General features: G+C 39.3%; 6 protein-coding genes across 6 annotated transcripts; 4 read left to right on the top strand and 2 right to left on the bottom strand.

The window, feature by feature from the left end:
- Window positions 1-15706: 15706 nt before the first annotated feature.
- On the top strand, window positions 15707-44330 carry LOC139714456 (DNA excision repair protein ERCC-6-like). The gene is made up of 21 exons (XM_071626166.1): window positions 15707-15799; window positions 17065-17187; window positions 18379-18689; window positions 19354-19483; window positions 19794-19893; window positions 25314-25997; window positions 26718-26890; window positions 27740-27936; window positions 30470-30622; window positions 31706-31844; window positions 32211-32381; window positions 32992-33168; window positions 34313-34525; window positions 34896-35120; window positions 35960-36067; window positions 36954-37168; window positions 37827-38473; window positions 39669-39803; window positions 41215-41407; window positions 42188-42275; window positions 43673-44330. The coding sequence occupies exons 2-21, from the start codon at window positions 17101-17103 to the stop codon at window positions 44105-44107; spliced, it is 4581 nt and encodes a 1526-aa protein (XP_071482267.1). The 5' UTR covers window positions 15707-15799; window positions 17065-17100; the 3' UTR covers window positions 44108-44330.
- Window positions 20232-23821, top strand: LOC139714454 (uncharacterized). Its single transcript, XM_071626163.1, has 2 exons — window positions 20232-21766; window positions 23686-23821. Exon 1 carries the CDS (start codon window positions 20430-20432, stop codon window positions 21759-21761), a length of 1332 nt encoding a protein of 443 aa, XP_071482264.1. The 5' UTR covers window positions 20232-20429; the 3' UTR covers window positions 21762-21766; window positions 23686-23821.
- LOC139714455 (uncharacterized) lies at window positions 23534-24711 on the top strand. The gene has a single exon (XM_071626164.1). The coding sequence runs from the start codon at window positions 23677-23679 to the stop codon at window positions 24685-24687; it is 1011 nt and encodes a 336-aa protein (XP_071482265.1). The 5' UTR covers window positions 23534-23676; the 3' UTR covers window positions 24688-24711.
- A 7320-nt stretch (window positions 44331-51650) lies between the features above and the next one.
- LOC139714459 (uncharacterized) lies at window positions 51651-60874 on the bottom strand. Its single transcript, XM_071626169.1, has 7 exons — window positions 60870-60874; window positions 58216-58491; window positions 55639-56896; window positions 54977-55075; window positions 53556-53603; window positions 52855-53016; window positions 51651-51790 (listed from the first exon to the last, which is right to left on the bottom strand). The coding sequence occupies exons 1-7, from the start codon at window positions 60872-60874 to the stop codon at window positions 51743-51745; spliced, it is 1896 nt and encodes a 631-aa protein (XP_071482270.1). The 3' UTR covers window positions 51651-51742.
- A 928-nt stretch (window positions 60875-61802) lies between these two features.
- Window positions 61803-75404, top strand: LOC139714458 (IQ domain-containing protein K-like). Its single transcript, XM_071626168.1, has 8 exons — window positions 61803-61878; window positions 63515-63775; window positions 64816-64913; window positions 65480-65532; window positions 69345-69422; window positions 70243-70327; window positions 72243-72444; window positions 75335-75404. The coding sequence occupies exons 1-8, from the start codon at window positions 61824-61826 to the stop codon at window positions 75373-75375; spliced, it is 873 nt and encodes a 290-aa protein (XP_071482269.1). The 5' UTR covers window positions 61803-61823; the 3' UTR covers window positions 75376-75404.
- A 7241-nt stretch (window positions 75405-82645) lies between these two features.
- On the bottom strand, window positions 82646-119798 carry LOC139714453 (transmembrane protein 104-like). Its single transcript, XM_071626162.1, has 8 exons — window positions 119581-119798; window positions 117569-117653; window positions 101681-101792; window positions 96538-96624; window positions 94952-95051; window positions 93486-93573; window positions 85025-85118; window positions 82646-84002 (listed from the first exon to the last, which is right to left on the bottom strand). Exons 1-8 carry the CDS (start codon window positions 119796-119798, stop codon window positions 83233-83235), a joined length of 1554 nt encoding a protein of 517 aa, XP_071482263.1. The 3' UTR covers window positions 82646-83232.
- Between the last annotated feature and the right edge of the window lie 2129 nt (window positions 119799-121927).

The following is a 121927-nucleotide window of genomic DNA, read 5'->3' as shown; positions in this document are numbered from 1 at the left end:
GTATTTAAATTCTATCCATGCTTTGTTCACAACACTAAGTTACTCTTAAATTAACCACAACACTTGCTGGAGGCTTGCCCTACCTAGCAACAACGTAGTGAATTCCTGCCTAGAAACATCCATCATAAATTGTATTACATAACAATTACAGAAACAGTCTATTTAGGATTTAAAACAATTATAGACAGTTTCTAATAAAGGAACAGAGTCCCAATTACAAGTCAGTGTTGTCTGTATCTGTATCATGTGTAGACACGGCTCTGATAGATACGTCCCTTGCTGCTACAGTGCACACCCACCTGTATTTAAAATTGTGATGTCACAACTCACAACTGTGCAAAAACAATCCTTCCAATAAGGTAATTAGTGGAACAGATACACTGTAACTAAAAAGTTAGACCACCTAGCCCCAGCTACAGTATATACCAAAAGAAACTTTGCGTTAATCAACATTAACGTTTCATTAACGCAAGCGCTTTCACCTGAATCGTTAGTAACGCAAATTAACGATGTTTCGTTAAAATTAATGATAGGTAACGCAAGAACTCACGCGAGATTTTGGTTTTGTAACGAGACCTGGTGAAAGGACGACGTAGCCCCTGCCGAGTGTAGCGATTTAGCGGAGTCTTTTCGCGAATCGAATCACGATTTCGCGAATTGTTAATTTGCGACCGGCGTCACCAAAAACGCACGCCGGGCCACCAAAAAAGCCGGATGTTTGCCTTTAGTTTTGAAAATGAACAGCGGTAACTATCGGCTCCGTAAGCTGCTAGAATAAATGTCAGATGTTTGCTCTTAATTTTGGAAATGAATAACGGTAATATTCGACTCCGTATTATACAAAAATAAATGTCGGATGTTTGCTTATACTTTTGGAAATGAATAATGGTACGATTCAGCTCCGTACGATGCTGAAATTAATGTTAAATATTTGATTTTGCGTTCGGAAATGAATAAGGATAAAATACGGCTCCGGAAGATGCTGAAATAAATGTCGAATGTTTGCTTTGACGGTCGAATATAAATGATAATGATATTCAACTCCGCACGATGATGAAATAAATGCCGGAAATTTACTTTTACGTTCGAAAGTAAATAACAATAATATTCAGCTCTGGAAGATGCTAAAGTAAATGTCGAATTATCCCTTTGGCGTTCGGAAATGAATAACAATAATAATCAACTTCGTACAACGATGAGATAAATGTTGGATATTTGCTTTTACTTTCGAAAGTGAATAGCAACAACATTCGGCTCCAGAAGATGCTGAAATAAATGTCAGATGATTGTTTTTACGTTCGGAAGTGAATAACAGCAATATTTTGCTCCATACGATGCTAAATAACTGTCGGATGTTTGCTATTAAATTTCGAAATGAATAACAGTAACATTTAACTGCGTTTCATGGTGAAGTTAATGTTTGCTTTGACGTTTGGAAATGAATAACAATAGTATTCAACTCCGTCCAATGATAAATAAATGTCTGATGTTTACTTTTATGTTCGAAAGTAAATAGTAATAACAATCAGCTCCGGAAGATGCTAAAATAAATATTGAATGTTTGCTTTGGCATTTGGAAATGAATAACAATAGTATTCAACTCAGCACGATGATGAAATAATTGCTGGATGTTCGCTTTTACGTTCGAAAGTAAATGGCAATAACATTCAGCTCCGGAAGATACTAAATTATATGTCGAATGATCCCTTTGACGTTCGGAAATGAATAACAATGATATTCAGCTCCGTACGACGATGAAATGCCGAATGTTCGCTTTTACGTTCGAAAGTAAATAGTGCTCAATAACATTCGGCTTCGGAAGATGCCAAAATATATATGTCAGATGATTGCTTGAACGTTCGGAAGTGAAAAGCAGTAACATTCTGCTCCATAATTAAGATGCTAAAATAAATATCAGACATTCGCTATTTTTTAACATATCGAAATGAATAACAATAACATTCAGTTGCGTTTGATGTTGAAGTAAATGTCGGATGTCTGCCTTGACGTTTGAATGTGAAAAACAGTATAACATTCGGCTCCGTTACGATGCTGATCATGTCAGATGATTCATTTCACTTTCGAAAGTGGACAGCATTGACATTCGGCTCCTTCGATCATAAAATAACTGTCGGGTGTTTGCTTTTGAATTTGGAGATGAATAACGGTAATATTCTGCTCCGTACGATGCTAAAATAAGTAACAGATTGTTGCTTGTACGTTTGGAAATGATTAACGGTATCAATCGGCTCATAGATGATAAAATAAAGAGCGGATGTTTGCTTTCACGTTCGAAATGAATAAGGATGATATTCAGGTCCGTAAGATGCTAGAATGAATGTAGGTTGCTTGGTTTTACATTTGAAAATGATTAACGGTAACATTCGGCTCCGGATGGTGTTAAAATACTTGTAAATGTTGGATGATTGCTTGAATTTCCATCAGAAATAAATAACGGTAATTTTTGGCTCTTTACGATGCTAAAACAAATGTCGGATGTTTACAATGTCTGCAAATGCTCCCACTTTCTCATTTCAAACGTAAATTTTGACCACTTTAATAGGCATCAACTTTTATGATAATCTATAAGCATATTTGCAAAATCGTAGCACTCAGAATAACGGTTTAAGATGACTAAATTTTCTATTCATTTATTTTAGACGTGGGTACCTGTATCACTTCAGTAATACTTGATATTTATTTTTCTGTTTAGTAGGACCGGTAGTTTTGCTTGTTTGTTTTTCTTTTCAGGCCACCACAAAATAAAAATCAATCATTTTGGCGGCCCGATCGGGCCACCAAAATAAAAGTTAGTGTGGAGCCCTGGCCTTTTGTGGATAAAGTGTCTTGCTGAAAGGCAAATATCGGGCTTCGAGGGGATTGAAACCGCGAACCCGTACCATTAAATTGATTCAGATTTTACTTGTATTTGAAGGTCAACTTTAGATAGTGTTTTTTTTTTTTTTTTTTGCAATACAGCTGGGACTCCATGCGCATTTATTTACAACAACAGTATAATCGGAAGACGAGCAGAAAGAATGTCAGCACCAGGAGTAATCGCACCGGGCCGAAAGGGGAAAAGGAAAAGTATATCCTGAATCTACCCCCCACATCGACAAGAAGACAAATGAAAAAAAAAAAGAAAAGAAAAGAAAATGAATGGACCCACATGACGCATAATTTTGGAAAATCTGCGGGATATTCGTTATTTCATTTTGCTGTGTTCAAACTATACACCAGTATAGCTTTTCGAGTGTGATCTTAATGCGTATGAATGTTCTATGGACTTTAGGTTTATAATGCGAAAGAGGGTAACTTTACAACAATTAACGACATTGATAACGCCAAACAATAGGAAATTTCAGAGTGCAAGAAAAATAAGACGTCCCGGAAGTACGCCAGACATCATAATTGCTTTTTTTGTTCCTTTCTAGCTGCACAGCATCACCTAGGAAAATCGATTTGACCAAGAACAAAAGCGCGTCCCTCTTTTCTTCCTGGGCAATTACCCCGGACCCTTCCCCTGGCCCTAATCCTAACCATAACCCAAACTCCTCACCCTAAACCTAACCCTAATCTTTACTCTAACCTTACCATTAACCAGTATTTAGCGGGGGAGGGGGGGGGGCGGGGGTAATTGCCCTCTGGGGTTAATTGCCCGGATTAGGTTGCAACACACAACAAAAACCTCTTCCCTAGCCCTACATCTTCCCGATCTCCATGTGTTGTCAGGTGAAATGACATGTTCAAATACAAGAATAAAACAGTAGGTATTGATTGAAACTCGACACCCATTCATGCCAGCCAGGCCAAGCTGAAATGTCACTTCAAAGCACATTCCGACAGCTGGCTGGCAAAACCACATGGCAAAGGAATTTGCGCGCGCGTGTGGATTGCTCAATAAAATTGGAGGGCCTGGGAGCGGGAAAACAAGGGTGATTACTGAGTATAGTCTGTGAGTTTAATATCAAAAGTAGACCTTTCGAACAATTGCGAAGGTCATGATACTATTTTGTCTTCCTTTTGGACTAAAGAAAAAAATCACAAAGACGAGTTGAGTACACGTTGTATCACAATTTTTTTACATAGCCATGCAAAACGATTACTACACTCATGTCATGACAAGAAGAATCAATATTCCAAGACAAATACAAAGCAGCCTCGGGTACTGACGGTGACAAGAAACGCCACGCATTCACAATGCACGTTGGGGAGCAACAGGGAGGTGGGAAGAGACTCTTCCCGCCTCCCTGGGAGCAACATGGAGTTGGCAGGGAGGGGTGATCCTGGAGTTTGTGAGAACTTCCCGATACTCCGTGACAACAGGGAGGTGGAAGAGAGACACTCCACCTCTATGGTGACAACACGATTGTGACGATCTCAAAGCATGGACCCTACCACGCCCAGCAAATCTGCGTGCTACTTCTCAAAAATTTGAAGGAACTTTGTCTCTGATCTGTTGAGTTGTTTCTGCTGAATATCAGGAGCTTTTCATGCCTGACGTTCAAATGGATGGTTGCCAAAAATTTCATAATCTATAAATCTCTCAGTAATTTATTTTACCTTTATTTTAGGCTGTTGATGCTGCCGTAAAACATTAGAAATTTCATAGGAACTAGTCAGGATAAAGACAAAAACATCTCCGCACAAAACAAATACAAGTATCTTTTATTGTCATTGGTAGTCAAATTTGTGTTATACAGATACATTGTATGATTAAAGCAATAGGTATAGTATTAACTATTGTATTACACGTAGTAACACTTTCATGGTAAGTTTGACGTTTTAAAAATCGGAGGAGAGTTTTTTTTTTTTTTTTTAAAGGAGTGCAACCATTTCTAAACGTGAAGGCATGTTAAATGAAAGGGGAAAAAAAGAATCAACGTTTGTAATCCTGGGTCTTCGACTTGAGCTATCTTTAAGTAAACATTCCTTCTCTGTTCATCTCCAAGACCCCAGACTGTTCATGACCTCCGAGAATGCGCCAGTACGCGCGGTTTCTTCTGTTGATTGGTCTCTCTCTCTCTCTCCACCCCTCCCCATTCCCCACTCTGGCATCGTGGGATTTTTCATGTTTCTGGGTAAACTTTCATGTGAAGCGTGCCTATCAAGTCACCACTTGACTCACCTGCTGGCAGTGTAATAATGCGAGCAGAAAGTGGTAGACATTTTCTTCTGCTGCTGCTACTTTTACTGCCGAAATACTCGGCTTTGTCACCACACACTACCACCAGCTATTCGGCGAGACACACGTTGTGTATTGGAATATTATGGACTTTTGCACCTTCCTGAATTGAGTAAGTGTCTGACCGTTGTTGAAATCGTGACATCGCTAATGTTAGACAGTCGGCGTTAGTTTTAGGCTTGCGTATGCGTGATTTCGTGGGTTCAATGTTCGATGGAATATGTTGGCTGTGGGGAAAAATGTGGCTTCGAAATTTTTGCTTGCCCGATTCCACTGACTGCGCCCATGAGTACAAATTTGACGACCATGACAATACGACATTGCCAGGGGAGTTCTGCTCAACTACAAAATCTTTTCGGTATTTGATATCACTATTTAAATGCCTTCCGCCGGCAGGAAATTGTCCGTAGTAAATATTACGAACGACAGTTACTTAACCGAGGCATCTCCGAGTCTCGCAATTTCCGAGATTTCTTGCCAGTCCACATGACAAGTCCGCTAACGCAAGATCTAAAAATTAACGCACAGTAACGATTTGTAACGCACAGTAACGATCTCTAACGATCTGTAACGATCATTCACGCACGGTGATCGTTAATTTTGTAACGCAGAAAGATTAACGCAGTACCGATCGGCGCTTGCGTTACACGTAAATTTAACGCAAAGTTTCTTTTGGTATATACTGTAGGCCTCCACTATTACTAGGCCTGGTACTAGTAGTAGGAGAGTGGATCATATCACCAGACGCTTATTTTTGTGGCTTTGAATTCTGTACTCAGAGGATGAAATTTTAGGTACAAAGAACTCTAGAAAAATAACAAATTTTGCACAATTATGTGAAATTATTCACTCCAATTTTCGGAAAACAGACTTCCAGTTAACCCCTCAACGAACATTTTTTCTTTTACTATGGTGTGTATCGCATTATAATTCCAGACACAATTTTTTATTTTTTTATAATGAAATAATCAACGTCTTTTCACATCCTGTCCATGCACCAGAATCACAATTCATGCCCATGATTCATCATACACATTCCTACCAAGCGGAAGACAAAGAGAAAGTCGGCAAATTAGGCACAAATTTTTTACTAGTGCACGGTAAAGGTCTAACATGAACATTTTGAACAATTATGCCATAAAATCTTGTGATAAATCGACATCGACTTCGACAGACAGTGACAGCTACAGCTACAGGGCCATGGCCGTGTGTGTGGATAGATCTATTTAATCTAGACAGAGGTGTGTGCGTCTGGAATTACCAAATACTATGCTTTCCTGGGGCCTGTTTCACAAAGGTCGCACTTAGTAAGTCAGACTTAGCGCTAGTCAATCTTAGTCTAAGTGCGACTTTTTAAGTCTGTTTCACAAAGTCAATCTTAGGCTAAGACTGACTTATTCGATTTGAATAATAATGTACGAGCCAAAAATATGCAAATTAGCCATTTGTTGTCTGCTGATGATTTTTGAGTAATTTCTGGAAGGGAAATTGCTTTGATTTTCTGCAACTACGATTCATATGACATTACTGTATCATTCGTTATTCACAGTGCTCATTTACTGACTCATATTATTTCTCTTTTGTACATGAATAGCCGCTCGTTTGATGATTATTTTGATAGAATGAGATGTTTTGTGCATGAGGCCTCTTTAATCCAGTCCCATATGTTTATATTGGACTGTGTGAAAGTTCGGATGAATGGGGTTGCTCGCGCAGCTCGCAGCAGCTAGCTGGCACTGATATGATCTCTGCATTCTGTACAACCATTCACATTGCACAATTGGTAACTGTGGACCTTGGTAGAAGAGGATTCTGGCTAGCCTCTTGTTGCACACGAAGAGAAGTTTTCTTTTCCAACTAGCTAGGGTTGGTCGTAACTACAGAAGTGAGTGTAGCTTAATCTGTTAGTCATTAGGTAGGTCCTTGAAATTATGTAATTTGAGCAAGAGATGATTCATCGAAGGTTAGGAAGGGACTGAATATTATGAACTCTATGTGTGTTGTACTACTGGTACTTGTATTGTAATTTGTAGAGTCTGCTCATTACTAATATCATGTCATTAGACAATGTCTACATTTTCCCGACCAGACGCTGTTAATGCGCAGTGCAAATAACTGGGCTGTGTATAGTTATGTCTATAAACTCTTATCAGTTCTAGTATTAGTATGACTATCAATTAAACATACATGGCTATGCCTAACAGTTAGTGTAGAGTCTGTGCACTGTGTTATTAATCAAGCTAGGGGCACAGTGCCACATCTTCATGATTTTGAAGAAACAAAGTGCATGATTGCCCTAGACTGCATGTATAAGGTTAGTTAGAACCATAATAAATCATGGCTAATGGCTATCAACTGGTCGCATTTTAAAGTCCAATTGCTGGGCCCTGAGTTGAATTGGGAAGTAATTGATGAATTTATGCGTTTTCGGATTTTGGAATGTGTTTGAGAACTGCATCAATCGAAATTAGGCATAGAAACTACTAGGTCGACCTCTAACGTTTTCCGTGTATACGTTACTGTAGCCTTTGATGCAAGGCAGAGGTGACTGTCTATTGGCTAACCGTTTCCTCTAACTGACCCAAAATGCTGGGGGGGGGGGGGGGGTTGTTAATATGTCTTATTTTGTTTTGTTTTTTGCTTCCAGGAAAAAAAAAAAGAAGCATTCATTAAGATGTAACTGGTACCATAGAAATGGAAACTTGGCTAATTTCATTGGCAGTCATGTGTAGAGGTAGACCAATAAATCTGCCTCTTGTCGGGTAGCCTCTTGTTAACTGTATTTATACGGTCGCTAATGCAGTCGACCGTATTACAGACTGTACAGATACAATTAGGCTACCGAAGAAGAGACAAATTTATCGGTCTAACCAGTTAGTGTAGATAGACACAGCCCCGTCCTGTACACAAGAGGTATAATATTTCTAACAAGTATAGGTCTAACTAATTTGTTAGGTTTTTCTAATTTGTTGTGAATGCATGATATTTATAATGGATAGGCCTGCATTAATATTCATGGGTAAGCAGCTATTAAGAAGATAACACAGGCAAGAAAGGATTGGTAGAAATATAATTAATTTCCAAAGTCCAGATACATGTAGATTATATAGCTCTTTATGAGCTAAAATTTTGGTTTAACTTAAAACAGTTCAAACTATCAGTACATTTGTGGGTAGGGATCTATTTTTATGACTATTTTTAATTTGGACCATTGTTCAGTGAATAGTGTAGGAGTAGACCCTCTACGAAACTAGTGATTCTCTAGTTTGTTAAAAATACTGCCATCTCACTCAGGATAAGATAAAGTGGAAGAAATTAATGAATATTAGGAGTTGATTATGCTTTTGAACTTCCCATTTTGGAATTTAAGTCTGACTTTACGCATGGCTTCAGGCCATGCGTAGAGTTACGCAGGACTTGGTGGGACTTACGCATGACTTAAGTTTTGTGAAACAGGATTCAAAGTCCTGCGTAAATTTACGCAGGACTTAGGGATTTACGCAGGGTTTGGGGATTTACGCATGAGTTAAGTCAAACTTAAATCTTTGTGAAACACCCCCCTGTAATGCCAAATTACCATATTTGTACACCAGGCTCTAGGCCTAGGCTAACCACAAAGTGTAGCGTTACAAAAAAATTGTCTGTCAGGAGCGGAAGAGTCTTTAATCATTTTTTTCACATTTTTTTTTTATGGCTCTCCTCCAAGGGGAATCCGTGAAGCCAGACGTAGTCTCCGCGGAACATATCCCCAACAACTTGAACAAGATACAGACCGATCTCTCCGTCAAACCAGACTCATGCTACAGTGCTGCGAGTGCTAGTAGTAGTGGCAGTGCTTATTACTAAATTAATACTCAGAATCTAATATTAAATATTCAAAGTCTCTGTAGAGCAGATCCAAATGTTTAGTTTTGTTTGGTATTAAAGCATGCCCGGCTCGGATGTCCTGGGATCATGCAAAATCACACCGTGCAGTGTTACGCTGGCCCCTGGCCTGGGTGTTGACCCGTTGTCACTCGAGGATGAGACTCGACTCTACCGTGCAATGTATTTATAAATTAAATAAAGTTTTATATTACTTTTAACTCGGGCAGGTGTCTATGGGAAATGCGTGTTGTAGCAAAATCAGTCTGTCCTCAATCTCAATGGGTTTATGATGTGTCCTACCTGTCTGTAGTCTGCAGTTAGCACAAGCAGGTTTGGTACCCGATCTAGCAAATACAAAACGTGTGAGATGCGGATGTAAACATCCCGGCCCGCAACTGACTGTTGTAATGTTGTCGTACGCCGGGCCAGCCATGCCAGGCCAGAGGGGCGGTGTGCACAAGATCAATCCTGTCTATATTAAGTTTACACGTTACAAGTCACGAATAAGTGTTGTCTGCGTCTATTCATTTGAATCAGTCCGACACAGACTCTAAAATTCACTTGCAATGAGATGGAACGAGTTTCAAATTTCGAGGCTTAGTGCCTCCTAAGCCCAACTATTTTATGCAAAATCAACGGAAATAGCTCCACACTTACCAGATTCACTTAATTCGCAAAATTTTGTTACTCCTTTCTCCGCTATGCACTCTGGTGATAAACGTGTGCAGCTCTCCGGATCCATCCATCCAACACACGTACACACACGAAATGCAATGGCTATGCATGGCTCAACGATCACGTATACACAACAGAGTTGATACACCCCCATTCAACAATTTGTCCGGAACGAGCACCACCTACGGCGACTAGATAGACAGCTGTTCAGACATTGCGGTCGATTTTCCACACATCATGTTCATTGCAGTTCAGTTCAATTAGAACAATTTCATTCAATTCAATTCGGTTCAGTTCAGTTCAGTTCAATTCAATTCAATTCAATTCAATTCAATTCAATTCAATTCAATTCAATTCAATTCAATTCAATTCAATTCAATTCAATTCAATTCAATTCAATTCAATTCAATTCAATTCAATTCAATTCAATTCAATTCAGTTCAATTTAATAACATTCACATAATCAGCATTATTTCACACACTCACGTGTTATTTGCAATATTGTAGATTACTCGTAATGTGTATCAATCACAAAATTGAAACAGATTTACAAAAAATGTATATACCTTGGTACATATATATAATATATATAATGTTATGTGGGCCTTACCAACACGAAAGCTTGTTCAACAATGTCCCAGAAAAATACAGGATGTTATACGTATAGGTATAGTGTTCATATTTTTTTAGAAGGAAGGAAGGAAGGAAGGAAGGGCTTTGATGAGATGAGAAACCAGAGGAAAGTGGGGAGGGAAGAAAAACAGAGAGAGAGAGAGAGAGAGAGAGATGTGAATTAGGATATTAGATATTCAGAGGACAGTATACAAATTTGGCGTTATTGAAATGATACACAATTGGCTGGAGAAGAAATAACTACATTTGTGAGTTAAAATACACACGTTAAGGTCACTCGCCTTCTCTTTCTTCGCCATCACAGTTTGTCTCCAAGGTCCATCTATCTTTTTTGTCACTCTCTCTAGATCTTTCCCTTGATTATCTCTCGTTGTTTTCAATAGCTCCATTCCCCTATACTTTTTGTGTATACGTTCATTTTTCTTTTACATTGATAATACATTTTTCTTTCCATGACCGTGACACAGTAATAATATTACACACACACACACACACACACACACACACACAAACACACACACACACACACAAAGTAGAAGTGGTGAGCGCCCCATATTTTGTTTTTGTTTTTGTGTTTGCTTTTGTTTGTTTGTTTTTTTTTTGGCGGAAGAGGGATATATCTATCACAACTCGATATAGAAAAGGCAATGATTTAATCGCTTCATCCATTGTTGTCAGTGTGCATGTCTTTTTTTAAAGGAATGTTTGAGATCTAATCAAATTGTGCGTGGGTCAATGCAGTAACTATACAAAATACAATAAATTCGCAAAGTCACTAATTGCTTGTATATTAATTTGACACTAACTAATCAATTCATTCCCGCACATGGCTCCGTGTGATAGACAACATTTTTATTGAACATTGTATCTAGGTCCTATTTCAAGTTCAAGTTCGAGTCTTATTTTTAGTCATTGGGAGACTCAGAGTTGATGACTTCATAATAATTATGATTATTGAATATGTGATGGGACTAACGTAACTGTTTCATGAAAAGGGATACTAAGATTCCCTTAACTTCTTAATAAATGGGAGCTATTCCATTCTGCTGTCCATGATAAAAGTTGAATCTCTCTTTATAATCCACAATAAATCCATTATGAGCAAGGGTCCTATGGTGTAGAGTTTCAGTCTAATGTTCATTAAATTTTGCTGGTATAGAGGTACTTATTTTTCCCCATTTCTTTCAATTTTGTGCAGCCGCGTTTAATTTTTTTTTGCTGTTTTAGAAGGTATAAGTAAAAAAGAGAAATTATTCAAGAGCAAACGATTCAAGTAATATAATCATGAAAAGTTTTATCGCAATTGTATAGGCCCTATATTAAGCCATTTTCAGGTAAAGCGAAACGAAGAAAGAAAAAAAAAAACCTTTCCAGACTCAGTTATAACAATCATACAACACAGACTATTCTTTTGGTTGTTATAGAAATATCCTGTATTTTCTTTAATATCTAATTCTCTTTGTTTTTTTCAGCAGCTTTACAATCGCAAGTATCTCAGCTTCATGAATGGAGTCGAGCCTAGCTCTTTTTGTATTAAAAGTCTGAACATTCATATCAAGTTTTGTTTTCACACAGAGCTCTATAGGATAGCCTATAATCGGCAAGACTAATGTGTGTGGTATGCATTTGCATGCATGCGTGTGCATGTGTGAACTTGTGTGTATCAATATTGATGATTGCTTGTGCTTTCGGACTTTACGATGCGAAACAGAGTGGGGGTTCTCATGAGAATCAATTGATACAGAAACTAAATGATTTTCATCATAACACTTTAAAGCAACGATTCCCCCCCGTAGATAATCATACAAAGTTTTCCTCACTTTAACTAGCAGTATATGAAGTCCTAAGTCGTGGTGTGCACTATTGCTATAATGTTCTTCCATATAAATGAGTTGATGTGTAATTTGATTGTATGATTTCATGCAGCACAGAGACTCCAACCCCAAGCACCTTCTGATCTGGAGATTCTCCCGCCCGAAACCCCTAGCAAACGGGAGACTCCAAGTTGATGTGTGCGAAGCGCGAAGTTCCTAGGGTTCTAGATGTTCTCGGGTGCTATCTAAGGCTTATTTTTTCGACATACGATAGCAATAAGTAAGAAATCCTTTCCACCGGGACAGGCGCGCCGGAAGCAGTTTTGGATTGGGGGGGGGGGGGGCAAACATTGGAGGGGGCTCAAGATTAGACCATGCATATGTTACACAATATGCACATACACACACACACACACACACACACACACGCACACACATCTATTATTTATTTATATATATATGTATATATATATATATTATATATATATATATATATATATATATATATATATATATATATATGTAAAGTGGCGTACGGTGGGTCGAAACATGGGGGGAACCATAAAGTAATTTTGACGGTCTGTATGCTTGTGCGTGTGTGCGTGAGCAATAATGGGACTACAATACATTACGGAATGTGATACATTCAACAACGCAGTCATTGAGGAACATTGTAAGTTTTCCTTACATGGATTATGGAATGACGGTGTGAAACGATCGACAAATTATATACTGTCACCAACATAAGGTGAATGGCATAACAATAAAATGCGAGCGAGCGAAGCGAGCGAGCTTGAAAATTTTGATATTCTACAGTTCCAAAACTGGAGTTTTAATTGTAGCTACATATTTCGCTTTGAAATAAATGGGGGCGCATCGGGCGCAACTGTTGGCAATTATTGGCGGCCACATTAGGAGAATGGCATAACGATTCAATGCGAGCGAGCGAAGCGAGCAAGCTTGAAAATTTTGACATTTTACAGTCCAAAAACTCCCGTTTGTAGCTATATCTTTCGCTTTGGAAATTAAGGGGGGGGGGGGCATCGGACGCAACTGCTGGCAATTGCTGGCAGCAACATTAGGAGAGTGGCATAACGATTCAATGCGAGCGAGCGAAGCGAGCAAGCTTGAAAATTTTGACATTCTAGAGTCCCAAAACTGGGGTTTGTAGCTTTATCTTTCACTTTGGAAATTAATGGGGCGGCGCATCGTTCGCAACTGCTGGCAATTACTGGCAGCAACATTAGGAGAATGGCATAACGATTCAATGCGAGCGAGCAAAGCGAGCTAGCTTGAGAATTTTGACATTTTGCAGTCAAAAAACTCCCGTTTGTAGCTATATCTTTCGCTTTGGAAATTAAGGGAGGGGGGCATCGGACGCAACTGCTGGCAATTACTGGCAGCAACATTAGGAGAGTGGCATAACGATTCAATGCGAGCGAGCGAAGCGAACGAGCTTGAAAATTTTGACATTTTACAGTCCCAAAACTCCCGTTTGTAGCTATATTTATCTTTCGCTTTGGAAATTGAGGGGTGGGGGCATCGGGCGCAACTACTGGCAATTACTGTCAGCAACATTAGGAGAATGGCATAACGATTCAATGCGAGCGAGCGAAGCGAGCGAGCTTGAAAATTTTGACATTCTAGAGTCCAAGAACTGCCGTCGTAGCTATGTTTTTCGCTTTAGAAATTAAGGGGGAGGCGCACCGGGCTCAACTGCTGGATGCGAGCGAGCAAAGCGAGCGAGCTTGAAAATTTTGACATTTTACAGTCCAAAAGCTGCCGTTTGTAGCCATATTTTTTCCCTTTTATTCATATATATACATATTTATTTTATTTTATTTGTTTATTCATTTATTTTTATTATTATTATTATTATTTTTTTTTTTTTGGGGGGGGCTTTTTTTTTTGGGGGGGGGGCAAAAATGCGTTTTGCCCCCCCACTTTTTGGATTGGGGGGGGGGGGGGCGGCCGCCCCCCCTGCCCCCCCACTTCCGGCGCCTATGCACCGGGAGACACAGAGCCAGGGCGGGAGAAATCAAATCTCCAGCGGGAGAACGGGAGATTTCGCAAAAATGGGTTTTCGGCGAGAGATCTCCCGTCGAAAACGGGAGAGTTGGAGTCTCTGGCAGCACTGGAATTTTGTTTTTATTGTACCACGTCGAAAACAGTAAATGCATGGCGTCACGGGGGTGGGGGTGGGATGGGGTGGGGGTGGGATGGGGTGCGTTAGTGCGAATGCACCCCCTTCAGACCCTTAAAAAAGAGTTTTAGATCAAGTATGCACGCACAATTTAAATCTCCATGGTCTCGGAGGGAGGTGGGGCACCCCTTCCCAGACCCTCCTCCGCTTGCTCATGCGCGCTAGGTCTTAGCATTTTTTCCTTTTTTTTTTTCGTTTTGCTTGTTATAGCTGATGAAACCCGGAAGTGGAACCAGAAAAATACACGCACCCCCTTTGAAAAAAGCTGGTGACACCCCTGACATGGCATATACAATAGAGTCGAAAAAAGAAGAAGATGAAAGCAGTTGATTAGTCGTTGTTCTTGTCGGCACAAAATAAACGACTTCCACCACCCCCCCCCCCCAAAAAAAAAGCAAAAGAGAGAGAGAGAGAGGGAGAGAGAGAGAGAGAGAGGGGGAGAGAGAGAACAAAATGAGATGAGGAAGCAGCAGTGGCGAATCCAGAGGGGGCACCGGGTGCGCGCCTCCTTTATTTTTTGTTAAAACAAAAGAAAAAGAAAAAAAAAATGGAGGGGGTGGGGCGTGCGCCTCTTTCTTTTGTAAAGGCCCCTATCCCTTTACGGAATTACTAGTACTGGATCCGCCCCTGAATGCAAGATAATAATGATGAAAGAACACAAATTATTTGCCGTGGGTAAGCTGAGGCCGAGACAGCGGCGGACGAGATGGAGGGAGAGGAGAAAGAGTACTATTGAGGGTGAAAACATCGTGGATGAGGAGGAAAAATGAGAGAATTATTCTGAATCAAAAATCAGAAGAGGAGGAGGAGGACGAAGGAAAAATGTGGATTTTTCATAGGAATTTGAGGAGAAAGAGCGAAAGGAGAAGAAGGATGAAGAGGCTGAAAATGGAGAAAGCAGTTGAAGTACAGTGTGCTGAGGTTTGTTCTTCGATCTGATAGAGTGCCCACTTGAACATTGTGCATGGAGTTTACTGTACTTGGTCGACCTTTAGCGTAGGCTTCGGGGGCGGCCAATTTTTCCTGCTGCTGGATTAAGTTTTTCGTCATTTAGCACTTAGACATGCATTATCTATACAAATTAACAGAAAACAAACTACATTTGGTACAATGTATGTTGTGTATATGGGCTACTCCAATCCAGACAGCAGAACAAAATGAATGACCTTTTTTACAAGCTAAAATGAAATCTGCATTGCCTGAAAAGAGCCTATTGATATAATAATACTAGTACAAATGTAGTACACTCCGCATTACGAAGGCGTTTCGTAATACAGTAATACGTACACCGTATGAGTGATGTACCGGCGGCGCAGGCCGGCCCGTGACCACACAGACAGCATACATAGAAGCTTGGAAAAGCGTATCAGTGTATTCGCACGATAACACGAAACACGGGAGGAGAAAGCTTGTCGTAATCAGGTAAGAAATCACTGCTGTATGTCTCCAAAATCACTTAAACTTGTCAGTGTTTGGGGTAAGAGTCGGCATAAAATTACCCAGTTTAACAGAACGGTATGGCGGTATCGGTAGTGGAGTGAAAAAAGGTAAACAGCAGCGTACGGTTAGCTCGACTTACACTTAACTTAAGTTATGTATCCCGAGGCTAGCCCCGTGCCACACGGCGGACGTACTGCACTGTGTGGTCAGGTGGTGGTAGTGGTTGGTGGGTTCTTTGCCTTTTTAGTAAATTTACATAACATTTGATTACCCCGAATATCCGGTCACAATGAATGAAAATGTTATCATGTGTAGATTCAGCAGATCGGCTTATAATGCGGAAATGATAGACCTGTACAGAATACAATCTCTTTATTTTACCACTGAAATTTATTGATGAGTGAGCAGTAAATGAGCATTTGCGTAGGATTTTACGTGTAACGACTAACGTTACCAATACTTTGGTAACGTTAAAAGCAGGACCCTTGAAAATTAATGTTGATATGCTTTGATAGGTTAAAAGCAGGACCCTTGAAAATTAAAATAAAATTTGGGTAAGTAGGCCAAAAGTTAGTATCTTTTGTAATGCACAGCACTTTGTTACTGTACTCGGCTCAGCAACGAGGCAAGATTTCAAACTGCCAAAGCTTTTGACTCATCCAATCTTGTGCTGAAGTGCTGTTTATACTGTGGAGAATATTTTGTACAATTTTCTCCCAGTTTCAGACTGGTAAATGTACTGCCCACTGGATACATCCGGTTGTATGTAAAAAAAGTGAATTAGCATGTTCCACATGATACAGTATATCAACCAATACGGTAATGTTCATATTGGAAATGGTAAAAGGTAATGTAATGATTTATTTGTTGAGCCGTGCAACAAAGCTGCATTGAATAATTTACAGGTTGTCAATTTGCTGGTCATTGCTGGCCATCAGATGGTCATTTTGTCCAAAATGAACTGATTGGGCTGTTTGCTGAACTGTGGATTTTGTTTTTCGTCACCTGTCCATTTCATTATAACTTTCATAATAAGTTTGTATCTCCAGTGAAATTTTCCTCTGAGAATAAAACTGATACCGCAGAGGAATTCCCACACTAGCAGTCCCACTTCTTGGCATATTAGTGCCTAAATGATTCTAGTGGGTACAGTCCAACTGTCACATCCTACAATGTATCTCAGATTTTTTTAGTATTGGAGTTAACCAAATGCACTTACAGGAATCTTGTTGAATCTCCCTCTGCAGACTGGCATTGTAGGAGATCTACAAGTTTGTATCACCATGGATACAGATCACGACGGGGATGACTCTCAAGGAGTGTCTATCAAGCAGTCTGAACTAGTGCCAAGTACCTCCGGCATACTAAAGGTGAGAGTGATCGATAAGAAATTTGATCAAAAGAGAGAGAGAAAAAAAAAACCAATTTTATTTTGTTCTAACTAATTAAACACCTTGTACTAGGTCTTTGGTTTATATAATATTCTGAGTATTTATGTACAAAGAAACCAAGCAGAAGTTCAGCAGTTTCTCCAGGTTATCACCGACCAAACAATCAGTCATGATGCTTCTCTGTTTTTATTCTGTGGATATGTTTTGCTGCACCTCTCTCCATTTATTTTGTTAAATTTTATTAATGAAGGAGCAATGTGAAATATTTCTGTTCTGGCTTTGATCTACATATCCATTGAGATGTATTGGCTTTGAAATGGAAAAAAATGCTCTGTATATGAAGTTGTGTCAAGAAACTGATGAAAAATTTTCCTCAGCCAAACAGGCTACAGCCCATTATTTGGAATTCTGACAAACCTGCATGGATTTGATGAGTGCCTAGCGTGCAAGTAGCCATACATCAGGAGCTTTCAGTTTGATTTAAAAAAGAAATAATTGATAGCAGAACCAGGGCTGCACAATAACCCATTTTTTCTACTGGTCCATTCCTGAAAAAGTTACTGGTCCGAAAAGTGATATTTATTGGGCAGGTACCATCGGACCAGTGCCAGTGTGCAGCGTTGGCAGAACTGAAAATGGCCTATTTCTACTTCTAGGCATCATTCCATTCTGTAAGCACACCTGTAGAAAGTACACAAGCTGTACCATTAGTTGGGAATCTTGTTCAGTCCATGTCCATTTAACTAGCAAGAAAATAACTGGCAAAATTTTCTGGTAATCTGAAGGGTTGAATAGAAATATGTCCATCCATAAAATACAGACGAGGGGAATTAACTGAAATTGGTGTACAACATGAAATAATTTATTTCTTGTTTCATAGGAAGCTAACTTCACGTGTGATATGTGTAGAAGTGCTACACTCATTGTTATTTCTGGTTTGGTCTATAAATGACATGCTGCAATATCATCCTGGTGCAAATGACACTGTGATATCTGAGCCAAGAAACTTATGAACCCTTAATTTGCTTCGAGTGTTGATAGGCACTGAAAACCCCATAGCCTTGTACACAGTGTTCAAAGTCCCTGGTGCAGAAAGAGTTGAGTAAGGGCCAATATTAGTGGCATGCATAGTTGTCTTGTTACATTCTACATTGTGATCTTGAATTTCAGAATGAGTCTATGGCTACCGACTCTTCCACAAATGGCGGTGCGAATGACACCGAGACACAAGGTGCCACAGAGACCGTCAACAAAAAGGCAAAAGGTGCCAGTATCTTCCACGTTGACACCAGTAGGATCCACGCGGTGCCGGTCTCGGAGCAGGCCAGCGAGCTGCAGGACTTGGGAGTGAGCGTCTTCAACCAGGATGAGTTTGAGCAGGGCGTCCTGGCCCAAGTGGACCAGGCCATTTGCGCAGAGGAGGCACAGCTCGCCAGGCGGAGGGATGAGAAGGAGCTCCAAACAGTACAGGATAGCATCAGGTAAAGGAAAAGTCAGCCCTGTACCATGGTCTTTGATGATGAATCTATAAAACAACTACTGCAAATAGCATTCTGCTGTGTTCTTGTTGTGGAATGAGATACTGTAAAAGTGGATATTTTCGCACTACTAATTTTTCGCGCTTGGCCAAAAAAAAAAGCAAAAATATTCGTGTGCTTTTATTTTCGCGCTAGTTTCTGGTTTCGCGAAATGCGCGAAAACTTCAACACCATGAAAAACACTTTTACAGTAAGTGATTCTTAATTTTTCAAGAAGCAAAGCAGATCGATGCATGTGAATTAGAGTTATATTCTGTTATATCACTGTTTGAAATGTGAGTGTGTAACAAGTTTATAAGGATTAGTGCCAAGCCTGTAGTTTTATACTAAAGTTACATGTACCACAGCTGCACAGGTCACCTTCCATGTTGAGAGGCGCAGCCCTTTTTTGATAAATATTCTACCTGCAATAGAATCTGTTAATCAATGGAAATATAGGTAGCTAAATCAGTAAATCATTCCTTGTTCATGTTTTCTTCCTTTTAGTGTGGGGGAAGTTGGAAGGGTCTGGAGGCTGCTTATGGATTGATCATAGTGATTTTCCATGTTTCAGTGTCGTGTTGTCATGCATATCATGTTCAAAAGTGAGTACGATTTCATTTGACAGAACTTGCCAGCAAGAATTGAAACACCTGCAGAAGGCTCAAGCCAACATCCGCATCCCGGCAGGTTCATCTGCCAGCAGTCGGGAGGTGCAACGCAAGCTGCAGACCATCAAGAAACAGACAGAAAACAAGGTAACTGTTGCGTAGATTTTCCATGATGTGCATTTGAGCCATGCTGCATAATGGCTTTCCAATGTGATGAGATTAAGATAAGTGAATGCAAGATAGTATATTTGAAGAGTATCCATGTCAGAAATACTCGTCTATCAATATTTATGTGTTGTAGTGTCTTTCATAGTGTTCCTTCATGTTGTTTGCTACTTAATAAGACGGTACTTTGATATTGATGAATGGTTTGAATTTGGTGCTTTTTATTATTCACTGAAGTGCAATTGTTTTCGCTCTTTAATGTGTGTAATCTTTGTTTCTCTCCAATTTGCAGACCAAACAGTTAAAACGTTTGAAGGCCAAACGTAAATATCTGGCAAAACCTCTGCTTGGTGACATTGAAGATGCTGACTTTGGAGACCTATCTGATGAAGGTAATAGATTACATCTGTCTGTGGAAGGGGAATTTTCTCTGATGAGTTGCATAGTTATTTCCTACTTGTCTTGCAAGATGTAAATCTGTCCGAGTAGAACCTCTAAGACACACAATACAAGTTTACAACTGCAGGCTTATTGTGTTAATGGCAACGATTCAGTGTGTTGTATTGACATACAAATGTAGTTACGGACAAAATATGTTGATTCCCAATGACTGCAATGTGTCACTGTTTGAAAATTTGTGGTCAGTGTTTTTTCAGTTATCTTCTGAAATGTGTTTTTATGACGATGTGTGTGCATTTTATCTCGTAATGTACGGTAGAGAATTCAGCCATTGGCTGCGCATTAGCCATTGGCTGAATTTGCGTAATATGAGAGGCCGTTCCGCGCGCAATCGCCATCTTCGTTCCAGCGCAATGTTCGATCGCGAAGCGATTTTTATCTGACCGAAAAATCGGAAAATATCATCGAAATCTGCGGAAATACGGAACTGAATTCGTGCTCTCTTACAAGCGTGATTATCGTTCTCAGCATGGATGAACCAGCTGACAAATCGGAGAAGGCAAAAGCCAAAAAAGATACCGAGCTGTGTGAGCCTAAGGCCAGCCCAGCTCCGGCAGCAAAGAAGAAGGCTGCAGGCAAAACTCTGTCTAGCGGCGGGAGGCCTAAGGCATCCCGCCCCGCGGCTTCGGGGAAGGCACAGCCGAACCCGCCCGCACCAGCTGCTACCGCTCCCAACCCGACTGTGACTACAGCGGAAAATAGCACGGAGGTTATGTCCCGCATTGGGAAACTCGAGTCAATGTTCGAAAAAATGATCGAGACTTTGAGTACTCCTCATCATGGAGAACAACATGCCAACACGCCGCGGGATTGTTTTAGTGAATATGGCGACTGCGACACACAAAGGGGAAGCAGCTCACCACCCGTCATAGAATTGGCGGATAATCGCAGCGTGGCTGATTTCCTATCGGCAAACCGCGATGACGCGGTCAGCTTGTTTTCGGACGTAGGCCTACAGGAGGCAGATAAAGACAAACGGCCAGAATTCAAGATACCACGAATGGCTCAGAAATTCGTGGCTCCGTCCGGGATAGGGGAACCACTAGATGAGGATGTCGCGGACACCATTGTGTATATGATGGGACAAAAACTTGACCAGAAATCTCTCGACGAAGCAGCAACTCGCTACCCCTGCCCATCTAACTGCACATGTCTAGAAACCCCTAAAGTGAACAGCACTATCTGGGAGAACATCTCGACGGGGACGAGACACAGGGATCTGAAACTACAAATGATCCAATCATCCCTCTTGAAAGGGATAAACGCGTTTGCTCGTACCCTTCCAGCAACTTTGTCTGAAGCTCAGCAGGATGCTATGGCTTTTCTCTGCGATGCAAACTTCTCCCTCAACTGCATGAGAAAGGACAGCATAAAGCCTGACATGAACTCAAATTTCCACCACCTGTGCAAGCCCTCTCACAAAGTGACAAAGTACTTGTTTGGAGATGACCTGGGGCGCCAAGTGAAAGAGATCCAAGAACAAAGGAAAACAATGTCAGGCATGATGAAATCACGCTTCACACGAGAGCAATCACGGTTCCAGCCGTACAAGAAACCGGATGTGACATCTCGCCGTCAATACACGTCGACTGGGTTCACCCGCCCGTTGGGGAGGGGTTATGACCGCCGAACATCACATTCCAACCCCATGGCCGGTTCATCTGCACAGCCTTTTTTAGGGAAGGCTTGGAGGGGGAGACCTCGAGATCCTCCTCACACTTACACACCGACAGCAGCAAGGGAGGGTGGCAACAAGCAGCCAACCTACCACAGGCAGAGCCAAAGCCAGGGGAGGAAATAGAACAGGTAGGTGACTATGAACACAACATAGACAACGATCTAGTTACAACACCAGCTGTCGTCGGAGGTCGTCTGAAGCCATTTTTCCCTGCTTGGGAAAATATCACGAGAGACTCACACATTATTCAAGCAGTTCAAGGCTATACAATAGAATTTGACCCAGAAAAATTTCCCCCTTCTCGAGAAAAACCTCTGCGTTCTTACAAGCGGAATGCTGAAGAAACAGCCAAGATTGACCATGAGATTCTTGTTCTGGAAGAAAAACAGGTCATTGAAAAATGTGCCCATGAAGAAGGGGAATTTATTTCAGAGGTTTTCACGAGACCAAAAAAGAACGGAGGAGTTCGATTAATTCTTGACCTGTCCGAACTCAACAAAAGTGTTCAGTACCAACACTTTAAAATGGATAATATTCAATCTGGTATTCTACTCCTCTCAAAAGGGTGTTATATGGCTTCAGTAGACCTCCGTGATGCATACTACACAATTCCCATTCACTTAGACTCTCGTAAATATCTCCGCTTCGTATGGAGAAACCAATTGTGGCAGTTCAAAGCTTTGCCAAATGGCTTATCTTCCGCCCCAAGACTGTTCACCAAAATACTGAAACCAGTGCTTGCCTTACTAAGACAACAGGGGCACACAGTTTTGTCGTACTTGGACGACACACTGATAATTGGGAACAATAAAGCAGACACTCGCTCAGCAGTGCAAGCCACCACTGACCTTTTGACTAGTCTAGGGTTCATTATTCACTCAGAGAAATCGGTACTTGAACCATCCCGTGAGATTGAATTTCTGGGTTTCCATTTAAATACATCTGAAATGAGAATCACCCTCCCAGCCAGTAAAAGCAATGACATTCAAGATGCATGTCGATCCTTGCTTGCTAATAACAAACCTAGTATCCGGGAGGTAGCTAAAGTCATTGGGAAGATTGTGGCTGCCTTACCAGCATCTCAGTACGGCCCCTTGCATTACAGGCAGCTGGAAAGGGAAAAAATCAGAGCCCTGAGAAAACAGAAAGGACATTTCGATAGACATATGAGCCTATCAAATAGAGCCAAGGCGGAACTAGTTTGGTGGTCATCCCATGCACATCTCGTGTCTAAACCCCTGTACCCAGGGAAAGTATCAAAAGAAATAAGAACAGATGCTAGTGGACAAGGTTGGGGTGCCACAGACCTGCAATCCAAGACAGGGGGTAGATGGAATGCTCAAGAATTAGCAAGAGCAGCAGGTAATGAAATAAACTATCTGGAAATGCTAGCAGCCGGTTTGGGACTCAAAAGCTTCTGTTCAAATGTCAGAGATGCACATATACTGTTGAGATTAGACAACACCACAGCGGTGACATACTTGAATAACATGGGCGGCGTCAAGTCTGAAGCATGTAACGAAATGGCGTTGCAAATTTGGGATTGGTGCAGTAGACGACAAATTTGGATAACAGCATCTCACTTGGCAGGCTCTAAGAACACAGAAGCTGATACGATGTCAAGGAAATTCAATGACAATATAGAATGGATGCTAGACAAGACAATATTCAATGAGATAGTGCAGAGGTATGGGTTACCAAATGTAGACCTTTTTGCCACCAGACTGAATGCCCAGCTCCCAACATACGTCTCCTGGAGACCAGATCCAGAGGCATGGGCAGTAGACGCATTCACTATTGACTGGGGACCCCTAGTATTTTATGCGTTTCCCCCATTTAGCTTGGTTGCAAAGTGTCTCCAAAAAATCAGACAAGATGGCGCTAGGGGAATTTTGATAGTGCCAAATTGGCCAACACAGCCCTGGTATACCGTACTACGTAACATGCTATTGGAGGAGCCCTGGGTATTGCGAAAACACCAGTTGTTAACCCAACCCATTACAGGTAGACCCCATCCACTTACACATCTCTCCCTCTTATGTTGCAGGGTTGGAGCAAACATTTCATAGCTCAAGGACTGACGGAGGAGACTGCTGATATAATGGCAGCGTCTTGGAGGAAATCCACCAAGGAGCAGTATATGGTGTATATTAGGAAGTGGCAAAGGTTTTGTCATGAGCGTCACTTATGTTGGACCCATACGAAGGTGGGAAATTTGTTTGCGTTTTTTAATTCTATGTACAAAAATGGAGCAAGCTATAGCACCTTGAATACATCAAGGAGCGCACTAGCATCAGTTGTTCTTCTACGGGACGAGAAATACACCATTTCTACACATCCTTGGATTTGCCGGTACTTCAGGGGCATTTTTAATCTCCGACCACCCACTCCGAGATACAGCTTCATATGGGATGTGGGCAAGGTGCTGAGCTACCTCAGACAAGTAACTCCAGCTCATAAGATTTCGCTGTGTCAACTGACACACAAAGTATGTTTTTTACTAGCGTTGACTTCTGCCCAAAGAGTGCAAACACTTTCATACCTAACCCTTGACAATGTGAAGGCGTCCAAAGATTGTGTGGAAATAGCAGTGGCTGATTTGATAAAGCAGAGTCAACCTGGGAATGTGGGAGTGAAAGTAACACTAAAAGCCTTTCCCGAGGATAAGAAACTCTGTGTTGTACACTATGTTAAAGAATACATTAACAGAACAAGCACATTGAGGAAGGAGGTGAATGCACTATTTGTCACCTACAAGCAACCCCATGGGAAGGCATCAAAGCAAACCATCGCTCGATGGATAAAAACTGTGTTGAGAGCATCAGGTATCGACACCGATCTCTTCAAAGCACATTCAACGAGATCGGCGGCAACCTCATCTGCCAAAAGGAATCATTTTCCAATAGCAGACATTCTCAAGCATGCTGGGTGGAAAAATGAATCCACGTTCAGGAATTTTTACCTGAAACCGGCATCCCAGGCAACATCTTTTGGACAAGCAGTTCTGGGACAACAGACCTCTAGGAAGGGACAAGATTCAGTCCTGTGAACATAGGTAAAGTTGCCCAAAAACTTTCTCTGACAATATATTCTGTGAAAAATGACTACTGTGAAAATCTTTGAAGTCTCATATTACGCAAATTCAGCCAATGGCTAATGCGCAGCCAATGGCTGAATTCTCTACCGTACATTACGAGATAAAATAGAAAATTAAATGAAAAACATTGAAATTTAATTTGTATTTTATGAGTAATGGGAGGATAGAGAATTCAGCACCCTCCGCTCCCTCCCTTACTCTGAACAGCCTTAAATGTGGCTTATACAAGATCTATTTTATCTCGAAATATTTTTTCACAGTAGTCATCAGCTTTTAAAGATGGCGATTGCGCGCGGAACGGCCTCTCATATTACGCAAATTCAGCCAATGGCTAATGCGCAGCCAATGGCTGAATTCTCTATCCTCCCATTACTCATAAAATACAAATTAAATTTCAATGTTTTTCATTTAATTTTCTATTATGTATTATTTGCAATTAATTTGTGTATTGTACATGTCCAATTGTGTTTGTGTGTTTGTCTTTTTGTTATGAGAGACAGCTGTGAAAATGTTTGTATAGATATAGCCATTATGAGTAATCATCATGACCATAATCATATATAATCTGCTCTTTCTAGGAGGAGCCGAAGGAGGCTCAGCTTCAGTGTATGAGAAACTTCTCAGTGGAGGCGCGTCAAGTGATGCCACTCCTGGCCCTAGCCGCGCCAAGGAGACAGAGCATGAACGCCTTGTCCGACTCGGAGAAATGACCCCATTTGGGACCTCCCTCACCCTCAGCGAATCGTCCGAGAAACCAAAGTCCAAGACGATAAAGCCGACAATAATCACCGACTTCGAGAAGTTTCTCGGCGAAAAGAACGTGGAGCTTTACAAGAAGCACAAGATGGCGTCCAAGTGGAAAGGGTCGTCCAAGGCCAAGTTGAAGGGTTCATCCTCGGGTAGTAACGACGGGAGCCTGCTTCACAGTCTACTGACGCCCAAGGTGGAACCGCCAAGTGGAGAAGTGGCGCAAGGCTCGAGTGAGAGCCAAAAGAGGGATGCGGATCGCCCCGGGGCCCGAGCGACCAAGGATGGGAAGAAGACTGAGAGGAAGCGGTTGGAGTTTGAACCCAAGCATTACAAGAAGGTGAAGAAGAAGTGGGACAGAGGGGCGTCGGCCTCACAGAGGAAAGCAGCAATGGCCAGGGACCTGACGGAGAACTGGGACAGCGATGGGGAAATGTTTGACGACGGAGATGAGGAGTATATCCCTGACAGAGACTCTGAGGATGAGGCTTACTTTGATGACGATGCCAACTCAGGTAAGACATTTCAGTGTTGCTTTCTTTTTTCTCCCACATTTTTCTTCTGTGAAAGTAAATCAAGTTGTTGTTTCATTAAGTGTTGAAAAAAAAAGCAGGAATTAAAAGTCTGCAATGCTCTGGTTTGCAAAGTTTCACCTTGGAGGTAATTGAAAGTAATCATCCATAGATATTGCAGTCTGGCATCAGATATTTGTGCTAAGATGAAGTCGTTAAGTTTTGAGAGATGGGAATCAAAGGATGGTACAGTGTTTGCTGGAAAGTTGCACAGTAACTACACTGTAAGTGTATGATGTGTGCAAAGTTTTGTGAGAATGAAGGTGCAAGAAAAGGATGCGTTTATATGACCTCAATAATGATATCAAATCATGAGCCATGCTTTGACATTGTCAATGGCATACTATATATTGCCACCCCAAGGCAAAAGGAAGTAATTCTGAATTTTTATCAAAACCATTTCCCCCCCCCCCTTGATATAGGGTATTTTTGTATGCTCTACATGATGGTGAAGAAATTGAGGTCACATGACACATAATTTCCGAAATAGAGACGTCAAAAGGTAGCAATGCTACACATTTCATCATAAAACAATTATGTTTTTCTTCATTTACTAAGAAACTCATTCCACAGAGTTGCTTCCTTTTATCATGGGATGGCTGTATAAACTTATCTTGACTCTGGAAAATCGTTGTCTGAGTTTCTTTATTCTCTGTGATGCAGAGGAGGAGCAAGTACCGGGCAGACGATTTGCCCGACCCAAGAAGAGGAAGCTGGTAGAAGCAGTCCAGGATGGAACCATCACCAGTCTCAGCGATCTGAAGCGGCGGGCTCGGATACGGTCCAAAAAAGCCTGGGAGTCTAGACAGGGCAAGGTCCAAGATGATTCCTCTCAAGTAAGAATCACAGTAAAGGTGTGATGGCGAGTGAAAAGTGAAGTTGTGGACTTCTCCGGGAAAGATTAAAGGGATTGTATAGTGTTTGTTGAGACCTAACTTAAGTTTTCTGGCATTTTCTGGTGAGATAATCAGAAAGCTCGTATGAAACATGAAAGAGCATGTGATTCCAAAAAGAATTTGCCGTTTATGAGAGAAAAATTGGTTTTGAAATGGCTGAGATATCCAAAACAAGGCGATCCGAATAAAAGGTGGGACCCACCTTTTATTGCGATTGCTTTGTTTTACTTTGTTTCCGGCTGTCTCAGCCATTCCAAAACCAATTTTCATCATATAAACTTTGAGTTCCTCCTAGGATGCCATGCTCTGTACTAGTTCATAAGTGGTGTCTTGGTATTGCGCAAAAAGTTAAAAGCCAAATCCTTGTCTCTACCAATACTATGCTATCCCTTAAAAGTCATGCTTATAAATATGTCTCAGTTACAAACAGGATGGCATCTTGCAGTTGCTGAATGTATGATTTTGACACCAATTGCTATGATATGAAACGTCTTATCATTTATGCGGGTGTAAGTGTTCGTTTCTCTGAGTGTGCTTGACGTGTACTATTATGTCTGTGTGTGTGTGAGTATTAATTCGTGGATGTATATCTATATATATGTATCAATATGCCATGGACATCTGGATACCTGTTTTTTGAAATTATGCCAAAACCATTGCCCCTTGCAGTTTAACTTCAGGGGAAAGTAATGACACATACTTCACATTGCATCACACGGAGCAGCACACAATGGTTGCTTGGACCTGAATTTTGATTCCGATGAACCTTTGGTTTGCCTCTGTACACAGGAGCAGTATGCCAGACGGCTGAAGGAACACAAGAGGAGAGAGCTGAGAGAGAAGGAAGCCAAGATGGCGAAGAGAGAGAGACTGGGAGATGGTGAAGGGGATGGAGACTCTAGCAGCATATCAGATTCTGAGGAGGAGGATGTTGACCTTGACGGAGGCTTCAAGATCCCTGCCAGAATCTGGAAGCGGTTGTACAGGTTTGACATTTGTCACTCATATTTCTTCCCATTCCCCAAGTCAAAATTCAGCTAGTTTGTAATACAGTCAACTTCGGATACCTCGAATTCGTCGGGACTGAAGAAAATGGTTCGAGGTACGTGAAATTCGAGGTACGCGAAATTCGAGGTACGCTTACGTGCGTCAAATTTTCTTCGACTTATCCGACGTTTATCGATGTTCAACATGGTATCTGTTATAGTGCCTACCGATTGTTTGCATGCTTGTCAATTGGAATTCAATCGACTCTTATATGAATGAATTGAATGAAAATCGGAATTGAAATCAAAATTTCAGAAATGAAGATTTTTGTGGCCCTATCGCGCCACCAAGAAAAGTCGGATGTTTGCCTTTACTTTTGAAGATGAACAGCGGTAACAATCGGCTCCGTAAGATACTAAGATAAATGTCGGATGTTTGCTCATACTTTTGGAAATGAAAAACGATAAGACTCGACAGGTCCGTATGGTGCTAAAACTAATGTCAGATATTTGATTTTGCGTTCGGAAATGAATAAGGATAACATTCGGCTCCGGAAGACGCTGAATTAAATGTCGAATATTTGCTTTGACGTTCGGAAATGAAAAACAATATTCAACTCCGTACGATGGGTAGATAAGTGTCGGATGTTTCCTTATACTTTCGAAAGGAAATAGCAATAACATTCGGCTCCGGAAGATGCTAAAATAAATGTCAGATGATCGCTTTTGTGTTCGGAAGTTGCAGTAATATTCTGCTCCATACGATGCTGAAATAACTGTATGATGTTTGCTTTTAAATTTCGAAATGAATAACAGTAACATTCAGCTGCGTTCAATGGTAAAATTAATGTTTGATGTTTGCTTTGACGTTCGGAAATGAGTAACAATAACATTCAACTCCCACTTTTTTCATTTCAAACGTAAGTTTTGACCTCCTAAATATATAGGCATCAACTTTTATAATAATTTATGCACCTATTTGCTAAATCTTAAAACTCAGAATAGGATGATGGATTTTCTATTCATTTGTTTTAGACATGGGCATCTGTATCACTTTAATAATGCTTAATATTCATTTTTCTTTGTTTAGTAGGACCGATTTAGTTTTTCTAATGTTTTCTCCATTTTTTTTTTTTTTTTTGGTGTGTCACCAGATTCTAATTTCGAGAAAATTCGACCACCAAAAAATAAAAATCAGTGATACTGGTGGCCCGATAAAAGTTAGTGTGGAGCCCTGTCTATTCTATTCTTTATTATGCTCGGCCTATACTTCCACATCATATTCCACAATATTTTCATAATCGCATTGCTGAAAAAAAAAAAAAAAAACAGTGCTTGCGTTCTCTGGGAAGAATACATGAAACATACCTCGTGAAAGGCAAAAAAAAAAAGTTGAAAAAGGCACTACGCAGGAGATTGATGTTTGGACAGTGGACCGTGATTAATGCCAAAGATATAACTGTCAATACCTACGCAGGCGCACCACGACGGTAAAGTAATCTACGCGCACGGTATGACAATCATGATCAAGAATTAAAACACAGTGGTTAAAGAAAAGAAGATGATGGGGCAGAGCGTAGTGCTATCGTAAGCACTCCATTGGCAAGGGTGCTATGTGCATACCGTGTACGTATGTAGACCTGTAGGTGTTGGGGATTTTTCTTGTCAGCTGTGTACCGGGTATTTCTTTGGGCGTGCGATTGTTCTGGTCGGGAATATTTACAGTCGAGTGTGAAAAGATTTTTGACATGTCTTCTTCGCTGTCCATGCGCGCTTAATCGGAGATGCTGCTGAGTGATGTTTGCAATTTCGATTCGAGCTACATGCTGGGAAAAACAATAAGTTAAATAAGATCGGGACAGTAGATTTCACTTCGAGGTACCTGAACTTCGAGTTATTTTCTTCGAGCTACGCGAATTTTAATACACGTAAACTCCATAGGAACAATCGGGACTTTCATTCTGCCCCCGAGGTAAGTGATATTCGGCTTATCCGACGTCGAGGTATGCGAAGTTGACTGTATTTCTTTCCTATGTAAACTGTTGCTGCTTGACAGCTTGAGTAGGTCTGAGTGGCAAGGCAATGACAAATAAATGGTAATTGTGTTATGGAACAACATATTGCATGCCCACGCTGCATTGAAATATGAATGCATAGTGCATGTGGTATAATCAAGCTGTATGTCGTCAAAGTATTATGGGAGTCATTCATGATGTAGTTTCTTGTTCTAAAGTTCAAAAACAAACTTAACGAGATTAATTTTATTCTTATTCTCTCTATTATTATTATTACTATTAATTTATTGTTATTATTATCATTATTATTATCATTATTATTATTATTATTATTAGTAGTAGTAGTAGTAGTATCATTATTCTATTATTATTATTATTATTCATTAGATTATTTTTCTAATTATGGTTAAGAAGAAAAGGTTTCCACTGTAAAAGGGACTGTGCTACTTTTTATGTGAAGCATTTATAAGGTGAAGGTTGTAGGTCAAATGTAGACGTATGTTATTGTGTGATGACAGGTACCAGAAGATTGGAGTGAAGTGGCTATGGGAGCTGCATCGCCAGAAGGCGGGAGGCATCATCGGAGACGAGATGGGACTGGGAAAGACCATCCAGATCATCGCCTTCTTGGCAGGGCTGAGGACGAGCCGTCTTCTCAACAAGGGCTTCAGGTAGGCTCTCCCCTTCTCCTAAGTGTGTATGGTCCATTAAATTGTGTCATATTCTTCTTTAGTGCTCCCGTCCTCCAGGAGTTATGTAATATATACTATACAAACTTATTTTCGAGAGGGTTTAATTTTTGCAAATTTAGCGAATCACTGTTGTACCACCAGTTTATCATTACACGAAAATATCTTGAACTGACAAGCATTAGTGCGCTTATGATAGCATTGGTGTCAAAATCGCAATAACAACATCTTGCAAAAATGTCTGTGGCCTCCTAATTCGCAAAAATATCTGCATACAAAAATAGCAGCTTATGCAGTAATAATCATGCAAGGTGCAGCTTAATTTCTCGTATCTCTCTTGATTTTATCATTCCTACTTCATCTTCGTGATAGGGTATAGAAATGCTCTGGCAATTAATGTTCCATGCCTTCATACTGTGATTTCATTGGTGATATTATAACTGTGTTGCAGTTTACGAACAGAGGGCTAGAAGTCCATTAGCCAGGCCGGAGTATCCCCTGGGCTTGGATGAGATGTGTATGACTTTGTGTGATTCTTTGTACAGTGTATACCTGTTTTAGTGGCATGGACCCAGTGATGTAAATGTTAAATGAACAAAGTTGTGTGAGCTGTATGACTGCAGGATTTTACACAAATGATATGTCCACCAGCCTACTAATGTACATGTATATTTACGCATGGTGTATTGATGCTGTATGAGGGAGATACCGTAAGGGGAGAAACATTGATGAAGTGTTTATTTGTGAAAGACAAAGAGTAGTCTTTAATGCAAGGGGAAAGACAACCGAATAGTGAGAGACATGTAGGGAGATAATTTTAGATAGATAAATGTATAGATAATTGATAGGCAGACAGACAGAAAGATATAGATAGAGAGATAGACAGACATTGTCAGAGACTGAGAAAAGGGCAGGGTTTAAATTAGTGTCCATTTGCTGTGCTTGCAGCTATCGAGGTCTTGGTCCAATCCTGATAGTCTGTCCAACTACTAGAGATAGACAGACGTTGTCAGAGACTGAGAAAAGGGCAGGGTTTAAATTAGTGTCCATTTGCTGTGCTTGCAGCTATCGAGGACTTGGTCCAGTCCTAATAGTCTGTCCAGCTACTGTCCTCCACCAGTGGGTGAAGGAGTTTCAAACTTGGTACCCCGAGATGAGGGTGGCAGTGCTACATGAGTCAGGGTCCTTCTCCGGCAAGAAGAAGGTGAGTTTGAACCAGTGGCAGGTCTGCCCCATCAACATTTGGGCTACTTTAATGTAGCCATAAGTGTGCAAACCTCTCAAGTACACTTAACAAGGAATATCTTAATCCTTATCATTGTCATGCAGTAGGACAGGACTGAATAGCTATTCAAATACAATAGTCTGTGGTATATTTTAGCTAATAAAAATAAGAGTTGTGGTGTTTCTTAAAAAGGATGCAGATTCTGTTTTATTGGATGACACTCTAATACTATATTTAGTGTGGCTTGTTTTTATAAGATGGTGCTTAAAGAAAATTGAGCGGGAAGAAAATCACCAGAATGTTCAGAGGATTTCTCAACATCAGCTTCCTCTATCTTATTTTCAGGAATACCTTGTTCGTGACATGGTCAAAGGTCACGGTGTCCTGATCACCTCCTTCTCCAACGTGCGCCTCCGCCAGGAGCTCCTGCTCCAGTTCAACTGGCACTACGTCATCCTGGATGAGGGCCACAAGATCCGTAACCCTGATGCTGAGATCACCCTGGCTTGCAAGCAGGTCTGTTTTTCGTAAGAAACAAAAAACCTCTTCTGAAAATTATGTGGATCGTTTGAAAATGACTTTCATTTGGACTGATACTGTTGGATGTCCAAGATGATTCTCAGCAGTGAAGATGCATTGAATGGAGTGACTGAAACATTGGCATCCACACATATGGGGCTATATGCATAAGACTTTGCCTGTGTGATCATTTGTCTTCAGTGTGCCTCTATCTAGCACAATACCCACACTAATAGGTTCATGTGGGACCACCTGCAAATCATTTGCCACAGACTGCCTTCGAAATCACAGAAAGGCTAATCTTTACAGAGTGAAAATTTGTAGTGAGTGTGATGGGTGTTGAAGGCTTCTCAGAGGAAATACACAGTTCTACTTTGCCCAGTGATACTGAAACCATTTTATATTTTGTCTTATCTATCAGAAGTATGTATACCTAGGTATGCAGAGTCTTTTCATGGTCAGAATCACTTGAAAAATGCTGGAAGCTCTGATCTTGCAAACATTTTAGCTCATTCAAAAACAATAATTACAATCGATCTGTTCTTGTATTTAAAACTGTATAAACTAATGGATTTAGTCTCTTTGTTAATCTTTTGTGCTCATGCAGTTCCGCACCCCGCACCGCCTCATCCTGACTGGATCCCCAATGCAGAACAACCTGCGGGAGCTGTGGTCCCTGATCGACTTTGTCTTCCCGGGCAAGTTGGGCACGTTGCCCGTGTTCATGCAGCAGTTCTCAGTTCCCATCATCCAGGGGGGCTACGCCAATGCTTCCAAGGTTCAGGTGAGATAATCGATGCGTGGACCAATAGTAACAACATCATCTGCTGAGAGTTAATGGCAGATCACTGTAAGATGAGGGACATACTGTATACGCCATATATTTCGTGAGTCTAAATTTTCGCGAATCGGGAATTCCCGACGATTTCGTTAGTGGTTAAATTTGCGATCATGGAGTCCTGTACTGAACAAAGAAGTGTACACGCGTACGTCACATTCACATCAGGATCCGAGTCAATATTTTCGCGCATCTTTAATTTCGCGAATAGCACCTGACTTGCGAAATTCGCGAAAATGAAAACCTCGCGAAATATTCGGCGTATACAGTATATATTTATGCGTCAGTGCCACAGACTTTGTGCAGAATTGTGCCATTCTGTGACATCTTGATTGATATGGTTGTATTATTTTGTTGTGTTTCCTTACTTTATTTTAATGCTCAGAAATTGTCTTCAGCTTAGAACCAGGAAGGCATTTTAAGATTTTTGTAGTGCATAGGTATATTTCAGGATGTTTTCATTTTTGCAAATTTCATGAGGTGACTGATGTATCTGAATATTAGATATCTGTAGAAACAAGACACAGTGAAGCCTGTCAATAGCGGCAACTCAAGGGAGATGAAAAAGTGGTCATTATAGATAGGTGATCGCTGTAGACAGGGTCTCTGATATGGCTTTTCTCTGAGGATTTTTTTTTTTTTTAAATAGCGGTAGATGGTAGGTGGCTGCTAGAGACAGATGGCTGCTAAGGCAGGTTTGACTGTATTGTTTCCCATATATGTCATATATTGCTTTCAAGACCTGTTGGGAATTCGCTAACTTTGCTCGTGAAAAGGGATAATACATATTTTCACTTATTCCCAGTGCTTCGTGATTGTAAATTCAAACACTTATGTCCGCAGTCGTCTTACAACAGTTATTGCAATTCGTATAATATACTGGCATTAAAGAAAAAAAAAAATGATTATGCCAAGCATAGTTTTGGAGTTCTACCGTCTAATTATCAGCTGATGCTATGTGAGTTTGATGAAGCTCACAAATCCAAGGTCAGTGATGGAAACAAGTTTGCTGTATTAATTCTAATTTATATTATTATCATTAATTATTATCTTAATTGTGTGTACTGTGTTGTCATGACATAATGTCCAGGTACAAACAGCGTACAAGTGTGCCTGCATCCTGCGTGACACCATCAGCCCCTACCTGCTGCGCCGGCTGAAGGCTGACGTGCGCCATTCCCTTCAGCTGCCCTCCAAGAACGAGCAGGTGCTGTTCTGCCACCTGACAGAGGACCAGACCCAGGTCTACGAGGACTACCTGGCCTCCAAGGAGTGCAACCTCATCCTGAGGGGCGAGTACCAGGTGAGGATCCCTCGAGAGAGATCCAAGAGGTGGTGATGGAACCAGTGGATTGTGTTTTGTGCTCTCAGTACCAATATACAAGGTTGAAGCCCCAACACAGAGCAATGTTATCCTCCAAGCAAGCAAGACATCTGGTCCATAGTGTTTCTCTGTACCCAGCGAAATCGGTACTGAAAAGTGGATATATTCGCGTGAATAATTTTCCCGCTTAGCCTGGTAAGAAGAGTTTTGTAGGAATCTGATTGTTATTGTGGATAGATTTAATGTATGTGTCTCTAGGTTTCAGATACATGTGTCAGAGTATCCTCCTGATGATAATTTTTGATGCGAATGAATGATACTATGTACTTTTGTTGTTGTGTACTTGCAGGTCTTTGCTGGCCTCATCACTTTGCGTAAGATCTGCAACCACCCCGACCTCGTCTCGGGTGGACCCAAGATTTATTCCCACCAGAACCTTGCTGACGATGATCTGACGGAAGACCAGCGGTTTGGTTACTGGAAGCGATCAGGCAAGATGATTGTGGTGGAGTCGCTCCTCAAACTCTGGAAGAAACAGAACCATAGAGTGCTCCTCTTCTCTCAGAGCAAGCAGGTACATTTGCTAGTCTCATTTCAGACCTCAAGATACACTTGAAATCCTGCATGGACAGTGCAAGAGATATCACAATAGATGCTTTCTTTTTCCCTTGTAAATGTCTAAGCAATTGGCTGTTAACATGCTATGCTTGCTTATCGGCATTGGGTTAATTCCTCCAAACTTCACATACATTGTAAGCGCTAGTTAGCCAGCCCATTCGGGTGTAACAATGTGCTAATCAGTCAAACAACAAGGACAGGGTGAAACAATGCAGATAAAGTGGATTAGGTAAGCTCTTTTCTCAGACAACCTTGCCAATGGAAGAACTCCAGTGGGTATGCCAACAGCGAATAAGGCACAGTAAGGATTTAATACATATTGTTACATAAATATTATATCTCATATTGTTGAGGTGTATAGCTTTGAATATTATATATACGGCTGTACACTGTACATATCCTTGTTACATCCAGCTTCCCATGTACTGTTCAAATAGCAGATTTCAAATCTATAGGTGCATGTTCAAAAGGGAAAATTACAATCCCCTGTATGTTGCTGTCATTGGGTCCATTTTTTTGCCCATGTGATTTGTCCTTAGTCTGTAAAAAATATTTCAGTTATTTATTTGTCAATTGCTTTTGAAGGATCTGGTCCACATTTACTCTATGCAGACCTGTGTTTGTCGGTGTCAGAAATTGTGTTTACAAGAATGACCTTGTCACATGTTGACCTCTGAGAGTGCCATGATGACAAAGTGTGTGCGCGTGTGTGGTTGTGTAGGATTACTTGCAGATCTATGAGTTGACAAAATCCCTATTGTCATGTGTTTTGCATTTTTGTTTCTTTTGCAATAGATGCTGGACATTATGGAAGACTATGTCAAGGACTACTACACATACATGAGAATGGATGGAACCACATCAATAGGGTCCAGACAGCCGTTGATCAACAAGTTCAACTCAGTAAGTGTGGTTTCCAGCCAATACTTTTCTGCTAATCCCGGAGAACAAATGTAATTATTGCATAATTTTTCATGAGGGTGCGTGCAATTCACAACTTTTGCCGTACTTACTGTATACATGTAAGCTGTTATTTTCGCATACAGATATTTTCGCCAATGTGGAGGTCATGGACATTTTCGCAAGATGTTGTTTTTGTGATTAGACACCGAGGCTATTATAAATGCACTATTACCCTAGAGTATGGTGACATTTTCGTGTGTTGTTGAATTTGCGGTCCAACTGTGATTCCTGCAAAATTTGAGTAAATTAAACCTGTGTGAGAATAAGAGCTTATACAGTATTGCACACAAATAATGTAGTCTTGTAACCTATTTTGTCTGCTTTCTTCTTCTGTTAGGTGGCTTTGTAAATTGTGTTGTATTTTTTTTTTTTAACTTCTTGTGAAAACTGTTACTATTGTTTACTGAATAAATGTTATGCCGTACTAGAGTGAAAACACAAGTTTTGGTGCAAAATTGCAGAGTCACATGAAAGGTAAGAAGATTTTAATCGAACACTAAAATGACAGCATTGCAATGGGAACTGTGTGCTGATATTGTAAGATATCCTTATGAATGCCTTATAGGGCTTCGTAAATATAGCCATTAATATGGACATAGCTCAGAATAGTGTGAGTTGTGGGTGTGTTAGAAACCACTTTTAAAAGGATCAGTGCTTTAAAGAGGGTCCTGTAGACTCGCAGCAGACAAATCAGATGTGCTTTATTAATCAGTTTGGAGTGAAAAATTTGAATTCAACATCCCCCTCCCATAAAAAGTGTAGTGTGGTTTATGGCAACAAACTAATGACAATAAGTGAATCAAAGGACTTTCACCCTGTCTCCTAGGACCCCAACATCTTCCTGTTCCTGCTGACGACTCGAGTCGGTGGACTCGGAGTCAACCTGACCGGAGCCAACAGGGTGGTCATATTTGATCCAGACTGGAATCCCAGCACAGACACCCAGGCGCGGGAGCGGTCGTGGAGGATCGGCCAGAAGAGACAGGTCACAATCTACAGGCTCCTGACGGCTGGCACCATCGAGGAGAAAATCTACCACAGGTACGGAGCAGAGGGCATCGAGTCTTGGATGTGCCAAGAACACCTTCATTGTCTAAAGGAGATTTGAGCATAGGAGGAATGCTGTTTTATAGATACATTCAATTCCATTAGAATAGCATCAACCACACAGACTGCTGCTGGTCTGAACTATTTCCTCCACAGTAGGGAGCAGTAGATGTTCAGAGGAAAAAAGTCTGTTCAGCGCATGCGCAAAATCACCAATTGATCAAAATCGATCTCGCGTCGTGTGAGTTTTAACTATGTGTTCTGGGCCAGTTTTCCATCCGCTCAATTCATGATGCAGAGGGCTAATTGATGCACTGATGATATGGGGTGCCATTTTACTTCTTGTATGTTGCATCTTTGCATAATCTAAAGCTATTTTGCAACATGGTACAGGGAGAGAGGAGAATGACCAAAGCAATCATCAGACGGGCTTAAACGTCCACGTTGCAAATCCAAAGCTCCCTATTGACTTTAGTTCACACATCCTACACTAGTAACATATATATTTTTCAAACCTATGAAATCTGGCAATTGAAGAAGGAAGTCTTCTTGAATTTAAAAAAAAAAAGCTTCAGTGATGTGCCTGCTCTGTAATATTTTATGTGTGAACAGGATCTGTAACACCACTGTTTTCTCATCAATTGTCTTCCAGGCAAATCTTCAAACAGTTCCTGACCAATAGAGTCCTGAAGGATCCTCGGCAGCGTCGCTTCTTCAAGTCCAACGACCTCTTTGAGCTCTTCACCCTCGGCACCGCCGACAAGGGCAAGAGTACGGAGACCAGTGCCATCTTCGCGGGCACTGGCTCCGAGGTGCGACCGGACGCGCCCCGGTCCAAGGCCAGCATCGGCCCCCTGACGAAGCTAGGCCGGAGCAAAGGAGCGGCGGAGGAGGCGGCGGACAGACGACGGAAGAGGGCGGAAGTCATACAGCGAGAGATGCTACAGAGGAAGCAGGCGCGCAATGAGAGACTAGGTATCAAGGTTGAAGCGGACGGAGGAAGTGGATATGTGAATGGTGCAGTCTCATCATCGGTGTCTGCGTCTCACAGTTTCCATAGCAACTCAACATCCTTTCATGCCAGTCAGGGAGACAGGACCGCAGTCTCAGAGACACACTCACTGAATCAAGCTTCTGAGGAGAGGGACACAATGTCGCCCCCAAAGAGACAGAGACTAAACTCTACAGATCGTGAACATTCCTGTCCAGAGGATCCTCACCCCTCAAACTCACTGTCAGGGGTAAAAAAGAAGAAGTTGAAGTCGAGCGCAGAGAAACGAAGGAGAAAAAAAGATGCCAGTGAGTATGCTCTGAGTCGACCATGCAGTGGTGTGGTGATATTTATTGCAGATGTCTGTATGAATTAAAACTGTGTGATATCAGCAACTTCATTCTAGGGCATTCATGAACATCATTTTTACATTGTTATTGTCCGAAATTCTTTTCTGGAATCCAAATAAGGACCCACTCACACTTGATAGTTGTAACTGTCACTTTTTTTTTTTCCAAAAAAAAAAGTATGCAATTCCTTTTAAGAACAAAGAATGATGACTTCAAGTAAGTTTGCGTTGGAGATAGTAAGCCAGCTTTACAGGCATTTTCTTTTTTCAGCTCAGGGCAGTGACATGATGTGTGAAAATACTCCCCTCCCATAAAGAGAGAAAAGAACAACTACAGCAACGACACCCCCCCCCCCCCCCCCCCCCCCCGAAAAAAATAACCCAACAGCAACAACAACTCACAACAAATTCCCTTCATTTTTATATATCACCTTAGTGAAGGCTAATGAATCATAAATGAGACCAAGAGAGAATGAAAGAGAGGTGAGGCATTAGGTTTATTTCACTGCCATGAATCGGCTGCAGTTTTGCAGTGCTGCTGTTGGGTAAAAAGTAGGTAATGCAGGTTCAAATCGCAGGCTAATTCCTTTTGTTTTCAATTGGTGTTCATAATGATAGAGATTGAGCCTGTCATCTTATTCAGGGAGAGTAACAGCAAAAAACAGGAAAAACATATTTCCTTCCTTTTTATAACCCTCTTTTACTAGCTTTCCAGATATCTTAAAGAGATGTCTTTTGGTAGCAATTGCCATCGTCAAGTTTAATCGCCCCAGATGTAATGGGTAAAGCTTAAACTGCTTTATGGATTGCTCCAGTTTCTTCATTTTTGTTGGTGTCTGCATTGTGATGTGAGCTGCATAGAATAAATACGGAAATAAACCATATGCCATTACATGTCATTTGAGGTATGGTTGTCATTGACCTGATTAGGACGGGCCAATTTTGCAAAAACACACATTTCCCATAGACTCCAGGCCCAGTATACTCGGGACCAATCTTCGACGGATTAAAAACTCTTCAACGCAGTCATTGCTGTTCAGGACTCTGCAGGATCCTTGTGTTCATTCAAGTTTTTCTTTCATTTCATTCAAGCGGTACAATTTGTATTAAAGCAATGTCATGCCTCAAAGCAATCGACTTCCACTCCCCTGCAGAAATTGATGGCCAAAGGATTCCCCATCTTGCCAAGCACAGAACGTTCATCCCAAAGAAGGAGGAAGAGGAGGAGGAGACAGCCAAAAATGCAGACCAGGACAACTATGTCTTGCAGAAACTTTTCAAGAAGAGTGGTACGAACTCAAACAGTGGCAGTGGCTCATAGTAAACTTACATCTCTAACATTAGTTGTATAAGGCCCCCCCAAAAAAATTGTTGCATTGGCGTAACATGAGATTTTCAAATAGGGTCGGTCGGGCGGATTTTTTTTTTTTTTTTTTTTTTTTTTTTTTTGCTACCTGCATTTTACGTGTAAAACTCGTGCTCAGCTCAGTAAACAGTTACAACTGCTGCACCGAATGTGCTGTGTTCATCTATTCTACAAATCATTTATGAGGCCGATATTACTGGAATTATACCCCTTCTCAGAATTTAAAGATGTTGAAATCCCTATCCTGAATGTTTTCACTTCATATTTTACTATTTTGACTTAGATAAGATAGATGCAAATTGACCCATATGTACGATCTTTTCATCGCACACGGCGATCTCTATTACAGTCCCACATATACAGATTCGTGTAAGTTCTCCACACAAGAAACCTAGATGGCAAAACTGTGCACAATACATCGCAGTCTGAATGCTACGTATACACTGAATAAATCTTGTTAGAGTACGTGTCCGTGTTGGAAACAGATGACGTACTGATCAAGGAAGGCTTATGCGAGGCGCTAGATCTCTCCCTCGTACATCCGATATCCCCAGAGCCGTTTCCACTTCCGGGTTTGTGCGATCGCGATCGCAATCAACAAGATATTTGATATCGATAGCAAAAAAAAATTATAAAAAAACATGGGGTCGGCGGAATTTTTAGGGTCGGGCGGGTTACGCCAATGCAACAATTCTTTTTTTTGGCCTAATCAGCTGAGCACATTGGTTGACATTTTCTGTATCTTAAGTGTTCTATGTGGCTGTTTGAGCTTAAAATCAGTGTGTGTGCCATAGAGATACCACATGTTCCTTGTTCCGCCTCTGAGAGTATCAAAATTATCATATTGAAGCATGACTTTGTGGCCATTTGTTTTGTTCTTGTTGTTGTCTTCCACTTCCTTGAAATCATAGAGTCAAATTGCTTCAGAGCCCACACCTACTCTGTGTGTTGTACTTTTTCAGTAAGTGGCTGCGACTTATAGCATGCAGCACACCCGCAGTGTAGTGGAAACTCGCCGTTTTCAGATTTGCAAATAAGCAAACCATGGGACAACAATGCATTTCCTGTGAATATGAATGCTTATTTTCTACATCGAAGTTTGTATAAAACATTTTCTTTCGTGAGTTCTGAGTTGTTTTGGGGGGCTGGTTCCTTTATTAAACACACAAATTTATTAAAATTGAATTGAAAAAATGAGAGAGAAGAAGCAAAGTTTGGGTTGATTTGCAAAACAACTTATTTAGAGTGAGTACTGAGACAGGATAAGTAAATTGATTGCCACTTTTTCTGTTTCTCCATGCTATAATTCGTGTTCTGTGTATTGTGTACGATAGGGGTGCACAGTGCCTTGCAACACGACAACATCATGCAGTCGGCCAACCCCGACTTCGTCCTGGTGGAGAACGAGGCGGATCGCGTTGCCAAGGAGGCAGCCAATGCGGTTCGCCTCTCCAGGAGGCACTGCCACCGGGCCAGCTCTGGGATCCCGACATGGACCGGAGCAGCTGGAGGATCGCAGGGGGCCACGTAAGTAGAAGAGAAGAAATTTGCATTTATCTTGGACTAATTTTAGAGGTCCAGTTTACCTTTGGGAGCAGTGATTTCAAAAACGTTCTAGATATCACATTTGATGCATATGTGTAGGTCTGTTGTATCACAAAAAAATCCTACCATATAGATTTTTTTTTTTTACAATAAAGCCTGAAATATAAGGAGATACCAGTGTTTTTTCTCAAGAAACCATAACTGTAGACAGTTTTAGTCTGGAAACATTTTCATTAAAACTACTGTTCACATTTTGTGTATTTAACAACACTTAACATCAATTATACAGATTCACATTTTTACAGTGGTTGCTTATATCCCTAACTCACATTTTAGAACTATTTTAAGGCATTGATGCTTGGTTTTTGTTTCATCTGCAAATGGTAAATTATGCCTTCAATCTATCTTGACGAGTTCTGGCCTTGAAGTCAATATGACCGAACTCTCCCCCTTGTAGGTATTGTACAGTATGGCATGCTTTAGGAGAGTGCTTGACACACCCAAAGTTAAAAGTGTCAGGTTAGTTTAGTTTAGTGAATACCATGTTGCTCTTTCTATTCATGTTATGTTCTTCTGGGAGTGAATAGTTGTTCCATATTTTGTAATTGAATGTTATGAAACCTTTTTGATCTGAACTCGATATCCATTACCTTTGCTTATCAAGGCATGTTTTTGAAGAACATCGGTGGTTTTTGTAAACCAGGTATTCGACAATATTCATGGATACTCTGCATGGATTAACAATCTTGTTTTGATTAATAGGCCTCGATTTGGGGTGAAGAAGAACAGCAAGCTTGTTGACAATACTGTCAAGCAGAACTCAACCGAGGCAACTCCTGCCAAAAAGAAGGTAAGTCAACTCTTTTTCATTCATTGTGGTAGTTTAAATCTTTTCCATAGCTGCCAGTAGCAAAAACAACAAACATTCAAAAAGTGCTTAGCTTGAAATAATCTCAATGCTTTTAAAACATAAGACATTCCATCTTTCAGAAGCAGTAGGGTCCTCCCTAAAGTAGATATATAACAAAATTACTGTATAAGCTGTGATTTTCACATACAGATATTTTCGCAAATGAGGAGCTTACAGAAAATTTAGCAAAATGTTGTTTTACGGAATTGACACAGATGCAGTCACAGACGTAATTGCACTATTAACTTAGCACATTGTGACATTTTCTTCTGTTGTTAAATTTTGTTGTTTAAAGGGATCGTACAGTTTTGGTTGAGACCTAATTTCAGGTTTCTAACATTTTTTGGTGAGATAATGAGAAACCTCTTATGAAATATGAAAGAGCATGTAATTCTTTGAGGAATTCAATGTTTATTTGATGAAAATTGTTTTTGAAATGGCTGAGATATCCAAAAAAGAGCGATTCTAATAAAGTGTGGGACCCACACTTTATTACGATCGCTTTGTTTTACTTTGTTTTTGGATGTTTCAGTCATTCTAAACCGGATTTTCATCAAATAAACTTTGAATTCCTTTTGAAATGGTATGTTCTGTACTATATCGTAAGTATTTTCTTGGTATCTTGCAAAAAGTTAAAAGCCCAATTCTCATCTCTACCAATACTGTACCATCCCTTTAACACGATATATTCGTGGTATGAAAATTTCGCAAATTGGAGCCAATGGCCTTTCTAAATTCTTGCAGCGTGAAATTTTCATCAATTGCAACTGGCATCCAATTCATATTGTGTGGACAAGAACTTTCGCATGTATTTTAATTTCGCGAGTGTCAGCGCTCTCGAAATTTGCGAAATGAAAATGCACACGAAGATTCCTTGTTTTACGGTAATGGCTTACACAGTAAGCATGAGGAGAAGGCAAGACACATGTATGTTTGTTCCTCAAGTCTCTGGACTTGACTGGACTCAGTTTGTAAATTTATCAGATACATACTTTGCCACATGGTTGGTTTTCCAGGTAAAGCAGGTCATTTAGTGGTACATGCAACTTTCATTGCAGATCTACCAAGCATCAGTTAAGCATGGAGGTGTAAAATAAAGAATATTGCAGGCCAAAGTTAAATACTTTATCTTTGTAGAGGAAAAATGACAACAGGCTTCAAGTATATAGGTATCCTCCACAAAGGAGCTTTGAAATGATAAACATCGAGAGTAAACTTAATGTGTGCAGAACATTGGTTTCAAAAGAAATATAGCCAAGTTTTCATCAGGGGTTAAATAGAAAATAGCAGGACAGTGTCTGAAAATGTTGAGGCTTGTCACTTATTCATTCCAGAAGCTGTTTGGGAGTAAGAAGATGTTCGGTGGGGACATGGCAACTGCCTCGGACCTGAACGCCGATACCGATGAGCCTGCCGACATGCCATCCTCCTCAAGTCTCCTGGCCAGGATGCGAGCTCGCAATCACCTCCAGGACAATCGGGATGATGGCGACAACGACAGCGACAATGATGATGACGACTTTAGAGTCAGAAGTAGGGGCACGCCCATGGGGACCGAACACGACGATCTCATGATGCAGATGGTGGATTTTGTCAGCAATCAGTCGCGCATTCCGGGCCAGGCGTCCACCGACGAGCTGCTGGAGGCCTTTGTCGGTAAAATCGAGAAGTCCAACTCGGCGCTCTTCCGCTCCATGCTGCGACAGGTTTGCACATTCCACCGGAGTGCATCCAAGGAGGGTGTGTGGAGACTCAAAGCAGACTTCCTGTAGACACCTTGAATTTACCTTACCTCTACTCCAAAGACCTACGGTACTTCAAACCTTTGAGTATTTACCAACTGGTAAAAAAAAAGAAAAGAAGTGATGGTCAGTCCTTGTGTTTCCCTTTTTCGTAAGGATGGTGGTTTCGTGTGAATTTGCCCCTATGCATGCTGCATTGAATATGTGGAGATAATACTGAGATGCAAAAGGGCCTAAGTACAGTTTGTTAGGAATAAGGGCATTACAGCTTACTGTCATGATCATGGACAGAATGCTCATCAATCAGTGAATCCGTAGCATTGCAATCACATGGTCTACAAGTCTCTAAGTTGTTGATGAACTCTATGCCTGGTTGCTACTGACTGCCTTTTGTAGCTCTGGGTTTTGTGTCGATGAGCTTGTGTAAGCAAGGGCGCGAAACATCACCAGAGCATGCATAATATATGAAACTTTTGCTTGTTATATCCAGCACTTGATTTTGCTGGTAATAAATCCTTTTATTTCTGCCGACACATTCAGTGGCTTATAAAATTTGCTAAGGCACCTGAAATCGAGTTCATGGACATCTGGATTTTGTATGGATGAGCTTGTGTGAGCAAGGCCGGGAAAAACCACCAAAGCATGCATAGTTTGAAACTCATGCTTGTTCTATCCAGCATTTGATTGTGCTGGTAATTAATTCCTTTATTTCTACTGTCACATTCAGTGGCTTATAAAATTCGCTAAGGCATTTGATATCTAGTCCATGGACCATGAAAAGTTTGAGTGTGGAAATGCCTCCAACACTTCACATACACCGGCAGACATCCATTAGCGAAGACATGTGGACAGGGGCATATGCAAGTCACAAGCAACTTTTTTGTGCTTGTTGGATGGGATGAAGTAAAAGACAAGATTTAATGCGAAGTATTTCTATGAAGTGTGGCCATTTAGCATTATACTATATTTTGCTCATACAAAATATTTTTTCAGCTCTTTCATCAATTTAAAGTTTGTTTTGTCAGCTCGTTGCAAGTAGAATTACTGGTCATATGTTTATGTATTCATAGTCACTTAAAGTGATTCTCCTCTGCTAGCCATGCTATTATGTTTTTTCTTTCTATTTGTATCTTCCACATCTGTGTCAAGCACACAAAACCTGTACACAGATTTCTGAAATTGTTGCCTCAAAAAATTTTGGTATGTGGTGTGTAAAATTTTATGGTAACAATGCATGGTTCATGATCATTTGATGGATTTTGATTCCTCCAGATTCAGTGAGCACCTTTAGAGGTACATATACAAAATTGCACCTTAACTGGTGCTCACTGGTCTGAAAGGTGCAAAATCACCCTAAAGGTGCACAGTTGTGTCACATGTAATGGTGCAAATTTGAACTTTTTTTTTTTTTTTTAAAGATTGTAGCTTTCAAAAATACTCCAAATTTGACACAAACATGAGACTCTCTAACCTGAAAGTGGGACTTAGTATGTCTGAGTAGTCCTTTTTATGTAGCAATCTATAGCCCAACATTTTATTTCAATGAGATTTCATACGACATGTACTTCGAAATCTGCATTACGGTAACACTCTGTCCATTAATTTCTTTTACTAGCTGTAGAGGATATCAAAATTTTCTGCTAAAATATTGTATGATCCCATTGGACCAATCAGGAGAAAAGCATTTGTCACAGTTTGGTTTTGTGTGCACAAGTGGTGCACCTGTCTGCACCATCCCCCCCCCCCCCCCCCCCCTCAAAAAAAAAAAAAAAAATCAATTTTCTGTGAGATATTGTTTCCCTTGAAGAAAACATGCAGCTGGGCTGGTTCCCAGAAGAAATGCTTTCTGTGGAAGGCACTGCCAAACACACCTTACGCTGTGGTAAAAGTCATTTTATAACCATTTAGTACCATGTACTGTACATGCGCATGTCTCTTGAAACGTGCCCTTTTTGCTTCTTTTTCTATCAGTTTCTAGGTATCTTTTTTCCCCACATGACCTTTTCATGGTTATGAAAGTCTTGTGAAGTCACATCTTATACGTATGCATTCATGGAAGTGGATCAGATTTTAATGCTGCTCTTTTTTTTTTAATGGGAATGAAAACATAGAAATTATAAAACAAATTCTAGAGTAAGTTTCAGTTAGGATCTGAAACCAGAATACCAGCTGTTGATAACTTGATTAAAGAGTGGCATATCCCAAAAATTAAAGAAAAAACACACACCTAAATGTAACTTTACAGTAATGAGAATACATTCATGCCCAGTGATGGGTATCTGTGCATACAATGTATCTACCCACTGTTTGCATTGTACATGCACCAGCATGTGTGGAATATTTGGACATGTTATACCAAGTGGTCATCAAGCAAACCATGTAAACACCAAGCCATTCATTTCTGAACAATAAAAACAGTTTGATTCAGTCATTTGCGTGGATGGAATTCCATGATATATAAGCACCTCCTTAAAAATCATTCGTGCGTTACATTCTACACTCTTGTGTAGTATCAAACATTACCTCTTACATAAATGTACAACACAACAGATGCATTGCATACTTCGCCTAGTTCCCATCGTTTCTACAATGACCTTGATGCCAATGTGTTACCTATGTACTATTATCAGTACTTCACAGTAGACAAGTAGAGGTGAACCCCATTAAATTGAATAGCAGAGATTAAGTCATTACTTCCCTTACTTGCTTTTTTTCGTTACAAGATTAAATGAATTGGGGGGGGGGGGGGGGGGGGGAGATGGCCTTTCCATTATGTACATGCTTGAAAGATGTACAATCAGGTACACATTCAGTGCAAATTATGCACACAAACAGACAACACCTTGTCACACACGGAGCAGTAAAGTAACACCACCTGTGCAGTGTACTGAAGTGTCGCGTATGTAGCATGTTATGTACATTGTAGTACACATAACACAGTGTACTCTTGCCAATATGAAGGGGTGTGACAGATTCTTTGGCTATGATAAGCAGACACTCCTGTATGGATGGTAGGAATCCATGCAAAGTTTGTCAAAATGAGTGGAACATTCTCCCCTGCCCTTTCTGTACCCGATGTTTACGGTACACTCACAGGCTTAAGAATAATATTAATATATGCGTACAATGTATGTATGCCCCTACTAAATAGGTGGTTTTCATGCAAGTGTGAAAATATGTTTTGCTAACTTAACGATTCACATGCTCCGCATTTGACAAAAACGTATACCAACAAGACAACTTTCTCACCCACAAGTGGTGCCTAATGTGTAATGACATTCTGTAGTCCTTTGTGTGTGTATGCATGTAGCAACCTATGGATATCTGCTTGAACGAGATTACTGTAAGTCATAATGGGCATTTTTTTTGCGGTCTCAAGTATCTCATTATAGTGGTGTTCGCCTGTACGCATTAATGTTGTGTGACAAAATGTCATATTACATAGGTTTGTCAATGCCAATAAGCAACTCAGAAAACATGTCCAGGCTTTGTCAAATATTCTATATTCTCCCTTTGGGGAGCATTTGCTTTTTGTCAGCAAATGGCTAATGATGTCAAACAATAGAATAATGTTATTCTTAAATGGCATTGATGATGAAGTACAGTGTGTAAATGTGAGTATTCATTTGATTCCCAAAAATATATAGTACGAAAGCCCAAGTGATGAGATGGTGTGTAATATACATTATTGGAGTCTTTGGAGTGTCTGAAGAGATGAGACTTTTAGGATCAGCAGAGTTTTCCTGACAGATTGAAGTCACATGTTCTAAGGGTACTTTGGCAAACCAGTACAATCCATGTACCACTACCTGGGGCCCGTTGCATAAAACTTACCATTGAATTTCAATTGTAACTACCATCAAAATTAGGCGTCACAGCCAATCAGCATCAAGGATTATAAAATTTACCGCTAATTTGAAGACTTACCGCCAGAAAGGAGCGGCAAGTCCAGCGGTAAGGGTTTTATGCAACAGGGCCCAGATGATGAATTTTATACATGTAGGGTCTAGAGGGGATGTCCAGAATGTTCTAACCATAGGCTTTGAGGTGCCATTTTAAAAAGCTTTCTATTAGTCCCAGTACAAAGTGAATTGATCAGGGACTTGTAACTGTACTCAATATTGTCAAACTTTGTATAAAATGAAACATCTTTTATTCTTTGTATCCTTTCCCAGCAGTTGTCACAAGTTTTTGCCAAGGAATGCATGTCTAGTCATAGGAACCCCAGAGACTCCAACCCCAAGCACCTTCTGATCTGGAGATTCTCCCGCCTGAAACCCTTAGCAAACGGGAGACTCCAACTTGATGTGTGCGAAGCGCGAAATTCCCACGGTTCTAGATGCTCTCTGGTGCTATCTAAGGCTTATTTTTTTAACATACGATAGAAATAAGTAAGAAATCCTTTCCAACGGGAGACAAAAAGCCAGGGCGGGAGAAATTAAATCTCAAACGGGAGAACGGGAGATCTTGCAAATATGGGTTTTCGGCGGGAGATCTCCCGTCGAAAACGGGAGAGTTGGAGTCTCTGGAACCCTGATAGACCTGATGTGAAAATAACAGAAGCAAAACTGACAATCATATGCAGCTTTCTGCGTAGTGCGCAACGTAGGTACTGCAACATATACTGGTACTTTTCATTATGCGTGTTGACCAAAATTCCATACTGGTAGTTGTTGTTGTTATTTCTTTTTTTTTTAAAGAGAGAGTTATTAGCACGTTGGGCTTTGATATTCTAATTTTAAAATTCTTATGAGTGATGTCCTTTGAGGGTATTGAAAGAAACTGAAGCAATCTTGATATAAACCTCTTCAACTTTCTTTGTCGAGGAAGAATCATGATGCCATATTATGATCAGATCTTGTCCATGTGTAGAAAAGTGCAATTACCGGACGTGATTTCACACTAACTTTAATTACCACCATATGACAGTGTTTCCTAAGCATTGGATGCAATAAAACAGACCCGTCAAGACGGTAAATGTAGACGGTGGTTGTGTGTCATTCACAGTGTCATGGTGTCGTGAGTACTTGGCACAGTTGCATACAACTATGGTAACTTTACAGTGTAACTCTGCAATTAATGGTAACATCAGTGATTTCTCTACCTTGATGATTGGCTATGGAATAGTTTTATGATGGAAGCTACCATTGATTGTAGAGTTACCAGTGTACTTGTAAAGTTACCATAGTTTTATGGAATGTGGCCCTAATCTTATGTTTGAATTGGAATGGTACTACAAAGAAAAATATGTTGTACTGAAAAACCAAGAATGTTTGCATGCATTTTATTTTCACAAATTTTTTTATGAGAGCAAAGATTCACAAAATTAAAAAGCATGTGAAAGTTCTTGTATACACTGTACATTGAATGCCAGCACAGTGCACTCCCGTTATAGCGAACACAGCTTTAATGGAATTCTGGTAAAAATGAAGTAAAACTTCAGATCCTAACATTATCCACTCTTATTTTTTCATTGTTTATTTGTTCGGTTATAATGAAATTTGATACAATGGAGAAAACTGCTAGTGCCGAGGACTTCGTTATAACGGGAGTCAACTGTTGCAATTTGCGAAAATTTCATGCTGCGAAAATCTTTCTTTACAGTAACAGAACTCTGTGATCACCTTCCTTGTAGTATCCTCACAACTTCCCACAGATGCTACTGCACAAAACACAGCCAAGCAGTGATTCCATTGCTATAAAGACATTGTGTGTTTAATGTTTTTCATGCATGTGCCATTGTGGTACATGCCAGCTTTCTCTGAAGAGAGACTGTACAATGGAAATGACAAATCGAAGTTACAGCTAGACCCTTACCTAGAAATCAGTGTTGGACACTGGTGGACATGTTCATCCAAAATCTAGATTACACTGCTTTTAGGAAAGACAACTGCCATTCTCATCCATGAGACCAGCATATTCCTAGAGTATACACAAATAACACACACACACAGGACAGTAGTGTAATACATTGTTCTGTTTGATGATCAGTAAAACTGAACCTTATTATAAAAGTAGTCAAATATAACAAAACCCTTTTTTAACAATGCAAGGTGATTTGCAGGTCCCAAATCTTTGTTCTTCATTGTTTCTGTAAGTGTCATGGTTTTTAGGTCCTCACAACAAGGTACCCCCATACATCAAATTCACATTTGACATTTCTGCATGTACTGTATATACAACTGTAAACATATAAACTAAAGCCCCGTTTTAATAGACCTTAAAGGGGATGGCTAGTAACTGATCAGTGGGAATCAGTGGGAATGCTTAGGAATGATTGTTCCAATCCTTGTGGGATTCATTTAAGAGTACATTATATATCTATTGTGTGAAAATTATTTGCTTCAGAATGGTCTCATATTCAAGTAATGTGCAATTTAATGTTTCCAGGTTAGTTTCCAGGCCCGTTAACGATCGACCCGTCACTGTACAGGCATGCTAACCTGGAAACATTAAACTGCACATTACTTGAATATGAGACCATTCTGAAGCAAATAATTTTCACACAACAATAGATATACATTGTATAATGTACTCTTAAATGAATCCCACAAGGATTGCAACAATCTTCCCCCAGCATTCCCACTGATTCCCTCTGATCAGTTACTAGCCATTCCCTTTAACCTGAAAAATTCAGGACAACATCTGGAGAACAATATTCTTGGGCTCGGGGAATAAAACTGCAGGAGAGAGCGAGGGTTACCGTTGTAACAGACACACCGGAATCCTTCTCCGGGTAGTTTTCCATAACAAACTACCTGTTCATGCGTGAAGGCAGGGAGGTGGTTACAGTCCATGCATGTGATCAGCGAGCGCTGTGCCATTCGGTTCGGACTGTTGCGCTTGCATGTTGAGTGAATCAAATGAATGTTACCACGAGAGCGGTTTAACAGACGGGTTGAATAATGTTGGGTAAATGTTGGGGTAATTACCCTTGCTCTGGCTAGGGTAGAATTTGGCCAAAGTTACCACGACGTCTGAGCAATGTTTTGCTGGGACTGTTTTAACAGGAAGGGCAAGAAAGGATTGACTGGATGTGTCAAGGTAACTCTGGTTGGAAAGGCTATGTTAAAATGGGGCTTTACCTACTTTACAAGGTAGATTATTTCATATGACAATACATACAGACTTTCCATAAAACTCTGCAATCATAATCTGGGTAGGAGATAAACTTAAATAAACCTCACATTCTTCATTAAAAACAAAACAAAACAAAACAAAACAAAACAAAACAAAACAAAACATCGTCGCTGGGCAATAAGACCTGGTACCTACGAAATTTAAAATGTTCAGGAGAGCAAAAAAAAAAAAGGAAAAAAGGAAAAAACAAAACAAAACAAAAACATGGCAGCCCAAGCACTATATCAAATGGGATAGTTTTTCCTTTGACATACCGTAACAGCTAGGATTTGGACAGGACATCACTTAACTGATTTTCTGACCATTAATTAAAAAAATAAATAATTTTCACCAAAATTTGAGATACAAGGTCTTGTCGCCCTAGCGATGATATGTGATACATGCAGAAATGCTGTATCTTCTTCCACTTCTGTGTCTGGGTCTCTGACTATTTATAGGTGACATAGTGATGTGGTTCCATGTTATGCCACGATGCAAAGAAACTATTTTCCTTCATAGCCGAGTATGATGATGACTGTGTCACTGTCATGTGATCAGCTTTGGGTCGATGAGCGAGGAGAGCGTCACAGAAACCTGGAGAAGAAGAAAAAAAAAAAAAAATGTATTGAAGAGGATGTCTACCTTGAAGATCAGTTTGTGTGAATAGAAGAAGAAAACCTACATTTACTGAAACAGGAGAGTGAAAGTAAAACTGAAAACAGTTATGATTTTGAAAGTTGTGATCAATTAAACACAAAATTGTATATCCCAGATGTCACACCTGAGCTGATCCCAAAACTGGTCCGTACCTTGAAATATTAAACAATTTTCAATTTCCCATCAACTAAATTTCAAACTGTACATGCACAAAACATGTTTCCAGATGTGGGCATTAAGATTACATTTTATCCTGATTAGATCAAACAGCAAAACGGCCAGCTAGATGGCGGTAGAGTGATCACTTGTCTCTTACATTTTGATTTTACGCTGTTATATATCAGCTAGCATAGTCTCATTAGGATCACAACGTGCAGAGGTAGCAATCATCTTTTTTCCCCCTTAACAATCTATCAGAACTATTTGTGCTTGTTTTTTTAAACTATTTTTTCCCCAATGTAGATAAGTGAGTATAAGAAATATGAGAAAATGATGATAAATAATGTCCAGTGGCCGTACTCAGCTGCATTTACATATGATGTACAGCTGTGCCTTGGAGAGGACATTTAGAAGAGCTGGTGAAAATATAGCAAACCCTCATACCCAGGAGACTATGGCTAGTCTGGTTTGACAACTTGACTGCACAAATATATCCACAAAATCAAGACATAAGTCATGTAATAATACAATGTTATCTGTACTTTTATGTACACTGCTGGAAATAAATGTCATTGAACAACAAGACTTTTCAGGGTTCGAAATTGGCGATGGTCCGCTGGCCATTGGCCACCCAAATTCATGTCGGACTAGCTAAAAATCATAAAATTCTGAAGTAACTAGTCCGTCTGGCTAGCCAAAATATTGCTTCAGTGTCAAAATTGATGCTAAGTAGTCCGCCTGGCTAGTTAAAAAAAAAGTTAAGTGCGACCCCTGCTTTTAATGACACAACACCTGCACAGCACCTGAATGCATATGAAATCTCTAGCAAATACTGCCCTTACTTCTCGACATGGTGCAACAACAGAGGGCGCCTCATCGGTGCCGTTCACCAGCTCCATCTCAAACTTCCCCCCGTCCCTTCGTGGCTCCAGTACGGCGGAATGTGGGCACAGCCTCAGCTGTATTGTGGAGGTGGCATGGTCGAAGGTAATCACTTCTCCCTCCTGCCAAAAGAAAAGACCAATAAGTGACCAGCACGTTGGGATGCATGGTAGCACTTTGGAAGTATAGGAGTGGGCCTTTGGAATGCAGTGCACAAAAACAGAGCAGTCCTACAGGAGAAAAAACCTACTCGTGGCCTGAGATCAGACTTATTAGCAAAGCGAATCTTTTGACATCATTCACTTATATTTTGCACCAGAATGGTACGCTAAATACTAAATGGTGCAACTTTAAAAAAGGTAACAAAGTCTGCAGGAAAAAACAAAACAAAACTAAGTAACATGGATATGTCATGTAATGATGGCGGCATGAATGTCTTAGTATTCTGGTTGACTGATATCCATAGTGGAATCGCTGTTGTAATCTAAAGCATGACATACAAGTATAATGTTGGGTAGAATAACACTTCCTCCATGTTTGGATTTCTCCTTAGATGAAAAGTTACACCAGATCACCTTTTCAGGAAAGAAGAAACAAAAATTGCTAGATGAATTGTTATCATACATACTGCAGTTAAGTGACATTTGCTTGTTCAACTTACTTTGAATGCAGATACCTCAGGTGTGTAGATAGAGGATAATTCCAGGATCTAATGAAAGGGAGAAGTTATAGAATAAAAAAACTGTTATTACACAAATACACACACACACACACACTTGCTTGAACACATGGTCTTTATATTCATCCCAAGATTCCCCCACTTTACAGCACACTTGCATTTTGAATTGATACACAAAAATAGATATGCTGAATAAAAAAATATGCATTTATAAGTCTATTTAAAATGATGAGAAACCGGCAACTGCAGTAACATGCCTATAATGTGTAGATCCCATGCTTTTTCCCCAGTGACTTGAAAACGTCCACTGAATGTCATGATATGAAAACAGCTCATAAATAGTTTGTTGGTCACGTGGGTATTCAAAAAAAGAAAAATCTGAAGAAACTCATGACATCTGACATCTGTTTAACGTAATCAACTCCATAAACATGTATTCATAACAGGCAACTACTTTGCTGCATAAAGTGAAAATAGAGTGCGACCCATCACTATGAAAGTCTGTTTACGTTGCCAAGCATCAATAGTTTAGCATTAACTTCTCAAGTCCAAAAAGCCTTTTAATGATGCATCATCTGTCGTGCATCATAAAGAGGATTTCATAGTAATGGTGGTGAAGATAGCTAGCTATTAGCAGTGATTAGATTTGATCAGTTTTGATTAAAACATCAGCACTGATGTTAAGATGCAGTGAAAAATGCAGCAGACTAATCATTCAAACTCAGTGGATCACTACGTCTACAGCAGACAACAAATGAAGACTGACAGAAGAGAAATGTGCTTTGTGGGACTTAATTGGGTAGTACACAGCTAAGAAACTCTAGATCTACTACTCAGGTACACTGCACAGTACTGTGTACGTTATGATTTTCGCGTACATAAATTTTCGCGAAATGCCGCTGTCACACATTTTCACGAGTGGTTAAATTCGCGATTGGGGGACCAGAGAAAATATGAAGAGGCAAAGAAAGTGTGAATTTTCAACTGACTAGCAAATAAGAATGATACTAGTTATACACTGTATGAAAAAGACTTGCCAAACTCTGCGAACTAGTAAGTTAGAATTCAACATTTTTGAAGTGGTTAAGTCCATCGCGCTAGATTTCTGACGAGTGGTCCCCTAGATTTCTGACGAGTGGTCCCCTTGCAATAATGGATTGGCTCTCTACAGTATTCGTAAGTAGACGTGGACGTGCGTAAACAAGCTTAGCCAGTGTGGTCTGTTCGGTAAGCCGTGACATGGTATACTAGTACTGAAATGTTCGTATCATCAAGGCAAGGGATTCATTTTGGAAGGTAATATTTTCGTGTGTTGTTAATTTCGCGAATAACTACCAACTCGCGAAATTCGTGAAAATAAAACCCCTGCAAAATATATAGCGTATACAGTATCACATAGTCACCTTGTATGCAATAGTGTCGCCTGGTCGAGGAGCACCAAGGAGTGGAGGAAAGCTCGAATAATCTCTGGCTTCAGGAGCACCTTCAGCTCTGGCTGATGTCTGGAAGTAAAATATCAGATGTTCAATTCGTAAGTAAGTGGTAGAGAAAGCTTTTAGGGTTTTTAGATGTTAAGACTTTGTGAATAATGCTTCAGTCCTTTTCAGTGTATTTGAGCTAGTAACATTGACATACATACTTGGTAAACTGAATGCAGAAGAAGCACATGTAATGTCTAATAACAAGAGTATGCAGGTCCACAAAACGTCCTGGGATATATTCCAATACAATGTGTATGTATATACAAGTGTGTATATTCATGAAAGCACACAGATCACTCAGTAAATGCATTTGGCTTTCCCAGAAGAAACAAAACATGCATCTAGGTACATCTCCACTCTGGGCAATGGGTAGTTTCTGTGTTTATATCATGCATGATTGCTAAGATCAGTACTGATGTAACTCTACATATGTCTACAACATGTTCACTTCACTGCTTGTTTTACACAATATTCACTAACAACAACACCATTTGAACTTTCATGAAAGGTACAACTATACAATTGTATCATTCCCAAAATATCTAAATGGCTACATGTTGACATTGAAAAGTGATTATGCCCACCTGAGTCAGTTGTGTTTCTGTAGTGGGTAGAGTGGTAGTAGCCTCCTCGAAAGTACAGTTCTGTGGCCTTGCCTGTGTCACGTCACTCCTGTGCGATTCATTCACACTAGATGCTGATCCGTTCTGAATTTCACCATTGACAGGAATTTCACCAGCCATAGGTGTTTGCTCATCCCGAGCCATGGCTGAGGAAACTTGGGCCTCAGGATCACTCTCTGCTTCCGAGTCTGAAGAAAAGCGCAGGTGCCCCTTGGACGACTTGCTAGCAGATGTTTTAACCTTTGCTGCAGCTACCATAGGGGATGGAATGACTTTTGGACCACCGAGTTCAGACTCACTACACAGTGTTTCTGAGTTTGGGACACTTTTTGGCTTGCGGACGTTTCGGCTCTTATTCTTTAAGGGTTCTCTATCTCCCTCTTTTGAAGTACTTACTGGTGAACATGATGATGGAGATTTGTCTTTCAAGCTGGACAAGACTGTAGCATTCTTTCCTCGAGGATTGTGGGGTCCTCTCAGAGGTTTAGAAGATGTTCTCAGGTCAGACCCAGGAGTAGCCCGTTTCCTCTTGAGTTGTCTCTTTTTAGCAACTTCTTCCTCCTCGGATGAGCTCGATTCCGAACTGGAGTCGGAATCACTGAAGTCTGATCTGCTAGTGCTGCTCTTACCGTTAACTTCCGTCTGTTTGGCGGCTGGTCCTTCTCTTGTAGAATCACAGCCGACAGGCTGTGGCAGCTTATTTCTCTTCGAAGAGCCCTGCTTTGATAGTTTTTTACTGTTGGTTTCAGTTTGAGATGCTCTTCCAGGCTTTCCAATTTTTCCCTCGCTGAACGTAGATTCATTCTGTTCTTTCTTTTTATTCTTCCTTTTTTCAGCAGAAAATGTCTCTGATTTTTGTTCCAACAAGGGATGATCAGTAACAGGCTTTGTGGGAGAATGTGAAGTCTCAGCAGTGTTGCGAAGCATTCCTTTACACAGAGGTGATGTTCCTGCCTTTTCAGTCTCTTCCGATGTACTTTCCGTTTTCCTTTTGGTTTTCTTGGAGTTTGCTTTCATCAGATCCTTGCTCTTTGCTCTGGAAACTTCATGCCCAATATCTGAGTTGTTCAACTCCGTTCCTGCATGACACAATTCCTCAGTTTGCCTTTTAGCTTTTTTCTTCTTCTTACCCCTGTTACTGAGAGCATCACATCTTTGCTCATTTAAATTGTGTTCCACAGTTCTTTCATGATAAGGAACTTCACTGACAAGTTTCACCCTGTAATGAGAAGAAAAAAAATACGGGGATAAAGGAAAAAACAAACAAACAAACAACAACACATGAACTTAATCCTTGACATACATTCTTATTTCATCTAGTTGATTGTTAGGTATTACAAAATGAAAACACAAAGCATTGTACTGTAAATCTTCTTCTCCTATGACTATGAGCATGAAAGCCCCACTTGCCATTTTGAGTATCTGCCCCGACCCTAGATCTCAAACAGAGGTCAGAAAAAAAATCTAACCAATTAGTATCTACAGCATTCACTACAGACAGTCAAGCTATGAATAAACTGACACCCAACTGTGTGAAGGAGCACCCCAGGGCCGGGATTAGGTGTGTGCGGACAAATTTTGAAAATGATACAATAGATCTAACGTTAAATGGTCCCTCACACGGCATGAGTAAATTTATGGGATATGGCAAACTTTTAGAATTCAAGATAAAACCAATATTCAAATAAAACTTTTACTCTTAATTCATTAATGGAATCATACTCAGTCCGGGAAACCCGCTCGTGAGGACCGCTCCCGCGTACGAGGACTGCCCCACCTCATGAGGACCGCCCCCACGCCTCATGAGGACCGCCCCCACGCCTCATGAGGCCCCCTATTCACTTCTATTCATCTCACATCTGACGTATAAATTGTCGCAACTTTGCACGGTGATTTTTTGTTACACACACGTCCACTATCCATGATGAAAAGAAGAAAAAAATCCTGTTTTTTTTTTCAAAAATCAAGTTTTAATCAACCGATGCAGAGCGCCCATCAAAACACGGGTGTTTTGATGGGCGCTCTGCATCGGTTGATTAAAGCTCGATTTTTGAAAAAAAAACCCAGATAGGTCTAGGATTTTTTTCTTCAATTTCATCATGGATAGTGGACATGTGTGTGTAACAAAAAATCACCATGCAAAGTTGCGACAATATATACGTCAGATGTGAGATGAATAGAAGTGAATAGGGGGCCTCATGAGGCGTACCCCCCCCCCCCCCCCCCCCCCCCCGGCCTCATGAGGCGTGGGGGCGGTCCTCGTACGCGGGAGCGGTCCTCATGAGCGGGTTTCCCGGACTGTACTAGACTCTGCACATAGCATCTAAATGTAACACTGGAAAAAAACAGCAACAACTGGATAGTATGTGAACGGGAGTTCGCTCGCTGCACAACAAAATTACAACTGGGATTGGAATTGGATCTATGGAGTACGTGGGATAGGAATGATGGACAGTCGACTAGACTAGTCGAGTCTATCTCAGTATCTGTCTAATCTGTCGTTATCTAGACCTATTGCACTTTTTGACTTGGTCCTACCTTATTAGGTCATTCTCCCGGATAATTTCTGATTTCTCAAAGGGCGGCATAACAAAATCATCGACATAAAGCTCTATGTGTGTCGATTTTCCCAGACTGAAAGTTTCTCGGATGCAATGTTCCACGTCTGTTATTCTGCGGCACACATCTGGATTCAACAGAAACCAACATTTTCTCCTCCCAGAGGAGCCCGGGCGACTCGGGGAGCAATCGTCGAATAGCAGCCGCACTCGAATACCCATGTGGCTGATCTCTAGCTCCGATCTCCTTGGCTGACTGAAGAGGAGTGACGGGTTTTCACGCAGAAATGGACACCTTTACTTTGATTCAGCAGTTCTAAAGGGAATCACACTTAGCTATCAGTCAAAATTTGACATAGTATGGCTGGGTTTCACAGAATTTTAGTAGCATGTCAGTGCCGGGTCAGGCCGGTCAAGTTGTTTACGTCGTAATCGATTATCATGACCGTGCTGTTGATGATAATCGATTGAAATAGTCTCTTGATCGACCATCTATTCAGATGTTAAAAAAAAACACCATTTCTACAATTTCACATCATTTTAATGCATTTACAATCATTGTCTATTGAAGGCAGCACAGCACAACGGCACAACTATACAACACGTGTGCTAATGCAAACAAAGGCCAAACCATCGGAAAAAGCGCAGGATTTGATAGCTAAACGCAGAGCGGTAAGATTGTTAGATTTTATTAAACTCCCGGATTAAACTCTATCAACCCCCGATAGGGAGTAAGTCTCACTGAACTAGAAACAGTTCGGTGGTAAGTCTCAACAAAATCATAACAATAATGAAACCTACTGTAAATGTGTATATAAAAATGAACATATCTACAATAATGAATAACAATGAATGAAAAAGAATATTTTGTTGTATTTACAATATTTAGTAAAAATGTTTGCATTGCGAATTCATTTTAAAAATACTATAAACTAATTGTGTGTTTAGCACATTTCACCTCCCTGCTACTTCCAATAGTGAGACCTACATTCACTCTGTTAATATTATTATTATTATAATAAAAAAAAATCATCAATAAATGGTTTGAAAACGTACAACATTATTACTGTTCTAATAAATTTTACAAGTGTTTCTTTTTTGAATGGCACATCTTATCTACACTAATTCTACCCACTTGGTAAGCACTGGTTTTATAAATGAAGAGTTTGTTCGCAAAAACCGGTAAGTCCATATTTGCCAAATGGAGATATTTGCGATTAAAGGTCAAGAAAAATAAGGAGAATAATAAGACAATTTTTGCTTCTTTTGATCATAACTTCAAAATGTACCTTTATATGTAGCGACCAATATATAATTTAAAAGGTATTATTTTGTACTTTATGACAGAGACCGTACTTCAAAATCTTCAAAAATGGACTTATCGGTTTTTGCGAACAAACTCTTCAAATGTTCTTTTGGTATGTAGGGGCCTTCATCTGTCTTTCATTACTAAAGAAAGAACACACAAATAAATAATGGAACTCATCTCCTTTTCTTTCGGTGAACTTTCTATTATTCACTGAATCACGAGAAAATCTATTATTATTGACAGGTAACCTGTGAGACCCGCAGAATGAATTTTTGCAAAGTATATACTAGTAGTGACATCAATGTCACTTAAAATTAGGAAATACGACTCAAACTCCAAGTCTTTTTAATGATCTTATGATTTGAACAAACTCATCCATTTTTTTTTCGTGAACTGTACATTTGGATCTTTATGAAAAACCAAGCTATAAATTATAACAAAAAATGTTCTGTGAAGTTGTCCTCCTTACCTTTGGCAATTCTGAGCCAAAATCAAATCATTCTACATCTAGAATGACTTAGCCCTAACCAGGCCGGGCATTTTGGCCTGTTCTGTGGCCGGGGGAGGATTGATTCAAATCACCCCCCCCCCCCCCCCCGTGATCTCGAGTGATCTCGACCGTCGATCGCACAATCGCAATGAAAATCGGCACATACATTACTTGTCGCGTAATCTACCAAAATATAAGAGAATAAAATTGATTTTTAATTTTTTATATTTCATATTAATCAATATATGTGAAATCATAAATTTTGCTCTAATTCAGAAAATAAAGCTAATGGCATCCTAATTTGGGGTGACATTATTCCTTGTAACATTCCTAACAAATGTACCTGAAAAAATCTGGCATCGAAGTTAATTTTTTATGTATTCTATTGTTTTCTGAATTTCTTATGTATTTCCGTGTTTTTCGACCTTCTTTTATTCGTTTTTTTCCACAAAATTTTTTACAGAACCTATTTTAAGCACAATCATGCTAAAATTAATTGATTTCAGCCATTGAAAGTGAAAATAATAATATCTTTTTGAATAAGGTGAGAAAACTCTATTTGCATAGACTGCACACAAAATCACGTTTTTGAGCCATTTTCGGTCTGACAAGCAAGTATAAAAGGTTGTGCAGCGTCGTAACGGTATATCCGATTTTCGCGAAAAAGGTGTCATAAGATGTGCGAGACTTGAAAGTAAAAAGTCAGAGAGCGGCGCGGTCAAAAAAAAAAAATCGCGCGGCAGAATGGTCGCGGAAAATGTCGGGGGGAGGGGGTTGATTCAACTCCCCCGGCCCTTTTAGGGTTAATATAGTGGAGCACCCAGTTTCTACATACGCCATGGCATCTATAGAGTAAACTAATTTACCCGTAATCAATTGTTCTCAAAAACTTTCTGTGAAAAACTTCAATTTGAGCAATGTGATCTTCACAGCCCCATAGGAACCCCTCTATCCAGATCACACCTAAAGTCAGTACAGGGGCCCGTTGCATAAAACTTACCGTTGAATTTCAATGGTAACTATCGTCAAAATTAGGCGTCACAGCCAATCAGCATCAAGGATTACAAAATTTACCGCTGATTTGACGACTTACCGCTAGAAAGGAGCGGTAAGTCCAGCGGTAAGGGTTTTATGCAACAGGGCCCAGTATTGGTTAAAAAAAAAGAAAAAAAAATCTATAAAATAGTTCACACAGTATAGGCCTATCTATGAGCAGTTGTAATCTTTTTGCTTTTGCTAATAAAATATACAAACTTACAAAGCTTTTCTTGCCTTGGATACCAGCTTTGTGACTTTGAATCTGTTAATTCAAACTCAATCACCCACAACCTCCATAACGTCGCCACTAAAGTTGACAGATGACGTTGCTGTACAGGTGCATCTCGCCAGCAAAAGATAAAGAGCGCCAGCTATGGCACCAAGATTAGCACCGGGGTGGGGTGAGCAAAGGGATAGGGCCAAAGGGGGGGGGGGGGGGGGGGGAGGGAAAGACTGCCTCACCATGACGATCACACTGTCAGCAACTTGCCAAATATCCATACGCTTCAAGTTGTATCGTTCGTATTTTTTCTTAAAACCAAAGTTTCTTATGTATCATTGTTATTATAGAAACCTATTGTATGTTTTTTTCAAAATCAAGGCTTTACGATGAAGAATATAAGCCTAATAGTTAGAACTGTATTGTAATAGCGGCAGAATATAGCGTCAGAATATGACACATTCGGTCACATACCCATCCACACAATACTGTGTACTAGCACTAGCAGACCGGTGGTGTTGTATCAACAAAATGTCATATATTTCTCACAAGAAAGAAAAAAGCATCTGGGATGAAATATGCCGAGGTAATGTACTGGGTTCGGCAATATTTTGTGCGTGTGTGTGTTTTTAAAATCGATTTTTGGATGGATTACATAGTATGTTTCTCGTATGAGAGATATCATGACGGCAGAGTTGTATTTAGTCCCATGTACTGAAAATGATGTAGACATGAAAGACTGCTGATGTTTCTACGATCGATCCTGTATGTATGGCTGTAAAGTTAGAGAACGTACGTTAGAGAACTACGAGTCTTTATCGTATTTGACACGACTTTGATGGCTATGCAGCGCGCAGCGTGCATGAAAAGATGGTAGATATCTACGTCCTACATCTGTTTTTAGTTGATAATTTAGAATCCTAGCCTTGTTTAGATCTAGTTGTTACATATTTGGAGTGTTTTATTTTGCATGAAGTCTAACTAAGAGTCTTAGAGAAAGTTTAGATGGTCAGACTAGACTAACGCTAGTTTAGTTAGACTGTTTGCGACTGTCTGTGTAGCCGAGTTATAGATTTACTGTAAAAGTGGATATTTTCGCGTTTTTTTTTCCACCATTTTTTTCTGGAAGTGGATGTTACCATAAAAAAAAATCAGAAAAACACAAGAAAGACATCAACAATTCCGCCAGAATTACCATCCCTGTTTGCAGTCGGTGCATGTGTGCCAGCTATTTTCACGTGCTTTCGCAATGTGAATTGGCGCTTACGCAATGTTCACGAGCCATGTGAAGGCGTTCAGCTGAAGATCGCCAAGCACATGCATATTGCGTAGGTTTTAGGAATTGTACATCGTGCCGCAAGCCGAGCTACTATGGTGCATATCAACGAAAATTGGTGCCGGGTTTGGCCCCGGTCAATCTTGAAAACTGCGTTTGTCATTGGTCATATTTTCATGATAACAATAGCGTGCAAAAATAATCTTGTCCATGTTATATGAAATGGTTGAAAATAATTTGCCTGATTTGTTTACTGTGGGAAAAACCCTTAAAAACTGCCGCAAATGGGGTATTTTACTCAAGTGGTCTAGAATAGATGCTGGGATCTTGGTCGCTGGCTCTGCTGAGGAGACTGAGCTGAAGTGAGCACTGCTGAGCTGAGCCTTAGCTGAGCTAGTCTAGACTAGGCATCTAATGGTTAGCAGTTACTGTGAAAATGGACAATTGTTGCCAATACAGTCAGTGTGTTTACCACGATAAGACTAATTTTACAACTTGAAGTAGAACTCTATTCTTAATTACCTCTCTACCACGGATTTAATGTATGTGAAGTTTCTAGACGAGAGTATGAGTATGATTTCTTGTGCTAATTGTTGCTGTGTCAGTGAAGCAGCATAAAGATACTGTAATTTAAAGCTAAAAGTAGGGTCGTGTAGAGTGGTATAGCAAAATTAGTGGGGAGGGGGATGGACATAAGAAAGTCTTTCCATTAGCTCTCTGTAGATGATTTTCAGTCCCTCCCATACATTCTTAATGGCATCCCTGGTTTATGTTGCTGACCATTTTCCAAACACATGTGAAACATAGAAATAAACAAAACCTCCATGAAACCTGAGATAGGCCCTATAGCCATCATTGATGACAATAAGGTCTATCGCATTAAGTATGTTATTGAATAAGCAAAGAAACAAACAGTGATCCTGTTTTATTTCTCTCCACTTCGCAGAGTTTGCTCTCATGCGCCCTCCATTCCACCTCGACGATGACCGGGAATCAGTGGCCACGGAGGTCATCGACTACAACCCGGCGGCACACTCACCGGTCATGTTTGGCCACATGTTTGAGAAGACAGAGCAGGCAGATGCAGACATCTTGAGCGAGTTTGACCCGGCTGTCTCACACCCTGCTGCAGCAGGCTACACAATGGTGGAGAAACCGACCAGACAACCCACCCCTCCTCCGGTACCAAAGCCCCCAAAAGACACATGTAAGGAATAGTTACTGAAATATTATTGAGATAGTAGTGGATGAGTTCTGAAAAGAAATTAGCAAGAGTCTATACTTTCATTGTTTTTTCTTATAGGTGATAAAAAGAATATTGTGTTAACTTGATAAAGGCTTTAAGGCTACAGGAGCTGTAAGAATTAAGTAACAAAAACCCTGGTAATGTGTGCCTGTTTTTGTATCACTAAACTACTTTGCCTGCAAGAATCATATGTCTTGTTTTGACTTACATGTATGTTCAAGGAACAAAGGTTTATTGCGTGGATATGAAAGGACAGGTACAGCGTAGGCTTGCTGAACCACAAAAGCACTAAGATTGTCTCCTCATAGAGCCAACCAGAATATTAAACAGAGTTTGTCTTACTGCGCAATACCCACTAAATCTATCGTCAATAGTCAATGTGTCTGATTACATTATTTGGCAGCCATTACTGAAATTTCTTCTCCTTCTTACTCCTACTTCCCATCTCTCCATCATCTTCCTTTCCCCCCCATCATTATCATCACCATTTTTATAACCCAGTTTTGTACATAATTCCATGTTGAATCATGCAGGGAATTGCAGAGACTCCAACCCCAAGCCCCTTCTGATCTGGAGATTCTCCTGCCCGAAACCCCTAGCAAACGGGAGACTCGAAGTTGATGTGTGCGAAGTGCGAAGTTCCTAGGGTTCTAGATGTTCTTTGGTGCTATCTAAGGCTTATTTTTTCAACATACGATAGCAATAAGTAAGAAATCCTTTCCACCGGGAGACACAGAGCCAGGGCGGGAGAAATCAAATCTCAAGCGGGAGAACGGGAGATTTTGCAAAAATGGGTTTTCGGCGGGAGATCTCTAGTCGAAAATGGGAGAGTTGGAGTCTCTGGAATTGATGTATGTCATCTGTATTCATCAAGGCTCGCAGCAAGTTGCATTTGAAACACCTGCCTGCTGGGAAGAAGCAGCAAATTTAGAAAACACAGATACTTTGCAATCCAGTGCATCTGATTTTCTCACTTTAGTACATTCCCATCTTTCCCAAAGGTCCACCAAGAGAATACCTGGAACACTACATATTTCCAGTTCTTCTTCCTGCTCTGTTGGCAATGCTGAAACAAGCTAAAAAGGAGAGATGCTTTGAGGTAGGTTTACTCACCTCCGCCTTCCACAGAGGTACTGCTAACCAGTTGCTAGTGCAATGATTTCCGTTGAGGAATAACTATTTACAGCCTGTGAATGAGTAGTAATATCTAATGTGTTTATCATATAAGAAAAAAAAAACCAAAATATATTTATGAATTGTATAAACTTCTCCTCTGTCTAGATATTCTGGACAAAATTTTGTAGGTTGATCAGTTTTATGTCTTTGATAGTTTATTGTTGATAGTATAATGTGCATCAAATAGGGCTTGCATAAAGAATGTCTGTGATTTCGTGACGTATGGTGTATTCCATTAAAGTTCACAGGTTGAAGTCCTTTTTTTAAGAGCTATCAAATCAGAATTAAGTAAAGCACTTATAAGGAGAAGCAATTGCATTTGACATAAAGTGTGAAAATGTTCTGATTTTTTTTTCTTGTAATGCAAGAGTAAATGCGAGATTGATAGGCATTGTCAAGGTATTCGTTGCATTCAAACCCAGATCCATTTTCTTTCTTAATTGAGAAACCATGGCCATGTCCCTTTTGTATCCCTGTTTCCTGGTACAGAGAAAACGATTTAGGTTCAACGGCTGTGACTTCTTGACTGAATACCTTTGGAGGTAGGATGTTATTGGACATTTGTTTCATTTTGATTATAGTACTGAAATTAATGGTAAAGAAGGAACAGTGTAGCTACTATTAAACTACAGTCAACTTCGGATACCTCGACGTCGGATAAGCCGAATATCACTTACCTCGGGGGCAAAATGAAAGTCCCGATTGTTCCTATGGAGTTTCCGTGTATTGAAATTCGCGTAGCTCGAAGAAAATAACTCGAAGTTCGGTTACCTCGAAGTGAAATCTACCGTCCCGATCTTAATTAACTTATTGTTTTTCCCAGCATGTAGCTCGAATCGAAATTGCAAACATCACTCAGCATCTCCGATTAAGCGCGCGTGGACAGCGAAGACATGTCACAAATCTTTTCACACTCGACTGTAAATAATATTCCCAACCAGAACAATCGTGCGCCCAAAGAAATACTAGCACCCGGTACACAGCTGACAAGAAAAATCCCAAACACCTACCTACATACGGACACGGTATGCACATAGCACCCTTGCCAATGGAGTGTTTACGATAGCACTACGCTCTGCCCCATCATCTTCTTTTCTTTAACCACTATGTTTTAATTCTTGATCATGATAGTCATACCGTGCGCGTAGATTTCTTAACCGTCGTGGCGCACCTGCGTAGGTGTTGACAGTTATATCTTTAATTTAATCATGGTCCACTGTCCAAACATCAATCTCCTGCGTAGTGCCTTTTTTTAAACTTTTTTTTTGCCTTTCAGTATTTAAGTATGTTTCATTTATTCTTACCCGAGAACGCAAGCACTGATTTTTTTTTTTTCAGCAATGCGATTATGAAAATATTGTGGAATATGATGTGGAAGTATAGGCCGAGCATAATAAAGATAATAGAATAGACAGGGCTCCACACTAACTTTTATCGGGCCACCAGTATCAATGATTTTTATTTTTTGGTGGTCGAATTTACTCGAAATTAAAATCTGGCGATACAAAAAAAAAATGGAGACAAACAGAAAAACTAAATCGGTCCTACTAAACATAGAAAAATGAATATTAAGCATTATTAAAGTGATACAGATGCCCATGTCTAAAACAAATGAATAGAAAATCCAATCATCTTATTCTGTGTTTTAAGATTTAGCAAATTGGCGTATAGATTACTGATGCCTATATATTTGGGAGGTCAAAACTTACGTTTGAAATGAAAAAGTGAGAGCATTTGCCGACATTTGTTAGCATCCGACATTTGTTTTAGCATTGTTAAGAGCCGAAAGTTACCGTTATTCATTTCTTATTGTAAAAGCAATCATCCAACATTTATTAGTCTGTTAGCACCTTACAGAGCCGAATACTACCGTTGATCATTTTTAAATGTAAAAGCAAACAACCGACATTCATTTTAGCATCTTCATACGGAGCTGAATGCTATCATTATCCATTTCCAAACGTGAAAGCAAACATCCGCTATTTGTTTCAGCATCTAACTGAGCGGATTAATACCGTTAATCATTTCCAAATGTAAAAGCAACAATCTGTCATTTATTTTTGCATCGTACAAAGCAGAATATTACCGTTATTCATTTCAAACATACGACATTTATTTTATCATCGTACGGAGCCGAATGTTACTGCTGTCCACTTCCGAAAGTGAAATGAATCATCTGACAATTATTTTATCATCGTACTGAGCCGAATGTTACTGTTTTTCATTTTTGAACGTCAAAGCTGACATCAGATGTTTATTTTACCATCAATGAATGTTACTGTTATTCATTTCGAAATGTAATAGCAAATATCCAGTATTTTTTTTAGCATCATATGAGGCAGAATGTTACTGCTATTCACTTCCAAACATGCCAAACGTAAAAGCAATCATTCGAGATGTGTTTTAGCATCTTCCGAAGCTGAATGTTATTGCCATTTACTTTCGAACGTAAAAGCAAACATCAAGCATTTATTTTATTATCGTAAGGAGTTGAATGTTATTGTTACTCATTTCCGAACGTCAAAGCAAACATCAAACATTAATTTTACCATTGAACGCAGCTGAATGTTACTGTTATTCATTTCGAAATTTAAAAGAAAACATCAGACAGTTATTTTAGCATCGTATGGAGCAGAATATTACTGCAACTTCTGAACATAAAAGCGATCAGCTGACATTTATTTTAGCATCTTCCGGAGCCGAATGTTATTGCTATTTCCTTTCGAAAGTATAAGGAAACATCCGACACTTATCTAACCATCGTACGGAGTTGAACATTGTTTTTCATTTCCGAACGTCAAAGCAAATATTCGACATTTATTTCAGCGTCTTCCGGAGCCGAATGTTATCCTTATTCATTTCCGAACGCAAAATCAAATATCTGACATTAGTTTTAGCACCGTACGGAGCTGAGTCTTATCGTTTTTTCATTTCCAAAAGTATGAGCAAACATCCGACATTTATTTTTGTATCTTACGGAGCCGATTGTTACCGCTGTTCATTTTCAAAAGTAAAGGCAAACATCCGACTTTTTTTGATGACGCGATAGGGCCACCAAAATCTTCATTTCTGAAATTTTGATTTCAATTCCGATTTTCATTCAATTCATTCATATAAAAGTCGATTCAATTCCAATATACAAGCATGCAAACAATCGGTAGGCACTATAACAGATACCATGTTGAACATCGATAAACGTCGGATAAGTCGAAGAAAATTCGACGTATAGACACACGTATGCGTACCTCGAATTTCGCGTACCTCGAATTTCGTGTACCTCGAACCATTTTCTTCAGTCCCGACGAATTCGAGGTATCCGAAGTTGACTGTACTTGAAGGTTGAAGTGCGTGCACCGTGAGTCAATGAGAAAACTTAATGCTATTTCCATTTCTACAACATATGTATTGATTTTATTGAGAGAAGCAGAAAGAAAAAAAAAATACCAGAAACGTTATTGTTGTCATTGGCCTAACCAGCCTCATGCCTGTAGGTTGTACAATATTGACGCCAGCAACATCGTCATCAACAGACTAAACCTTGCCCATGTCTGGGGTGATCCATTGTGTTCAGGTGGACTGTATCTTCAAGTCATGGTACTTGAAAATTTTAGAAAATCAATCCCACTCTTTATTGTACATTAACATGTAGCAATGAGTGCCTGACAGCCAAAGACCATAAATGTGGAATCTTTCTTGTTTGTTGTTTAGTCAGTTCCTCTTCTTTTCCTCACTCCAAATTACAAGTGTACTCTTATTTTTGAAGGCCCTACGTAAAGAGCCACATTAGAATTCTCGGTATCGCCAATGCGCAGAAAGTTTCTGAAGAGCTCTGTCACAGATGCACTGTGGATTCCTCGCAGTTCCCATACGATTCAATGGAGTTATGTGTCTACTTAGCCGTTGTTACCCCTTGTTTTTCTTGGCTATAATTCAGCTTAAAAGAGTTGAAAGTTTCTAAGTTTTACTGATTTGCGGTCACTACAGTCATGGTTCACTACTGCAAAGCTTCAATGTGCTGGTCACATGATGGAAAGCGAAGAAATCTTCAACAAAAAATATCTCTGGATAAAGACAGAGCGTGATCTGAGTGCATGTGCAGCCAAAACCGGGACAAGTTTGTCCCGTGAGCTATCCCATATAATGCATCTAAAACGGTGCTCTGCGCTCGGCACCTAGGTATTGGCGATACCGAGAATTACTTGAAATCAGCATAGAATATTCTGTGGAAGACTTGTGGAGTTTGAAATAGAAAGACATTTGCATCAGATGGGAGTTGAAGTCTGTTGTGGAATATTGTTTGCAGTAAGCACTTGTCAGCTGTGTCTGTCTTGGATCATTCACACCAATGTTACAGGCATAATCCCAACACAGTGGACAGAGAGCGGGACAATCTGGATGAGATACCCTTTGTGAAGGCCATCTTGGCAGAAAAGTAAGAAAACTTTCCATGAGTGAATCAACATGTTATATCATGTATGTCTCTGCCCCAGAGAGTACCGTGGGTAAGCTAAACAATTGTATGAGTCATGGACAGGGATGCCAGTTTCTAGGCAAAAGCCTGAATTCTGACCACAGCAGTATCAAATTTCAGGCATTTCCATGTACAAACAAGCTTCTTGTAGATGATTTTCAGGTCCTCTCGCTCATACTAACTGGCATCCCTGGATAGATGGGGTGTCTGTCCGTCCATTCCAGATTCACAACCCATAAAGTAATTTGTGGAAATCGATTGAATGTAAATGAAACATGAAAGATCAGGGACAATATGAACGAGAAAGATTGGGGACAACATGAAAATCGTAAAAGAGGAAAGCTGTTTTGAAATTGATAAATTACAATTTGATATGCATTAGAACTCCAAATTGCAATTGTGCAATCATAATGTTTCTTGTATAAGATATTTCAAGGATCATTTTGAAAATTTATTCCATTCATTTATGAAAGTTAACAAAGCTGAATGTATGACACAAACGCAACTCTGACCTTGTTCCTATGGTTAGGCCACAAGACCTGTGTTGCATTTAAAACTTACCTACTTGAATATGGTCATGTAAGAGAAGAGTTATTTTCTTGCTGTTTCTTTTGACAGATATGCAAAGGTCAATGTTGGAACTGACATACAAAGTCACTAGCCACCTAAAGTCAGTTAAGCAAAATAGACAAGTGCTGTGTGCTGTTGATATTCATAATATTAATTGGCTTATTCATGACTCTGACCTGCAAAGTTTCTTTACTTGTATTTTCCCCTCCAGTCCTCGGCCTCCGCTGCCATTGTCTCTCGTATGGAATGAAGTAGAGGCTGCCACTGTCATTCAAGCATTCTTCAGGGGTTACAAGGTGATTGTTTGGGTCATGTGCACATCATATCTGTGACAAGGTCATTTGTTTTTAAAATACGGAAAAATTTAGAAGCAATATAATTAAGTACACCTCATGTGAAATGTAGCTAGGTTAGCTGTAAGCCAGGACTTGCAATAGCAAGGGCAAAGAAATGGCCTGTCCCTACCAATGACATGGAAATGCAATTCAAGCTCCATATCAGCCATTTTAACTCATTTAACCCTAACTTACCTGGGCTATTTAGCAAGCTTGAATTCCTGGGGGGGGGGGGGGGCATTATGGCCCCCCTCTCAGATCTCGGTCGTTGAACGCGCGATCGCCGCAAAATTTTGCATGAACATAAAGCCGGATATAATCTACGAGACTGTTAAGTTAAATTTTCAACAAATTTGCATTTTCTATTTTGAATTAATCAATTATGCAAAAATATGCAAAAAACCTCATTTTCGTCTGTAATTGGCTTATAAAAGCTTATGGAATGCTGATATTTGGTGTAAATATTCCTAGTGACATTCCGAACATTTGTGCGTAAAAAAAAGTTCGGTATCAAAATTCATTTCTTATATTTTTTATTGTTCTATCAATTTTTTTATGTATTTCCTTGTTTTTTCGAACTTTTGTTTTTGTTGTTTTTTCAGTAGAATTTGTCATACACATCTTTAAAAGCGTAATTATACTAAAATAAATTTATTTCAGCCATTAAAATTAAAAATATGGATCTTTATATGAATTAATTGAAAAAACACAATTTGTATTGACTTTGTACACAAAATCACGTTTTTGAGCAATTTTGGGGTTGACGAAAATTTTTTGAAGGGGCGTGGCTTCAGAACGGTATGCCCGGGTGCGACAAATTTGGGCTCAAAAGTTGCGCGAGACTTGAAAGTAAAAAGTCAGCGAGCGGCGCGGTCAAAAAATTTTGCGCGGCGGAATGGTCGTGGAATTCGTCGAGGGGGGGGGCATTATGGCCCCCCCCCCCCCCCCCCCCCCCAGGTAAGGTAGGGTTAAAGGGGAAATCCAGTCCAAATATAAGTTAGAGTGATAAGAAAGAGTAAAATATTTAGAGTTTAATGGTATAAATTTGATCGAAATCGGATGAAAAATAAGGAAGTTAGGACATTTTGAAGTTACGCTATTTTTTGGGGAAACAGTTCTTGAACAGTCCATATGAATATGCAAATGGCAAAGTGAGCATGTCATTCCCTCACAACTTGCCATACAGTTTATACATAAAAATTTTGAAATTTCCAGTTTTTTATTCAAACGCAATTATACCCTAGGCTCAAATCCTCACCTATCTATTGATCACTATTCTGTTATTCAACCAGGCATAACGTCATGTTTCAGACTTCAATGACAGAAACATTGAATTTTCGTCATTTGTTTGTACACGATCAATAGAAAATTGTGAGGGTATGACATGATTAGCTCACTCATTTGCAGTCATATCCACTGTACAAGAACTGTTTTGCAGAAATTAGCAAAACTTCAAAATGTCATAATTTCCTTATTTTTCATCCAATTTCAGGCTAATTTTCACCATTGAACTCGTAAGATTTTACTCTTTTTTATCCAACTAACTTATATTTGGACTGGATTTGCTCAATAATGGATATAGTACTATCTGATGTCTCATTTAGGACATGTCAGTCAGAACTTGTGCCTGTGAATATTCCTGAATTAGTTTTTTTTTTTTTTCCAAAGGGCGTGGCAAGTTGTATAATTTTTTCCCCATACACCCTCAGAGTATCATAATTTCACATCAGTGCTATCCTCCTTTTAACTAGGAATGCTAAAAAAAAACAAAACAAACAAAAACAAAACGGGTATTGCAAAGGCAAATGACATCTGATGGCTGGCATTGCAAATAGTCAAATGTGAGCCTGGCATACTACACTTATCTTCTCTACAGGTGCGCAAGATGGAGCACATTCAAGAGCTGCGCCAGTGGCAACGTGAATGGAGGGAGGAGAATGCTGATATCAAGAGTAAAGTGGAGCACTTCTGGATGGAGCATGAGCCTGGACCAGCCCAGGAGGAGCTGCGGAGGAGTGCCAAGCACAACCGGAGCCAGGGCTACCCGGCATGCTTCCGCCTCCGCACATGGAGCCCAAGTCCCGAACCCATTCCCCCACCGACGACGGTGGACCCTTCCGAGCTGGACCAAGGCACGGAGGTCGGTACAGAGCTGGCAGTACCACGAACGGCAGCCACGGAGCGGACAACCGTCACAGAAGCCCCCTCGGGTATCTCCACCCTGCCGTCCACCGCCGTGTCGAGTAAAAGGACTGTTCGATCTTCGCAGCAGCAGAATTGAGGCAGGCGCATGATTTTGTGTCTACATGTCACTGCAATCCTTGAGACGATCAACCACATTGAGCTTTATTCACTATGAATGAGCTCGGTTTTCAGCTTGTTCTCTGAGCTGTTTTTCACATCTGGACATACCACATCAGAGCACTTGACTGTGGGAGCGCCTTTTGCTTTCTCCCCACCCTCCACCCACCTCCATCTGATTATATATTCCTTGATAGAGCAATTCATAAAAATTTGCTTCTGTCTATATCACATTTTTTTTCATTTCTTTCTGTGTATTGAATGTTATTACAGTATGTCTTTATCCAAGTGAATGATGACCAGTAGTAACGTTGTGGTAAGAGTTCTGACACGAACACATGAGGGTCACCTCTTCTGCATGTGTTAGGTTGTTATGATACACTGCGTTCTCTGTTCTTTGCTGCATCTGAATGGCTTTTAAACGTACTCAGATAATGTTGAAATTGAGGCCTACCCATGTTACCATATTACAATCGTAGAATGTGATCCACATGAGCTAGGACACTCACAAAGTAAATGCAAACATCAAGAGTATGAGAACAATGCGATACACAGGTAGAAATGATACACAAATCAAAGCATGGCATCGTAGCTTAATAAAAACATATATATTTTTATTTCCCAAGATCATCAAATAATCACATCATTGCTAGAAAAAATGTGACTAGGCTACATCTCTCATTTCATGCCGATTTTGGCCATTTTCAGCAGTTGTTAGCACAACACTTGGAGAAAGCAAAATTTTGAATGACATAGTTACATTGCATCGTCTAAAAACTTGGGTAGATAATGTCTGATCATCAAATGACCAAATTGTCCCTTTTGTGTTTTTTTCAGGTGAAGAAACAGCTTAAAATACAGATGAGTTTCAACCAAATAGGCCTAACAATGTGAGACATGGAAAAAGAGAATATTATATTCAAGGTTAATATATAGTAACATCTCTACTGCTATCTGCTATAAGCAGGAAAATAAGAATGTTGTCATGAAGTATTAATACCTATGAAAATTGCAGCAGAAGAGAGGAATGAAGAAATATGACATGAAAATAATCCCACTTTACATGATAAATCAATGATCTTTCACTAAAGGATGCTCTTATTCCAGTAAAACATGATCTGATGGTTTCAAGAAGAGACAGAGAGGCACTCAATTATTTGGATGCAACAAATGCTCACTATGATGCAAGACACAGTCACTCTATTCATACATGGGTACTTGCAGATGCTCCCAATAATCTAGTATCAAGACATGCTCACAGCCATGAACCCAAAAATGATGATGACAATCGGTACAAATAGGTTGCTGATAGTAATGACAGCATTAGCATGATGCTTAGCATCAGTTTCATTATTCCAGAATTTCACTCTGCATAATATGATAGCAACCACATCACTGAGTGAAAGACTGGATGTTTACTCGATAAGTAGCCCTGGCAAAAAAGGACAAAAAAAAAAAGGAAATAAATTGACACATGCAGGAGCATTGCTCAGACACTGCAGTAGCAAACATTGCACCTGATGCTTCACAGAAAGTGCCCTCTCCCAGACCCACACTGCTGGAAGATCAAATTCTCTTCTGTACTAGTATCATTCAATCTGTAGGAAAACCCAATTTCGAGTGTGACAGGCGGAGCACGGATAACATCAAAGAAGACTAACATGTGCATGGGAAATGCGTCTTGTTTTCTTGTATTGAGAGACAAAGTGGAAAAAGAAAATGCAAACAAAAAATAAAGATAAAACTTATTGCACTGCAAAGACAACACTAATATCTATGAATTTCTATTATGCTAGAAAGCTGTTAATGGTCTAATTTCTCTCATTCTTGTGGATATATTGCCTCCTAATCCTACTGGCCATCCAGTCAATCTCCAGGTCTTCCAATACCTCTGATAATACTTCACAAGCATTGATTGTGTGCAAACTGTTCAGGATACTGTGAGTATAATCAATTACAAGAGTGTATTTTATTGTATCTCGTGATAATTTCTATTTCTCTCCGTCTAATAACAGTATATCTACTAAGAGTTCAAAGCAGTGGTACAGATACACACTAACCACCAAAATCAATTCTACCTGTATTCCTTTTTGATATACATTGTACAGGCACAGGCACATTTATGTACATGTTGTACCATACTGCAAATCATTCTCTCCGTGGAGCATAATTCTTTGTGCTTACTATGTGGTTGACCTTTATTTCTAAGTGCACAATGGCAAGATACATTTTCCTCCATTTCCTCCACAGTGACATAAGAATGAATGCAATCACACACACACAAGTACTGTATTCTTATAAGAAGTTTAAAGGACACCTCCACATGATTTTTTTTTAGACTTTTGCATTTCAACATCTATTAATTGATTATCCCAGGTAGGCCTACAGAGTTTCAGAATTTATAGTGCTTAGGATGAAGAATAACATTTTAAAAATTCATAATACATGTATATCACAATGAACAAGGATGATGACATAGCTTTACATAAGAATGCATGACTGGGTAATCAATGAAGCAAAACAAAAGAAGAAAGCAAGAATAAATTTAATACGGGCAAACTTATTGGAGTGAACTTGCTATATTTGTGAGCCTCCTAAGTCATCATCCTTGTTCAGAGTATTACGTTTTGGGTTTTTCAGAGTATTGGTTTACAGTATCTGCTGAAGACCCACAACAGACTTCACGAGTCATCGAACTATCGATTTAAGTACTACATGATGTGACATACAGTGGACTCCCGTTTTATCGAAGTCCTCGGGACCGGCAGTTTTCTTTCGATATATTGAAATTTTGTTATGACTGAACAAATAAACAATCAAAATACATGTAGCTGATAACGTTGCGGCCTGAATTTTTACTTCGTTGTAAACAGAATTTCGTTATAACTGTGTTCGTTATAACGGGAGTGCACTGTATAAATTGTCTAGAATGCCCCTTCATGCGAATACTGTACAGAAATATTACATACTTCATTCGATCCTACTTGTCATGTAAATAATATTTGTACAGCATACGTGTAGGAGTGCATATCAAACTGTGTAGCTACCGAGCTACACATGTAAATAAAAAGAGTATTACCGTGAAAAGAGTCTGTCTCCCTGTCTTTCTCTGAATACCTACAATGCTGCACATTGAGATTACATGCTGAGGAAATTTATGCAAGGTTTAGATTGATGAGTGACAAGTTGCCAGGTCAGAAAATGAAAATATGTACAGTGTATACATATGTTGGCATGAGTTGTTTAATATTAATAATAATTAACATCATGGAGGCGTAGATTTACGGGGTCCCCTGACGTCAAGACAGAATGCTTTGAAAGAAGATAGATAAGCTTTTCTAAAAAATATGGGTATAGATGAAATTATGTTTTTCTACAAAATATAGGTATCTAGCATGTATGTGGGGATGTCACCCCTTCTGCATAATATGAGCAGAGCAAATGATACAAATAATACAAGTACATTAACATGATGCTTTCTTAAACCCGTGCAAGCCATTGTGGATTTCATCAGCAGGGATTCACATTGCACACAAAACAGATTTGAACTGCATTCAATAACTCATTCCGCAATATGTATGCTGCTTGTTGATTCCAGATCTTATCGAATACGTCCTGAGCAAACTTTGACTGGCTTGACTCTCCCTTTGTTTTGAGGCAAAAAATTTCACTAATTTTTTATTTCGTCACATACAGTATCTGGGCACGAACAGAACCCATCCACTGAGAAAGAAATACAAAAACATATTACTCTTACTACAAGTATGTACCAAAAACGGGTTTGTAGAAAATTCTTCTTCGTAGAACAATAAGTGGTGAATTTCTTGCTTACAAACCAAATGGAGAGCTGCTCATCATTCACATGGAAATTTAGTGAGGTGACAATGCCAACATCTCACAGATCCTCCACTGATCTGCATAATAGGTTTTTACTGTTAAAATTCCCATTGTCTTTCAATCACAATGAGAGAGAAAATGTCACATCAAAAGATTTCAGAGTTGTAGAAACTTTAGCATCAATTATTCTTCAGGAGAATGGCAATGAACACCGTGATGGCAAAATCATAGACTTACACTGTATTTCTATCTCCTTCCATGCACAAACCAATACAGTTGTGGATGACTTTTTTTGTCACCTTGTCTGACATATTGGTGTGATCAATATTACTGGTACTCTATCTTGGTAAAAATTGAACATTCCATAATTTTTGCACTTTGTTTCAAACTCTGATAAATTTGCACTACTGTTTACTTGCTGTCACAAATTATACTCCACTAAATTATGGAGTGGATTTCGAGTTAAAGTTACCTTGCACCCAATCACTCTCAGTCAAAACATATTTTGAATTATAAAAGTGCATTCTCGTACTGACAATATTTCATATCCTATACAACATGGGTCTTGTATACAGTGGCACTAACAAACATGAACAATGAGTGAATTTTTATATAAACTGCACACGTAATTAGCCACTGATGGCATTCTGTGAAGAACATCCTGTCAAAAGGCAAATACAGTAAACCTCACATAAGTCGGCACCATGTAAGTCAACAAATCGCACAAACCCACCTAAGTCCTGATTTTCTGCTTATGGTCAATATTCTCATGAAATTCCTTGTTAAATGGATGTTTAATAGTCAAAATATCACCAATATTGAATTAGTTCTTGGTCGCCATTGAGCATATCATTTCTTCTTTGCTTGCATATTAAAGTCAAGAGGTGCATATATAAGGGCTTCTTTTTTTATAGCTAACAACAAAAGACAAGAATGCTCCATCATCGGCAATGTGTTTCAGTTCTCTAAGGTATCAACACATCAAAAACTCAACATGTCGTATGCAGATACTCTTGATGCAAGTCTGATCATGTCAAATGCATATGTCTGATGTGTGTGTGTGTGTGTGTGTGTGTGTGTCTGTGTCTCATATTTCTTGACATATGCTGCATAAAGGTCAGCTGTTTCTGACTGCTCCACATTCTGCAGGAAAACTGGAAAGTATGCAAAATTCACATATTAATACCAGCGACAGTAATAACGATGATTTACAATAATTGTTGCAAATGTTGCTAAGGAGTTTACTCAATGCGATTCCATTATGAGCTAAGATTGGGATGTTATACTTGGGCCACGCCAAAAGGTCTCCATTTTTATGTCCCTTTGTTTCGATCTGCCATGCATGCATTTCTACCCTATAATGCATTTTTGGTATGCAGAATGTATTATGTCTCGCAAACAAACGGTGCATCTAATATAATATCAATGCCATCTAGATACATCTGTTGCCAAATTGAATTTCCTTTGGTAAAACTTTGTTTATTTCAGTGTCACTCTGAGACTGATGTTGGTGTGGTTTTTCAAAACAAAGTTGAAATGCAGTCTGAAATTTTGATATTTTGAATATGTCTAAAAAATTTCTTGGGCCACTGCATTGTTGATCCATTTCTTTTCAATGCATGAGAAATATAGTTGTTTATGAATAGTATTTCCAACATATTCAAACTAAACGATCTGAGATCAATGTCTTCCTTTTTCTCTGGTTCTCACATTGAAATGGAAACAATTCAACAAACTGGTTGGACAAAAGTATAGCACGAAAGGATATCAACACCTGATCATTTGTTTGAGCCTGAGAAAACATTGACTTTACTACTCATGAGACTCATGGCTGAACTTGCCTTCCCTATCCATTCCAAAGATCATAACATCCTACAACAGTACATGCATTCATCATATCTAACAGTGATTGGAGATACTGTTATAAACTGCTGTATAAAAAAAATAACTTGGCATTTCGTTGACCAGATACATGGCACAGTGGACTCCTGTTATAACAATTTCCTCTGGACAGGCTGTACTTTTTCATTGTATTGAAAATTTGTCATAACCAAACAAATTAACAAAATACATAGAGTGGATAGTATTGCCACCTGAATTTTTACTTTATTGTCACTAGAATTTTGTAATAACCGTGTTCGTTATAACGGCAGTGCACTGTAGTCGACATTTGCCTAAGTCACCAGACTTTCTATGGTCTTAGCTATGCTGTCTTGCGTGAGGTTTACGGTAAATCATTCTGTGCATAAATACTCTGTCTGGCAAGCATAATTTCAAAGTGAGATGATTTCTCTGTAACAATATTTTCATTGTAACTAACATCTACATTGCGCATCTTAATGATTACAGCACACTTCTGTGATGTGGTTTACAGTTACACATGGAAAGTCACTGATACACTTAAAACAGTGGCCTAAACCAAATTATTGGCCAAAAGTCCATTACAACACAGCATCTAGTTGTGTAAGAGGCAAAAAATACCAATGGCTAGTCATTGGCAGCATACCACTTCAAAGTGTACAAGGAAACACAAATGCTATCACGGCTACTTCTAAACACTGATTAATTCAATGCTTATTTATAATGTCAATGTGGGGCAATTTGTCAATCAGGGCCCGTTGCAAGAAAGTTGCAATCAATTGCAAATAATTGCTAATTTTGAAACAACCATTCTGATTGGCTCAGGGTCTGCCCTATTACGAAGACATGCATGCAACAATGATTTTGATTGGCCAGTGACAATCAGTTGCAAGTTGCGTTTAAACGCAAAGTTTCTAGCAACGGGGCCCAGTTGCAATAGAACATCTCAATGCAAAAATGGCATCAATTTGAGTGATAGAGCATGTAACCAAAAAAAAAAAAGTGTCTAAAATCATAGGACAGAAACCCATGCTACATTCTGTGTGAAACAAATACCTGATCAGATACATACCTGGGGTATGTATGCGCATAAAAATTATGTGCATGATCACGAACATGGTATGACTGGATGTCCTTATGAACTATAGGCAGATACCATGGAACAGTCCAAGGCATGAATGGTTTCGCTTTTGCATGCTCAACACACGTTGCCAAAAAAGGATGTCACTGTCTATAAAAGCGCCATGCTTGATGACTTTAACTGGCAATCAAACTGTTTGTTCAATTCTTACTAGGTAATTTACACTTACAAAACTTACTTTGCGTGAGCTTCAACTGATATGATATTTGCACCAAATAAAGAATGTTATTGGCAATTTTTGAGTGCCACACTGGATGAATTTAACTGGCATTCACTCTGTTGCAACTGTCTTTTAAAACACAAACCTAAAACTTTCCACCAAACTTCCTCAAACCTCCCTCCACTGATATGATAACAGCATCAGTAGCAGCCTACTCCATAGCATTTGCCCTTTACATTACCTCTTGCAAACTTTACTTGCATCTATGTGTGTATCTCCTGCTTCAAGCCAATAATGTAGAGCACATGATGATAACATGCCTAAAATCACTGTTAATACTGTACAAATAATGCACAGCTGAGAGGGTATTTAGTAAAGATGCATGCTTTACTGAGTGCATGCTTAACTGACTGAATGCACATTGCTTCAGTACATAATTGTGATGCCAATGAGCGTGATTTTTGCAAGCCGCAGTCATACGAGTATCTCTGAGCGGTCGTTAGTACCGGTCATTAGTAGGTGGTCAATGGTAAAAATGAATGCCCACTGGGCATAATGGGTAAAATTAAAGACTTGTCACATGATTCCTCTCAGCCAGTCATTTGACTAGGATCCATATACATGTTAAACCATATTTCATAATATACAGGTGAGAGGGCGTTAGTAAGGATGCAGTGCACTTCAGGGTATTTACAATGGTAACATGCACAACACTGTATTACCCGAGCGTGAGATGTATCTCCACTAACGTCACAAACTTAATTAAACCTGAGCATTCTCTGTTTTATAAAATATTTCTATGAACTATCTTTCACTTTGGGTGAACACCAGTCAGCTACAATGTACATGTAGAACTTGCTCAATAGCCTGAAGCAAATGTTCCAAACACACTGAACATAAACTTGTTGTTTACAGCAAGTAAAAGTGATTGGGGGCACAGTAACTGACTTGAGCGCACACTGCTAAGGTAAACAATTGTGACGGCAGTGAGCTTGATTACAGCAAGCCACAGTCATGGGCATATCTCTGAGCATACATTAGTTCCACTCACTCATCTAGTACGCAGTCATGGTAAAAACTTATGCCTCCGGGGCATGTTTAATAGGCAAAATGAAAGACTGTTTATGTGATTGCTATCAGCCTATCACTTGATTAGGATCCATATCACCATTTTATTAACCTTAATCATGCCTAAATCACTCAAACAAGGAAGCAAAGTGCATTCTTATCTAACAATATCCTAGTCTCTTTCAAAGGCGCTCACATTTGCACTGATAGACTTTCAACACACAGAGCCGAATTAGAGCTTTTCAGGACAGGAGCCTCTTGAGATCTGCATTTACAATTAGTATTAACAAGTCAGTAAACACCTAAAGAGAGCCCACTACGACCTTTGAATAAATCAGCACAGAATAGTTGAAGTAGTTACACTGATATATTTGATATTTATAAACCGACAAGGCGTATATCAATCACAATCAACTTTTTCAGAAGAGGGGCATGCTACATTTGAGAACAGATTTACCAACCAAAAAAAGTCACATCAAGTACATCCGACAGCAGCATGAATGTGGCAGTTAAATGGACATAAAAAGGTTTTGAACAGTCTGTGAACTATTGAAAGTGAATACTACAGAATAGGTAACACAAGGTCTTTTTTAATCTTTTTTTCATGAGAGTAAAATTACGTTGCCTCTGGCAGATAAAACTTAGCATCAAAGTCTGTCTATAGCAGTCAAAACTCAGAAAACTTTTTTTTTCTTTGCCCATCCTCCACTGTGACAAGTTCTCTAATGTCCATACCCCTTTTTAGTCTGACTCAGTTCATACACTTAAAGAGATGGTACAGTAATGGTGGAGATGAAAATTGGGCTTTAACTTTTTTTGCGAGATACCAAGAAAACACTTAAGAAATAGTACAGAGCATATCATTTTAAGAGGAATTCAAAGTTTATTTGAGAAAAATCGGGTTTGGAATAGCTGAAACATACAAAAAACAGAGTAAAACAAACGATCGTAATAAAATGTGGGTCCCACACTTTATTAGGATCACTCTGTTTTGGATATCTCAGCCATTTCAAAACCAATTTTCATCAAATAAACATTGAATCCCTCTTGAAATTACATGCTCTTCCATATTTCATAAGAGGTTTCTTACTATCTCACCAAAAAATGATAAAAACCTGTAAGTTAAGTCTCAACCAAAACTATACGATCCCTTTAATGTACATGAACAGATTAGTGATGCTAACGTTACAGCATACATTGTCAATATATTACTGAGTATTTGCACTTTCAATGAGGTTAACAAACTGGTATGGGTTGGTTTGCACATGAAATACTAAACACTGCTTATTGTAAGAGCCATCACAGAGGCATTCTTGATGAAAGATAGAGACCTTGAAGTGTGCTGAAGACCTTTTTTTTTTTTGCTTGTCAGCTGAAGAAACCCGGAAGTGGCACCAGAAGTTGCACTGAAGGCCTTTTTTTTTTTTTTTTTTTTGCTTGTTAGCTCATAAAACCTGGAAGTGGCCCCCCCCCCCCCCCCCCCACTTTTGAAAACACTCGCCGGCCCTGGAACAGGTGTAGTGAAGCAAGACTTACCTGATAAGGCCAATCATTTTCTGCACCATGCTACCTGGTAACATAACTCTAGCAATCTTCAGTACAGTTCACAAAATGATTACACTGTATGTCTGCCCCAAACAAGATGTAGACAGATCTCACATGGATACTACAAATGTCTGCATGCAAACATGCGTCAGCGGATCAACGTTGCCTGGAGACCAAGAACTCCATCAATTTCTTGGGACAAATCTGATCATTGTAATGAGCAAATCATATCAGACATGTGGTTGAATTATGCCATTCATGATCTTTACCACTGCCAGTTTATATGATTTGTACATCAACAAAACATAATGGTAGAACCAACAATATTCTAAAACATTCAATTATTGATGGTTTTTGATGGCCACGATTTAGAATACAGTTTGTTACAGTGGTGTTGCAGATAACTGTTTTCTTGTTAAGTTATGCCTGAAATGAATGGAAATCCAGTTCTAGAATCCTCTCAAAATAAAAAGAGCATTTTGTTTAATTTTTGTGGTGCCTCTACAGACATTAAGACTACCAGACAGCCTACCTACAATGTCAGCCTCCGCTTTCCTACATTACAGTCTATAATCATCCATATCAATGGGCCTCTGAGTTGAGAACAAGTGTTACATTTAACTCTTTGTCCCTCTTATCTATGGTACACACTATGCGCTGCCTAATGCAAGACTTGTCAGACAAATACATCTAGTAGTGGCAAGCCTACGGCCCTCACTAAGACCCCAAATTATGCAATGCGAGGACTATGTACACTACTGATATCATGTTGCGAAAGATGGAGTTTCTATGACTGGTGAGATTTTCAGGCCCTTTCTCACCTTCTCTTTCCTCTCATGATGGAGAAGGCAATTGGAAAACGCTTAGAGAACGGGGAAGAAAAACTTGGGACAGAAAACAAAATTGGATGTTGGAAGGTCATGACAAGGAAATGTAACAACCCAGATATTTTCTCTATTTCCCAGTCAGGATGTGGTCCACTGTTACAAAGATGACACAGATCACTGCCCAGGCCAGGATCAACACTAGCCAGACCTTGCGGCGGAATCGAGACATGTGCTGGTGTTGCACCCATCTCTTGCCCATTGTCCGCTCTGTTTTCCTCCGGGCGTAGTAGACGAGGAAGACGGGTATGAAGTACTGGATGCCAGCCCCGGCATAGGAGCCGGTGATGCCGACCAGCAGTGAGACGTTGGTGGTGGCAAAGGCGATCGCGAGCGGCGGCACCAGCACCAGGACGGGGAAGACGAGGCGTCGAATCGTCCAATGGTAGGTGCGGCTCTGGCGCAGGCATAGCGCCATCAGGTTGTTGCGCAGCGTGATGCCGATGATGGGGAAGTTGGTGCTGAGCGTGAAGACGGGGAAGAGGGCAACAAAGTACTGGAGCGGGACCCACGGCAGCACCTGCCTGCCCTCGTAGCCGAAGAAGTTCAGCGTGTAGATATCCTGGATGCTCTCCTGCTTGAACGAGAACACTGCCGTGATGGAGAGGAGAAGGTAGAACGCCAAGATGAGGATGTAGTCACCGAGGAGGAAGGACTTCAGCCGCCTCTTGGGCTGGACGGGCGTCACCAGGGTGGGTAGGGAGTGGTGGCACATGAAGGCGTAGACACAGATGCCGAAGAAGTTTGGGATGCTCTCAAAGGTGCCCACAATTGCAGGCCTCCCCTCTGACTTACCGGAGCTGATGTAGATGAGTGCTGAGATGATCATCACACTAAATGCTGAGATAGAGTGGGTGAAATTGGAGTTTGGGAAGGCAGGAGTGAAAATGACAGGTGGTATTAGAGGCATTTTTGTAGTGATTCCTCCTGGTAAACATTTGTTGTTGTTGTTGTTGTTGTTGTTGTTGTTGTTGTTGTTGTTGTTGTTGTTGTTGTTGTTGTTGTTGTTGTTGTTGTTGTTGTTGTTGTTGTTGTTATTGTTATTATTATTGAAACTAGATATGTTGACCGAGCATTAAGGTGCCAATGCTATTATCTTCAATCATGTGAAAACGTTCACTACTATTTCAAAGTGGGAGGCCATCGATAGATTGATGACCAACAGCAAATTTCATCCCATGTGCAGGGGTTGAATGGGGGGGGGGGGGAGGTTATTGTCCTCGAGGGGTAATTTCCCTGATACAGTGACAAAGCTATGATTGTTTTTCCAGCAAATCTGCCAGTAGCGACGTTATTGTCCAAGTCTGGGAGGCATGACTATGAAGACACAACCATGACAGAAAATTAGAATTTACTAAAAAAAACCCTATGAAACACAGCTACTTCATGACCAGGCAATGCAATGTGCAAGGATGGTAATCAAGACTAAAGCTCTATAGACTCATTGTACTGTGGCATTTGATGATTAATCGATCTGTTTAGGTGGGATTGTGCATTTTAGTGTCCTGACATATGCGATCTTGGCACGTTGTTGACTGAGACGGGCATGCAAACAGGACACATAAAAAGGTAATGTCACAATTGGCAAGAACATCAAGAGGTCAGAAATACAATGTACATGTTTCCAAAATTGACCTCCTTTTTAAAATTCAGGTCCTCTAGTTCACATAAACATGTTGACTACCGGAACATGAAAATCCCTCAGCACATTGTACATCATTCAGGAGAAGAAAATGAAAGACATGGAGGGGGGGGGGGGAGGGGTATGCTATATAAGAATTCGGTAAACTAAAAATCTACACTCAGTGTCTGCGGTATCTTGGAGTGAAAATGGGGCGAGAGGAATGACTGACACTTCTTACCTAACCACCTTGTGAGGCTGGTAAAAATCTGAAGGTACTTTGTCTTTTGGACATTGAAGAAGACAAAAATTCCCAGCAAGACTCCAAAAACTGCCTGTTAGCAAGAAAGAGAAGAGAGAGAGAGAGGGAAAGAGTTAGAGACAAAGTGGATACAAGACTGTGTGCTTGAAACTCTCTGCAGAATGTGCAGAACAGTCTCCATTTTCATTCTTTTTTTTTTAATTGCCAGATGATGATGACGACGATTATCAATATTATTATCATCATCATCATTATCATCATCATCATCATAATTGTCATCATTATATATTATTATTATTTTCATTATTATCATTACTAATTTTTTTACTATACCACACAAAAAGAACATACATCTCATACACATTACAAACATGAGACAAAAACTACAGTGAAAAGGTGCATTGTACTGTACATACTACATGTATGTACAGTGTTTGTAACACAAAATGATAGATGGAGTCAAAAAGGGGCCTGAGCTTTCGATCCTAGCAGAATCTTTGTCGGAGGCAATTTTTTTTTTGCTACAAAATGATAGAGATAAAGATGGTGACAACATGTAGGTCAAAGCACACAAAAGCAGAGCGGTCAAGGTTGCTTGACGTTCCCTGTGATATGTCTCCCTCGCAAAAAGCTATCACCGTGATGTTTCACAACTTTTGTCTTTCAAGTCTCCCGTATCTTTTCAGGCCCGGCGATACGGTGCAATTAACTCTGCGAAAAGGGGCGTAAGCTTTTGAATTTTGTAAAGGTCATCGAAGCACTGTACCATCGAATCCCTTGAAACTTCACATATGTATCTAATATAAACATACGTCATCCTTCATCTGAATTTTTGGCAAAAATGCTGAGATATTTGTATTTTTCTGTTTGAGTCGATCGTGGGAAAGGGTTAGGATTATTTCCAGACACAAGTCTGCTACTGCATGAATATGTATATGATTAAAGGCATAATATACCATTTGCAAATGAAACAAAAACCTAGCATTAGTGCTTTAAAATAGTTCCAAAATGTGAGTTTGGGATAGAAACAACCACTGTAAAAATTTGAATCTGTATAATCAATGTTAAGTATTGTTAAATACACAAAATATGAACAATAATAAAAATGCCGGCAGACTATTACTGTAAAAGTGGATATTTTCGCGCGAGTAATTTTTCGCGCTTGGCCGGGTAAGAAGAAGTTTCGCGTGTTTTTAATTCCGCGGAATCAAGACATCACGCACAGAAACATATGGCAAGCAAAAATATTCGCGTGCTTTAATTTTCGCGCTAGTTTCTGGTTGCGCGAAATGCGCGAAAATTTCAACACCGCGAAAATTTCCACTTTTACAGTACAACTGTCTACAGTTATGGTTTAATGAGAAAAATACTGATATCCCTTATATTTGAGACTTTCTTCCAAAAATTTTATATGGTAGGATGCTTTGTGATACCACAGACCTACACATATGCATCAAATGTGATGTCTTGGACATTTTTTTAAAATCACTGTTCCCACAGGTGAACAGAACCTTTAATATATTGCTAGTCTGTACACCTCAGACTCACTTCCTGCAAAGTTTTGTGTTTGTGCAGTTAGAAATTAGGTGAAAATCAGAGCAACTAGACAACCAAATTTAAGAGAAAATACTGGAAATGTACAACTAGATCATTATCCTACACATGAATCCTCTACTGGTCAGCGCAATCTTAGCCAATCAGCGGTGTAAGGTTCGGCGCATGGCGACAGGGTTTGGTTTCGGTCCACAAGGTGGTGAGTGGGTGAGAAACGAACCCTGCACTACGTACTGTGCATCAACTGTTTCATGCAGCACGAAAACCAATACATGGGACTGCGTAACGCTTACGCTATGGATTTTACGTGGGTCACAATTAATGACAGTGATCTTGATTTTTTCTTGACATAACCGTGCAACAAATATTACAGAAAAGATATTTGGAACACAGTATGGACATACTATCACAAGTCATACTGAAGTTTGATGTTTGCGCAATGAATAAAAATGTGAGAAAATAACACTTTTTTAAAGACTAAATTTTCTTTTTTGGAAGCTAAGTTTCGACGTTAATTTCACAGGTTTATCCTCAGTCAAACTCAAAATAACTAACATTGCAAGTTAGAGAATAGTTTCACCTTCAATTTGCTGTAAAGATTTTATCATTTGAAGGTTTCTGATCTGAGGCGAGATATTGCGTTAACACATTGCTTACTTTACGCAAATCAGGCATCGAGGTCAAATGCTTTAAATTGGTGAGTTAATTGCACTGCATTGCTGAGCCTGTTTTGACACCAAATTTGCGACACCTGGGTGCGCGGCGCCAAAGGTACGCATGTACATGTACATTGTTGTATGCATATTGGACAAAAAATTGCTCAAAAACATGAATTCATGTATAATTTCAATGCAAATTGTGCTTTTAGTCAAATTTCATAAAAAACATTATTTCTATTTTGCTTTTATTGATTCAAATCAATTATCAACATATTTTCATGCTTGCAACAGTATCGCAGATAAATTTCATTTAAAAAACAAACAAAAGTTGAAGAGCAAAGGAATACATTGAGAAATAAAAAAAACCAATAAAATACAATAGATTTTTTTTTTTAATAGCACATTTTTTTAAAGCATTTGCGAAAGATGCAGGAAAGAAAATTTACACCAAAATTATGCCTTTTAAAGCTTTATATAGTAATTGATGGCAAATAGTCTGATTCTACACATACATTGTGCACAAATCAACATAAACTAGCAAAAATGTAACTTGTTGAAAACAGCCTTGCAGTTTTGCAGATTAAGTCACAGGCAATGTGTGTGCCTATTTTCATCGAGATTGTGCGGTAAACAGCCACTATCTGGAGGGGGGCATGGGAGGCCCTCTTTGCTCTTATCATCTACCTGAATAACCCCATCTACTTCTAAGGGTCTCTTGAACCCATCAACGGTAAAGTTGTCTGAAATACATGCAAGAATAACAATATCCATTCATTCAGCTTTTTCTTCTCCAATTCCCTTCTGCTTCCCCACAAAACTCCTGACATGCTTTGCACCGTGGGGCTAGTACATTCACATTTTTTTTTTAAACAATTATCTACCGCCAGTGTGTTATACTGCCCTCTTACGGGCAGTGTTTGAGATGTATGTTATATTGTTGTTGTACAACCTTTGCCCCTTTCGGCCGGCAGTTTGTGTTGCGTGAGCATAATAAAGTTTGCTTAAACCTTAACTATTGTGACTGGTTATCCATCCACGAACGATGTTCTTTTAATGGCGTACTCCCATTCAAACGGACAAGAGCTGTCAATGCGACAGAATGAACTTGTACCCTAAAGATGAATTTGTTAGCGGATCGTACCCTAAAGATGAACTTGCTAGCACAATGCATGCTTTTCTTTTCTGCCCCAGACAGGTCTGTCTTCCCCATTTCCTTTTGCTCTCCACAGATTTGTTGATTGTAGAATGAATGCCTTCTACCGCGGGGCTAGCACATTCATATTTTGTTTCTTCTTTTTTTTTTCTTTTCTCCCTCAAGACAGGTTTGCATTTATGAGCTTTTACAGGTATGCCTACCAACTGAGAAAGAGCATTGTAAGCATCATCTCCAGTTCAAATTGTCATAAGAGTTTGGGATCAGTACCCCTTAACAATGAATTTGCTTTGTACCCACTGAATACATCTGACTGTTTGAATGAATCCCAGAAGTACACCTTTTGTATATCAACAAGAAACCAGGAACGAGGTCTCACGCTAACCTGTGCATGGCAAGCTCAAATTCCGCACATGAATTTTGTGGGCTATTACCCAAGAGGTAAGATCAAAATGTGGAGTCTGGCCCTGAATTTACTCCCGGCCCCAAGTGCCAGACACAAATTTGAAAGTATACTCACTAGGGTATATACTCAGAGCATTTCCATTTCTTTCCCCCTTATTTTTAAAAAAAGAAGATTCTTCAAAGATTCTCTGCTTTTGGGATTCTGGGGCCCCTTTGGGGTCCTAGGGATTACTGCCTGCAGAGTTTGATGACAAATCTGATTTTTTTCTTTATTTTCAAGAAGAATATAAATTTGTAAAAACTGGTCCCCATTTCGGTTACCTTGGTGCCTCCCAAAGAACTATTCACTTCGGGCCTATGTCCTTCAGTGAACGGTACAATGTACTATTTTTGGAGTCGCCTCTGTCCACATTAACCAGAAACTCTATAGGCAAGGTAAATATTTGTGAACTATCAAACCTACACTTTTGTAGCAACAGTACCTGCTGAGTCAAGTGAAAATTTGACCACATGTTTTCAAGATGAGGATGGAAATGTAAAACTTGGGCCCTAATTTGGTCCCCCCCCAAAAAAAACAAAACAAAACAAAACAAACAAAACAAACCCCAAGGTGGGAACCCCAGGATCTACTACCTATATGAGCAATCTTGAAACTACAGTCACAGATCTACTTACTCATAACATTGACTTAGCTCTGTCACTTCTGGCTCTTGGATCTAGAGAAGAATATTTTTACAGATTTCTTATTTTTTGTTGTTGTTAGGGAGGGGGTGGGGGGTATTGGGCCCCCAGACGCCCATTTAACAAATTGAGATCCTACCACTTAACCCTAACCAGGCTGGGATTTTTATGGTGTTCTGTGGCTGGGGAGGGGTTGATTTAACTTGGCCATCGATTGCATAATCGCACACAAAAATTGGCACATGCATTACCTGTGGTGTAATCTGCCAAACTATACAGAAAGGTGGTGAGTGGGTGAGAAACGAACCCTGCACTGTGCATCAACTGTTTCATGCAGCACGAAAACCAATACATGGGACTGCGTAACGCTTACGCTATGGATTTTACGAGGGTCACAATTAATGACAGTGATCTTGATTTTTTCTTGACATAACCGTGCAACAAATATTACAGAAAAGATATTTGGAACATAGTATGGACATACTATCACAAGTCATACTGAAGTTTGATTTTTGGGCAATGAATAAAAATGTGAGAAAATAACACTTTTCTTAAGACTAAATTTTCTTTTTTGGAAGCTAAGTTTCGACGTTAATTTCACAGGTTTATCCTCAATCAAACTCAAAATAACTAATATTGCAAGTTAGAGAATAGTTTCACCTTCAATTTGCTGTAAAGATTTTATCATTTGATGGTTTCTGATCTGAGGCGAGATATTGCGTATTTAAACACGTTGCTTACTTTACGCAAATCCGGCATCGAGGTCAAATGCTTTAAATTGGTGAGTTAATTGCACTGCATTGCTGAGCCTGTTTTGACACCAAATTTGCGACACCTGGGTGCGCGATGCCAAAGGTACGCATGTACATGTACATGCATATTGGACAAAAAATTGCTCAAAAAAATGAATTCATGTATAATTTCAATGCAAATTGTGCTTTTAGTCAAATTTCATAAAAAAAATTATTTCTATTTTGCTTTTATTGATTCAAATCAATTATCAACATATTTTCATGCTTGCAACAGTATCGCTGATAAATTTCATTTAAAAAACAATTAAACATAAGTTGAAAAGCAAAGGAATACATTGAGAAAAAAAAACAATAAAATACTATAGATTATTTTAATAGCACATTTTTTTAGCATTTGCGAAAGACGCAGGAAAGAATACTTACACCAAAATTATGCCTTTTAGAGCTTTATATAGTAATTGATGGCAAATAGTCTGATTCTACTCATACATTGTGCACAAATCAACATAAACTAGCAAAAATGTAACTTGTTGAAAACAGCCTTGCAGTTTTGCAGATTAAGTCACAGGCAATGTGTGTGCCTATTTTCATCCTGGAAGGGGGGGGGGGGGGTGTAGTGTTGTAGACCACTAATGTGGTCTAGCGCCCCCTGTTGTTGAAAGGTATTGTGAACACCAGAAAATGGCAGAATAAACAGCCAGAAGTGAAACGTCAGATTCGCCGTGATATTTCTCTTTATTGAGTCGTCCAAGCTGGTAGCCAGTAGATTTGTTAACCTGTAACACAAATCACACAACTCTACAGGGGGCATGGGAGGCCCTCTCCGCTCTATCATCTACCTAAATAACCCCACCTACTTCTAAAGGTCTCTTGAACTCATCAACGGTAAAGTTGTCTGAAATACAGGCAAGAATAACAATATCCATTCATTCAGCTATTTCTTCTCCCATTCCCTCCTGCTTCCCCACAAAATTCCTGACATGCTTTGCACCCTGGGGCTAGTACATTCATGTTTTTGTTTTGTTTTTTAAATTATCTACTCCCATTCAAAGTGACAAGAGCTGTCAATGCGACAGAATGAACTTGCACCCTAAAGATGAATTTGCTAGCGGATCGTACCCTAAGATGAACTTGAATAGCACAATGCATGCTTTTCTTTTCTCCCCCAGACAGGTCTGTCTTCCCCATTTCCTTCTGCTCTCCACAGATTTGTTGATGGTAAAATGAATGCCTTCTACTCCAGGGCTAGCACATTCACGTTTGCTTGTTCTTTTGTTCTTTCTCTCCCTCAAGACAGGTTTGCATTTATGAGCTTTTACAGGTATGCCTACCAACTGAGAAAGAGCATTGTAAGCATCATCTCCAGTTCAAATTGTCATAAGAGTTTGGGATCAGTGCCCCTTAACAATGAATTTGCTTTGTACCCACTGAATACATCTGACTGGGTGAATGAATCCTAGAAGTACACCTTTTAAATTGTATATCAACAAGAAACCAGGGACGAGGTCTCACGCTAACCTGTGCATGGCAAGTTCAACTTCCGCACACCATTTTGGGGGCAATTACCCAAGAGGCAAGATCAAAACGTGAAGTCTGGCCCTGTATTTAGTCCCGGCCCCACGTGCCAGATACAACATTGAAAGTATACTCACTAAGGTATATACTCAAAGCATTTCCATTTCTTTCTCCCCTTTTTTTTTCAAAAGAAGATTCTTCAAAGATTCTCTGCTTTTGGGATTCTGGGGCCCCTTTGGGGTCCTAGGGATTACTGCCTGCAGAGTTTGATGACAAATCTGATTTTTTCTTTATTTTCAAGAATAATAAAATTTGTAAAAACTGGTCCCATTTTTGTTACCTTGGTGCCTCCCAAAGAACTATTCACTTTGGGGCTGTGCCCTTAAGTAAACGGTATTATACAACACCTATTTAGAATGTAGCTATCCGATTGGTCGATTGCCCATCACGTGACATTTAGTGAAAGGTTCTATTGCACGCTCTGGCTGTCTCAGCGTGCAATTTTGGTTCGACCAAAATGTTCTATTGCACGCGCTCTGATGTCACAATAAACAAACATGTGCCGTGTGCACTCAACAATTACAAGCGCGCTTACAAGCGCATACTTTTGTCACTCATTTTTTGTAAACAACTTCGTTTCGCATACGTATGTACGTACACATGTACATACACGGTGACTGTGACTGTGAGGCTACTCATTCGTCTTTCACGGAAAATGGTTGCCATTTCTGTGCTAAATTCAAGAATCTGTGAGTACCAAATCCGTTGACGTTTGAGGTGTTGTATAAAACAAATAGTGCATGGTCTTTACTCGTGCAATGGAACGAGATTTCGCACATGGTGAAAGATGAGATGCACTATTCAACTCGGCTTCGCCTTGTTGAATAGAGCGCCTTTATCTTTTACTTCGTGCGAAATCTTGTACCATTGCACTCGTGACCATTCACTATTTGTATACTATTTTTGGAGTCACCTCTGCCCATATTAACCAGAAACGATCTATTTACTCATACTATTGACTTCGCTCTATCACTTCTAGTTTAGAGAAGAACATTTTTAAAGATTCCATTTTTTTTGGGGGGGGGGGGATGGGGGTGGGGTTGGGGTATGGGGTCCCCTGCTACCCATTTGAATAGATTTGAGATCCTACAGGTATCACAAGGGTTGCTACCTGCCAAGTATGGCCCAAAGCCATCAAGGGGTTTTCAAGAAGAAGCTGCAAATGTATTCTAAAAGTTTATGTGCGAAACGTATTGGACACTGTGTGATAAATGATCACAACAGCTCACTTGAGCCTTAGGGTCAGGTAAGCTAGGAAGTGAAATTCAAGCATTTTTATTTGATGAACTTTGACCTTTGACTCCTTGGCCCACAACATTTCCCGGGGAATCTTCATCTCGGAATACATGCATTTTGTGAAAATACCATAGAGACACGGGGAAAACAGTATAATTACAGAATTTGACCTTGACCTATGACCTATGATCCTGAGTGCATGCACCAACGAGTTAACAGTTCACTTCTTCCACTCAAAAATACATATATGCCAAGCTTCATTAGGTTACCTCAAGCTGTTCTTAAGTTACATTGTTCACAAAACTCAATTACAGACAGAAATACTGACAGAAGAATGGACAGAAGGATGGACAAATAAATGAAAAAACCGAAAAGATACGTGGTGGAGGCATGAAAACCCGCAATCTATCTGGCAGTTATCTTACCAGATATATCCTGTAAGCGTTCATTCGTGAGATGGACACGCCACTCCAGCATTCGTCGTTGTCACTCAGATTTCCTGCAGAGGATGTGCTGAAAGAGAGCAAGTTATTATTAAAGGTGAGGAGACAAGGTTAAAGCTACTAGTTCTCACAAGAACTCAAAATTCATCTTCCACCATATGAAATTTGCTTGCAATACATTGCAAGGCTATGCTACCAAGAGGCTTGTCTGGCGGATGCAATTTGCCGGAATAATGAGTTGTTGTGAGTCCTTTTTGCGATAAAACTTGTGAAATGATGAAATTTGGGAGCTGACTTTTAATTTATGAAGAGCCCTTCCCATTCAGTTAGGGTGTGTGTAGAAGAATATCAGTACATGTATTAAAGTAATGAGCGAATTGTGCCCTAGCAGTAGTATTGGATCGCATATACCCAGTAGCTACAACAAGCTGCATGTAACACACTTGGGCGTAATGGATACTGCTGGCTGTGGCCTGATATATCATACTGGTACTCAATGTAATCAAATATCTAATATCACGTAGCAAGCATAATCAGTTATGCTCTGAGATTACAAAACTTCAGGTTACTTTTTGGGGTAATATTTTGCATTTTTGTTGTCACTCAGCTGAAATTGTGTTATTGCAGATTTATTTCATACATTTCTAAAGCGTATGTCTCCATTTTAGAGTAAAATCAAACCACAGTGTTTGCAGGCAAATATTATTGAGATCTACTGTATGTTTTGACTTCAGTGTCATCTCAATAAATTTCACTGAAGTCCTCCAAGACATCATGACTTGGCACACTGATCCATTGCAGTGGTAGCACAGAAAACCTGAAAAACAAAAACAAACAATGCCTGGGATTTGGCGTAGCCAGCCTGGGTCTCAATTCAAAATGAGCTAATTGTACGTCAAAAATCAAGACATAATACACACACACTGTTGAGTCACGATGCTACCTCTACCAAGAGAGAGAAGAATGCTTCTTGGGAGATCACGAGTGCCCACTGCACAAACGCAGGTGGGACTAAGATGAAAACACACTGCAGTCAAACCCTGACATTTTGGCGCAACACAGTACTTAGACCAGGGCTGCACACTTACCCATTTTTTCTACTGGTATGACCTGTCTGTCGGACCAGCAGGGACCCAATCTTTCCATTTTTTTTTACTGGTCCATTCCTGAAAAAGTTACTGGTCCGAAAGTGATTGTTTTGCTGGTCTGGGGTCCCATTTCATAAAACTTGTCACCAGTCACAACTGCCACATTTCTATGACAAATTTGCTCTTAGCCAATCAGATGTAAGGATTTCAGTAGCTTATAACAACTATGAAAACTTGTCACTGATAACAAATTTTATGAAACGGGGCCCTGAACCGTCGGACCAGTGCCAGTGTGCAGCATTGCTTAGACTGTGTTATAGAAAAGGACTGGTGGCCCTCGCCCAACACTGTCCCACTCACCAGGTGATGTTCCTGAGCGACAAGGGTACAGCAACTGCGTAGATGGCAAGGTCTCCGTACAGGTAGATTATTATACACACATAGAAGAGAACCTGGCCGCCTGACAGGGAGGTAGGGAAAGCAAGCACAGTCAATCATAGTAGCAATTAAACCTTCCCAAATGATGAAGATGATGATGACAAAATGTTAGTATTGCTAACATGATGCTTAATGCAAATTATACTGTGACAGTTTTACAATTTTCTTTATGGATATCACTTTATTGGTCATTACACCTAAAGAAAAGCTACATCAAAACAAAAAGGTATCTTTTTATTAAAATGAAGCATTTTTACATCTATAGTGTAAAATTACTCAGCAAAATCACAATACACACAAATCTCTTGTACAGTATTTCTTGAATCTGTTGAGGACGGACTGATTTTGCTACAACGCGCATATCCCATAGACACCTACCCGAACATACTTGGGACTCCTCCTCAACAGGTTAAATCATAAAATGTGACATTTATTGTACTATCAAACTACAAGAATTCAAACAATATTTAATGTGAAGGGATGAATGCACAGCCACCTCTAACAATAACATTCAAAAAGATGTCTGTGTAAGTCACACCAAAGTTCAGGTAACTGGTTGCTTAATTCCAACAAAATTGTACCTATGATATGATGTTATTATTTCTATTTTCTACTGTTATCAAAACTGCACCATGCCAGATAACTAGGCTAAGTAAGAAACATCTTCTCTTGATTGGTGCATTACACTAGTTACATGTAAGTGCACTCCCGTTAAAATGTACAGGATCATAACAAAATTCCCATCACAATAAAGTAAAAATTCAGGTCCCCAAATTGCCATCTACATAATGTATTTTCACATATTCTACTGTTTGGCTGTAAATAAAATTTTGAATAAGGAAAGAAACCACCAGTCTCAAGGACTTTATACACCAAAGGAGTGCACTGTACTAAAAGAAAAATATACCAATACCAGCATAGTTTTGGGTTGAATTCCTACACTCTAAAAAAAAAAAAAAAAATGGATATATCAACTGTATGTGGTTCCCTTTGGAGCACTGGTACATATTGAATAAAGAATTAAGATGACTGTAAATATGGAAACCTAGAGGGTGTTGCACGAAGAAATGAAGTCAGTCTTAAAAGTTTAAAATCTACTTCAGATTATGGTATGCTGTGAGCATCTTCAAAGCTGTTCCAACTTCCTCATGAAAATGCAAATTTTTGAGACATTTTTCATGCAGCTTTTAATAGATTTATACAAAATAAAATAAGTGACGGTGGAATTTTTCTGTATTAGTATTAACATTCTGAAATTGATGGTGACCTGATGGTCAATTCGCAAAAACAGCATCTCACGAAAATGTCTGTGACCTCCTTATTTGCGAAAATATCTGTACACGGGAATAACAGCTTTTATTATACATTTAATACTAAAGTGAACGGAAAAACCAGTGGCATACCATAGTTTTAAGTCGATCTAAGATTTTTTAAAGATCAACTTAGCTTTTTCTTGTGAAACACCCACTAGGAAAGTTACCACTAGCGTATTAAACAAGGGAACTGACCTCTATTGAAGAAGAGTGAAGCCATTTGTCCCATGTCTACCAGCTCTGTGATTTCAAAGTAATCTGCATGCTTCTTGGCTGCTTTCACTGTCAAATGAAAGCAAAGTAAGAAATAAAAGTGGCTTCCTTGTTAATGCAAATTATTGAAGCCATATGAAAAAAAAAAGACTCACCATCATGTTTTCATAGATAGAATGTGATCCCCCCAGAACAAAACCCACGAGAAGAAGGCTGAAATGAATTTCCAGTTTTCTACACAGTTTGTAATTCAGTAAGCTCTAAACTTTGAATATGTTGTTAAAATTGGACCATCCCAACCAATTAAAAGAGCAATTGAAACTAGAAAAGCACTCTGACAGCACAGATCTCCGCCATCCAGCTACTTTCCATCGATGATCTTGCTCTTCCATAGAGATCAGTGATTTCCAACCTTATGTATGCATGCTGAAAAATCACCCGATTTCCCAATATAGAAGCCTTTGTTACGTCATAAACCCTCCGCTGCGTGGCGCGCTTTGCCCTAGCAGAAACTACATTGTGCAATTTAGTGCATATATGTATGAAAACCTAAAAAATGCGCAGCTTGAATTTCCAAGTTTGTAGGCTCTACCTGCCAAAATATAAAAAATCCTTCATAAAATCAATAAAATTTTCCCGATCACTACCAAAATTTAATCATCAGTTCCTTGTGTCATTCTCAACCTTTTCTGCAAGTTTCATCCAAATCCGTGCTCAACTTTTTGAGTTATTTTGCATACGGACAAACAAACCAACAAACCAACGGTAATGAAAACAACCTCTTGGCAGAGGTAATAAGAGGGAGAGTTAGGAAGTCTAATTCCATAGAAAAGGGAGAAAAGAGGATAAATAATGAATAGGGCTAGTTGGGCATGATGTGCAGAAGAATTCAAGGGAAAGCAGCACCCGTTCAAGAAAAATATGGTGCAGAAAGACTGCTGATATATGAACTTTGGTTTTGTTTTAGGCTGCCAAATTATGATAGTAGATCGAGAGAAAAGACCACTCTCCAAGATACATCAAACTTTGCAAATTTGAGTTGGTCAATCCAAAGGACATACCTTGGTCCACTACAGAGAATCTGAATCTGTACCTTTTTGTGGGTTTTGAGCTAGGTGGTCACAAATACCACAGCTTTCTCTGTGCACAGCTTTGAGCTGTTGCTGAGGGTAGAGCTTGTGAATTAATGCAAAGACTTTCTTGTTAATACCATGAAAAGCCAAACCAAAAGTCAGCCAAACATATCAAATACTTCACTTTTTTACCATAGATAAAATTATTCTTTAGTACTGATCACTTTAAAAAAGGGGGACAGTCACTATAGCTTCTAAACGTAAATTACTGAAATCAATTGATTTACAAACATATGGGAGATTTGTGAGGCAATGACAACAATGTATCTAACATGCATTATGATGGTGCCTGACATCACTGTCCCACAAAAACACTTTAAAATCCCTATAGCTTTCCTACTATTGCGGCTGATGAAAAAAAAAGAAAATCCATTATTTTGTTTGTATTCTCATATAATCGACTTTGATAGTTGCAGGCTGTCGTGACATTTTCCTTCCTGGTGAATCTGTATGATTTCTGTATTTTTGTAATTATAGGTTTTCCCATCCATTTTCGCACTTTTGTCATTCAATTTCGTCCCGAGAAGCATGTGGAACGCAAATCCTAACTTCAATTTCGTCAATTGTCATTGTAATTCGTTTTTCGACAAACATTTTCGAAGACATAGCCTTCAAAATCATCAATTGTCATTCATATTCATCCCTCCCGCTGACGGATCGCAGAATGTGAAGATCAAATTCGTTTTCATTCAAATTAGCCAGATGTTGTCGTATGCGAGATGGTACACGTCTGTTTGTATCAGTGTGTACTCGGATTGCTTGTGTGTGTGTCTGTATCTGTGGTTCTGTGTGTGTGTGTGTGGGGGGGGGGGGGGACACTTGTGTTCATGTTAACTCCTCAATGTAAAATTTGAACGGTTACAGAAAAAAATACATGAATGACTGGGAAATCACACCGGATAGAGATATGATTCGAATATGAATGAAAATTTAACGTAAATGATTGACAAAAGACGAAATCGATCCTGCTGTTTTGAGTGCTGCGAGTGAAACTGACAAATTTGAACTGTAAATGACAAAAATGTATGCCAAATGACTAAATTTAATGGACTCTATTTGAAAATGAACGACGAGAGACAAATTTGAAAGTAAGATTGGCCTATTCCTGACATCCCGCGACGAAATTGAAGTAAAAATTTGTGAAATTGAATGAAAAAAGTTTAAAAATGAATGGGAAAACCTATATATTAGCTTTATTTGTAAACACACTTAAAAAAAAGATTGCAGAGTGGCACAATGGTGAGATTAGGAGGGGCATCAGGAAGTCCAGATCAAACATTTACCAGTATTCACAATACCAGGAGTCTAATCACTTCCATACTATTAGTGACACCAGGGCCAGCATTTCAATGACAGCCATTTGCGTGCATGCGAGTGAAAGTGAAAGAACCCAATACATAAAAAGTATAAAAAGATATTACACTGATGATGAGTTGTCAGTGGCCAAATCTAATCAATGACCTCTCAGTCTACACAATCAAGAGTTCAACTGATCTGCTGGGCTAACGCTGTCTCTGTGTAAGGGCATTTTTCTCTTTTTTTTTCGATTTCACAGAGCGCTCAGATATCTATCCCTGGCCTCTGTTGGACGGAAAACCACAGCTAGAACACATGACTACTTCAAACAATAAAAAAGTTAGGGTCCTTGAAAAGATGCCTAGGTGATACCCACCCAAATCTAATTACTCTGGCCATGGCAATTATCATAAAGACAGATAAGAGGCGGATATCTGACTATGGACCTACAACTAGGTCATGATCTGACCAATCCACATCTGGCTCTTGAAAGTGAATGGATACCATTTTGAAGTTGACTTCACTAAATGCAGTAATCAGATGGACATAGCAATAAAACTGTTGTTAAAATCAGACAGAAGATAAGGATGTAGTGTTTCACATACATTTTCAATTGACAATGGTATAGCTTGCAAATATAAATCAAGAAAAGCTGTTCTCATTTGATGCGGTTTTGGTACCCTAGGGTAACAAATAGAAATCCACCATCTTGTTGAATGATTCAATAATCTTTTCCGCGTGATAACCCGGGTTTTTGAAATATGGGTGAAAGCAATTTTCAGTGCTCTAGTGAAGAAAATTCTGTTGTAACAGTGAGCTCAGCAGTGTAGCAGCATCATTCATCACATTACACACACTACACCAGAGATCTCAGTGTCACACACAGACAGCAGCACCCCACAATGGATTAGTACTCTAAGGAAGACATAAAATAAGTAATCATGTGATGAGTTCATGGATTAAAATGATTCATAATCTCATTCTAAATCACTTTTCAAAATTGTAATACATGTTGGAAAACAAAATTTACAGGTACTATCACCATGATCATTATTGTAATTGTCATAATAAATGTCATCTGTCACCATTTAGTCTGTAAAGTGCATTGAAATTCTTACCCAGTCTGAAATGTAAAAACTAGCTATTATTATAATTGTTATTAATCATCTGCTTACCTCACCATGTGGGTTACTATGGAAGAAAATGAAGCTCTTATGCTTGACTGACTACATCACATGCTGCTGTTTGCCACTGGCTTGAAATTATTAAAATTGATTAATTACATTAATATTACAGCAGAAACACAACTTGCTCTTACCCAAAGCAGCTGTCAGCCAACTAATTGCATTTCTCATCACTTGCCTGCCCTGATGCATTTTTGACCAAAGAGGCCAAAGTCATTGTTTGTTGTTGATTTTTTTTTTACTACTTTTTGTTGCCAGAACATTTTGCTGTCCTTGCCACTACACTAATGAAATGAGAAGTGGGAAATGATCATTTAAAAAACAAAGAAAGGAACAAAATAAACAAAGACAGGGACAAAATCCACAAATAAACACTTACATTTTTCAATGATTTAAAAATCTGCATTATCGATATCTCTTCCACAACAAACCTGAATTTTTAATGCCCATATTCTACGCCTGTGTATTATCCCTGCCCCACGTACACAGAAACAAGCGAATATATCATGTTGCTTGGAGAAACTGTCAAGCTAAATCTTTTGTCATCACTGACGTTGTACATCTCGTGTCATTATGGCGGACACAGGGGAGACAAATGTATCGAGAGTGTGCAATATTGACTTCTGTGCAGAGCCAGCCGGAGAGTGCTCTATCAACACTCGTTTGATGAGATATCTAGACCAGTGCTTCTCAACCAGTGGGCTGAGAAGCTCTTTTAGGTGGGCTTAGATGTCTTCCCAAAATGAAAATTAAAAAGAAAAAAACAATGAATTCCATCTACACATGTAGGCTTAATATTCAACTGGGCCTCAAGAAACTTCGTAAAGGGGCCAAAGTGGGCTTTGGGTTAAAAAAGGTTGGGAAGTGTGGATCTAGATGAGTGTATGGTGACTGGAGGTTAATGACATTTCCTTCATTAAAGGAAACCGAAACCCAAAGGGAAATATGGATTGAGTGAAAGCAGCAACATTAGTAGAAGACATCAGTGAAAGTTTGAAGAAAATCGGACAACCAATGCAAACGTTATGAATTTTTAAAGTTTTGGTGTTGGAATCGCTGGATGAGGAGACTACTAGAGGTTATGACGTCAGTGTGGACAACAATATAAAGAAAATATAAAGAGAATTCCACACACACACACACACACACACACACACACACACACACACACACACACACACATTTTCATGAAATGTACACATTCCATCAGCTTGATACTGAAAGGGTAGTAATTATCGCCCTGCTTTCAGATTCTGAAAGCGGTTAGTCAAGTGCTCTTTAATTACAATGTATGCTAGAAAAGTTAAAGAATGCCTGATTTTCCTCAGAATTTCACTGAAATGGGTTCTTCTAATGTTCCTGCTTTTACTCAATCCACATTTCTTTGTGGGTTTTGGTTTCCTTTAAACAGATCATATAATGGAGCACATGCTCCTAAAATTCCAGGCCCAACAGCCACCCTGCTTTTGTTTGTTTGTTGTCAGTGCTGTGCTTTTTTTTCTTGGTAAATACCTGAAGAATAATTGATTGGATTCCCACTCAGCAGTCTCTCTTTCTCATCATTCTCTACATCTGGGATGTAGGGGTCAGTGTTCGATGAGCTGGTAGAACTCGTCTCATCAAGCTGAAAGTGAGGGTAAGGACAGATACACTTAATGAGAGTATAAACAGATAATGGGCAGTTGATATCTTATCACAAGTTGACTACTGTCTACATCAACAACCAATTGCCCATGTATTGTATTGCCTTGAAATATATAAATAATTTTATATGCACGTATAACACAATGATCAATACAAACAGCAGTCCAATGTACCTAGATTAACCAATCTGCCATAAGGTATACACACATTATGTAAATTTTCAAATGATACTGTAATTTTCCCTGTCATCGATTTATTAAGAACGCCACCATTGGGAATTTGTACCTGAAAGTTTTGTTTACTTCTCTTGTGTGTTGCATTTGGATGCACGATGATGCGTGTCAATATTATTGATTATTATTACATGATTTGGTGCCTTTGGATGCAATATGGCCATGATAAATCAATTTTAAATGACACAATCTGTCACGGCCTGGTCTCTCATTCAGATATGATCCAACAGGATTGTCACGATCGAGTCTATCATTGGGTCCCGAACTGACACAGTCAATTAGAATCGGGATCCACAATTTTGAATTATTTGGTATGTGTAGATACGTTTGGATACTTTCCAATACATGTATAAAGGCCATCATCACTCAATATGCTCTGCTGGGAATGGATATGATATTGTGCATGATCGAGATTGAGAGTGATAAGCAGTTGAGCTAGAATTAGACCCTGATGCATATATATATTGCTTGATTGACCATGGACTTTAATGTTCCTTGAACTTCAACACAGTGAACATGTATTACAGCCCACCACCATTGACGATGGCAGGAACTGGGGATGATGACATGAAATTTGCAGTATTAGGGCTTGCTTTATGCTTATATCATCACTAGAAAGAGAGAAGGCAAGCAGCAACCAGACCAGCTACAACCTCAAGATAGTCCCTCCTCTAACCCAAAGAAATTGACATTTCCCCAACCTGTACATAGTTTGTACATGCTCACAATCCTTCCTTAAAAGACTTATTGTGCCTTGATATAAAGATAATGGTCATATGAAATTACTCCTGGGATTCTTTATGTTCCATATTTGCATAAGTGTATCATACATGTATATGTCTCCTTCAAATTCTAAATATGTCTATCTCTCTTTATTTGGGGTATAAGGAGTTTGAGTTGAGTTTGTTTGATCTGTGGTTTATTTTGTGTTTTTCACACAGACAAGATATAAAAGTGACACCTAGCCTGACACTTGAATAACATGGTATACATTGGATACGTGACTGATATAACAATTGGATTTGGCAATAATATATCATGAAAAGAAAAGCCCTCCAGACCATCTCCAAGCAGCTCATTTCCATCCATACACACAACGTAGACAATGCTGAAAATCACCCAATTTCCCATTGATATAGAAGCCTTTTGTTTGCGTCATCAGCTTCCAGCTGCGCATGTGATTTTAAGTGCACATAATTATGTAAACCTCAAATACGCGCAGATTGAACTCCCAAGTTCATTGCTCCTAAGTTGACCCCAAACACATAAAAAAAATCCTCCAAAATCCATATTAATTCCCTGATCACTTCCAAAATTTAATCATCTGCTCCTTGTGTCATTACCAACTTTTCCTGCAAGTTTAATCCAAATCTGTCCACAACTTTTGGGGTTATTTCAGACAAAGACAGACAAACAACCAAATGAACAAACAAACCAATGCCGATGAAAACATAACCTCCTTCCTTGGCGAAAGTCATAAACCAATTTAATTATACTGTCTAAGTTACAAATTATATTAATGACCCCATGGGCCATATTCTGGGGGCTCAATTAGCACTTCATGAGTGAATTGCTATTCTGAGAGCTCAATTAAGTACCCGGTAGGAAGTCCATTAATAACCATGACAACAAGCATTTTGGCAGGAGAGTATTGCACGATTGTGCGTATTTAATGTGCAAGCTTTACCTCTGAGAGGACTTAATTGCAAATCTAATCACAAACTGGTACTTTCAGGATTCAGTTACCGGTAGCGGTGAAAATTAATAGAAAACCTAGTGATACCGACTGGCGCCAAAAATTACTCCATATCAATCCAACTGCATTTTTTCCCCCTCACCCACAATGATGCTTACCACCTTCAGTATACAAAGGAATAGTTAATCTCGTTGTCATGGATTGTGTAGGAGCAAAGAAAAAAAAAATTACAGGCTCAACTTTAAAGAATTTAATCATTTGTGTGAGCTTCAAGAGAATTAGAACTTCGCATGCGTGGTTGGAGGGTTGTAATGGTGGGGAGGAGTGCGCAGTGGGGGCATACAGTCATCCTCTGATTCTGGGCATTTAACAATGCATCTGATTGGATGGAATAAAAATTAAATAGTAGAAACTTAAGACAACTTTAGGGGACTTCACGATGTGCTATTTAAGTTGAATCCTCAGAATGCCCATTTTGTGCAATAAACATAATTTACCATTTGCAGATGGAACAAAAACCCAGCACTATTGCTTCAAAATAGTTCTAAAATGTGAGTTAGGGATAGAAACAACCGACGTAAAAAGTTGAACCAGTATAATCAATGTTAAGTATTGTTGAATATTATATACAAAATGTGAACAATAGTTATGATAAAACTGTTTCCAGACTAAACCATCTACAGTTATGGTTTGACGAGGAAAATAGTGATATCTCCTTATATTTTAGGCTTTATTGCGAAAATTTTATATGCTACAAAATAATGTTTTGTGATACAACTGACCTACAACGTGTAGACATATGCATCAAAAGTGATATCTTGAAAATTTTTAAAATCACTGCTCCCAAAGGTAAACAGGACCACAGAATGCCACCTATGCATACATGTTCATGCAATCATGCCAGTAACTCTTTTGAAAATTATGATTTAAACATAAAAGAGATGGCCGTCAACAGAATCAGGAAAACAAAATGTATAGTCTTTGAGTGATTATGGAAAAAATGAGCATAAAATAAGAGGAAGATAAGTGAAAAGGACCATCCAAATCACCATGATTTCAAAGAAGAAAGATTAGATGGGATCTGACACACTTTGTTTCAATCCAAGACAATTTGATGCGATGATCACAGTAGACACGATCAATTGTGTTGACTGCAGAAACTTTTTGTACCGTCCAAAACATTTCTACCATCAACGCAATTGCCACAACTGGCCTCAGTATGTGAGATGATCTGATAAGATTACCAGGATTACTCAACGATTACAACCATGATTTCAACTGTGCCAATCATGACAGAGGGAGAAGAATATAAGTGGGTAATTCCATGAAGTTGGGGCAGTGTCCTGGTAGTATCGTGATATTTAAAAAATACATTTCAGCATAACTCAATATTAATTATGCTATACATTTATTGTTTGTAGGCTTTACATTTGCATTGAGGCCACACATTTTCCTGGAAATTTTGTGCCATTCAGACTCAATTTTGATGAAGTTATTAAACAATATGTAACAGCGTCCGGTAGCATCGTGACGTGTCCATGTAGCATCACGATATTTTAAAATTTGGTCCTAAGAGACAAATTATGGCAATTAGCTTGACCAAAATTTGATGCAATATGCATTTACAAGATATGAATGAGATAGCTAAATATCTCAAATTTCCTGTACACAGTTTTAATTCTAAAAGAAAATTACAAAATGTACCATGATGCTATGCGGTGTCCTTTTTTGTTACATTTGGTGGACACCGCGTAGCATAGAGACACATTGTGTAATTTTCTTGTAAAAGTAAAACTGTGGAAAGGAGAATTAAGATATTTAGCTATCTGACTAATCTAGTAATTATGCATATTATATCAAATTTTGGTCAAGCTAATTGCATTAATTTGTGTAAATTGCATTAATGCTACATGAACACGTCACGATGCTACAGGACACCGTTACATATTGTTTTAATAACTTCATCAAAATTGAGTCTGAATGGCACAAAATTTCCAGGAAAATGTATGGTCTCAATACAAATGTAAAGCCTATAAACAATGTATGTATAGCATAATTAGTATTGAGTTATGCTAAAATGTAACACTTTGTGCCCCAACTTCACGGAATTACCGAAGTACGTGACTACTTTAACCAATGGTATCCACGTTAAAGACTGTTATCAGAAGGTAGTAGCTTGGGCTAACAATAAGACACTGTGGTATAGATGATGCATATTTGGCAGTTGATGAGGTTTAATGTACCACAATCATTACATTTTACAGCTTGAGAACCAGGTATCATAGGAGATAAACTTTTTTTTTCTAATAAGCAAGATAAAGTGGGAGATGCCTTATGCATTCAGAAGAAAAAAAGAATAAATGCAAGCCACATTTCAGTTTGTTATGCACTTAAATGTATGAGCTTTACTCCTGTCTCTCTGACAATCTTCATGTGTAGTACGGGTGGTGAAAGGGAGTCCTATAAAAGCTTCTTTGATACTGTAAAAGTGGATATTTTCACGCAAGTGATTTTTTGTGCTCGGCCGAGTATGATGAGTTTCGCGGGTTTCTAATTCCGCGTAATAAAGACATCAACCACTGCTAAGTATTGAAAAATATGGCATGCAAAAATATTTGCATGCTTTTCTTTTCATGCTAGCTTCTGGTGGCGCGAAATGCGTGAAAATTTCAACATGGCAAAATTTCCACTTTTACAGTACTTTGGCGTCTGTGAACCTAACTGGCAGACAATGTGGCGACAATATTGACATTCAGATGGTTTGTAACCACAAAAATGCATTTCCTGTATTTGGCAGATAGAGCTGACAAACATTGATTAATGATTCCTCGATTAAAGAAACAAAATACATTGCACTACCAGGACGGATGGTGGAATGTGCCAGAAACAGCCACTTGCTCAATCAAGCATTATACCTACACCAATACTTGTGTATACCATTCAGACTCCGAACCAGGATGACATCAAGTTAGCACAGATGACGAAGTCTCCATAGAAACAAGGCTATGGACTTTAATATGTGAGTGTAAAAAGACATGACAATACAATGTTGGTACCTTCTGAAAAGCTGCGGTCACTCCACCAGTCGTGGGGGGAGTTTGTGTGTCAGAATTGTGGTGCGGTGTAGATTCTACTTGTGTGGACCCATCTTGATTGTTATCCTGCTTGTGATAGAAATGTTTAATATGATTGTGTTTCAAGATAAGAACGAGGAGAAAAAAAGAGAAAGGAATACGTGAGAAAAAAAGAGGTGCACAGGAGCTAATAATTCCAAGAGAGGATGCCAGGTCAGAATGATCTGCATATATATATATATATATATATATAGGAGAAAAGAAATTTTAGCAGGAGAGTGGAGAAAAATAGCGAAATACATGTCTCATGTACAGCCATATGTTTGTCCCTACACACCAAACAAGCTTGCATTCTCAGTAATTCTGTGTGATCGTTTCGCCGATATATTCACAATCAAGGTAATTATGAAAAATCTCGATACAGCACAACCAAGTTTTGACAGGAGACCCCTACGAGCAGGTGTAGAACTGCTTCCAGTACTAAAAGATGACTCAAACAGATATGAAACATTCATCTCATTCAAATTACAAAAGAGAAGCACTCTAATAAAGAACATTGAAAACAGTGATCTATTATGCAAGTGCAGTTTATGAGCAGGTGTAGAACTGCTTCCAGTATTAAAAGATGACTTGTACAGATATGAAACATTCATCTCATTCTGATTATAAAAGGGAAGTACTCTCATTAAGAACATTGAAATGATGATATATTATCAAATGTATTTGCTGCTATTACGCTGTTAGAATGCTGATGTATGCCGAGCCCAGTGTCTCTAGCGACAGAATGTTTGCAGGACTCCTTCTGTTAATAGTGATGTAAAAGAAGCTTATACCTCATAAATCACAGGGCTGCCAACTCTCACTCATTGAGAGTGAGACTCACTCATTTTGGTCCTTTCTCACTCTAAAACTTTATTTCATTTGCATGCATTTCTATTGATCTCACTCATTTTGACTCCTAAATTATAGCATTGGCCTATGGGAGTCTCACTCTCAAATAGTTTCCAGTGTTGACTGTTGGCAGCCCTGAAATTAACAGTTGAAATACGAGTGAAGTGTAGTGAGCAAAATACCACAAAAACCCCTGCCTGGTGTGTGAGTTGCAATGTGATAAGAATCTTATGCTCCAAATGATTATAAAATAAAAACCAAGCATGTAATCATGCAGCTAAATTCAACCCTTCATGATAATACACATGTTGATGTTTAAAGGGCTCCATTCACGATCTCCTTCATTCTAGTGAATGGGTGATGTATCTGAATACATATTGAATATGAAGTCATAGATCGATAACATAAATGAACTTCCATATATATGACAATCTAAAACACTACCAATGTGTAAATTGATGAAAGTTTCAAATAATAAATGAAAGACTAAATGAATTATTGAATAAATAGATTCAAACAGTGAACAGTATGACGATGAATGGAGATGATCTTAAAACTTTCATTTAATTGTCCCTCTACAGTTTGTACCAACACTTGGTTTGGAGAAAATTCCCCTTTAAAGCAGATTACAAGATATGAACTCACGATGCTGTATGTTCCGGTTAAAATATGCTTCATTACAGGTCAACACACACACAGTGTACATGTCACATTTCATCCATGAGTGCATAGAACCAAATACAGCCACATGTCCAACTGCCACAGTTCAATGACAGGCAGCAAAGGAAGACTGGGTATGTACTATACGGTATGTCCCCAAAAAATTACAAATCGGATTTTAGTATTGATAACACGCAATATGATTTAACCATCTAAATGCTACTTCAGGGTCTTGAAATATAACATCTTAGCTCTATTTTGTAGAAAACCCCATTCAATTTGGTTGAGCGGTCACAGAGAAATGTGGATTGTTGTAAAGCATGTCATGTGTCTGATTCTTCCAAGTTAAGCGCTTGGATGCTGATCTTGGAACTGCACATTCAAGTGTAAACAGAACTTGGAGGGATGGGACTCCTGACATGCTCTAAAAAATCCTCATTTCTCTTTGACCACTGAAGCAAATTGAATGGGGTTTTCTGTAAGATGAGGGCAATGAGTCCTAGTTTCACACCCTGAAATTGCATTTGGATTGATTCACTATTTCTAAAGCTATCATTGTGGAGGATACCGTTGTTGTTGTTTTTTTTTTGACATACAAAATAGGGAAAAACCAGACTGAACACTGAAAGCTCATTGGCAGGCTTTGGTGCTTCTTGATTGGTCAACTTAATGTTTGGATCCCGTCTCTTTGTGACGAGTGGATGCATAGCACAAAGACTCTTTGGTCCCCTTCCAGAAAAGGTGACTACAACATTCATCTGTCTCTATCTGGATGTTACTTTATCCCCCCAATATTTGCGGTCTTTTCTCCGTTTTCCACTCCTTTGTCAATAAAGTCATTAATGATATTGCCCATTGATACAAATTATGGATGGTCACCTCTAAATCCCCCATTATAGATCTCCCCATCATGATGTGTGCATGCTCTGAGTAATTCTTGCTGCCAAATTGCAGCTTGCTTTGTTGAAATTTTCAGCCCGCTGGAATTCCTGGCTTTGACAAGTCAAAATGGCCCAGGAGTCCCTTTTGTTTTCAGACGTATGTGCTGGATGCCATGTGAATGAAACTCATAAGAGTTTTCTACATCCCACTGAATTCAATATCCACTATCAAATTCTCTTGATAACAAGAAAGAAATGACTGAATGTGAAACCACATTGGGAGTGCAAACCCAATCAGTCAACTTCATGTAATTTTGGAATCCATCTCTTTGTGATGAGTGGATGCCAAGCATAAAGACTCATTATCACATTCTACAGAGGCTGACTAAATTCTTCTGTCTCTTTCCAGATGTCATCTCACCTCCCTTTCACAATATTTTGGGTCTTTTCCCTATTTTTAACTCCTCTGTCGAATTAGTGACATTATCTATTGAGTCAAATTACGGATGTTTACCTCTATTCAAATCTCCCGATACTTCCATCATCATGTGTGCGTGCTCTGATAATTCTTGCTGCCAAATTGCAGCTTGCTTTGCACATTTGCAGGATTCCCTTTTGTTTTCAGATTTACGGACTGGATGTCATGTGAATGAAACTTATGATACTTCATCCCACCAAGGAGGTGTAAGAGATGGAGTAACAGCAGTCCTATTCCCTTGATCACATGCTTAATGGGGCAAGGAAATCCAAATGCATGTTATTTGTGTTGATTTATGATACCCTCAACATCACAAATCATTGCTAAAGTACTGAAATGTTTAACAAAAGACGTTGGAAAGCACCTTCCCCTCGACTCAGCATAACTTGCATGTTTCTGTGATATAAATGTGATTATATTCCACATACTAAGAATCTTGCTATAGGATTGGTCAAGAGCTGATCATGTGATAAAGCGTAGTTTTGCCCATCACATCACCTGAGAAGAACTAGGTCACTTGATAGTACATAGTGCAACGCACTTTCCCTTCAGTGTCGCGCGGTGCGCGCAGCAAATTCATTGTTGTGTCATTTATAAAGACAGCTGTTTGTTTTGCTGATCTCTGGCAGTCCATACAGTCTTAATGCGAGATGAGTACGCGCGAAATAAAAGTGCATTGCACTGTGGACTATCATTTAACTAGGTCACTTGATAGTACACAGTGCAACGCACTTTCACTTCAGTGCCGCGCGGTGCGCGCAGCAAATTCATTGTTTTGTCATCTACGCGCACACATAGCCTAAGCCCTAAGGATACCTAAAGACAGCTATACGGTTTCAGATGTGGAATAAAATGGGAATTTCTAGGACCCTAGATAAGGAATATAAAGCAAATTATCAACTTTCAGTTTCAGGCAATGAGACAAACTATCACTTCCTCGGCGATCTGAATGTGTACGCTATCTTTCCTCAGCTGCGCTTCGGAAAGATAGCTACGTCCAGATCGCCTCGGATTTGTCCCACCTCCTTCACCAACGTTGATTATTTGCTTACTAACAAAAGACGTGGCAAGGGAACATGCAAGTTATGTCAAGTCGAGGGGAAGGTGTATTCCAATGTCTTTTGTTAAACATTTCAGTACTTTAACAATGATTGACAGATGAGGTCATCTGAGGAATATTGGTTTGGAAGGATTTTTTGTGGGCGTTCCAAAGCAATCTGAAGAAAAATAGAAGAAAAATCATAAAAAATATACGGAATGTTTCAAGATATTCGTTTCACCGCAAAAGTGATGTGTGAGGGTATCATAAATCAATACAAATCAACATGCATAATGCATTTCAGGGGCCCTTTAATGCCACCACTCAAAAATATTTGAAGTATGTGCTACACTGGAGCTGCCCCACAGATAGGAAGACCATTGATTCATAAGTCTTTGCATCATGACTTCAAATGTAGTTTAATATTCTCTAAGGAAGATATGTCTTTATGATGGTACATTTTTACTTTTCTCAATCCCTTCCTAGGTAACATGAGCAGTACATACAGGAATAGACACAGGGATGTACAAATAAAAATTGCACACACACACACACACACACACACAAAGATTAAATAAAATAAAAATTACTCGACTGTAAATGTCTGTACATGAATCTGACATATCAATTTACAAAGAAATATACTTGAAGATGATACCATTTTAGTTTCATTTGACAGAAATATTTGGAAAAGTAATGAAACTGTCTTTTTGGAGGGTAAAATTTTGAACACTTTAACAATATACAGTGTACATTTACACATTTGCACATATTTTGGGATGGAATTGACTTATGTTTCATATTCTTTCTCAGAAAGTGAAATTCTATTTCATTTAATTATAATAAATAAACACGCAAAATACAACAGACATAATGTTAGAGCAAAAAATAAATCTTCAGATTGCTCAGAAAGATGGCGGTAATGAACCCTGATCATCAAAGGCACAAGTGTGGCTGTAGAATTCTCTTGTGCATCAATACAAAAACTGACAGCTGCCTGAATAATTACACTCTGTCTTGAACCTCCTTGATCCCACTGAATTCACATAACGTCGGCCTCATGCCAAAAGGGCACTAATGGTGTACAAAGTCTATGGTGTTAAGGCCCTTTTATTATTGGCATGAGGCCGACGACCTATCTCCAGAGCACTTGCGTGAATAATTCAATTAAAAAAAAAAACACATTGGGAGAACAAACCCGTCAGTCAACTTCATTGAAGCATCCGAGTGGATGCAAAACACAAAGACTCTTTAGGCGTTTTCACATCAGCCCGATAAAAATCCAAGCTCGAGATATTTTTCGCGATGGCGAATTAGCGCGCTATTTCATTTCTTATTCACATCAGCCTGAAGAGAATTAGCCCGAATTTTTTTGAGCTAATTCAACAGCTGAGTACGTGCAAACAGCATCAGTAATGTGTGTGCCCTCTCAAAATTCCTCATGATTTGTGTGCAGTTTGCCTCGATCGATCGAGTCACACACGCTAGGCATGATGGGATGCATCGCGCTAATTTCTCGAGTCGTTTTCACATTATCAAATAGCGCGCTACTAACCCGCTATTTCAGAAATTTCCTGAGTTGGACTCGAGAAATTTTCTCGATCAGAGTGATAAAATTAGCGCGCTAATATGTGTTCACATTATCAAATAGCGCGCCATTTCGCTATCGGGATAATTTCTCAAGGCAGAAAATAGCGCCCTATTTCAAAACATCGGGTTGATGTGAAAACGCCTTTTATACAACGTCCAAGTAGATCCTTGTAATTTGATTGGAGGATTGTTGGTCACGTGATATTCAATAAGTACTCCATTCAGCGTGCCGTGCAATTTTGGTTCTATTTTTGCGTGCAACTTGGTTCGATTTTTTCGTTCTATTCCACGGTTCGAGAAATTGTACGGTACTGCGTGTACTACTGTGTGTTGCATATTGAGGATCGCATGCAGCTAGCGCAGTGTACGTGTGCGGTACATGCATGCGCGTACGTAGGCCTTCGTAGTGGTAGTGTACGTGTATGAGCGCTAAGCTGTGACCTGTATCTAAACGCCCTGATTGCACAAGCCAGAAAGAGAATCGCAGTGGATCCACATGTAAGTATGGCTATATTTTTCATACATATATAGACTTCTAGGCCTACTTTGACCAAAAAGATCTACTTGGACGTTGTATAAATCAAATAGTGTATGGTCTTTACTCGTACAATGGAACGAGATTTCGCACTCGGTGAAAGATGAGGTGCTCTATTCAACTCGGCTTCGCCTCGTTGAATAGAGCGCCTCTATCTTTCACCTCGTGCGAAATCTCGTACCACTGCACTCGTGACCATTCACTATTTGTATATTATCACCATCCGCAGAGGTTGACTATTAAAATTCTTGTCTCTTTCCATATGTTACTTCACCTTCCACAATATTTCCGATCTCTTCCCTATTTTCAACTCCTCTGTCAATAAAGTCATTTGTGATGCAATGTCTATTGAGTCAAATTACGGAATCCGTCCTTTACCTCTACATCTCCCGATACTGCCATCATGATGCGTGCATGCTCCGATAATTCTTGCTGCCAAATTGCAGCTGGCTTTGTAAATTTGCAGCAAGCGGGAATTCTTGAGTATGACAAGTCAAAATGGCTCAGGATTCCTTTTGTTTTCAGATTTACGTGCTGGATGCCATGTGAACAAAACTTGCAAGACCACATCTTACTGAACTTATACCCAATCTCCAGTGCACTCTGAGGACTCAATTAGCATGTCATTAAGGGACAAGTCCACCTTCATAGACATAAGGGTTGAGTGAAGGCAACAATATTACTAGAACACATCAGTGAGAGTTTGGGGGAAATCAGACAATCCGTTCAAAAGTTATGAATTTTTAAAATATCTGTGCAGTCAGTGCTGGATGAGAAGACTACCACAGTGTATGATGTCACATGCATACAACGACCTAAGGGAAATAAAAAGAGAATTTCACAAACCTTTACTTTTTGAATAAAGTGCACATTTCCTCGACTTGTTACTGACGTACATTGTATGTTAAGGGTTATATTATTCCCCTTGCCTTCTGAAAGAGAGAAGTCAAGTTTTCTTTTGTTACGCGAGAAATGTAAAAATATGTTGAATTTTCTTCATATTTTCTTTATGTCGTTGTGTACACATGTGACGTCAAAAACTATAGTAGTCTTCTCATCCAGTCGTGACAAAGAAGAAACTTCAAAAATTCATAACTTTTGAACGGATTGTCCGATTTTCCTCAAACTTTCATTGATGTGTTCTACTATTAAATATTGCTGCATTCAAAAAACCCACACGTCTATGAAGGTGAACTTGTCCTTTCTATCGCACCAAGTTCCCTGTGCATTTAGCTGTCACTCCAGTCAATCAGGTATTACACCTAGATGATGATTCAACGTGTAATATGCCCCATGTGCGTGCTCCTCCCCACCCCTGTTATTACAACCCTCATTTATCAAAAGTTTGTGAAGTTCTCATCCTCTTCAAGCAGTGAACATAAATTCATTAAATTCCTACAAGTTCAGTCTATATCCAACTTTTTTTTTCTGGGTTCTGCAGGATCCAAGACACCCAAGGCTTTAAGTGCTCCTTTCTGCACCCGTGATGGATGAGAAAAATGCAGCCATGCTTAATACAGGGGCACTAAATGACAACCATTGGTTTCACTAAGTTTTCAATTAATTTCGTCACTAACTGAACTCTCAGAATATTATTTACAAGTCCTCTCAGAGGTAAACTGAGCAAGTTAATATACACACTAAGCATGCCAAACTTTCCCATCAAAATGCTCCTACTTAATTAAGCTCTCATAACCTCTCATGTAATGTGCGAAGTTGTGCTATAACTTTGCTCAAACCCATTTCATCAAAGTCCATCCAATCACATCATATATCGATGCCGTCGTATAAATGGCATACTTTTACTTTCTCCTCTTCACCCCCTCGATATGGAAACTTTGTGCCGTAAATTCGTCATCTCATATTCCAGGAAGATTTAAAAGTCATGGCCTATACTTTCTAAGCAAATGGCATGAGACATTGGCCTGTATTCACAAAGGTGGTTTGAATAAAAACCGAGGTTTAAATTTAGTCCATGCACTGCCACTGCAATACATTGTAAGCGTGAAATAGGCATACCTTTCAGTCATGATTACCGGTATGTGCAGAGATCTGGTTCCATTTGTATGTGCTTTCAGATTTTTGAATTCGCTCTCCACAGCCGGCTTCTCTAGCTTCAATGGAGTATATTTTGCAATAAAAATGACAAGGCAACTCTTTGTTAAGTTGATACATGTGTGTGTGTGTGTGTGTGTGTGTGTGTGTGTTAGGGTGAAGGTTAACCTGTGCATTAATCTTTATCTTTCCACTAAACAACTTTAGATAACCTTCTAGGACAACAGGAAACGTATTGTCACGTTTGATGTAGAGAAAGAGTCAGATGACATGTGTCTAATGAGGCATCATGGCTTATCGTGTAACAAAACTTCTCCTTTGAATCACAAAATTTGCTGATTAACAGGAATGATGGGCTTCTGACTACATTTAGACCAAATTTTAAAAATTATTGAAATGTTCATGCGAGCCAGTGCACATGTGTGATGATGGTAGTGTGTGCATTCCTGTATTTTGTAAGTGCAAAAAGTCTTATTAATTATTGTGTAGAAGATGAATTAAAGGGTATTGCCTCGGCAGGGCCTGGCAAGGAGTTTTTTAATGCTGTATGACACAGACAAGGTGTACATGGTACACCACTCATAGACACATTTTATGCCTTTCTTCATTTAAACAATTCCTACCAGCTCCATAAAAGAATACTTACTCTCTTTTATTTCTCTTTGCATATTTTGATCGGTTTTCATCCTGTGATATGGACTCTTTTTCAATGTGTCCCCTTGAAAATACCACACAGCTTTTTGGGGCTAATTTCGCCCCAGCGAGCTGCGCTGCACCTACGACACCAACTGTTTGGCATTAGTAAAACAGAGTCTGCTGACCACATACAGTGGTTGAACAGCGTTGTATTTGTTTACTAATGGTGCATTTCATTGAGGGGCAGAACCTTGTACACAATGGCAAACAGAAAGAAAGATTTTCAATCTTATGCAATGTTCTATTGGTAACCAAAGTAATTACTTCAAAATACCATTCTGTAGGATTTAAATGTGGGTGTATTTCTCTCTGAGAGTAACTATCTGTGCTGATGCATTTTGAAACATTTGGGGTGAGCCAATTTTGTTGGAGGTACATATACCTGCACTAACACATGAACAGAGCTAAATATGACAATATATTAGTGCTAACAAAATGAACACACAAAATGAAGTAAAAAAAAAGGCAAAGTCAGCATGAAAAAGTCTTGCGTGCACTGTGTACATGTAAGTTAAGTCAGTAATTGTAAAGCATTAACGAATGAAGTGAAAGAATGACTTATGTGCATGCTTTTCTTTTATAACTAAACAGATTTGTAATTTTCTGTGTCTCTCTTTTATGATCTCCTTTCTCAACCACTTAGAAGCTTTTGCAATTTGCAGTATAGAAAATATCATTATTTGTTCACTTTGTGATGAATCTGGTAAAGGAAACTGTAAGGTAATTCAACAGAATGTACTTCTCTTTTTGTAATCAAAAGTACAAAATTCCTTGACTTGTTAATGACATTATATGTTTAGGGTTTAATAGAGTCAGAAAAAAATGAAAATATCTGGAATTCTCTTTAAATTCTTTATATTGCTTCATTACTGTAAAATCACAAACTGTCACAGCCTTGCTACCATATAATGATGACCCATAACCAAATCTTCAGAATTCAGTACATTTGAGTGGGTTGTCTAATTATCCTCCGTCACTGTGTTCAATTATCAATCTTGTATTCACTGAATCGAGATGTATTTCGGGAAAAAATCCCCTTTCACAATCTTAGGCAAAGTCTGAGACCATATCAACATGAATAAAGATACAGTGATGGAGGTATAATTGCAACATAAATTACACTTGTATACAGGAAATCTTTGAACTTGCGCAAATTTTGTTCCAATGAATAATTTATCAGCTTTTAAAACCTTTTTGAGAGATGTGCTCAAAGAATTATCAAGTGTTTGAATGGCTTTTTAAAAACAGAGATGAGTGAAAATCATGTCAAAGTTCAGGATGGGGGGGGGGGGGGGGGTTGGTTAAGTGGTGGATTCTGTGGAATCAATAGGATCGTAATGCTATGGATCCTCAGCCGAGAACCAGTAGGGCGCTATCACATTCAAAGATTTGAGCATAAATATAAGCAAAACAATCAATTTTCATAAAAAAAATAGACGGCTGATTTAATCAAAAGTGGGTAGAGAAAGTAAGCAGTGATCCAAATATAGGGTAAAATAGGGCCCTAGTGGTTTTGATTTCTAACATTTTACTGAAAATTAAATTAATTTAAAATATGACACCATAACGTAGAGAAGATCGAGCTCGTCAACAAGATACCAACTTAAACTCAATACCCCCCAAAACTGCGATAAAGCCCTTCTGTTGGTTCTCAGCCAACAATATGCTATATAGCAGAAACTGTCCTTCTTCTTTGATGTGAAACACATTTTTATGTCAATGGTTTACATGCCCATTTCAAGCCAATCCTGATTTTACTTCCCTCCCCCCATGGGAGATTTGAATGACTTCCCTGGGCCATCTTGCAAAAGAGCTACTAAGATAATGGGTAGACCTGGTTGTGAAACAGTGTCACAAATATGCATTTATAAAGCCCATCTGTAGACATTGTTTTTAGTTTGGAGATTAGCGTCACCATGGTAACTTACCTCTCTTTTTTTGTCCTTCCGCCTGTACTTTATGATGCCATTGGCTGCTGCCATAGCCTCTATGACAAAGGTAGCTGTTATGTAGCTGAATATGAGCAGGAAAGGGAAAGACAATGTCAAGGGTAATGATCAAAGACGCTTAACTGAAAAGACAGGAAAGTGCGCGCTAATCTGTACAAAACAAATGGACAGCGCGCGATCCTCAAGCATATTTCGCACATCGTCTGAGACGCGCTGTCTCTGAAGTTGTTGTTGTCGTTTATCAAGTTTCCTTGATTGTTTTTAGATCATGTTGTTGCCAAATTTTTACCTCCATGAAATAATCCTTGTTACTTTAAAATCTCGTTCTTAAAAATAATCCCCTTAATCGAAAAAAAAAGCTACGACTACAATTTTTTAATCTTCTTAAGATAATAAAAAAACCACTACCTTTGGACATGAATGATGTTTCTAGGGGTACTGAGTTTGTATTTAGCTCTCTTTTGTATCGTCATGTAGGGTAGCCATTTTGTTTTGTTTCCATTTTTATCACGCACCTTCCTATCTTGTTATTTGTTAACTCTACTATCTTTGATAATGATTACTTAGTCAATCGTGTGACTTACTTAAGTACTGCCCGTTATGCCGATCAGCATGTAGGGCAGCAACGAAGGTTCTCCACCTCTGCCTGTCCTGGGCCATCCTTGTCATCGTTCCCCTATTTTGGGTTTTTCACTACTGCCATTCATACATGCCTCTTTTGATGGCTTTGGAAGCCCCTCACACCCAGATGTGTTGTTATCCTCCGTTGCTGTTTCCGTAACAAATGTTTTTTTTTTTTTTAATGGAACAGGGTTGTTAGCCCTGTGTCCAACCCCCAACCTGGAGGACCCAGGAACGCTCTTTGTCTGGTCTCTCCCCTTTGACCTGTCTGGCTTGTGTGGCCCTACCAGGAGTTAGAAACTCCTGCCAGCATAGCTCTCCGGATCACAGAGACACACAAGCCCCCAGACCACCAACTGTGTGAACTAAATAAAAAATATCCCACCACTTCATATGCTTGTGAACTCTACCTCCAAACAGGCTGGCTTATAATCCCTGTTTCAAGCTTACTTCTCATAGGCTGATTGTCACGATACAAAAGCTTGATTGAGGGTTGCCTTTGAACAAAAGAACTCATGTATTAAAAACAAGACTGCAAAGACTGATATAATATCTTGTAAAGTAAAGAACAAGTGAAGTGAATTACTTGTGACAAAGGCACCAGTGTAGCATCATTATTTTAAAGACGTAAAAAGTAAACCATCCTATGCAAATAACAAAATGTAGTGGAGCAACTTTAAGAATGAAAACATTATTTTGGTTTATTTTGATACAAAGAGGAGCGCGTTTCACATGCACCAAATAGCTGACTGGGACCACTCCACCTCTCAGATGAGCCACAAGCACTGTATTCTAGTATGGCTTTCTGTTTACACTGAGATAGAGTTCATTGATCTTAACCACTGACTGTGATGCTTGATCTTTAGGTCTCTTTGAGGAACCTTGGGAATATCTACAATTGCATTTCTAAACATCACAAAAGAAGATATCATCAATACTCATCACTAGGCTTCCGATCAAAATACCCACAACAACAAAAAAGTAACCCCTGCTCTTATGAAAATGACACAACGTTTTAATGAAAAGGTTATGAGAAATATAATCTGACAGGGCTGTTAGCTGTTCCTACACTTATAGACTATTTTCTGTGAGAAAATGAAAAAAATCTGTTCCGTCATGCGTACATGAGTGAGCATAAAAGACAAAATGGTCACTTTTTGAAAGTAACAGCATCACAGTCACTTTTGGGGGTCTGTGAATATTTTATTTCTTGTTGATGTTTCAGTCCTGTCGTTGTGTTCTCAACCATTATTTGACCCTATCAATCAAATCCACCATGTTATCAAGAAATAATATCATAGTTCATACATGACAGTACTTGCACATTTAGCAGTAACATTCTGCCAAGGAAATGTCTAGTTGTAACAAACCTGACAAGGGCAAGTATTGTAATGATGATCACGCTGAGGAGCCAGCCTGCAGCGCCAAAGGCCTTTGGCATCGCCAGTGCCCCCGTGCCGACAATCAGATTGAAGATGAAGATCAAGCCGACCTGCAGGATAGAAGTCAAATTCAGAGTACTAGAGATGGGATATGAGTTATCAAGTACAGGTAAGAGAGAATTCTCTTTGAAGTCAGAACTGTTCATTTGATATAAAAATAATAATTCCAAAACTTTGCATTTTTAACCCATCAATACTGCACTCATAGATGAGAAACAAGTTCTACAACCACGTCTGTTGCAATAATCAAACGTGTATCTAGATACTATTAAGATTTGGAAAAAATTAGTTTACTACTGTAATTTTCTTCTTGTGAGATATAATGTAATACATGTATCAAGTACATGCACATCAGCACATGACATGCCATGACAGGTTTATTAATTTCAGTACTCTTTATACTGTACGAGCTGAAATTTTCGTGTACAGATATTTTTGCGAATTGCTACATGGAGGACATTTTCGCGTGTTGTTCATTTTGCGGTTGCAAGGGTCTAACTGAACTTAGCTATTCGCGTGTTGTTATTTTCGCGTGTGGTTATTTTCGTGGTTCAAAGGCGATTCGCGAAATTCACAAAAATAAAACCACCGCGAAAATTTCAGCTCGTACAGTATGTACTTAAAGGACAAGTTCACTTTCATATAATGTGGATTAAGTGAATGCAGCAATATTAGTAGAAAACATCAGTGAAAATTTGAGGAAAACCAGACAATCCGTTCAAAAGTTATGTTTCTAAAGTTCTGCAGTCACTGCTGGGTGAGAAGACTACAGCTTATGATGTCATATGCGTAGAATGATATTAGGAAAATATAAAGAGAATTCACAAATTTTATTTTTTTTGAAGAAAAGTACACATTCCCTTGACTTGTCACCAACATATGTTAAGGGTATCAAACATTATTCCACTTGCCTTCTGAAAGAGGTACAAAATTTAAGTCAAGTGCTCTTTTATTGTGCGAGAAAAGTGAAAATATGTTGAAGTTTCCTTATATTTTCTTTATATCATTCTACATGTATGACATCACAAGTTGTAGTAGTCTTCTCATCCCACAATGATGGCACTGAAACTTCAAAAATTCATAACTTTTGAATGGATTGTCCAATTTTCCTCAAAATTTCACAGATGTGTTCTGTTGATATTGCTGCATTCTCACAATTAACATGTATATGAAGGTGAACTTGTCTTTTAAAGTGTATCTTTGCCCAAAAAATTATTTTTGATATGTGAAAGAGACACATTTCAGTAGTCCATTGCACCAACTTTCAGAAAAAAATGGGTCATCAATTAGTGTCGTGAAATAATGCATCTGAAAGTTTCTAAACACGATGGGTCTGGGATGCAAGACTACAGCAAATCCTATTGTTTGCAGTGGGTTACGGAACCACAGCATGTATCGTAATGGAGAGCTCTGATCATGTTGGAAGTGGTGCGCCCTCAGTGGCGGGGCGCGGCTCACGATATTGCTTGGCATATGTACACACTGAAGAATCACGATTATACAGCTGCACACTACTAGTATATTCAATGATACTCGGTATTATGATGATATGTAATTTTTTTTTTTGTCTTTGTCGATTTTTATAGAATATTATATGCTCAAACCATATATATATTTCTTAAATTGCATTCAATGATAATTCTTGCCCATTTTTTTGTCCCACCCTTTTTATGGTTGTTTTTGGTATGTCATGGTTCCTTCCTTCTGGATGTGCTCTTTTTTTTTTCTTCTTCTTCTTGTCCCTATTTATTGCAAATCCAGTTCTTTTTTATGCGACGCATGATTTATGTAACAGTGTATAACGACATACAGTTTTAATATTGTATATTTGCTCAGGGGATCAGCCTCGAAAGGCCAATGGCCTACTGCTGATTTCCTCCACCATTTATTTTAATTGTTATGTCAATCTGGAACACACACTTTTTAACTTTTAACTGTGATTATGTATTTATCCAAAATAATTTTTGGTTTGTATATGTATGTGTTAGAACTGATTGATTGTGTATTTATATGTTTTTACCTGAACTGTGGAAATAAACTGAAACTGAAACTGAAACTGAAACAGCAGCTCCTGAATCTCCCAGACACAGTGTGTTTGGAAACTTTGAGATGCATTATTTCACTAATTAATGACCCATTTTCTCTCAAACTTTCAAAGATGGTGCAATGGATTACTGAAATGTGTCTCTTTCATTATATCCAAAATAATTTTTTGGCCAAAGATACACTTTAAAGACAGTTTTAAAGCATTCAGTATTCTTTGCCTAGAAATGTC

This window comes from Diadema antillarum, unplaced genomic scaffold, assembly GCF_040938485.1.
Source record: "Diadema antillarum isolate AM-2024a unplaced genomic scaffold, OU_Dant_1.0 seq00002278_RagTag, whole genome shotgun sequence".
NCBI classification, from domain to species: domain Eukaryota; kingdom Metazoa; phylum Echinodermata; class Echinoidea; order Diadematoida; family Diadematidae; genus Diadema; species Diadema antillarum.
The sequence above is the reverse complement of the archived record's forward strand: the minus strand, read 5'-3'. Positions and strand labels throughout refer to the sequence as shown.

What these genes read in the sequence shown, in the direction of transcription:
- LOC139714455 (XM_071626164.1), top strand. Translation starts at nt 23,677, where the DNA reads ATGTTGCAGGGTTGGAGCAAACATTTCATAGCTCAAGGACTGACGGAG.
- LOC139714454 (XM_071626163.1), top strand. Translation starts at nt 20,430, where the DNA reads ATGGATGAACCAGCTGACAAATCGGAGAAGGCAAAAGCCAAAAAAGAT.
- LOC139714453 (XM_071626162.1), bottom strand. Translation starts at nt 119,798, where the DNA reads ATGAACAGTTCTGACTTCAAAGAGAATTCTCTCTTACCTGTACTTGAT. An exon ending in GGAAGGACAAAAAAAGAGAG is followed by an intron (nt 101,793 to 117,568) that starts GTAAGTTACCAT and finishes CCTCACTTTCAG; the next exon opens with CTTGATGAGACGAGTTCTAC. An exon ending in TTCACTCTTCTTCAATAGAG is followed by an intron (nt 95,052 to 96,537) that starts GTCAGTTCCCTT and finishes CCTCCCTGTCAG; the next exon opens with GCGGCCAGGTTCTCTTCTAT.
- LOC139714458 (XM_071626168.1), top strand. Translation starts at nt 61,824, where the DNA reads ATGTCATATATTTCTCACAAGAAAGAAAAAAGCATCTGGGATGAAATA. An exon ending in AAAAGGAGAGATGCTTTGAG is followed by an intron (nt 64,914 to 65,479) that starts GTAGGTTTACTC and finishes TTCCTGGTACAG; the next exon opens with AGAAAACGATTTAGGTTCAA. An exon ending in CATTCTTCAGGGGTTACAAG is followed by an intron (nt 70,328 to 72,242) that starts GTGATTGTTTGG and finishes TCTTCTCTACAG; the next exon opens with GTGCGCAAGATGGAGCACAT.
- LOC139714456 (XM_071626166.1), top strand. Translation starts at nt 17,101, where the DNA reads ATGGATACAGATCACGACGGGGATGACTCTCAAGGAGTGTCTATCAAG. An exon ending in GTACCTCCGGCATACTAAAG is followed by an intron (nt 17,188 to 18,378) that starts GTGAGAGTGATC and finishes CTTGAATTTCAG; the next exon opens with AATGAGTCTATGGCTACCGA. An exon ending in CCAATGCTTCCAAGGTTCAG is followed by an intron (nt 33,169 to 34,312) that starts GTGAGATAATCG and finishes CATAATGTCCAG; the next exon opens with GTACAAACAGCGTACAAGTG.
- LOC139714459 (XM_071626169.1), bottom strand. An exon ending in GCGACACTATTGCATACAAG is followed by an intron (nt 53,604 to 54,976) that starts GTGACTATGTGA and finishes CCCTTTCATTAG; the next exon opens with ATCCTGGAATTATCCTCTAT. An exon ending in TTGTTGCACCATGTCGAGAA is followed by an intron (nt 51,791 to 52,854) that starts GTAAGGGCAGTA and finishes CTTCTTCTCCAG; the next exon opens with GTTTCTGTGACGCTCTCCTC.